Consider the following 144,179-nt stretch of genomic DNA (forward strand, 5'->3'; position numbering starts at 1 on the left):
AAACCACCTTTTTAATTTGCTCATTTCAGATGTAATTGACTCCAGAAGCTGCTGCAAGTCCTCTCCCGTACAAAAAATATTTGTGTCATCTGCAAATAACACAAATTGTAAAATATTTGATGTTTTACATATGTCATTTATGTAGAGAATAAAAAGAATTGGCCCTAACACTGACCCCTGGGGGACCCCACAAGCAATGTCCAAACAAGCTGACACGTATTCACCCATCTTCACAAACTGTTGCCTGTTCTGCAGATAGCTCCTCAGCCAGTTTAATACAACCCCCCTGATACCATACCGTTCTAATTTATTAATTAGTATATCATGATTTATGGTATCAAATGCTTTTTTGAGATCAATAAAAACACCAGCTGCATATTTCTTTTGGTCCAGGGAATTTGTAATCTTTTCAATTAGCTCAATGACTGCTAATGAAGTGGATCGGTTGGGTCTGAAGCCGTATTGGCTATCAGTTAGTATATTGTGTTTATTGATGAATTTGTTAAGTCTAGCAGCAAATACTTTTTCTAAGATTTTTGAGAATTGAGGAAGCAGTGAAATAGGCCTGTAGTTTGTGAAGTGGTGTTTGTCTCCAGTTTTGTACAGCGGTATGACTTTTGCAATTTTCATTTTTCTTGGGAATTTACCAGTTTTAAATGATAAATTACAGATGTGCGTTAATGGTTTCGAAATTCCGTGAATTACCTCTTTGACTATTCTCATATCAATGTCACTGTAGTCAGTAGAAGTTTTATTTTTGCATTTATGGACAATCTCTATAATTTCACTCTCTTCCACTGCTGTTAGAAACATTGATTTTGGATTAATGTCTATGAAATCATTAATCCTGTCATCAGATCTCACAGGAACAGGTATTTTTTCAGCCAGTATTGGTCCAACATTTACAAAATATTGGTTGAAGCCATTTACTGCATCATCCATATTATCAATAGTCATATCATTTTCAATAAACTCATGAGGATAATTAACTTGTCTAGAACCATTTCCAATAACATTATTCAGTATATTCCATAGACCTTTAATATTGTTTTTATTATTATCTAATAATTTTCTATAATATTCCTTCTTACTAATTCTCATAATGTTAGTTAGTTTATTTTTATATTTCTTATATTTATGTTCTGCGTCTTTGGTTCTAAGCTTTATAAATTCTTTATATAGTGTATTTTTCTTTTTGCAGGCATTTTGTAATCCCTTAGTTATCCATGGGCTATCTGAATATTTAAATTTCACTTTAATTTCTTTTATTGGGCAATATTTATCATACAACAATTTAAATATCCCTAAGAATATTTCATAACCTTTATCAATATTTTCTTCTTTATATAATAGTTCCCAATTTTGATTTAATAATTCATTTTTTAAAGTGTTTATTGCCTCTTCTGTCCGTACTCTTCTGTACTTGAATGTACTCTCCCGTTTTTCCCTCTTGTAGTTGTTATTGTACACAAGAAATACTGGCAGATGGTCACTGATGTCATTGATCATTAATCCACTTATTGTATTATTGTCTATAACGTTTGTAAATATGTTGTCTATCAATGTGGCACAGTGAGATGTGATCCTGCTTGGTCTGGGGATTTTTGGATAGAGACACAGACTGTACATTGTATTGATAAAGTCATCAGTTGGTTTGTGATTATTGGGATTAAGAAGATCTATATTAAAATCCCCACAAATAAATATGACCTTTTGCTTTGACAATGTGTAAATTTTTTCCATCCATTCCTTAAATATGTCAATATCGGAACCCGGTGCTCTATAAATACAACTAACAATCACATTCTTCTTATTTTCCATGCAGATTTCAACAGTTAGACATTCTAATACATTTCCGATTGCAGTTGTCATTTCCTCAACCACCTTGCAATTAAGGTTTTTGTCCACATACAGAGCCACACCTCCTCCAGTCTTGTTCTCTCTGTTTCTGTAGTTCAGTTCATAGCCATCTAGTTCAAAGTCCACCCCCTTTTCAGGGTTGATCCAGGTTTCTGATATTGCAATTATGTTAAATGGTTGTGAAAATTGACGTAAATATTCCTTAATGTATTGGAAATTTGCATACAAACTTCTACTGTTAAAATGAATGATGGATAGTTTCTGATCCGTCAATGGACTTATTGTATTGTTCATAAGTGTAATAGCCGCAGTCGGCATTGTTGTTAAAGAAGAAGTTATTTTCCGGGTCGATATTGTCTTCCATGTCTTGTAAATTGTGCTCCGTATATTCGAATGTTTTCAGTTCCAGTTTATCACAATCTGCAATCCTTTGTGTTATAGGTGCCGGTATATGTGTCCAGATGTAGATGAATTATTTCCTTCAGAGTGTGTCATCATGATTGTGTATGTTTATTACTCACTGTGTTTCCAGTTCGGACTCATTGGAACTTGTCCAGCTCCGCAATGTCTCTGATGACCATCACTTTAGCCTCCTCGGGTGAACCATTTAATTTGATGAAGATTTTGCAATATGCAGTCCAAGTGTTCTGAATTTTTCCCTGCTTTTTTAAGTTGCGAGCCATTCTGGCAATGTCGGTGTTCTGCTTTGTTAGATGCTCGTTTAGGAACACGTTTGTTCCTTTCAGCTTCCTCCCCTGTTTCAGCAGTGCGATTTTGTGCTTGCGGTTAACAAACCTGATGATGACCGCTGGAATATCGCTGGTTTTCCTCCTGGGCAGTGGGTGGCATGCCTCGATGTCACTGCAGTGTAGCTCAATCCCCTTCGTCTGCAGGAAAGCAGCCACCTGTTGCTCCGTTGAGCTGCCATCCCTTTCACCGGGCTCCCCCCCGTTGTCATCGGTCACCGCCCGAGCGTATGACCGGGGTTTAACGTGGAGCCCGGTAACGATGACGTTGTTTATCCTCGTGTACTGTTCCAGGTCAGACACTCTGCCTTCAAGGTGGATAATTCGTTTATCCTTTTCCTCGCTCTGCAACCGCAGCATTTTGATCTCCCCGGCCAGGTCTAGGATGTCTCGTTGTTGTTTCCTCATCTTGGATACTTCTTCAGCAAGGAAGTCGAGAGAACTTTTAATGTCCTCGCCTTCTTCAGCCGTGAAAGCCTTCTTCGGCCCCATTCTTCCCGGTTACGACCTTTCTCCTGCTTTTGGCAGCTGTCAGCCGGCCAGCTGTTAGCACTGTCGGCTGGTAGCCTAGCAGCCAGATGCTAGTCGTCGCTAGCTCTTGCCGTCTAGCAGCTGAGCTAGGTACAATACCTCTTGTGTAGTAGACGCTAACGCCATATACTCCGCCTCACAAGTCGACAACGCAACAGTGGGCTGCTTTTTGGTTTTCCATTAGATCAAAGGTCCATTTTCATTTAGGCTTACACAATACCCTGTGGTACTACGCCTGTCAGTTGTGTCAGCTGCCCAATCTGCATCACTGTAGGCGTGTAGCTGCAGTTTTTCATTGGGAGTTTTTGTGAAGCACATTTCATTTTCACTTGTGCCTTTCAAATATCTCATTACATGTTTAACAGTAGTCCACTGCTCTTCTGTCGGCTCAGTAAAGTACTGTGACAGTTTACTTACAACAAAACTCAGATCGGGTCTTGTGCATGTAGCCAAATAAATCAGGCTTCCAACAGCCTCTCTGTCACTTGAGCATCATTAGTGTAGTTTAACTTTTGTTCACAAGGTGTTGCTCTAGGTTTACAGTCTTGCATGTTAAACCTTTCTAGTATGTTTTCCACATATCTCTTTTGTGACATCTTAACACATCCATCACTTTGGTCAAAAACAATACCCAGAAATTGTCTGAGTTTTCCCAAGTCTTTCATTTTGAATCGTGCTGAGAGCATCTCCTTCACAACCTTCAGTGCGTTTTCATCACTGGCACCAATGATAATGTCATCTACCCATATTAAGATGATCACCTTTTCTTTTTCTGTCTCCTTTGTGTAAACACAATGATCTGCAGGATTTTGCACAAAGTTGTTTTCACTCAAATACTTGTGCAGTATCTTGTTCCAATTCCTGCCTGATTGTTTTAGTCCATACAGCGACCTCTTCAGCTTGCATACCAACTTTGTATCTGTGCCGGATTTTACCTCATAACCTTCTGGCTGTTCAATATAAATATCAAAATCTATTGGTGCATGTAGGTAGGCTGTTTTGACATCCATCTGATGTAAGATCAAGTTTTCTTGCACCGCATTTTGCATCAAGACTCTGATACTAGTCAGGTTAGCAGTAGGAGAAAAAGTCTCCTCATAATCCACACCCTCCCTCTGACTGTATCCCTTGGCAACATAGCGTGCCTTGTACTTCTCTGATCCATCTGCATTGTTTTTAATAGCATACACCCATCTACCCCCCACTGCTTTCTTGTCCCCTGGCAAGTTTGTAAGGGTAAATGTGTCATTTTCTTTTAATGATTGTAACTCCTCATCCATCGCATTAACCCATTCTTTTGAGTGGGGTGAGGTTACAGCTCCTCGGAATGTTAAAGGTATGTTAGACGCTACTCTGTAACAATAGTCTATGTTAGTGAGTACTTGATCATCACTTTCTTCGTCGCCTGACACATATTCACTCAAGTAATCTGGTTTCTTCCTCTCTCTTGAAGGGTATTGCCGTTGCTCAAGTGTCTGTGTGTGGCTGTGTACTTCAGGCATAGTAACTGGCACCTGGTCCTGTGTATGTGCTGGACTCACATCAGTATTTTTACTGGTATTGAAAACTCTATGCTGCAGCTCAAAATCATCATTGACAGGTGTCATGTCAGTCTGTGTCTGCCTCTCTGTGCTTGTTTTGTTTACAAACTTAACCAGTCTATGCTTCTGCACTTTTCCAGTGTCAGGAAAATAAACCATATAGGCTGGACTGTTCTTGTCGTATCCAACAAAAATTCCCTTTTCACACCTTGAGTCTAATTTTCTCTTGTCCTGTTTGTAAGCATAACACTCTGAACCAAACTTTTGCATCCTGGACAAGTTAGGTTGTTTCCCTTTAAGCAGTAAGTACGGTGTCTGCTTTGTGCGGTTGTTAAAACATCTGTTCCTCACTATAGCAGCTGTCTGTACTGCGTACGTCCACAGCTCTTTTGGTAGCTTACTGTCCAATAGCAAACACCTGGCCATGTCAAATAGTGTGCGCCAGTTTCGCTCAGCAGTGCCATTTTGATGTGGCGAGTATGGGGCTGAAGTCTCATGCCTAATGCCATTTCTGCTGAGTAGTGCTTGGTAATGTTTTCCCGTAAACTCAGTACCATTGTCAGACCTGATACACTTTATCTTGCCATATGGCGCTGTGTCGGCAAGAAACTTTTCTGTTGCCTGCACTGTGTCACTCTTATTTTTCAGAAAGTACACAAATACTGCACTGGAAAAATCATCAGTAAATGATAATGCATACCTATACCCGTCTCTGGACACTGGGTCTATAGGTCCTGCTACATCTGTGTGCACCAGCTCTAAGGGTGCTTTTGCCCTTACATCAGCCTCCCTGTTTCTAGTTTGGGTAAACTTTCCCTGAGTGCAGACTTCACAATGTAGGGCTGACATGTCTGTTTTACCCTTGATTGTCATACCATCAACAACATTTTGTAGTTTCTGAACATCATCATAATTACAGTGCCCTAAGATTTCGTGCCATGTCTGCATATCATGGACTCCCTTACATTGGTCTTCACACTCACCATTTACTGTATGTAAGTAGTACAGTCTGTTATACTCATGAATGTTGAATCTTGCACCGTCTCTACATATTAGGGCATCTTCTCCTTGCTTGAAGACTACAGTTGCTCCACTGGCAGTCGCTGCTTTAACAGAAAAGATATCCTGCGGGTAAGATGGGATGTACAGCGCCCTTTTCAGCGTCGCGTTGTGATGTTGCCCTCTGCTGTCGATCAAGCAGACCTCTGCATCTCCTCTGCGCTCCGCAACTCCGTTGGTCTTTTCGCCGTTGGCTAACTCCACACAATGTTTTAGCGGTTGGAACGTGCCGTCAAAACTCCTGAACTTTGATATATCATTGATGATATGCGAGGTTGCACCCGTGTCCACCATTAGTCCTTTATTATTAGCACTGTGGGCTCTCTGCTTCACTGCATCCGTGTCGCTCACCTGGAAAACATACTCGTTGTCTCTCTCCTCCTCGAAAACTTTGTGTGCGTCGTCCTGCTGGTATCTCCGCCTGCAGGTTGCATCCCGGTGTGTGGCGCTTTTACAGTAACTACACCACTGCTTGCGTTGACACGATCTAGCTTTGTGTCCTTTCAGGCCACATCTGTAACATACAATGTCCGCACTCTCGGCTCCGCGGTCACTTGTAGGCCTACTGGCTGACGCAGGTTGCATTCGCGCCTTCATCACGTTGTCGTCCAATTCTGTGGTGCGCATTTTCTCAGTAGCTTCGTAGCTCCGCAGTTTAGTTTTGAACTCCGCAAAAGACATATTCACATCACTCTGTGTAACATGAACTGCGAACGGTCCATAAGACTCTGGCAGGCCCTTCAAAATCATTGCCACTAACAGTCCGTCGCTCAATGTTTCACCGGCGTTTCTCAATGCTGTGATAGTAGTCTCTGCACGTATAACATATTCAGTCACACTTTCGGTACTTAACTGTTGAAGTGAAGTTAGTTCGGTATACAGGCTTATTATCCTGGGTTTTCCTTTTCCAGCATAATAGTCTCTCAAAATCTTCAGTGCTTCTCGGGCCATTGTCCGCTGCATCTCTCATTACTAGCGACAAACTTTTATCATCGAGAAACTGAATCAGCTCTGCGTATGCCTCGGCATTTCTATCTTCCTCTTCATCATCTTCATCGGTTGGCTCGTATAGAATAGTATCCTTTAAACCTTGTAGCCGGAGATGGCCCAAAAATTTCGTCTCCCACAGTTCATAGTTCTTTTCATCTCCGTCAAAAACCAGCCGTGACCATCGGCCACCTGACTCGTAGGCTCTTTTACTCATGGCGCTAGCTTAGTATGCTAACTCACCGGACACGCGGTATGTCGCGACTTTTCTCTCGGTGAAAACTCGATGGAAACTCTCTGGGTAACTCTGGGCCCATAACCTGTTAGCAGAGATGGTCCGCTCAACGATCCTGGCGTGCATACCCAGTGCTAGGCTGAATATAATAAATGTAGAAATAACACACAGTGCGGCATCATTGCTGTTTGACTGGAACTGCAGTCGTTTATTAAACGCATGCTCACTTGACCTCTCGTAGGTCACATGTCTATTCAGGGACATCCTATTGGCTGCCACTGTACACAACGCAGCATACAGTATATTATGTTTAACAAAGTATATATAACAGATTGTGACAATGGAGGGCATATACTTTTACATGTCAACAAGCTTAAAGGTGAAATGTCAATTGTGTTCACAATTTAAAATCAGAGAGATGATGGAAGCCAAGAACGGCTTCGCTTGCAATACTTTTTTGAAACTGTTATTTATCTTGAGATTAAGAAAACATTTTATTACAATCACAATATAGGGAGCTGAAGTAATATTTTAAGTAGAATAAGAGAAAACAACCTTTGTTTTTTCTTCAGATCACAATGAACATTGAGAAAAAAACAACCTTTTATGGTCAAATGGTGGAATTTCGTTATTTCGATATCTTGTGTATTATGTTGTAAGAGGAAACACCTCTTGATTACTCATCATCACAAGGAAATTGGTTTTGTTATCCTGAGATCAAGAGATAATACATTTCTCATCACAGTAACAGCTTTCTAAAATAAATGTAATCATGTCCGTTTTCTGCTAAAAAGAAAAGAAAATTACATTTAAATATAAAGCAGTGTTTATTCATTAATTTTATTATGGGCATTGCGGCCAGCATTTCTTCTCGCAGACCAAGGTATAGATGCATACTGCCACATAAACTTCAGTTTACATAGATCATAAAAAATATGTATAAAAAAAACACACATCTCCCTTCTTTCTCATAACTGGCTGTCGTAAATAAATACTTTAAGATAGTCCTATCTCCAGTAAAGGACTCTTAAGAACAATAATGCTTAACAATAAGTAGAAGGAATTAAGTGTATACAAATACTTAATATTGTGTATATGCAAGCTTGTCATGTAGTTGCATGTGCAATGTTTCCCCCTTATCTACAGACTTATTTTTTGTTAATGTCAACTTCTAGTCCCACTTTATGAAGTTAAATGTTAAAGCTGACTGTCTTGATTTCAGAAACTAGCAGCTGAGTGTCAAAGTGCAGGCCACAGCGGCGTTTTGGTGCCTTTCAAGTGTGACCTGAACAACGAGGAGGAGATTCTGTCCATGTTCTCCGCCATCAAAGCGCAGCACAAAGGTGTGGACGTGTGCATCAACAACGCCGGCCTGGCTCATCCAGAGTCTCTGTTGAATGGCAAAACCAGTGGCTGGAGGAACATGCTGGATGTAAGAAATATATGTGAAAAAACAACAGGAAGTTGGCCCTTCTTTACAACGGTGTACTGATGCCAGTCATTACAGTTTTCCAAACGTTTTGGTGTCGTGCAGTTAAACGTTCTTGCGTTGAGTATATGCACACGTGAAGCATATCAGTCGATGAAAGAACAAAATGTTGATGGACACATCATAAACATTAACAGTTATAACTTTATTTAATAACAGTTTTAGGAATTATTCAGAATCCACACGTGAAAGGGACAGATATCATATCAATACATGCAGCTAAATGTTGGTGGTGACCTGGTAAAGCCTACAATTGTAGCCTACATGTTTTTCTGTTGAAGTATGAGCGGACATCGCGTCATTCCCAGTGCTGACGTACATTTCTACGGCTCCACCAAGTACACTGTGACGACCCTGACCGGCAGGAGCTGAGTGAGGCCAACACCCACATCAGAGCCACATTATGCACTCACAGAATGTAAGACATTTTTTATATTTGTGCAAGTTCTATTTTTATTTTTTACAATTCATAACAATTTACAGTTTATGTATTATTTACATTTATTCTAAAGTTCATGTACAAGTAAAAATACAATTTTGTGTAACGCTGAATATTGATGGTTTTGATTGAGCTGACATTTATATCATGCGCAGTTTAGTTTGGATGACAGCTGCATTAGGCACAGGAGCATATAGATTTTCTACCGTGCAATGTTGTAATTTTTGTAATTTCAGTAAACATTTTTGGACCACATTACATCTCATGTCACTGGCGTCAGAATTCGGTTACTGTGCCTACAGCTTGTTTAAACTAAATGCCATTACACTGTATAAAATATGAGATTTAAAGATTACATGTGTTGCACTTTGTTATTATATTAATGTTAATCTCTGGGATGATTTTGTACAGAAACAATAGAATTACAAAAATATTTCATATAGCTATAAAAAAAAATGTTTTCACATTTTTTAAAAGAAATATATCAATAATATCAAACTCGTGAAATATTACAAAATCTGAAATATGATAAGTAAAATGCCAAACAGTCATAAAAAGTGAGAAGTAATACTAGTAAAATGTTGGTAAAAAGAAAATTCTGATAATTTTTTCACTTTTGGATACTTCTTTTTCACTTTCTGATCATTTTTTTCCTTCCAGGTTCAGACTTTTGGGCCTGATTTTGCTTGACATGACAGCTGTACCAAGCAATGAGGACCTTCCTCAGTGTTTTAGACTTCAGGAAACATCAAACATTTTCAAAATTAAAACTGAAAGAATGAATATTCATACAATTTTAAGATTATATTTTTTATTCTATTTTTGGCTCCGTTTGAGCTTCCACAAGCTCCGTTTGAGCTTCGACAAGGTCCTGGCTGTTCTTCTTTTTTTTCCAGAAATAACCTATAACAACAACAACAAAATAAGTTAATTAACTCTCCATAAGCACAGAAGCATACAGTAGAAGTAAAGAGAAAAGCAATAGAAACCAAAAAGAAAATGAAAAACAATAAAAACTATTAAGATAAAAAGTGACTTTTTGAGGAGAGAAAAAATAATCTACTTTTCAGCATGAATTAGGCGTACTCAGTGAAAACTCAATATTTCCAAATGTTTTTGAATTTGAATTCTGATCAACTAAATGATGAAGTGTGTATTTATATACAGTGCTGCTTGAAAGTATGTTAACCCATTGAGCATTTTCTAATTGTATCCAGTTTAACCATTATTAATTCATTTTTATCAATACCAGTATTTTTTATATGAAATAACAGATGTTTGTTTATCAATTCAACATTTTTCTTTTCCGGAAATCAATTGTTAAAACCGATAAAAAAAATGTTTTGTCAATTTTTGTACGTGCAAAAGTTTGTGAACCCTGAGCTGCATTGCTTAAATCAAGCAGGTAAACACAATCAGGTGGGCAAAATTCAGTGATGAAATGGACCAATGTTATGAGATATCTTTAGCGAATAAATTGGGCGGCACTAGATAAAACAGAGATCAAACCTGGTCAGTTTAGGCACACCAAAGTGAACCCATGCAGGTCAGACATGCCAAGAGGAAAGAAAATCTCAGAGGATCTCAGGATAGACTTGTGATGTTGCACATTTGTCTCGGGACAGCTATCAATTAATTTTAAAAAAGTTTGAGTTCCATCGGTCCACCTTGAGGCAAATCATCTACAAATGAAGAGCTTTAAGAGTGACTGAACATCTGCCTAGAAGTGGACTTCCTTCAAAAATATCCATAATCATTTTTTAAATCTGTTTAAAGGTGCAGTGTGTAATATGACATCATCAAGTAAGTTCTAGAAAGTTCTAGAATGCAACGCTCCCTGGGTAACCCCACCCCTTTCGAATAATAACAGAAGCTACAGTGGCCTTCAAGGACAAGAACAATTAAAAATTTTAAACAATGCACCTGATGACATTCCAACTATGACACTTCCAAAATGGCGGTGACAAGGCCTTGGTCCAAAGTATGGAGAAATATGGACATGAGACCCTTTCTAAGGAAAATAATAATAATTCTAAAAAGAAAATTCAGCTATTATGCACTAAATTAAACGTACTTATGGATATTATAATTATTTTCTACAAAATCTGCTAGGAAATAAAACCCCAAATTCTACACACTGCAGGTTTAAACAATTGTTTTCCGGAAAAGGAAAAAGTTTAATTGATAAACAAAATCTGTTATTTCATATAAAAAATACTGGTATTGATAACATGAATTAATAATGGTTAAAATAACTACAATTCCAATAGGCTCACATACTTTCAAGCAGCACTGTAAATTATTTTAGAAGATATTGCTGTAGATTGAGGTATGAGGTTGCCATTGTACTTGGACATATCGTCGCAGTGCACATAAAAATTCACATTTAAATAGACAGAAATTAAACAAAGCTCTCAACCTCCAACGGCCGCTGCAATGGCTACCACTACCATGATGGCCGTTTTGTTAACCCCACTCTGGCTTTTGGAGAAATACACATGCCGTCCATTCATGAGCTGCACTGGTCTGTAGGTTTGCACCATCTTCTTTCCATTAGCAAGCAGAAGCTTGGAGAATGCAGTGAGCTGTAACAAAGATGAAATGGTGACGTGCAAACAAAGGATCAAACTTTCACACTTCTCGTAATAAACCTGTGGAGAATTATCACCCCACTTTGTCAGTTGCTTTTACACCAATTATTTTGGTTTGACTGCCTTTACTAAACTACAGCACCTGTCCAGCACAAAACAGCACACAGAAAAGATAAAGTCCAGCTCAAGAACTGAGAGGAGCATTTAGGCGGATTAAGAGCCAGATATTTCACCCAGTAATTGGTGGAGACCAAAAATAAAGCTAGAAGGAGAATGAAAACACATCTGCTGATTATGTGAATAGGTAACTGTTGCGATAACATGTCAATGCTTACAAAGTGTACTGCTGCCCCTTAATGGCCTAAAATCTTCCTGTGAAAGCATGGTATTGGGGGGATTTCAGAAAGAATGAAAATGAAAAGTTGTTTTTTTGTTAAATTTCCTTGAGGTTGAGATTTACGACTAACAAGATGCTTAGCTACTCCTCTAGTTATTGAACTCATTTGGCTGATACATGATACAATATTATAAAAGTCCATCACCTGCGCAGTGCTGAGAGGGATGGTGTTTTGAAACAGGGTCCAGACAACGGCTTCAGAACAGTCAGGTGTAGTGAGGGAGCCGTCATAGCGGTAGTAGGCTGTCAAATTCTTCACAGGGGGAAGCAACATTTCCAGGGAAGAACTCTTCACTGTTGTGCTGTTGCCTATTTTTATAAAATATCGACAATGAAGAATTGAAAAGACAATGAAGTAAGAAACAAAGTTATTATTGATCAATAAATAGGTAAAGGCTTTGTTATTCTATTCGATTTATTATTGGGTATGAGAAAAACATTTGTTATTTCCTAACAATTTCACTTTAGCCTAACGCTGTCACTGACCACAGAAAAGTGACCGAAAGATAATATGCACTATTATCTAATTTTTCCATATCAGCAGAAATTACTAACCTGGATGTATGATTTTTTTCAGAGCATTAATAAGTGGATTATAATTCTTATTTGCTTCCTTGGACTCCTGGAATTAAAGAAACACAAGATTTTCACATGTTTCACTTTCTCACACTTCTCACTATTTCATCAGACACTCGAAGATTTGTTTCGAATGATGGTTTAAAAATTAAAAAAATTAAATCACCTCAAAGAAAAATCCAAGAACAGCAAGGCCGTCATAGTCTTTTATAGCCTCGCCTAAAGAGGTGTAATGTTCTTTCATGTGGACAATGTGCATCTGTAGATACATTAAAAAATCATATTTCAGTTTACTTAATCACGTGTAGTAGGCTATATTATAACAACCTTAGATCATCCATATTTCATACCTCCATTGGATATTGTTCTCCATTTATCTTGTGTTCAGATCCCGGTCCTCCATTTTTGCCCCAGTGAAAATGAAGTTGAACTGCTTTGTAAGGTTCAGTCAGATCTGATCCACGTATCTTCATGCTCGTTGGCACATTCAGAACAACTAGACAAACATCCAAATCATTATTTCAAAGTGCAGGCAAAATAATTCAATCACAAAATCACATCGTGGAGATGTGATTATGACAAATGCCCTTCTTGTATTTGGCAACAGAGAAAAATAGTGTCTTTTTTTGCTTTGCGAAAGTGATTTTTTTTTTTTTTTTTTTTTTACATTATTACAGCCTATTATTGACAACTTTGCCAATTCATAAACAGTACGCTTTTTAATAGGCTAATAACGTAGGCTAATTAATATTCAACATTTAGGACAACTTTGGTGTATTTAAATCCCTCAGAAACACATTCACTTATAACTTGACATATTATAAAACAAAGGCGTAGGCCTACCACTGTGACCGCTGTTTGTGAAGTCACTTTGAAAAGCCTCTTTATAGCCGATGAATTGGAAAGGAACGAGAGCATTGTTTAACCACATGTTCTCAGTTACAATGTTGATTGGAGACTGATGTCTGCCGCTACACTTCTTAGAAACCAAGTTCCATTGTTCTGGACCTTTGAATGCAAGAGGGGAATAAAGGAACGCCGCTTATTAATATTTTCTTATTTTACATTAACTGCTCGTGTCAGTGGTTTGTCTTGAGGTTTACCTTTGCAGGAGTGATCGCACACCACTTGGGCCTGGTAGCACCATTCTACAAGAACATGTTTGAAATAGGTTATTTCATAGCCTACTTTTTAACGCTTTTGCCATTAGCTTAAATATGATTTGATATCATGCAACTTATTCCCCCTTCCTCAATTATTTTGTTTTCATTCCTTACCTGACCCATGCACTTTTTGCACTTCCCCCGAGACAAACATCAGGGAAGATGCAAACAACATTAAAACAGGTGCAAGCAGCATTGTAAATGTAGGCTACTGTCCGCCGCGAGGGGCTGTTGATGTTTTCAATCTTACGTTTTGGGCCGTTCGTTTAAATGACAACAGAGTTTATTGGGACTGAAAATGTATACTTTTGAAACCAAGTTCCAGAATGGAATTTTTTGAATATGCAAGGTCACAATGTAAATAGGCGTTTTTGATTGATAATATTATTGTCTGTTGTGTAAAGCAATGGTAATAGGTAGGCTAGTGTGTGCTCTGTATGCAAACAACTCTAGTTTGCTTATCACACGCATTGACTATTAGCCTACCAATAACATCAACATTATAAGCTTACAGTGATTATGTAGGCCTTATAATATTTTGATAAGGGTAGACCTGATACAAGCTGATTTTGATGCATATCATTTTCTAAACCAATATGAAATATTTTGTTAAAAAATTATAAAAACGTGTTACTTCTCCCGGTGGTAGCCTATAGCCTATGCTGTAGCCATAGTGTGAATTTATAAAATTGTATTGAGTAGGCTACAACCTTTTATGGTCAGTGGGGTTGAATTGTTATCACGACATCATGAAATAACTGCATTTATAAGATGTAAGAGGAACATCATTCAGAAATAAATGTAAGAATGTCCGTTACCGTTTCCATACTTTTTTTAATTTTATTAAAGCAGTGCATATTCATTTGTTTTATAATGGGCATTGCGGTCAGCATTACATTTGAAATATAACATTTAGGGTTTTGTCAACTCAACTCTTTTTTTTGCACCACTTTGTGTAGACAGAATAAAGAATTCTCTTCAGTAGCTCAAAACGAGGCTAAAAAAGGAGAAAGAAGAAGAGAAAAAAAGGAAAAAGGAGGGAAAGAAAGAGGGCGTCCACCCTCAACTACAGGGTTGGTGGTTCGATCCCCGTCCCCCCGACACATGTCCAAGTGTTCCTGGGCAAGACACTGAAGCCTAAATTGCTCTCGATAGTTAGTTTGCACCATAGATTGTATACAAAATATTTGCACCCTGCATGGTAGCTGCTGCTATCGGTCTGTGAATGTGTGTCACTCTGGATAAAAGCGTCTGCTGAATGACATGTAATAATAATAAACTATTAAATTAGATATATAATGACCAAAAAATGTACAACTTTGTGTGGTTGTTGTTAATGTAGACATTTGACTGTTACATTAAATAATAGGCTAGTTATTACATAACTGCTAGGGTGGTCAACCCTTAACTGCAGGGTCAAGAAAGGGTGAAAAGCAATCTGAAAATGATCAGAGATCAAAGAGTGTCTCTGATCTTGGAAGTTCAAGATGTTGCCTCCTTGTCAACACCTCTTGATTTACGACAGGTAAATTACCTGGGAAAGCTCACATCTAAATAGTGTAAAACCTTTGATTAAACCTTTGTTTTTTTTCTTTGAACACTGATCACAACAAAGTTACAGTTCTTTTTGATTGTGACTTTAATGTCTCCAATCATTTTCTTTACTCATTTACAATAACTAAAATTAGTATTGAAAACATTGGTAACAATTTGCTATACTGTGCCATTCCTGTCTTGTCATTTAATACCTCAATTAGCAAAAAGCCTCTGTCCCTGGACCTCTCACCAACAAGCCATCCGTGACACTGACTTTCTCCCCAAAAAAACCTAGCTCTTCAGATTGGCTTAGTCAGTGAAATGTTTTTATATTTACTTGTTCGACTATTAGTCTGTTGTTTTATTGTTGTGCATCAGTTTTTATCTTCTATTATTTGTCCTTGAGTGTCCTAAAAGGTGCCCTTTAATGAATAAAATGTGTTATAATACAAAAAGCGCCCTTTAATGAATAAAATGTGTTATAATACTAGATATTATACTACTTAAGATTAAATAAATAAAAAGTCAATACCACTGTTGAAGAAATAGTGTGCACATTTAATACAAAACACACGCACCATAGTACACACACACACACACACACACACACACACACACACACACACACACACACACACACACACACACACACACAGATAAATAAATAATCAAATAAAATAGTACAATAAATGAAATAAATACAAAAACACAGCACACAAAGAAATATATAAGAAAGTAAATGTATATAAAAACAAAACAAGTAAATACAAAAGTTAAAACAAGGCTAAATATATATATACACTGAGTTTTGTAACTCGAGTTAAATGTATGTGTGACTGTATATGAAATGTTTTGTGTGTAGTGTATGATTATTTTTTGGCATCTGCCCTCTCCCTCCTCTTTTCCTCCTGCCACTGTTCTAATGTGTTGGTTGCTGTGACAGGACAGTAGATGTGGCCGTAAAATTGGCCATGTCCAGCTTCCTTTGAACGGGGCTGGTGACACTGGCGACACTGGTTTGTTTCTACAGTGCGAATGTAGGGTCTGCGGGCAGTTGGTGGGGATGGAAGGGGAGCAGAAGGGGCAATTATCTTAGGATACTGGGCCGGGACTTGTGGGAACAAAAAAATTGGTTGTGAAATAACCGGGTTTGGGACCACAAGAAAAGGGGTAGAGGCAGGTTGAGGTGGCTGCAGCGCAAAAAGCTGTCTTTGTACAGACAACTGGGTGGGATGGAGGTGGGGAGCCACAGTCTTCCTCCTGTCCACTGCCTGCCCTACTGTGCTCTTTGGCAGGTTGTATAGTATTTTAGGACCTGGACGTACAGGAGCAGTAGTGGGCCTCATTTTGTGAGGTGGGAGAGGCACCGGAGCAACAGGTACTTTGGGAGGAAGGTTGAGTCCTTGCTGCAGGATGCTGAGGTCCTGCCTCTTCAGCCGCCTGTTGTGCCACTGGTTGACAGTTGTCTGGCTCACCTCAAACAACTGTAGGGTAGTGCCCTGCATCACTGTCCCATTGCCCAGGACAAGCTGCCTGATCTTTCGGTAGTCGGTCAGAATCAGAGTCCATCTAGTCAGTGACTGACTGCCCTGTTTCTTTGGGCTCTTGTGCAGCTCGCAGAGCTTAATGAAAATTGACTCAACTAGTCGGCAGCAGTCTGGCCACTGGGCAGGGGACCCTGATGAGCCGGCCACACTCCGGGTCATGCTCTCCACCCCTGGCACAAATGCAGTTTTGTTTGCACGGTAACGTCCATCTAATGGCTGCTGCTGGTGCCGTGCAGAGTAGGCCAGCCTCTGCTGGTCGTATGGCAGAAGGTCCTGCCACAGAGCCACTATGGTACCTGCCTGTTGTGGACTGACGGTGTTGCCAGGTTCAGCCCTCAGTCCCACCAAGTACTGTGCCAGGCTGTCCACTTTGTCCATCCCTGGGACACCACGCTCATCCACAGCCTAGAAAATGTCACAGTACATTTCAATCAAAAAACAAAACGAAAACACACAATATAACAGCTGTTGCAGTGTAAAGTGTCACCAGAAGACTTACCAGTTGTTGCTCAGGTGCTGCTAGGGTCCTGGCCGCGGCCCCAGAGGGACCAGCAGTGTGAGCAATGGGGAGAGGGGCCGGTAAGATGGCGGTAGTGGGAGGCACAGGAGGAGGGGTGGCACAGACCGATGGCATGATCTGTTAAATGCAATAAGATTTTATTTTAAGAAGCTTTTATTCATTCTTAGGATTTTTACATATTTCCTATACTATAAACATTTTACATACTTGATTACATCATGAGCAGGTGTGCACACTGTCACAGCATGATAAAACATATGAAAAGAATAATTACCAGTTGTTGCTCAGGGGCCTCTGTACTGTCAGATGCAGCTGCAGTCTGGAGAGAAGCTGGGGAGGAGAGAGCTGGATTGCTGGCTGAGCTTGGTGTCATCACAGAGGACACGTCCAGGAGCCGGCCTGTTTCCTGCATCTGAGGGCCAAACCCCAAGGGCAGCAAACCTCCGCAGGCGTAGCATCCACTCCTCATTCCCCATCGCTCTGTGCTTTTTGAATTTTGAAGCCATCTACCATAAATATGGAAGTGTCATTTATAACAAACCAACAAACGTTTAACCACTAAATATCATTACACCTGAATATACAGCCTCCAGTGAGGGCAATGTTACAAATACAGTGAAATACAGTGTTGTCTAAATCAGCTAACTCTAACTAAAGTGAGATCAGTGTGTAATACATCATGAATAAGAATAACATGCCACAGTAGCCTAACGGGATTATTTTAGCATGATATTGACACAGTTCTTTTTTTCCGCTCAAAAAGAGGACAATGATTTAACGGTTTAGTGATGTTAGGTAGGCTATAGCTTAATAATTACGAGAGTAGGTCTGCCTTCGTTTTTGCCAACCAATAGCAGAACTTAATGCAGACCTACTATCGTAATGATTAAGCTGTTTTCATTTAGGAAAGCCAGATATCTGGGTGTGGAAGAAAAGCACTTAACAGGCTACCGCCGCTACCTACATTATAAATTCAATCGGCTAAGAAGTAATGGTCACTTATTTTATGTTTAACACCGTGAACGGGCGTTTGAAAAGAGGATTAGATGCGTAGAGCCGCAGCAGTGCATCGGTATGACCCATAGATAGTATAGCGTTTGACCCAGCGACATGTATAACACTGTAACACAACGGCAATGTATTTGTATTCAACTAGTCTGGCATGACCACTTCCGCCAGCGTCTATTCGCTTGCGTCGAAAAGCTACGCAGCCCTGACGCAGCCCCCTCCTTTTCCGGTTGCTGGCTTTCCCCTATTGTGATCCCCCTCAAATTCGGAAACAATTCGCTCACAGTCAACCTGTGTGCTTATGTGCAGCGCTCTCTCTCACACACATACACACACACACACACAGGGTGTGAGAAGTCACATTACTGTAGACAGAAATAAAGTGTGGCGATACTTCGGGATAATAATATTGGCGGCGGCGGTCCGGGATGCATCCTAGCTTAGCCTAGCTGTCCAACTTCATTGTACAACTACCCCCGGGCAGAAATACCCTCATAAACTCTGGAAAATGAAGCGTGGGGGTTTGAATTGAGCACCGGACCTTATAACCAGCTAGATTAAGATCCGCCGTTCCCTTTCTTTGGTGAATTAGGGACTATGCAGCGGTGTTTTAGCGACGGGGAAAGATTCCAACGGCTTCCACTATCACCTAGCAACTCTTACGGCTACTTGCTGCAGTTGGTGTAGCGCTCACAACGTCAAAACCCTGTTCTGCCTGTAAACAGACGGACTACGGCTCTGACTACAGCGATAGGAGGTGGTGACATAAGTTCTCGAATGCTAAAAATTCTACTCGACCGCCGTAGCCGTCCTCTCAACCGCCGATGATAATGTTACCAGAGATAACACTACGTGGGTGGCTAGTTAACTCCGGTTAAGTTATCCCGTGAGCTCCTCGGGGGCTAAAGTGTATGGTGTCTTGACATGCTGGTTAGAAAGCAACACACTATGTATATTCCTTTTGTCTTTAATAGTTTTTGTGTGGCGTTTGCGGGTTTAGCCATTTCTCTGACAGTCTCTGGACGTGAAGACGTTCCATCAAAATAAGTCCCCCCCGGCACTATTTTGCAGGACACCGCTGCTGCTTCCCGGGGTTAGCCCCGCCCTAGATGATTGTGATTGGTTTAAACAAATACAAACAGGCTAGCCCAGTTTCCCCCGGTTTCCCCACCCGAATAGAAGGCTCTAAACAGAGTGCTTCCAGACCCTACTACTTGCTGTAGTTTGGTCTGGCTTTGCGAGACTAGTATTCAACTAACTTAGCAAGTTTAAAATAAACACAATGATAACGGCGACTTTACCTTAGCGTAGTTCTGTCAACAGCTTTTGTCCCGGGCGCCGGTGAGAGAAGTTGTAAACGTAGTGACCATGGACCTATAAAGAAAGGTAATAGGCTCGTTCGACCTGTCGCCGTCTTGCTAAGACCTGCGCAATTATGACGCTCGTCTTGCTGAGCGCACTGCATTATGGTTAGACTTTTTGTCCCACTTGCACCCGTGGCTGGCTGCGGCTCGGCTGCTTGAGACTTTGAAGTCCCGCGGTATCAAGACGGACACAGACACTGGAGCAAGTCGCTGCAGTTGCTCCCCACGGGCTGCGGGAGCGAAATGTCTGATGGGAAACGTCTTGCTGACAGGCGGAGCTGAGCGCTAATTGGGAGTTTAAACCTCGTGCCTTTGATGCGTTTCCCCAATTGGTTAGGCAAAAGTCTGACATCACCGCTCAAAATTGAATTACGATCCATTCTTTTTGATTTTAATTTATGTTTAATCATTAGGCCGCCACAATATGCATTTAAGCAGAAATGTACTTAATCAGAGTTAAACCTCTGAACCCTTGACATAGAAATAATTTGGATGTGTAACTCTCCTGTATAGATATATTTAAAAGTGAACACAAACTTGAGTCACATAAGATCTTGGTGAAGTGATTTTTATACCATTAAGATTAAATCATAGGCTTATTTCAAGTGATCTAAATGGTCTGGGAATTGTATTTTACATGTAGTGTCGCAAAGCCAGACCAAAACTACAACAAGTAGTTTGTTTGTTACACATCATAATACAGTTCATCATATCCATCTCTACAATAATAATAAGGGATCTTTTCTTAGACCTTCTTTATTTAGGCCGATCATATTCGTTATGTGAAGGGAGAAATACTAAACCTCCTTTATTTGGATTTGTAAATTATTCTTGTAAATTATTCTTTATCACTTAAAAGTAGGTGTTCTAGTAAAGTAACAAGAAAGATAAAGATGTGTGGGGAATGGGGATATTAGCTTATATCTCGTTTCTTGTTTTGAAAATGCCCCTCGCTTTTAAAGTGTTTACTCGTCTTTGTGTTGTGTTCTGCTTCTAATCGGTTGTAGCATGTGTGACTCTCCTGCGAATATGTTTCTAATAGGCCTTCAAAATAAAACTAGAAAACGAACTGCATCCGCAACAAGGACGCTACTTCCGACTCGGAGCTGTCCGGCTTCAGTCAGGCATTTTCGTCACTCCCCCGACTGCACTCGGCTACTCTCGTCTACTTTCCAGACGAGCTGAAAGTTAGGTCGAACGAGCCTAGTGACAGACAGAGCGTAAGCGGCAGGCAGATGCGGCCCCGCTATTGGTCGGAGAAGTCACGAGTGGAACTGAATTGTAGACATGGGGCACGGTGATTGGTTGAAAATCGTGAAGAAAATAAAAAAAATCGTGGAGATGGCGAGACCTGATTGGTCTGCCATTTCCAGTCGCTCTCCCCCTTTATAGGTTCATGCTCTCCCCCCCGGCATGCTGTGCTCAGTAGCATCTGACAGCAGAAACCTGACCTAACCCCGACGTGACCCTCATTATTATTGCGAAGGTTTTGTATGCGGCAGGTTCCCCCCTTGTGTCCCGGCTGTGATGGACCGCTGGAGGGGGAGAGTGGCTCTGGTGACCGGAGCCTCGGTCGGTATCGGGGCTGCCATCGCTAAAGATCTGGTCCGGTGCGGCATGAAGGTGGTGGGCTGCGCCAGGGACGTCGATAAAATCCAGGTTTGGCAGCGCTTTTACTGGGGTATTCATTGAGATAGAGCCTCAGCCCACACGTCCCACAACCAGAGAAGCTAGCTATAACTTAGCTTGCTAACTTCTAATCAAAGTGTGTGTTGATAAAAGACATTTAAAATAAACCTTTATTTTGTGTCTTTCTCACGGTAACGCCAGCTTTTGCCTTGTAAACGCTCATCAAAGCTAATTTTTGTATGGCCTACTCAAAACAACTCAACACAAACCACATTGTATAGTATGCATTAAGACTGGGTTAAATACTTTAAATGGTGTCAGTAAACTGGATAGGGTTAATTTTTAATTATGTCTCAATTGCTAGATCGCTACACCAACACAAGTTGACTGTTGGCTTCTTTCCTGCTTTTCTTGTAAATATTAACCTCTAGAAAAATAACCTTTGTTCTGTCTTAAAGCTGGCTGTTAACTTGTCGTAATGACCGTAAGATTTCTCAAATAAATGACTCTAAAGAACATGAAAGTGTAGGCCAAAGTAAAATGAATTAAATGTATGCTGTTGCATTCGACGTTGAACAATGGTTGAGCAATGTTTTCCCCCTGATTTACTGACATAACAGTAGGCTATAGGCTACATGTCAAGTCACACTTCACAAAGTTAAATGTTAAACCTAACTGTCTTGACATCTCTTTGTTTTCAGAAACTGGCAGCTGAGTGTCAAAGTGCAGGCCACAGCGGCGTTTTGGTGCCTTTCAAGTGTGACCTGAACAACGAGGAGGAGATTCTGTCCATGTTCTCCGCCATCAAAGCGCAGCACAAAGGTGTGGACGTGTGCATCAACAACGCCGGCCTGGCTCATCCAGAGTCTCTGTTGAATGGCAAAACCAGTGGCTGGAGGAACATGCTGGATGTAAGAGCTCAGTGTTTGAAATATATGTGAAAAAACAACAGGATGTTGGCCCTTCTTTACAACGGTGCACTGTTGCCAGTCATTACAGTTTTCCAACCTATTTTTTATTAAAGGTGTTACAGACAGAGTCTTTCTTTACTTCTGACTTTCCTGTTTGGTGTCTTGCAGGTAAACGTTCTTGCGTTGTGTATTTGCACACGTGAAGCGTATCAGTCGATGAAAGAAAGAAATGTTGACGATGGACACATCATAAACATTAACAGGTACAGCTTTATTTAATTACATTTTTAGGGATTTTTCAGAATCCACACGGGAAAGGGACAGATATCATGTCCATACATGCAGCCAAATGTTGGTGGTGACCTGGTAAAGCCTACAATTGTACATGTTTCTCTGTTGAAGTATGAGCGGACATCGCGTCGTTCCCAGTGCTGACGTACATTTCTACGGCTCCACCAAGTACACTGTGACGGCCCTGACCGAGGCCCTTAGGCAGGAGCTGCGTGAGGCCAACACCCACATCAGAGCCACAGTGAGACTTTACACATTCAGACACCTCTGCATCATGCTTCATTTCTGGAACCAAGCTGAACCCAAAGTCCATCACTGTTCTTCACCATCTCCATTAGCTCCCTTATTAGATATTTTGGAACAAATGCACAGTGTTTAATGAAGTTTACTCTTTTCTGATGATCCCATCTTTCTTGCAGTGTATTTCTCCAGGTGTAGTGGAGACCGAATTTGCCAAGCGGCTCTACCATGACAATGCTGATAAAGCTTCTGCTTTATACACTAAATTTAAGGTAAAAATAGTATTCCTACATCCATAGATTGATAGATAGATAATTTAGTTAAATTAATTTAATCAATTCCACTGTCAGTAGCATATTAATAATTTTCTCTCTTCTCTTGCAGCCACTGGAAGCAATAGACATTGCAAATTCTGTCACATACGTCCTAAGTGCCCCTCCGCATGTACAGGTATGTGATTTCCTCCCTCGTACATATTTTAGTGCTTTCTAAAGTGACTTATCATTTGTTTTCAACCTCTTGTTATTTTATTGTTGACATATCAGTAGTTTACACATGAGGACCTAACCTTCACATACCTTTTTCTCAAGATTGGAGACATTCAGATGCGGCCCGTGGAACAAGTGTCCTAGCACTGCACCGTGTCATCCGACTGGTTTAGCACATGTGTGAAACTAAAAGTTTGTCATGTAATTATGCACTCAGAGAATAACATTTGAGATTTAAAGATAACATGTGTTGCACTTAAACTTTATTGTTTTACAGCATTAAATTAGATCTCAGGGATGCATTTTCATATTTAATATGAACTACTATTACAAAAATACATATTTTTACTAATCTTAGAATTGTAATTATTCAGGAAAGAAACATCTAATATCCAACAAAATCTAGTAAAATATTACAAAATCTGAAAAATTATTAGAATGTCAAACAAACATATTAAATCAAAAAAGTAAGTAAAATATCCCCAATATAATTCTCTAAAAATTCTAATGGTGGATTATCTGAAAAATATTAGCCTTATATCATAAAAATATCAACAATAAACAACTAGATTTTCCATGTACAACGGTTGCTTGATTGTGCCTGAACTCGATAAATGTTTATCAAATCCTTTTCTGTGTTAACTCACTGTCACTAAACATTAATTTCACTACAAATTGATAGGTGATCTATGTTCTGCAGTCTTTAGATTAAAGTGTATACAGCTTGTAATGAGACTCGTTATCTATTCAAACTTTTTAATGATATTTTAACCCAATGAAGGGTACATTTTTCAACAAAAATGCAGGTCAAACAGAAATAAATCTTCTAAACGTCCACTAGAAGTCACTGAAATACTGTAGATCACTGATGCGTCTCTGTACGAAAAGTTAAAATTTAAGTGATGGAAGACATTCATTATTTTTTTTGTTTGCATCAAAAACAAAAGTAATGGAAAGTAAGCACATTTATTAATTAAGTACGGTGGAGAGGTACTTGTACAAATTAATTAGGATTAATCATTTTACGACGGTATAATTTAAATGCACAGCTTTTACTTGAGTGAAAGATCTTAGTCCTTCTTCCGCCACTGCCCAATCAAATAAAGTTGTATTTTTACAGTGATCAGCTTTGGTGTGATTGAACAAAAACAGATGTATTTGATTCACTGGCAGTGTGTGGTGTGTTGCCACTGTCTACAATGATCTCATTGCTCCATGGAGGCTCTGGATGGTCCACAGACTTGTGAGTGGGTGCACTATGCTTGGCATTGCTGGGAATGCGAGGAATCAGTGACAAATGCCAACTTGTAAACGTTGGAGTGACACAAAGACCTGGAACTGGATCCCTTTGCTGAGGAGCTCGGACCGAGATGAAGAGATAATATAATTTTTTAGTTACAATGTGCTAAGAGGGCCACACATGTAGGTACATGTTTGGAGTATTTTTCCATAGATCACTGACTTATTAGTTTCAGTTTTGGCCTTAAAGTATACAAATAATTGTCTGAAATATTATCTTATCTAGGTTTGCTATCATGTTTTCATTAGTTAGGAGTTAAAACCTTGACAATATACACATGTTTTTATGTTTAAAAAAATATTCACAAACAGTCTGGTGACTTTACAGGACGGCACAAAGTTCTTCACTGCTTGTAAAGCAGGTTTGACCTTGATGAGAAATAAACGGATAACAACTTAGCGAGCATATTTAATTACTTAAACTAAAGTCGAACCAAACAAAGTACTTTTTACAGTCAATCAGGAGTTTGGATTTTTGTTGGGCAACATTACATGATGGATCTTCAAGCTTTGCCCACTAGAGGTCACAAGCACAATAGTACAAGCCTCTATAATATTGATCTTGTGTTGGGTGCTCATGTTGTCAGGTGGCAAAGCTTGCTTCTCTAGCTTCTCAGGAAAAAAAAATATTTACCATTGCAAAAAAAACCAGTACAAATTTGAAGCTACTATTTTTAGTAGTGAGTAAGATTTATGTTTTTTCTACAGCAAGAAATTGATCAAGTTTAATAAGGCGGTGGCATAGAGATGAGGACTTGTTTACAGATATAATAATTTTTGTTTATGGTAGCAGCGTTGCTTTCGACTATCAGTTCATCACTTTGGTCCAGACTAAAATATCTGATGGACTATGTGTGTGCGCAAGTGAGATTTTTGCATGGGAATGCACCTCATCATTGAGCATATTTTTTTTATTTAAGGATTCAAAGAATAAGAACATTTGATGATATATATTTTAGCTCATATTGCACAAGCTAATAAACTAGACTTAATACCTTCACACTTTTAACACTGTAACATTTTAACTATCAAATGTATCCCACAACAGAGGTTTCCTTTTATGTGAACAATCGAAAAATATGTTTCAATTTAGATTTTTTGTTGTTGTGCTGTGGGACATTTCAATGTACAGCACATGATCCAGTCAATGTAAAGCAACAGGGATAATTGTTCCTTGTTTTTATAAAAAACTGGCAAACCTCGAGTGGCTAATCATTTAGTTTGACAGAATGAAATGTCTGACCATCACCTGTAGTATTCAAATAGGCCTATGGAATTAACTCCCAGGAAATATTTAGTGTTTAATTGAAGTTTCCCACCCCTGATTCTTTTGTTATGCTGTAATATATAATTGTATATATAATATTAGAAATATTCCTATTGTCTTCTTTTTTAACTTTTTAATTTTTAATTTTTTTTTCTTTATTTAAAAGGGACAGCGCACACTAATAAACATGAGCACAAAAGTTCAACATGTAAATGTGCCAGATTTAGCCTTGCAGGCTAATTTTCACCTGTAGTCCCTGGCAGGCAGAAAGAAAAAAAGAAAAATACAACTCATAAGCACAAAAACAAAATGACACAAGCACAGACGAGCAAAACGACACAATCATTTCTTCAGCACATAACAGGTTGGCGATGTGTATTTAAAGAAAGACAAAAAGCACAGACAAGGAGCATACAAGTGGCATGAATGCAGACAAAAACACATAAGCACAAACAAGGGTATACAGACAAGGAGCACAAACTCAGACACAAACACAACTAGTAAACACACTATCCCAGATGATTATGGACGCAGACTTGATTTGTCAGTAACCAGTTTTTTATAGATTTTGAAAGCTTTAGAACTTTAAAGCACTTGTTAGCGGTTTTAAACTTAAATTACTATTGAGATGCTGTTCTACACAACCAACATAATCCAATTGTTGAACCATGCTTGTCAGTGTTTGATGAGCAGCAGTTTTGCTTCTTATTCCAGGAGCACTACTCTCTCCCTCTTTTATCAGTGCCTACCAGCTGATTGAACCACTTTAGGGTAGTTTTACTTGATCAATAATGTCTATCCTGTGTTGGTGCATTTATTGGTTTATTGAATTCTTCAACTAATAGGATGCCACAGACCGTTCTGTCCTCTCATTAGCGCACATCCAGTACTATGGATTGTGTATCCCCTTGTGTGTGTGTGTGGGTGTGTGTGTGTGTGTGTGTGCGTGCGTGTGTGTGTTTTTATCTGCTTCACTAGAGAGTGTGCCTCCAAACAAAACAGCTCATATCTTTCAAAGCCGCAGTCTCCACAGTAACAGGCTGGGGTCAGAACCCTGACACGACCCCCTTCCTAGCTGGCATCAAGCCAATGCACTGGGGAGGAGGTGTCACGTCACCTATCACTTAGGTCCAGGAAATGTTCAAATTTTGCAGTAGAACTCAATTAAATTTTCTGACCAAATATTTTTTTCTGTTTATAATGTGCACAGGTGTCAACCCACCCTGCTGCCTACTCCATTATGACACAAAGCTACTCATATATGTAAAGAAAAAACACTGCTGCACGACCTCCTGCTTCAACCCATCTTCACCCCATAAAGTCCCAGTAAGTTCATAGGTTTGCAGTCTACTGAAAAATAAGATGCACTTAAAATCTGTTTTCCATATCCTGTGTGTGTGTGTGTGTGTGTGTGTGTGTGTGTGTGTGTGTGTGTGTGTGTGTGTGTGTGAATGAATGCCGTATATCTACTGTATATGTGTATGTTGACCTCTGTTAGTGTGTTAATAATTTTAAATCCTTGTCTGAATCTGATTTGGACAGGCCACATAAATCACATAAGCTGCACACATTGACACATGTTGTTAATTTTTTCTGTAAAAGAAAGCTGTTTGTGAAAGCCGTGGTGCATAAATAATACTTTTTACAATCCCAACCTATAAAGTTCCACTACATATGCAGATGTTAAACATAAATATAGAACCCAGGACATATTTTCAAAGGTCATAAACTTACATAAGACATGGAACAATGTTCATTCCTCGCTGTGAGAAATATTCTTATCACAAATCCAACTGGGTTAGCCATTTTGTCATTTCATCTTAAATTTGAGTCTAAATGCCAAGCTCCTTTGAATGCTTGGTTGTCTTCAAAAAAAATGAATACATTCTGGGAACTTGAGCTGCATGAAAGTCTGCATTGTTAGATTGTTCCCACTCTGAAAGATTAACACCGGGTAATTTGAAACTGTATCAAGTGTATCTGAAAATATTTCCTGGATATGCCAAAGTGCATAAGCATTTGTCAAATGTGATGATCTAATTTGGAATATCCTCACCCAGATAATTCTTATTATGCAAGCATGTGACAATCAGCTGATCTGGTGGATTTCAGCCACTGCACCGGGTGTTACAACCCTCACGGGTGGGAGGTGCTAATGTGAACTAATGTTCAAATTGAGCTCCTAATCTGTTTGGAGAATGTGGCCCTGGCGTAAACCACACAGGGGCAACAATTAGGCCCCTTGAACAAAGGAAAGCAGTAGCCTGTATGACATGGCAGAATTATCTAGGCACGATTTCAGAGCACATAGTATGGAAAGTAATGTCCACCAAAAATGAGGTTTGTTTCCAGGTAAACCAGGTTAGCGTTAGGCCTCTGGATTTCAGATTTCCAATTTTCATCCTTTTGATTAAATAGATAATTTCCAGCTGAGGAAACAAGGGGACTATGCATGCAAAATATCTATCTATCTATCTATCTATCTATCTATCTATCTATCTATCTATCTATCTGTCTATCTGTCTATCTGTCTATCTGTCTATCTGTCTATCTGTCTATCTGTCTATCTGTCTATCTGTCTATCTGTCTATCTGTCTATCTATCTGTCTATCTGTCTATCTGTCTATCTGTCTATCTGTCTGTCTGTCTGTCTGTCTGTCTGTCTGTCTGTCTGTCTACATATAAGCTCATGATTCTGTCTTAATTTATGAATAGGCAACATGTCGCCTAGGCCAATCATATCAGATCTCTACAAAGTTAAAATAATTGTTGTTGCAACATTATGGGAAATAGTTTCTTTACTTTCTTGCAGAGAGTTAGATGAAAAGGTTGATACCACACTCATGTCTGTTTGGTTACAGTTTTTCTCAGTCGCTTTGGTGCTTTTCTCACATCACTATTAACATTTGCACAGCAGTTAGTGCATTTCTCAAAACAATTAGTGCAAACTGCAAAACCTAGTGGATAACCTGCAAAAGTATGTCACTAGCTCAAAATGGATAGTCTATTCCTCAAAAGCAAGTATTCATGTCAATGAAACTGCCAGTGTCATCAAAATGAAAAGTCTTGACACCATCGTTTTGAACAAGATAGTCAAATGGCTTTGTCATGTTTTCATTATGACAGTTTATTCTTTCAGTGTTTTCCAATGCAAAAAAAAGGTGACACTACCTGAAAATGCTCAAGACAGCACTATACACTATGTGTACAGCCATTTGAAAACTACAGTAAACTTACACATTGCTGTAGTTAGGGGAGTAAGTGAGTACAAGACACTGAATATGTTTCATATTTTTACTGTATATGCTCTTTGCAATTCTACAGCTTTGTGCAAAAGAAAAATACACTTCAGTCACTTATTTAGAACAAACATAGAAAAACACCCTTTTGGTAGAGCTTTGCACAAATGTGAATAATATAACAGGACATATTGTAACATATATAGGTAAATCATTCTGGCACATCCAGACGTTCCTGTCTGTCTGGCCACATATTTTCATCTACATCACAACGGATATTATCCCTTGCAATGCAGCGAGTAAAGTATCTCCTTGACAGAATTTGATAACTAGTTCAACAATTTTGTAAGTAATGACTCAAGCAATGAAATGAAGACTATTAGTTTTATTGGGAACGACTATTCAGCATCCATAAGTATAGTTCATTTTGACTGACATGACATAAGCAAATGACAATGTTATAAAACAGCAGAGAATTGTATGAAAGCAACTGATACATGTCCAAAAGCATTTGCAATTTGTTCAGAGGAAGGAGAAATTGCTACTATGATGTGCTCAAATGACTAAATGTTGCGGAGGTTGAACTAATAGTTATGAGAATTTTCATTCTGATCTGAGAAAAGCACCAAAGCGACTGAGAAAAACTGTAATATAAAAGATACATTCAGCAGGTGTTAGCTTGGTTAAATTTAGCTCAAAGGCAGGAAACAGGGAGATTAATAGGCTGGTGTGGCTACATCCAAATGTAACAAAATCCACCTAGTATCAATTATTAAGCTCATTCACTGACATTTCAAATCTTATTTGTAAAGTGTGGCCTTTTTGTTAAATTTGCGTAAATAACAATGTGTAAAAAAACAGCGTTTTAAGCTAGGTGGTAGCGTTTTGTTTAGCATACCTGTTCTTTTCATCAAACTCTCAGCAAGAAAACAATGTTTCCAAAAACGTCAAACTATTCTTTAAAAAGTGAAGAATGTTAATGTTGTTCTTTAATCACAAAATAAACAGAGGGACCGTCATACATTCATCATTCGGAAAGTTTACTACAGAAATGCATATGAAAGTATTACAAAAAATGTATTCTCAGATTGCAATCGAATGAGTGAATTTATTGAAATGCAAACCCAGTAAAGATTAAACTGTAAATATTTTGGTTTAGCATTCATCATGAAGACAGTTGGTTTAATCAACAGGAGCTAGCCTAGCTGCCTAAGATGCATTTTGTTGTTGTTTGTTTTTAGCCCTATCTTACAGTACATGGCTTAATGTTGTCTAAGAAACAGCGCTGCTTTCCTGCTCTTCTTTGTCAGGAATTGTGCTTTCACTCTTTCAATAGATAACTGAAGTGGACTCATAACAGGAGTCCCGGAGGTGGTCACGCGGGGCTTCTCAAATCTCTGAAGATCAAACTCTTCAGTTGTGGTGACCTTGGATGGCGTGATGGTTGTGTAAGTGATTGTTTGTTGAATTGGATTAGCGACCGAAACTCCATCGCTGAGAGCAGCTTGCACGGTTTTTGCAATGATAAAAGGGGCTGTTGTGGTATGAAGTCTCCATTGTTTGTGAGTCCTTGTACGCCTGCTAATTGCAGCAGTGGTTGCAGTGCTGTTCAGTGCATCACTTGTTTCGGGAGTTGGAAGAACAGGAGTTAGGTTTTCATAAGTTTTGTGAAAAAGTGGATTGTCACTTGAAAGAGGTAAACTTGTGTTCCTCCATCTCCTCCTGAATCCTCTCTCTTTCGACATTTGCCTTTCTAAAACACTGAAGGAGGAGTTAGGAGCCTTAACCTGGATGCTCGTTTCCCCTTTGTTAATGTCCAGCCTGTGTGAAACCTGTCGCTCTGTGGTGAGCACCGGCAGTCCCCTAAGAGGGATCACTTCCAGATTGGGCACAGAGGAAATGTCATGGCTGACAGCCACCATGGGAGGAGCCAAGCTGACTTTCCTCCTTTTTTTCCTCCCTTCTCTGTCTCCCCTCTCCTTTGACCTGTTCCTTTTGACTTTGGGCATTACGAAGGGGTTCCTGGCAGTGCTGACACCAGGGCGCTTTTCAGCATCTCTGTGTTGCTCGGGCTGTGCCGTTGGGGTTACGGTGAGTATGGTGGGGGCAGAAGTGGCTCTTGAGTTGTCTGTTGGGATCATTACGAGCTCTACAGAAGAAGTAGGAGGAATTATCTTTCCCATCTTTCCCTTCCCCTTTCTGAGCCTTCGGGATTTTGTCATAAGTGGTGTTACAGTTGTCGTGCTTGTTGCTTCCGTGGACCCGGTCAGCACTTCAGACTTGGCTGGTTTCTTCTGGACTGTCGTAGACGACGTAATGGACACCGTCTCCTTATTCATCGCTGGTTCATCTTTCATGACTTCATTCAAGGGCTCTTCTTCTCCACCGAGCTCATATTCACTGTCACCGACCCTGTTTGGGGTTCTGCTTGACTGGTCGTGTTTATGTGACTCGCTGATGAAGTTACTCAGAGCATTGACTTCTTCTGCTTTGCCGCCAGAGGTCGGGACCACCGCTGCGTCCTCTACTTTAGCATCTGCCTCTGCTTTCTGCTTTCTCTTCCTCCCCTTTCCCTTTCCCTTTCCTTTCTTCTTTTTGTTGGTTTTCTTCGTCTTACCCGTGTTCTTCCTCTTCTTCTTCTCCGAGCTTTGCGTCTCTCCTTTATCGGAGTCGGCGGCGGAGCTTTGAGAGCTGGACACGGTAGCAAGGACCTTGATGAAGTCCTCAGCAGCGGTGACAACGTTTGTAAGTGAAGGTTCTTCTTGGCCCGCCATCGAAGACTGTGTGGTACTCTCCAGTTTCTCTTCTTCCTCTCTTTCTTTCTTGGATTCTTGCTTGTTGGGAGGTGACACCGTCAGCACATCGATGACATTAATCCCCCCAAAGTCGTACGGGACCGCCTCTTTCAGCACAGCAATGGGAGACTTCTCATATCGTTTACACCTACGAGAGAGTTAACAAAGAGAAAGTTGTGTGTATGTGTGTGGCGCTTTCAGAAAGTATTACGGCTCAGCATGTTGCAAATCCACTTAAAAGTGTAACACCAGAATCTACTGATACTCACATGCCATACCAGTGCCACTCTGCACACTGTTCTTCGTAAGCAAACTCAAAGCAAGGCACGCCAAGTACATTGAAGAACGCCTGACCCATCACCCTAGACGACGTGTCGTTGACTTTCCTAAAACAATCTTTCAACCTGCAGAGATTCACAGAGAGGACAAAGAGTCAGGCTCATTCCTCGTCCAGGGGATGGCAACGCAGTTTGATATACAAGACTAGAGTAACTCCAATAAAGGACACATGCATATCCGCTGTGTTTGACTTGTTGCTACGATTCCACTCCTGCAAAAATTCCATGCCTCCACTGATCTGTGCTGCTTTTGGATTTAAATGGTACATGCTGACACATATCCTGGGATAAAATGCATTTGCAAGGCATCTGCCAAAAAGTTTTAAGTTATCCTAAATGTTGCATTAACCAATCAAATCAGATTTTTGTTGTCAGATGATGCAGCCTTTACTTTATCCGGGTCCCTTGGTTTCATGGTCTACCGACATGGACACATTTATCAGTCAGTGCTGTCGATACTTTCTGACATTAGTTTGTCTTCATGGATCTTTATGGGACAACTGTCTTCTTTTTTGAATATGTCTAATGAATTCTGAAGTGAAGTTCCAGAAAGTCAGAAGTACTAAGCAGCTGTTTATTAAAGTTAATGAAGTTCAACCCATTTATGTTCTGTAGTTACTTCCAATGTGGGTTTTTTTGATGTTGATTGGGCTTTTTAAAAACCCTGAGGCTGTTTTTTTAAAAGGCAGATGTTAAATTGTTTTATGAAGATTGGATCATTATGTTTGAATTGTTCCACATCATACTCATGCACTATGCCTTTACCCATCCATCAAGCATGCATAAACCGTCTTTGTTCTTACACATACAGGTCAGACTTAATGATAGAATAGAATATTGTTTTTCACTCACGTATTATCACAGTCACAATGACAGATGGAGTGCCACTTGAAGTTAGTGTGGCCATAATTTGAGGAGAAGGCGTGGATGACGTGAGGGCAATGGTCGTGGATTCGGCAGCAGCTGTCAGTCTTTGCAAACTCTCCTGCAACGAGGAGGACAGATTGATCAAACCAGTACAGTAGTATGCCTAACTCTCACAACACACAGTATATATTAACCTTATTTTGCAAGTTTCTTAACCTACCCAGCTGGTCATAATGATCAGCCATGTTTCCAGCTCCACACCATAGGGTCCCAGGATAAGTAAAGCCCCTCTTGGATCTACTTAGAACCTCGTCTCGTAGCGCAGAGTCCTGTCTCTCCCCTTTCAGCCTACCGCTGCGTCCCGACCTCTCTTTTAACTCCCGGCACATCCGCTTGGCTTCATCCATGCGCGCAAAACGCGTGTCAAGTTGCCGGCCGGCTTTTTGCTCTTTCAGTCCCAACTTGCACTCGTGCATGAACGACTTCACCAGCGTCTGGTTCACTGTGACGGAGCAGGTCATAAGCTTCCCGGCGGGACTGACGACGGAGCGCACCGCCTCGGCTCCGTCCGACACCTGGTAGAGGAAACTCTCCCTCACGGTTGACATTTTGGCGCAGAAGGTGCCGTTGAGCATGGAGAACATTTCTTTGCTCTCCCTCTCTGCGTCCAAGGCGCGGCTCAGGAAGTCACCTTTGACGACGTTTTTGTCCAGGTAAGACAGAAAGACGAAGAAGACCGACCACATGATGCGGCGAGAATCCCCTTTCAGCACCACGCGTAACGGAGACAGCTCCTCTCGGTTTCCCGGCGCTCTGGACCAGCCCTCCCAGTTTTAAGGCGACGCTCAAGTGGCGTGATTTATTAATGCGATAAATGGCAACACAGGGAGGAGTCAGTCGAATTAACCTCTTTATATCAAGCCTGGTTAAGTAACTTTATATATTACACAATTGCAGAGTGCTTATACGCTGTTGGGAGTAGATATTGTCCACAGTAGGCCTACCTCCCTAAACGGTCTGGAGGGGAGAGGAGAGGACAGGGTTAACATAGCTCGCAAACCTCCAGCATCTTTTGCTGTACAGAGATGACCGCTAGTTACCTCCCTATCCCCCCCCCCCCCCCCATCCCCCTTTCGCAGCCCACAGAAAGAGTGGTGATTTACTTTAGGAACACGCATAGAGGAGGAGGAGGTCCTAGCTCGCCCCGCTCCTCATGGTAACAGGCATGGGGTGATTGTGCCAACCCAGGCATATATATAGGACATATTTTAAACGCCACAAAATAAGCACTGAATTGGTGATAACCTAAATCACAATAGGGGACAATAATGTTGGGAAAGTTTGAAGCTGACGCACGCAAACTTCACTGACTGAAGGGCCTCGGCAGATTGAACCGATGGTTGGAGTCAGACTTATCTCTCCCCACTCATGAATCATGATCCCGAGAAGTTGGAATGAACTACCGATACAATTACTGCTTCACATTTCCTCTTGGTGATGTTGCATTTTTTTAAACAGATTTCTCCACCTTTGTTATGTAGCCTATATCACTTAAAACCTTTATTTGTTTCCTGGACTTCATCATGTTTATACTTGTGTTAAAAACAAATGTATTCTTCAATCATTGATGTTTGCACAGCAGTTGTGTTGCTGCACTTTTTTTTTTACCTTTACTTTATTAAGAAAACATGTTACATGCATGTAAGTTAAAGATCTGTGTCTTAATGCCTGACATCTGACATAATGTGATTTACTTATTAGACCAACTCTCATTGAAACAAGAGTAAAAGGAAAAATGATGCACAGTAAAGTCTGCTATCTGTGAACAAGTGACTAAGGGTAAGGGCCCGGTTAAAAGAAAAAACTAGGTTGGGTTTCTAATCAGGCCAGTGTTTTGTCACATGGCTGGTCTTACAGGGAGCTCTAGAGGCGGAGATCCTGCCTACTCAAGGCGCTGAAATCGGATTGTTGGAAGGCGGAGAGAAATGATGTAAAATCAGCAGAGGCAACATTCGACCAAATCTTGAAAAAAAGAAAAAAAAAACTACAGGAGGGTCATAATCCTGCTGTTGAACACTGTTTGTTCTTGTTTGGGTTAATGGAGCCCTTTCAAAATGTTTATTACAAGAATGGATCAAATGACAATGTATAATGTGGCCTGTAATGAATCCACCCAGGAAAAAAGTTCTAAAAACCAACTGCATTAGCTACCCTGCTGACAGATGTTAGAAGAAGAGGAAATATGGTACTTATTTTGACCATGTAGAAGACGCAAAGCTCCAAATAAATGCCAATGTTGTGCCATTAAGGCTGGGTGTGTAAATGAGCACCTGTTTGCAGGTTCAAGCCTTTCTCCAGAAGATTTAAAACCATTTAAATCCATCAACATGACATGAGCTCATACAACACTATAAGTCAGACATTTTATTATCATCCCAGATTACTACCTTATACATTTTGTCAGTAAGCAAACATTGTTAAATTTTTATATATATTTTTTTAACATCAAACATATTTTTCAGTGAATTCATGTGGTTCAAAACCAATCTATGGGAAAGCACAGTTTCTGTTGGCCGGAAAGGTCAACGCTCAGTCCTTAGCTCAGCTTGAAATCCGTTGCTCAAAGCTTGGATGAAATGTACAATCCCTGTATTTAATAACTGTAATAATCTTTCTACTTTTACAGCTGGGAAATATGCTGTGAGTACAGTTGGACGATAGATTTTGTTGCTACAGTGGTGAACATGATCACCACCTGAGCTTATTTAGACACAGATCCTTTGCTGTTTCTGAAATACTGGAGTCAAAAACATGCCGCTCTGAGCAGCACTTGGAATAACAAACCCCAGGCATGCATGGATAAAAAATGTATAGGATCATAAGTCACAGATTCTCCTTTCAAACGTTGATACTCAATGTGAGTTTGTCAATTACCAACTGTGACTCCCGCAAGTCTGAAGTCTCTACAAATTAGTTTTCAGTTTAGGCTTGTAGCGAATGCCCAGAGGAGAAGGCCTTTCATTTAGCCTGCACCCTCACCCTGGAATAGCTTGCAGACGGAGCTCACGTTCAGGATCTGTTGACTAGTAGAGTGAATGCAAAGCTGTTGCAAAGACTTTAAATCAATCTATTGGCAGCTGCACATGTCAGTATCAATACTTCCAATGTATTTGCCCCTGTTACACTTTAGCTGCATTTTGACTTGTATTTGTCTCATTGTGAGTGTAATGAATGTTGTTTCTGTCTACTGCTCTCTTTTTTGACCGGGTCTTTTTTGGAAAATAGATTTAAATCTCAATGAGACTTACCTGGTTAAATGAAGGTTAGTAAACAAAATAAATAAGACATCTCCAGTAAAAATAAGACCCCCTCCCCACCGGAAACTGATATTGCTCACACACACACACACACACACAGACACGCACGCACGCACGCGCACACACACACACACACACACACACACACACACACACACACACACACACACTCTCTCTCTCACACGCACTCTGTCACTGTCTATCTCTGTCTTCAGTCCAGTTCATTCACCACAGATTCTCCCTCTTGCAAACAAGTTGTTTTTTCAAAATGGACATTTTGGCTGTTCCTGCAGACAGACCTAAAGGATGGTACCTTACTGTGATGGCACCCAACACAAAAGGACCAAAGTTTGCCTGGCTGGACCCATCCAGACTGTACTGCAACTCCCAGGTACAAAGGGGGGATTTCTAGTCTCTAGTTTGTTGAGCTATTGATACTGTCACCACTGTCTTCCCTTTCACTGTGCACTGACTAAAATTCATGCAAAACTGCACACAATGTACAAACTATCATGTTCTTAGTTTATATGCACACTTTGCCTTTTGTGCATTTACTTTGTTTGCATTGTGTCAGGCTCTTGCAGACTGTGTCAAAGACCTTCTCAGTCCATTTCACAACGACACCATTGACCTGGTTGCCGGGATAGATGCGATGGGATTCATTCTCGGTAAGAAAACAATTAATTTTAGTTAAGTATTAAAAGTATTAAAACCAGTTTGGTTAAGCTTAGTCACTCTTGTTGCTACTCACTATTTCTATTTTTAAAAGATGAGGCTAGAGTTACATAGAAACCTAACACCTGTGCCAATGATACTAAATTTAGATGGTGTGGCTCTTCAAACAGTCTTTATCAAGTCCAAACTGGGGGTTTGCAACAGAGAGTGATGACTTCTGAGATATTATTACTTCATTTAAGATGAATGTTTCTCGTGTGTTCTTTCAGGGGCGTCTGTTGCCACCACCCTCGGAAAAGGTTTTCTGGCTGTCCGTAAAGCAGGACACCTGTGTGTCGCCACCCAAAACCAAAACTACACCGACTACAGCGGCACAGAAAAGACAATGGAAATAAGACTGGATGTGCTAAAACCAGGTTAATCTTCCGTTTTGTTTCCAATCCTTTAACCATGTTTTGAAGAAAAATAATAATAATTTACCCAGCTGGCAATGTTTGGAGAGCTGTGAGAGCCAACTTTTGAAATACACACACAAAAAAAAGACCTCATGAGAAATCCGTTTTCATTTATATAGCCCATTATCACAAATGTGGTCTTCACAGTCCGTATAATATGACACTTTACAGGGGACAACATATTGAGGAACCTCAGGGAGAAAGGGATCCTTCTCCCAGGACGGACAGATAGTTGCAGATTCCCTCAATAAATGAATTAATGAATTGTTGCAGCTTAAAAATCCACCTAACCCTGAACAATACATAATCCAAATTAAAACCACAGGTGTCATTTTATTTCCCTGTGAAAGAGCACCCTCTAGTGTTAATGTGTGAATCAAAGATCAAGTAGATATTGCCCTTATGTTTATTTTCTTTTAATGACAGAAGAGAATCTGGGGATTTGATGTTCTCTTTTAAGTTTTCACAGTACTATGTGAATACTTACAGCAGTAGCAGAAGGAGGTACATGTTATAGTTAGAATTCATTTTCATTATTTACACTTTTTTTGTGTGCAAATTTGCATTAAACCAGTATATGTTAACGCTCCATTTTCAAATAATGCATTTGTTTTATTTTGTACCAGATACATTTAAAATGCTTTATCTCTAATCTCTAAAACCCTCTAATTTATTTTAATTTTATTTAAATTGATAAAATTAAAGATTTTCTTGACTAGGTCACTAACCATGACAACACTTCAATAACTGGATCCTTCAAGAAAAAAAGTATTCAGTGTATGTAAGCAGCTTAATATTTGTCTCACCTTCCTGCAGGAATGAGGGTGCTGTTAGTGGACCAATGGATAGAGACTGGAGGCACTATGAAGGCTGCCATCCAGCTGGTGGAGAGACTCGGAGCCACTGTCGTAGGTCAGTCTAAAATGGTTGTGTTATAACTCCACAAAGCACAGATTTTAATGTCAATCTCACATGGTTTCATGCAGGTGTTGCAGCTGTGGCCATCGAGAACACAGAAGGAGGAAAGTGGATTAAAGAAAACTACAAATACTCTCACTGCGTCCCCAAAGAGATGCAGCTTTTTGTTGACCAGAAGAGTCTTAATAACTTAAACTAAATCATTTGTTAAAGCTCCACTAAACAAGAAAAGGGAATAGTGAACCTCCAGACTGAGATGATCAAGAAATAGTTTTATCTGCTTAGGCATGTATTGTTTTCTAATGAATTAGGGGAAATCCCTGAAGCTTTTTTAAATATAAATCTATACTGTGATTTCAAATAAAAGAAAATAAAAGTATGTGTATTTATTTTATTTTATTACATGTACAGTAAATCATACCATAAAAAGTTAGACAGAAAATGAAATATTCATACACACTTTTACAGCTTTCGATCTCAAAGTTATACCAATTCAGTCATTGACTGTGAACAAAAAGCAGAACGTACCTATGAAGCATACAATACAGATAAATAAAAAGGGTAAGTGTCTACTGCAATTGTTCTCAACCTGGAGGTTGGTACCCCCACAAAAGGGGTCAACGGATAAATATAAAGGGTCCTCGACATGGTTGCAGTTCTTGTCGATTTCTTAGACACGCTTAATGAAACTGGGAGCTACTTGACTGTCATCACCACACAGCAAAGTTCTTATGTAAATGTGTTAACGTAGTTTCACCAATTTTCCAGATACTTTTTTCATAACAGTTAACACAGATCCCATTGAAAGACATCAAATGTTTTGGATAAACTGTCTTTAACAAAAGGAGAACATGTTTATTTCATTTATAATTATAGTATTTCCTCACACTGGAGAAGGAAAAACAGTACAAAAGCATGAACGTCCTAATTTGAAAACCTGCACACACAAAAATGTAAATTCCTGCATGAAACATAACAGAAAACATTTGTAAAAAGTGTAAAAGTAAAGGTGCTTCTTGTCTTTTGTAAATCATCATTTGATAAAAAAAAATACAATGTATATCTGCATTTTATTTTTTGTTGTGCATTGTGTAAGGATTAAATAAAGGAATATATTGATTTGACAACATGTTTTTTTTTGTAAAGTAAATATTTGATTTTGATCCAAGGTATTGTGAATGTGAGAGCATTCCCCAAACAAACGGTATCATTGTTGGCCACAGTCTTTCAGTTTAGTCCTGTAGGTCAACTGTTTGGAAAATGTCAATTCTGAATGGACAAAAGCGTTTAAGCAATTGAGAACAACTGCAACCGGATAGGGTCTGTTTGCATTTTTTACTCCTTGTAGAGAGTTTGGAAACCCCCGATTTACAAAATGATGAGGAAAAAATGAAAGAGTCATTTTAAAACAGAGGTACAACATAGTGTGTCAAGAAAAATCCTATCTGTTAAACAAACTACAGCAGCAGGACGGAATATTTAATTCAAGCCCCAAGTTAAGCATACACACGTACATCGTTCAACAGTCATTCTTTGGCATCTCTGTGGCACCACAACAGTCGTCTTTGTCACCCTGTAACTCCACACAAGTTAAGACTGAGCAACACCACAAGAATCTACATCCCACAGAGAGAAAAACTCTTTCTTAGGCCAGGAAAAACTCAACCCAAACATGTCAAGAAGTAAAACTCCCTCCTCTTTCGACCACAGAAAATCCCTCCCAACGAGCTGGAGAGCAGCCACAGTCTTTTTCCACAGAAAACAAAAAATCTGCAAATTCAGTCGGCACCTCACACCTCTCACTTTAAACACCTCCTTCCCTCTTTAGTGACAGCAGTTCGGCTGTTTCTTCTTCGATGTAGCGTACAGATTGTTTGGCGTGCTGTTAATCCCTGGAAACAAATGATAATTTCGGAGTTAATTAAACTATGTGACTGATGAGATCTATTTCCTACAGAGAGATTTTTTATTTGGATACTCACTGACAACGTCCCCGATTTGCCTCGGTCCACTTTTCTCCAACTCGGCGAGAACGTTGGTCTCAAATGCCAACGATGCAACTCGAAAGAAAAACTCTTTCACGTTTTCCCCTGCAGCATGGAAGATACACAGATCAGTGAGCGACTGTACGGAAGTTCAATGTTTATGTTATGTTAGACATTCTAAAGCTCTGCGGCTCCTGGCATTGCTGTTTTATATTATACAGAGATTTCCCTTGATTTTCAGTGTAAGTAATGAGCATGCATTAAAATGAAGCTTAACTCTGTCGAGCTGGCAGCTTGTTCAAGATATTATTTTTATTTTTTATCCCAATTAAACACAGGACTCTCTGGCATAATGAAACAATCATATTAGTTACATTTACGGTTCAACTTGTTCCTGTGAAATCAGGATTTAGCCGTCATTATGGCAGACAGCTCATATAATACTACATTACCCATAAGCCATAGAGAAGATTCCAGTTAGAGGGGCGAATCAGAGCGGTAGTGATTTCAGATGCTTTTCTTGTTGCAGTGGTTGTGATGTCATTGTTGTTTATTTGATCAAATTCAAAGTAACCTGATTGAAGACGCAAATTACAGTATCAATTGTAATCTTAATCACTTGTGTCAGAATTTTAAACTTGGCGATTAGATGTTTCTGGACGAAATGCATAGTGGGAGTGTCAGTTAACTTATCCCACACAATGTCTAGTGCTCACATGCTTGTACTGTACCATTGGCTTCTTCAATACCAGAAATAAATCTTGTGGACTGACGATTTCAATTGGGAACATTGTCTCCGTCTATCCACACATAAGGTTTCTTTAAACTTTCAAATTGTTTCTAAAAATAGGCCTGGTTACAAAGAGTGCATATGGCAAAATGCATGTATTTGACAGATCTTTTTAAGAGTAAATCTATCTGACAACAAAATGATGATATAGAATATAAATCTGGAGTATGGAAGGATTAAAAGACATCCCGCTGCTCAGACCGTCCATTTAACAGAAAGAACAAATATAGAACCTTTCCCATTTTCTGACCCTTTCACTGGCCATTTCCATGTATCTAAATCCAAACACTCACCCGTCAGTGAAGACACCGCCCAGTATTCTGCGCTGATCTCTTGTGCTATTTTGATGGCGTCTTGTTCGATCTGAGAATACTGAGCAGGAGACTGTCGGAGGAACCAGAGACAACCCAGTTAGATATAGTCACTGTAAACTGAATTTCTTTGGGTTTTGGTTTGGTCACGCAAAACAAGATATTTAATAATGTCATCTTGGTTTCAGGGAAATTATGATATTGTTTTTTGGTGACAACAAAAACCCCAGCAAAGAAATCAGAATGAGAAAATAAAAATAAATAAAACATAAATAACTTGACATAGAAAAGTAGCCGAAGTAAACTCTAAATGGTAAACGATGCTCCTAACTTTCCACCACTGCTCAAATACAGCTACACATGTTGTCCTAAAAATGTCCTCCATGTCAATTATTTCAACCTCTCTCAAACTACATTCCAGAGGTTTCAGCTGCTGGCACAACTCCAAACAACTGACATTTGATTCCAATAAAAAAAAAGACACCATTCTCACAGGGTTGTCCACTTTAAATAGTAAAAAAAAAAAGACTTACGCTTAGGTCTTTCTTTGTGCCAACGAGGAAAAGCTGAACGGCAGTGGGATCATTCTCTTTCAAAGCGTCTTCCAGCCACTGCCTGCAGACAGAAAAAAGCCACTTGTAAATCCCTCCACAGGGCAGGAAACACTGACACACACTTCCCATGAACAAGCTTACCTCACGTGGCCCAAAGATGCAACATCGGTCACATCGAAGGCGATTATCACGACTGGAAGAAAATGAAAAAATGCTTGAGTGCTAGCATTTTAGCGATTGAATGCAGCTGTAATATATACACAGCTTCTTGTCCTCTCTTGACATAGATTATCTTTGGTTTTTTAATATATTTTTGTATTTGTTTTCTGACCAAACCACAAATCTCTCACCCTGGGCTCCTCTGTAATACGTAGAAGCAATGCACTTGAACCTCTCCTGGCCTGCAGTGTCCCAGCTGTGAGAGAGAGACACACACACACACACACACACACACACACACACACACACACACACACACACACACACACACACACACACACACACACACACACACACACACACACACACACACACACACACAGGTGAGCTTCTTCACAACAGACAGACTCAGTTTACTCACTTTGACATAAAAAAATGCAGACTTACAGCTGTAGGCTGAAGGGAACGCCGAGCACCTCAAACCGCTCCATCTCAAAGTCGACACCGATCGTTGCTTTGTAGTTCTTGTCAAAAGCATCTTTGCAAAATCTGAAAAACACAAAAAATAAATCTTCTGAGTCAAGATAGCAGTAGTCTTCTACTGGAGTTAAACTACAAGTACCATACTGAAAATACTCCGCTACCAATAAAAAACTGTTGGATAGTTTTATCTGTAGCACAGTATCATATTTGACAAATTTCGGAAATGTTATGTTTGTAATGTAATGTCAATTCTTAAGATCTGAAGAGTAACTCATAATTTCAATAATGTAAAAGTACCTCAATTACAGTATAATATGATCCATACAGATTTATAATTTCTACAATATTGGATAATGAAAATGTTAATGGTGCTTTCTAGAAGAGAATTGTTCTTGTAGAAGTTATTTATTTCCCGGAGCTGCACCTTACCCTTCTTTCACATATCAAGGGGCTGTTTAAAAGCTTACCTATTAATCAAACAGGTTTTCCCCACAGCCAGGTCACCCACAACAATGACCTTAGAAATTTTAAATCTGCTGAGGGAGACAATAAGAAAACATAAAATAAATAGTAATTTAAAAAAAACACCAGCTCCGGCATCATTTCGCCTCTGTTTTCTTATTTCTCACCCCACAGTGCCGGTGCGCTGCTGCTGGCAGGCGGTCTTCACCTTGTTGTTGAAATCCCCCTTGGTGTGCATTGCTGCCTCTTTTTTGTAATACTACAAGAAGAAGAAGAAGAAATGGAGGATCTGGAAACTGTTATTTAGTGTCCTTGAATAGGCCTGTAGCACGTGATTTTACCTGAGGGAGCTGAGCGACTACGCGGTCCCTTCGCACAGGAGGAAGGACACTCATGCCTGACACCCGGACGGACATGAAGCTTCCAGATGAATGTTTAGCAGAGGAACATGTGGAGAGCTGGAGAGATGGAGAGAGAGGGAGAGAGATAGAGAGGAAGAAAACAGCATCAACAATCTGAAATTTTTGCTTGTTAAAGCCGTCACCTTATTAGGCCTATGGTGCTTATTTTTCCTGTTGCTGCTGGGATCAACAGATGGTATTTACATCATAGGACGGAACAGAAACAATTACTCTGTTAATAAATGTGTCAATTGTTGATTCATTGTTTAAGTACATTTTAAAGCAAATTATTCTCTGGTTTCAGCTTCTCATATGTTAGGATTTGCTGCTTTTCCCTGTTTCGAATCCTTACAATGGCTACATACATATGTATTTTTTTATGTCTTTTTAATCATTTATATATTAATATTTCAGTCCTCAAAAAGACATTCAATCAAAACACATCAGCCTAGGCTTGGTTAAATATTATTATTTTCTTAGGCATATGAATAGGCTAATTGATCAATGGAAAAAAAAATCTCCTGTGAGATAATGAATATCCCATCTGAACCAAACTAAATGTAAAAACCTGTGGCATGTATACATATCTATGTTTGTTATTTAATGTATTTAATTATAACCCTTAAATACAAATGAGTCACCACCATACAGGCTACTAAAACATTTGTTCCAAACAGTTCTCCTTTGCCACCATTTTTGTCCTACATATTGTGTTGCCTGGCAACCAGAACATAGACTGTGGGCTACCAACAACATGCACATAGGCTAGCTAGGCTACATCTGCCTCCTGTCAGTCATTAGGCTATAGCTTACAGTTTAGATACTAAGAAAATATTTGTTTCTCCATGATGAGCACGTATAGAGAGCCAGACCAGACAGCTGTAATCACTGCTGATCCACTTACTGCAGATCTGTTTTAATCCTATTGTTCATCAGAGCTGCTGCATCTGCTGTAGAATACGAACCGAAGACTAATTTCAGAGGTTTGCTTTGATCCACCATAACACTCAAACCAGGCAACTTTATAACTCAATTTGACATTCAATCCATCTAAAGTGGCCTATCCTATACTGTTGTATCTCAGTAATGCCACGTTAAGAGTCAAAACACAAAGCATGTGTAGGCCTATAAAGTTGAATAGGCTTCTTCTTTCTTTTTTTAACAGCGTGTTTGCGGTGTGAAAGACGTTACCTCGGCGAGATGGGACGCTCAAGTTTCCTCTCCTCTCCGGTGTTTCGGCTACAAAACAGTTGGTTATGCCTTCCGCTGATGCTTAGTTCTTATTGTAATGTATACCCATCCGAGCTCATAGTTGAGTTTTTAAAGGTTGAGTTTGCGGTGAACAGAGCTCAAGTCGATCCGCGGAAGTTTTGGGGGAGACGAGCAGCAGACTGGGACCCGCTGCTGACTCAGATCCCTGGACTCTTTTTTTTTCCTCCTTTTCTTTCCTCCCACATTTTCTCTGCTCGGTCCCCTGCTGGAGGAAATTAGGAAATAGCCTACATGGTCTGTCTCTATTTCCTTCAGTTTTTAGCCCCTGCATAACTTTTTACACTAAGCCTATCTGTTAGCCTAGCCTACTGCTCTTTTTGTCAAACTAAACAGTAAAGGTAAGAGTAGGCTAATGCTTATAAAGTGAGGCCGTTCTTTGGTGAATATCAGTAAAATATTTTGCAAAAATACTGCATAACCTAGGCCTACATTATTTCATAAAGTTACTGTTTCAATTTGTGTGTGTGTGTGTGTGTGTGTGTGTGTGTGTGTGTGTGTGTGTGTGTGTGTGTGTGTGTGTGTGTGTGTGTGTGTGTGTAGGCCTAAGTCCTTGTTTTTGCAACAAAGGAAACAAAATAATTTTTTTGTAACTTTGTTGTTTCCTGTCCGTCAATTAAATATGTCGACGGTAGAGGGCGCTCAACACAACTGTAAAACAATGACATAGGCTACTGTATTAATATTGAATAGGCTATAAAGACATTATTTTTAAAAATATGAACATGATGCAGATTTGTATTATCATCCAAACTTCAAATATTTAGACTACTTATTATTTAACTAATTAGCCTAAATTTTTAGTTCATTTGAACAGAATGTAAATTTGCTTTAGGCCTAGGCCTACTGCCAGGTTGCCCTTGAGCAGTGTTGGAAACCAATTTAAATTTTGAGTTACTGGGATTAATTGAGGCTAATATGAGGCCCATTAAGTTAGTAACATGTAAGGGCTAATGCAAATGCAATATAAAGTCTCTGTCCTTCTACCCTTTTAAAGTTTATAATGTTCAGTTGTTGTGGACATTTTTGGAAATGCAATCTGTATTTTTATTACTAAAGTCATAATTAAGATGGTGCTTATCAGAATATTAGAAACCGGTCTGCAGTCTGCTACAAAACAACCACTAATTATGACCTCATTGATACAACACATAATTGAATGAACAACTGAACTGAATTAGATGGGTCTTCATGGCCAAGCTGTTGTATTAGATTGCATTAGATTGGGGACAAAGGTAGCCTATACTTGTAAAAGTGGCCTGTGAGTATGAGAGAGTTTGTGGATCACTGTAATGTTCTTTATGTCCATATAGTTTTAGATATGTTAGCCTGTGACTCCTCACAAATAAACATTGTTTGGATGTGTGTCTCCATGCCACGTTTTAGATGTCTGAGATGTTGGCAGTTACACTTTTTATCCAATATTTCACAAAAAAAATCAGGAGATTTGAGAAATGTAAAACAAATAAAAAAAAATTGTATTAAAAATACATATAGGAAAACCTCTCTTCCCCTCAGATTTATATTTTTACCCTTTGGAGCAGGGGACCCTCAGGTTGGGAAACAAGGCACTAAACTAAGTGTATAAAGAAGTGGTGTAGTCATCAAGATCAGTTTTGGTCCCGAGACCGGCTTGGTCTCCCTCTTAAAGGAAGAGGCCTTGGATATTATTTTAAGGCCTGCCTTAACAACTGCCAAGGATTTGACCAAATTGCCTATATGCATGATTACCGGTACTTGTAACGGATTATTTGACATTGACTTTTACTTCAGTACAGGATATGAAAGCATTACCAGGCATCTCTCCTGCGTGAATGTGGCTACATGAATGTGAAACAGAGGAAACAAATACATAAAACCTTCCTTCATAAGTAGAGTCAGATTATAAAAAAACATACATCAACAACCCTGTGATTTTTAAATACCCTTTTTAATTCATTGCAACACTCAACCATCCAAACATGGGGCTCCTAAAAAAAACAAATGTCACTTTAACACAAGATACATCATTGTGGTCATGGTCTCAGAAATCTCATTACTTGGCCAAGCTTTAACAACAGCATACAGATATAATTCTACATTATAACTATACACCCCCCTATAGGTAGGCTACATTAAATGTATATACTTTGTTTTGAAAAAGGCACTGTGGGAAAGGCACTGAAGCACAGATCAGACACGTCCAAACTATTAACGTGTCTGTTTTGACTTGCGTGGCGTGGGCTGACATAGTAAATGAAATGTACTGATCTTTTTTTTTTATATACCGTCATCACGAATGATACATGGGATTATTAGGATTATCATATAAAATCCATGTGTGTGAGCATATGGTATATGACCCACATCTGGCACATTTAAGGTAAAGCTGTGGTTAATTATTTTTGCCCCTGATGAGTCCCAGACCTGGTCCATAACATAAACACCACACATATGGGCCATATGCTAGGGCGTCATTCAAGGCCAAGCGAACTACAAATGTGGGCCACATAAGGTCCATAAATTCAATGCTATCTGGGCGTTTATGGCGTTTACTTGTATTACAATTTGAAATATACCAAAAAGGAATGCACATTTTGACAAAATTATAGGAAGGTCTTCATTCAATATCCTAATAAAAAAATCTGTAAAAGTATTACACATTATACTGTGGGGCTTACTCTTCCATTACTCCACATCAAGTCTAACTACTCACGACGCAACATCAGAACTGATTGTGCTGCCTGCTCATTGTGAAAGGTTTCTCACTTGCAAGATGAGCTCAGTTATCACTGTTAGATGCCAGGAAGATCAAGCTTCAGCCCGGCTTAGGTCCAACACCAACATATTTAATATGAGAGCCATAAAGTGTGCTAAAGTCCTGCCTGTTACCAGATGAAGTGGAGCTTGTGTTTTATGATACAGTTCAGTCACAGCTCAACATCCCTTCAGCCACAAATGGCGTCATGGAGAGAGAGGTAGAAAGAGGCCGAATTGTATAAGCTATGTATGTATGCTGATAAAATGCTAAATCCAATGTCAGAAAATCGTAGACCAAGAAAGGGGGAAACACAGTGCTCCCCAGACAAATGTTATAGATATGGCAACGTACAGCTGTCAGCTAAGACTGTTAGCAACTTCTAAAATCCAATTTTAAATGTATGTGTTGAACTATTTATCACACATGTTTTTTTTTGTATATATTTATCACAATAGGAATAATTTTTGGATTGCGTTTATCCTCTTTCTTACTGAGCTTTTGATGAGAAGATTGATACAACCTTTGTACACAGCCAGCTAGCTTGGTGTAGCAAAAACAACTGTAAACAAGAAGAAACTTGTAGCCTTACTTTATTCACCCTGTTAATAAAACTTTTGGTTTCCTAATTGTTGGTTCACCTGTTTCCAGGCTCTCTGCTAAGCTAAGCTAACCGACTGCTGGCTGTATATTAATATATTCATATGAACAGTGCAGACACAAGATTGGTATCGATCTTCTCATCCAAGTCATCTTGTAAAGTAATATATTTTTTTAATTCCTTTAAGGTTACTTTAAAATGTAAACCTATTTCAAACATGCTTAAACTAACATCTCAAGCGTTTGAGAAATGTTGCCAGAATTCTGGCCAAATTCCTGTCTTTCCAACATTTCTTAAACGCAGCATTTGAACAAGGCCACACAGGTTAGGTTTTGGGGGAGTTTGTTCTTTGGCAGCAAGACACAACAAGGCAACATTTAGTGGTGAGAAATGGTGTCAGTTGGGTTTTGACAAAAAGACAATGTGTGAACTCTCACCCTAAATATAAAACACAAACATAGTTCGGTAAACCTTCCCAAATCAATCCGTGAGAAACTTTTCGTTGTTGTTGTGCATGCCGTTCTGTCCCACGGAGCCCTTCCTGTGACAGAAGTCAGCACGGAGCAGGCGGTAAAAATATATCAGGATCATAATATTCATCACAAGCATGGAGGCCAGGAAGTATGCGCCATGGTCCAGCCAGTGGTAGTTTTGGAGGATATACCAGGTGAGGTAGAACTGCGTGCACAGACGAAAGAAGACGTACGTGAAGAGGTTGGCGAATTTGTTGATTTGGTACATGGGGGACGACTGAGCGCACGCCAGCTTCAGCATTAGCCTCATGTGCAGGGTGACACTGTTGACCTCTACAAAAAGAGCTAGGACAGCGCCGGCCACATAAAGCTGAGTGTAGAGGGAGTAACTGAAACATAGAATCACCTAAGGAGGAGACAAAAAGAGAGAGGCGTCTTTACAGCTTATCTTTCCTGTGTTTTACTGTTCGTTTTGTATTTAGTTTTGCCTTTTCCTTTCCCCCTGAAGCACTTAGTACATTTGTTTTGACAAGTAGGCCTACTATACAACAGTTCACATATCCATGTATGAAGAAAGCACAGGGTTAAAATTAACTTTTTTTGTAACACTTTTTTGTTCCATCTCCCCCGTTTCAGGATGTTTTTATCCAGTAAAAGATTGATAAAAGTAAAAGATTATTCAGACTAACCGAGACACTGTTACATAAAATACTACAGTTTGTAAACACTGCCATGCTGATAAATACAGAGAGTTTTGGGGAGCCGATAGTCTTAATCAGCTTAGTGTCAACTCATTTGGTGATAGCTTGAATGTAACCGACATTCATTTTTAGGATAAAGTTACGCACTACAGCTTTAAAGTTCAACACAGGGCATTTACAAAACAACCAGATTTGCAACATTTTAACTTTTTCCTGCAAATAATACCTCACTTTCTCTTCTTCTACACACACACACACACACACACACACACACACACACACACACACACACACACACACACACACACACACACACACACACACACACACACACACACACACACACACACACACACACACACACACACACACACACACACACACACACACACACACACACACACACACACACACACACACACACACACACAACCCGCTCAAATCATCCTGACTTCAACTTTGTTCGGTTGAACTGAACATAGTCCCATATATTATCTGAATCAGAAATTAAACCTTGATAGAGCTGCAAAGAAAACATGGGAACATTCACGCTGTCTTAGGTCTTACCACTGCATGATGGATTAAGAATTCCCATGATCCTTTTGCATGTCCTGTCAAGATAATATCACCTGCATCTTGCACAAAGTATCCTATGAGAGGAAGAGAAAAAGACATTACATTACTATTAGTCTTAATGAGCTTAATACTGTAACGACATTCCGCCCATTCACAAGTCCAAGGAGAACAGGAAGTGGTTGGGGTTGAGTATAAAATTACATTTTATTTTTGACTGTTTTTTTATTTTTGTGTAGAGCATTTTAATAAAAAATGTTGCATGCATTTACACATGCAAGAAGTTTGAAGTTTTTCCTTTAAAAACCGTATTATCAATGTATTAAGGCATGCCAGTTTAATTTGCTTTTTTAAGTATGACATGCGTTTTTGACACATAAGGATATGGAGGCATGGTTTCCTTTTGTATGTGATATAAGTAGCACCCAGTGAGCTCATGCAGACTGGGTGCATAAAAGTTCTTACTGCTTGTGAAAAATCTCATGATGAGATTGGTGTGATTTTTCTCACCCGCCTTGCAAAAACATCCTTCATCAAGTTGAACCTACATGCGTAACTTTATGTCCGTCCAAACTACAGCTTGAACAGTGAAGCGAGGACCAAAACAGAAGTTACTGTTAGCACATTAAAGCTGGCTCACTTCGCTGAGGTGACAAAGCAATCAACCAACCACGTAAAGTGATCCGATCTCTGACATGTTTTAAGGTTTTGGCTGAGGTGATATTGTCAGGTGACATTGGTACCGTCAAACAAACAGGTGTGACTTGACAAACCAGACTAATATGTGGTTTCTAGCTGCACCAGTTATGTATTCAAAGTGTCATCCGTTGTTTGGTTGAAGTGTATATGAGATAATGACCACCAACTAATAAAGCATTTATCTAAAGATCAACTTCTTACTGATCATTTTGATTACATCTGATACTACAATGCCAAATTTCCCTTGTTACCCTTGTTTTTTTTAAATCTGTGGACCCGTCAGGACACATTAGGAGTCAATGTTTGTTGAAATAAATAGCGGAGTTACATTTTTCCCTATCTTCATCAGTTTAAGAATGAGCCATCTAAACAATTCAAAACATAACCACGGTTCTTAGACTCTGTAGGCCGAGTTTAGTTGGTGGTATTCAAGTGACAGAGTCCTCTTGTCCCTCTGTATAACTGGCACACTGTGGCTACAGTGAGACACACAGCAACCCTCTATGATCAAGAACACAAACTCCAGTATCAGACACGGTTCGGCCTCGGTGGAGCTGTGAGCTGTTTGTGGTAGTAAGGGCATATCTCCACAGATTTGTGTCTTCATGGCAACACAATGATGCACATACATAAGACCCAACCACATACTGTACCGCACAGCTCAACCAGCGAATCCTTAGTGGATTATATTTGGTATCTATGGTAATTTAGAGGAGACGCCCGCTCATAGTATCAGGTGAGAAGGGCGGATCTTTTTGTTGTTTCTCAGGCAAGCAGTGACTGGAAAGTTGGCGGGAGTAGAAGATAAAGAGAAAATACTCTCTGTCGACACCTTTCCCAGGTTTCCCCATTCATGTGTTGAACTAGCAAGGATTGGTTGATTGACAGACAACTGGCTGATCAACATTGTGTAACCAAGACGTTGGAATGATTATTTGAAAACAATCTGTCTTGTACTCTCTGTTTACCATAAAAAAAATAGTGCATTGTCATTTAGATACCAAAACAATCCAGTTTTACTTGTTCTCTCTTGAATGTGTCGTTATTCTGCATTGATGCATTTACTGACCTGTTGAGACGCAGATGAGCAGGTAGGACAGGGGTGTGTGGTAGGAGTGGATGTTTCTCAACGTATCCGGCAAGGCAAACACGCTGGAGAGGGATACATGTTATGGATTGATGGGATTGGCCTCACTCAGACATACAATTCTTCTTCATTATTTCCTTAAAATACACTCTGACTGCACATTCTTCTTTGCAGCTTCTTGCTGCAGTAGCACACCTCAAAAAGCAAAGGCTTTTCTGTGTCCCCTCCCTGAATAAACATGCCAGGACAGAATTATTGTTAATAAATTACCCATGCCGACATTACTGATTCTCTCACACACACACACACACGTTTTTATTGGTACTACTTTGTGTACCTTTGAACTCTGTCTCAGTGATTGCTAATTCAGATAGTCACATAATTAATTTAGTCAAGTGCAAACAAAGACAGCTTTCAAAAAAATTGAACTTGATCCCACTTCTTAATGTTAAAAGATGAGTCACAAGCACAGTCCCCGCCCCAAAAAATAGTTTCTCTTGCTGCTTTTAGAAGAATCGTTTTGCCAGCAGGTTTTTCCAGTTATGAATGTAGGCTGTTGGTCGAGTAGGCCTAGCCCTGGCTGTTGCTGCTGAATGTCAGGTTCAGAATATTATTTTTTTCTTACTAAAAACATCTGGGCTTCAGCAAAGTTCACCAGTATGTGAAGAGCAATAATAGCTGTATGTGGTTCATACTATACAGTGGCATTTCCCGCCCCAATGAAAAATATCATTGTGTCCCCTCCTCGCCCCTCATCCTGTCTGAACTTGCCCTTCTCCTGGCTGAACCAGACTGTCACTGCTGTGCACACGCATGCACACACACACAAGCGCGCGCGCTTCCTCCCTCCCCCATCCACAACACATCATGTGGACTGTTGGACTGTGAATAAACAATGGTGTCCCAGTGTGGCTTGCTGGACAGACAAACAGATGTGTTGACAGAGACTTACCAGGTCAGGGCCCATGCCGCCGTCAGCAGGGAGTGCACCATTGAGACGCTGAGGTTTCTCCACTTCCACAAACGCAGCTCATTCTGAAACACTACTTTGGGCACGGGCAGCCTCTGAAGCAACCGGTGGGCGACTCTGAAAAGTAGAGAGCACACCAGCACTGACGGGCCTGGGTGACTCTTCAGCACAGGAAGCAGGGCGTCCATCCTCGCTTCCCCACCCCGACTTCTCCTTCTGTCTCTGGGCGCTTGTTCTTATCTATGTAGCTATACCTCCCTCCGTCCTTTCCCGTGGTTCACACTCTAGTCAACGTTTCCTCGGCCCTGTGATGGTGACAGATACGCACGGTATGCAATGGGAGTGTTCTTCCTTGTGCAAAGAGATGATCCTCTGCTTGTTTGTAGATATTTGTATCTCCACAAAACTGATGTCCGACTGATTCTTCAGTTTTTATCTTCACTTTTTCAGCGTTCCGAGCCTGAAGAGAAAGGCTAGGAGGGGATTCTCGAAACAGCTCATTCCAAACACGACTAGGTGTGTCTTCATGAGGCGCCTTGTAATGTTTGGTGCTACTGCTGCTCTCGGCGCGCTTGTGTGTGCAGATTGAAGTGGGAGTGGTGGAGAGGGAGCGTGGGCGGTGCTGCTTCGGCTGCTCCCTTTAACCATGGAAACAAAGAGGAAGAGACAAGGGATCGTATTACGAAAGGAGAAACTGGGTGCCAAACAAAGTTTTGAGTGTTCATGTCGAGAAAAAGCTGTAGGCCTATAATCAGCTGAATTGTAAACTTAAAAAAAAAAGATTGCCAGCAACACGCCTTCAAGCGCGCACGTGACGCACTGTGCGTAAACGTTTCCTCTTTCTACCTCGTGCAGTTAATCAACTCATACTAATAACATGAACCGCTCTATGCCCGCCGCCGGCCGCCCAATATCGCCGCGCTGCGCGAAATACATTGACTCTGTATGTAAACTCGCCGCGCGGCGGAGTGTAGTGTGTTCGCACCTTGAGAATGAGGGCGTGTGTATTATAGCTTAAAAAGTTATAGGCTACACTGCAGTGCCATTGTCCACATTTGTGCGTTTTGGTATTTGGACAAGATAATCCTTAAAGGCCTACTTCACCGGTTTGAATATGAAGGTGTATTGAATTCTGAGATCCTATGTAGTATAAATGTGCGACATTTTTTTAAATCGGTTCATCCTAGCCTGAGAAAAGGCAGAAAGAGTGTTTTTTTTAACCCTATATTTCTCTTTCTCGTGACATCACAGAAAGAGAAATATAGGGTTAAAAAAAAACTTACTTTGTAAATATTACTGTGATGTCTTTTACTGTGACATCACAGTAATATTCACCCCTTTTGAATAATAACAGAAGCTACAGTGGCCTTCAAGGACAAGAACAATTCTAAATTCTAAACAATGCACCTGATGACATTCCAACCAACATGGATGCCTCCATAAGACTTACCTGCTCAATGGACAAAATGTAATATTAACATTTGTAATTCTCCGCTCAGGAGGATAATTCAGATTATTGGCAGAGGTGATTTTACACCAATGATGACATATTTATGTATGAGGATATTGATTTTAGCTAATAAATTACTTAAAATGTTACACAGTGCCCCTTTAACCCTATAATTCTCTTTCTGTGATGTCACGAGAAAGAGAAATATAGGGTTAAAAAAACCCTCTTTCTGCCTTTTCTCAGGCTAGGATGAACCGATTTCAAAAGTACCCAATTAGCAGAATTGCCCCTCCCAGAGTTTTACACTATAGGCTACATTATATTTTCAATCTAATATAAGTTTGCATAAAGGCCTCCCTACTGTTTTTGCTAATTTCTTGTTGACAAATGTCACTATGTTAGGCCCTCCTCAATAAAATTCATAAACTTACTGCAACTGGAATAGTGACTGATTTCACAAACATACCATACATCACCATGTTTATGCTGATGATATACACAAGTAAATGTCCCCCCTTGGCGCAGATACTCTGGTGATTGTCAGAAACTGCTGCTGCACTGCTGACTTTCTGATCCTTTTTTGGCAGAAAAAGTGTCCAGGGTGTTTCCTTCAGCGGAGGACAATAGCTGCTTTTATTCTGATGAGATCTTGAGGAAATGTATTTATCCCCTCTGACTGACGAGGAAGATTGCAATTATCCTTGTTTGTACAAGGCCATCAATCAATTGTTTGCACTCAGCCCATTGAAACTCAGGCTGCTTGGATATTAACTTAAAAAATGTCATTATAAAGCTTGATATACTTGTTCCTATTGTATATACTCTAATTTGTTTTTAATTCATCCCATTCCTTTTTAAATGTCCAAGGTGATATTAAAAGAAAGGATGGGGAAGGTCATAGAGATATTGGCTTCAATACATGATGAGACACATACTGATTTTATTTAGGTACATTGATGACCATGCCATTGGTAAGTGCTGTTAATATAAATATAGATTTGATTGATAATATAACTCTAAACATCTTTGTTATGTTCTGATATGAGCACAACAGTATGTATAGGTCTGGTATGTTAAACAAGCAGCCGAACAGTGACGCCCTTCTTCCCTTGGCCATAACTCTTTCCATAAACACAGCGTTGCTCTCATCCCCCATAGCTGGCCTCTCCCCAGCCCGTTGGGGGGGGGGGGGGAAGGAAGTGAGCTGAGAGAAACCAATCAGCAAAGACCCCTTCACACTTATATAAACTACCACCAGAAGCAGCACCACAGCTGTGTGTGTGAAACTTGAAACCCACTCAGGAGGAGGGCAATTCTTTAAAACTAAAATATTTTCAGTTTATCTACAACTGGGCTTTTTCTGTATGTTTTTTTTTTAGCTCATTCTTATTCCTTGTGAAGTGTTCATGTTACCTTTTAAATCTATCGTGTATAGGCCATGCATGTGTGTGTCCTCTTTCCTTTGAAATTGAATATCTTTTGATCACATGCTTCCTCACATCTGTTCCACATTTACTCATTGAGTTTATGTACTAAAACAAAGAACAGATAAATAAAATAAAAAACTATATATACTGACTTAAAATGAGAAAGGACAGTATGTGTTATGGAGTTATACAACTGAAATTACTTGAGTCAAATTAACTTTGAATGAAGTCCAGCTCTTCTGCAGAAAACATCTTTGTTGCATTATGGTCGCTACATTCCCATTGTGCCTTCTCCATTTTATGAAAGCAGCCAGGCACAGTATATTTTTGGGGCACAAACATTGACAATGTACATTGTTTTAATGCTATTGACTTATACCATAACAACATGTGCTTTATATATTTACTGTTAGGGAGTAATTAGCAGTGGGATTCTTGCCAGGGACCCCTTGTGTTACATGCCTCCACTCCTCTCCTCCCCTCTTATTTCCTGTTTTCTGTCAACTCTCACCTCAACCTCTTCTTTTAGACAAATGCAAATATATCTTAAAGAAGCTTCATTAAGAGGAGTCTGCTCTCAATAAGCAGAGTTATGCATACAGGCTATAGGCTACAGTTGTATACATCACCATCAGATGGCAGCAAAACCTTATGTGAAATAAGAAGCCTCTGTGACCGACAGATTCTACTTTAACTTTTCCTGGAAACCACTTGGGGGCATCTCTCTCCAACTAACCTCCCAGAAGACCCACCAGATGTGCTGGAAAATTCCCCTTTGATTATAATAATAAAAATGCATTGCTTTTCATGTCAAGTTCCACAGCCAGCTCTCTAGTAATAATTCAAAATGAATGTAATTACAAGTTTATTGTATATGTGTCTGAGAGGGAGAGATAAAGAAAAGGCAGAAAGAAGACTGAATGTTTGAATGTTATTAACAATTTCGATAGGTGTTATGCTCCTTTAAACGTCAACCATGAAACATGAACCTTATAATTGATCTACTTGTATCCATTGAGCACAGGCTCTATGTAACAAGGCTGCGGTCAGAGAGAGAACTGAAACTCAATACAGGTTGTTTGTGCTTCCTGGTTGGTTGGGTTCACCAGGTTTATTTTGTTGTTGGTTGTGATGGCTATGAGACTGAGGCCTTTGCGCTTAGTTTTATCAGAGACAAACATATTGCCTGACAAAAAATGTCAGACATTCATGCTATAAAAGGGCCTGCTGCTGCTGTTGTTGTTGTTGCACCAAGGCCACAGCAAACACTGAAGACTGTGTCTCCCAATATCATGGGACATGTTTCAGATGAAAGTTTTTTGCCCAGTTAAGCACTGAGCCATATTGATCTTGGAGGTGATTTTCTTTTTCTCTTGGAGGCCTGTTGAGAAACTGATACTGTGGGGAACATCTAGCAGTGAATTGATTTTCAGCGAGTGCATCGTAAATAGCCCAACAAAAATAGGTTGTGTTGGTTAGTAGAAGATTTAGTTTCAGTTTGCGGCAGTAAAATGGCCCCTTTCTATTGAACATTAGGTTCTAAAAAGGAGTAATTAATGAATAGATTAATCTATTGCCATTATTATGACATACTACATTCGATACCCACTATTGAGCCTGTTTTAAGTGACATAAGTGCTATAGTGAGCATGCTTGATTATTTAAAAAATGGTTATACAGTAGAGAAAACATATAAATTATTTTTTTATACAATTGTAGGCCTATTTACCTTTCTTTAGCACTGTCTGTCTATCAGTCTAAGTGGGGTTTATTTATCAAGTACTTTTCGAAATAAACAATCACATGGAGCTTTAAACAGATAGGCCTAATTATGCTTTTGACAGTTTCATAAGGCCCTTCTCACAGGAGACATTTGTGTTGTTGTGATCATTTATACCACCTCTGCTCGTCCTGTTGTGAAATGTCACAGTGTCTTGTGTCTGATAATAGAGGTGATAGAAGGAGGTGAAAGCATTACAGTGATGAAACCAACCACCTCACCCACAGCTTCCTGTCAGGCCGTGAGATCTCCAAAGATGCATGGGTTCATACCTGGGGCTTAGCATCAGTTTCACTATCTTTCACACAGCATTCCTGGTTACTGACTGGTTCTTCTTGTGACGGATATCCTGCTGACAGAAGACAGGCCAAATATGTCACTAAGCTGGTCCGACGAGTGGCAAGGCTCCTTCAGGTGCGCCTTTGTTAAGACATTATATCCTTGTGAAATAGTTAACTATTGTTTGTTTAACCACCTACACACCAATCTTCCCCCTACCTAACTTGAATAAAAAAAAATCAAATTGCCGGGAAAAGGTTCAATTACATGAAGATCACTGTTTGTGGTGACATATCATTATTCCAGATTAATGGTAATGGTGGAGGTAGGTAGGCCTATGTACTTCAGCACATCACAGAGAAGGCTTTGTCACAGCACAAAGCTTTTATTATCCCTGTCGCAGCAGAGCCTCCTTCCTGCTTATCTCAGACAGGAGGAAGGCGCTTCATAATCACCAGGCGTCTGTGTAGGCCTATAAAAGTCCAATGCTCAAGACGCTAATCAGATCTGTCTCACTGTCTCTGTCATTGCATCACTGTCTCTGTTTCAGATATCACTTAATTTTATTTGGTTCCTGGATTTTTAGACAACACTGTAGGCCTACCTAGGCTACTGCACTTTTCCAGTATGAATAAAATCGAATTAATTCATTTTTCAACCTAAAATACTGAGGCTAATTCTCCAGCAAGTAGGCTATATGGGTTGGAAACTACCACGTCTCATCATTGTATATATAGCCTAGGGGAGAACGGGGTAATTTGTCACACGGGTTGGTTGTCACAATCGTTATATCTCGGAACCAGAAGGCGCTGTCTGTGAAATTTTGGTATGTAAATATCCAGAATTGGGATCAGAGGTCACCTACATAGTCTTCCTTGGAGTTAGACTGCTGAATTTGAGGTGAGACGACTGTTTGTGTTTTTCATGTCAAATTGAAAATATTTAGCTCCTCAGTATTTTTCTTCTAGGCTTGTACACAATGGGTTTATAACAAAACCCTTGTTACCCATACAAAGTGTGAATGGTAAACTATAGTTTAGATTGTGGTTAGCAAGCTAATTAGTTGTCAGATGGTTGTTGGCCTTGATGCTAGCAAGAAATTCAAGTTGGGGTTGGTCGTCACATTTTTTGGGGGGTTGGTTGTCACATGTTATCTCAAGGCTGCAGCCAGAAAAGGAACCCAATAACGAAATAAATTGTCAAGCTTTATCCTCACTGACACCCCAGAGAAGGAAAGAATAGAGCAGGAAAAGGCAGCTAGCATGCAAAAGAAAAAAGGGCAACAAAATCAAAACAACCCAGTGCATCCCAAACTAGACCAGCTGCCAAGGCTACAGTAAGTTATGTAGGCCTATTTGTCAACTTGACAATGCAATTAAACTTTAAAATGTAGTTCTACTTTCTTGCCTTCTTTTTAAGATTATTCCCATTAAGATAACATTGTGACAAACAACCCCATAGTGTTTGACAACCGACCCCTTGATGGGGTTGGTTGTCACAATGTGTAAGGGTGTCTTTGATGATTAATTTCTTCTTTATTACAATAAGATAGAAAAAGTGAGGTGTACACATTTCAAGCCAACACCTTAAGCTTCAATTTAATGTAGGAATGACTATTGAAAGATGTTTAGGTGATAAGCAATTCTCACTAGAGTAAAAAGTGTGCCTACTTACCCCGTTCTCCCCTACTATCTGTGGTCTGATTACAGACTTCAAATCTTACATTAAAATGTTTCTGATTATTGTGTAGGCCTATAGGCTACACATTTCCAATACCTCCATCTAACACAGTTGTAGGCTATAATACGTTTAGTCCACAGACCACTTTCTCTTTATTTTATTTTATCAGTAGGCCTACTTTAAAGCTTAAATATTAACCCATTATTTACTATCTATGATATTAACCTTACTAAAAGTAGTTTGGCATAATGGCAGGATACTTTCGCCTTCGAAAGTTTTGTCCCTTGCCCCTCCCTGTAGTCCTGGGGAAGGGGTTGCCTGGAGACGTCGGAAGCGTTTTTGAGCAGCGATGGAGAAGTACGAGAAAATCAAAGTTGTCGGACGAGGAGCTTTTGGGTAAACTCTAAGTTTTACTACACTTCTTTAGACGCCTTCTCATTCCTGTTTTTGTTTGAAAATACGTCATTGTCAGGTTCGAACTAGGAACTAGTAACAAAGTCCGTTATGCCCCTAAAAATGTATCAAATGTGCTCCGCCCTCAAAGCAAAACATGTCAAAAAGTTACATTATTATTAAAAAGGTTACTTAAAATGCATATTGGCCTACATGCTGTGTGTCTTATGTCAAAGCCTCTCTTGGTTTCATGTTAGGTTTGTGTAGCTTTTCTACTTCAAAAGTTTTTAATTTATTTATTTATTTAGACGTTTTCGCTAAGCTAGTTATAAGGCTAGTTAGGCCTATTGGATCCACATCACTTTGAATTTCAAGTGTTTAGGCCTATACTTCCTATTTGAAAGACTAAAAGCTGTTTAGTAAAGATATGGAGTTGCTAGGAAATATCTGCAATTTGAGACATGAAACTAATCGAAAACAATATGCTGCAGCTGGAATAATCCTGATCCTTGGCAGAACTATGATCATCTTATAAAGTATTTCAAACTATTTAAAAATTTAATATTCAGCAGAGTCATTCAGGTATAGTCAGGTATGTCCTGTGCAGCACAATTGTACATTTTCAAAGTGCTACTTTATTTGAGATAAGCACTGTATAACACCAGGGTTGGTATTTTTGTACTTTCTGCACAACTTAATCATTTTAAAGGGAGTTACACCATTTACTCTATACACTTCTAACATACAGTAGCTTATGAGTTTATATGACCAGATGTGACAAAAAAGTTGTTCTTTATTTTCACAAGATATTGGCTTGTCTTAACTTACAGAGAAAAAAAGTATTTGTATGTACATCTTTGATTTGCTATAAGGAAACGCACTCTGTCCCATTTCAGAGAAGAAAATCACCATGTTGGCGGGTCCTTTCACATTCTCCTTTTATAAGTGTTCCACACAACCAGCTGTGTATAGATGTGTTAGGTTATATAAAATATACTAAAGCAAAGCAACAATAATAAAGCATGATGATAGCAAGCACCCCTGTGTTATTTAAAGTGTATTCTTTGATATTGCATTGCAAATGAGAAAGCATAAGTAAAGGGCACAAGTGCTCATCAACTTGTCTATGCATCCTCTACCTCAAATCATACAAATTGCTTGTTTGCCAAAAGTAAACCTGGACTTTCAGAGCCCCAGATCTGAACTACCATACTGTAGAGCGTACATCATGCTATAGTTTTTATGGGAAAAGAAAACATACATCTAACTTTTTCTTCATTGTCCTCCCCTGTCAGTATCGTCCACCTGTGCCGCCGGCGCGGCGATGGCGCCTTTGTCATCCTGAAGGAAATCCCAGTGGAGCAGATGTCACGAGATGAACGCCTGTCCGCTCAGAACGAGTGTCAGGTCCTGAAACTGCTCAACCATCCAAACATCATAGAGTACTATGAGAACTTCCTGGAAGACAAGGCCCTCATGATAGCTATGGAGTATGCACCAGGTAAGAGGACTGTTATATCTTATTACATGACCTCCTTTTGTTCATTGTCTAACGTTTCACTTTTCCCATGGTTTAGTGCTTTAGGGCTCCATACCTTTTCTCGTTCCCTTGTCACGCCTTGGAAGGCCAAATGAGAACTTTTAGTCATCAGTATGTGTGGGGGTGTTTTGAGACTCATTGTGATCAGTTATCTATTAGTTACTTTAAAGGATATAATGTAAAAAAGTTAGATCGCCACAAACCAGAAACAGTATTTTAAACATGAACCCTTTGGTTCCCTAAACTCTGCATCCCTATGGTTTGTTACGTTGCTCAATTTGCAGTTGGAACCTCCACAGTCACTTATATGACTGATATATTAATATTTGTTTGATATAAGAAAGTGTTACAAATGTATTATGTATTGAAGTCCCATAACAACTTCACATTGTTACATTTTTCTCTTGTTGCTTTGTTTGAATGATTTGTCATTTTCGTTATTATTAACCCTAACCCCTTCCAAGTTTTTTAGTTTGGTGTGATTTACCTTCTTTTTTTCTACCTCTGAATGTAATTAAACTTAACTAAAATGGATAAAAGCTATATAAAAACCAAATTACATTTCACATGACGAAGCTGGCTTTGCTGAAATGGTTTTAAACCTTTTCCTGACATCAAAGCAAATCACTGACGGAGGGCGAAGAGTTTTGTTTAAGTTTAAGGTCTGACCTTGAGGCGGGATTTGCTCATTAGCTTGAGAATCAAAAAATAATAATTCTGAAGACACTAGATTAGACATTTTTGTATATTTCCATTTGACCTTTCTTGTCATCATTACCCAGCACAAGCCCCTGCTGTGTTCTTACAGCCTGTTAAATCCACTGCTTATTGGCTTTGATGTCATCATCTCAATGCTTTTCACTCAACCCACTTACTAGATTGAATGTTATTATAGTTGTAATGAAGAGAAATCTTCCTTTTTGTGTCTATTCTCATTATGCAGGTGGAACACTGGCTGATTACATACAGAAGCGCTGTAACTCTCTGCTGGACGAGGAGACCATCCTTCACTTCTTTGTGCAGATCTTACTTGCCCTGTATCATGTCCACAACAAACTCATCTTGCACAGAGACCTTAAGACGCAGAATATCCTCCTCGACAAGCACCAGATGATTGTCAAAATTGGTGATTTCGGCATCTCCAAAATCCTTGTCAGCAAGAGCAAAGCTTACACGGTGAGTTGATTTGCCTTTTTGCTGTGGAGCTCTAACTACTTCTGCAAAAAACATATCCTGATATGTTAAATCCTGAAAAGTGCTAGCATACATCAATGCCTCCTTTTTCTTGGCTCTGCAGGTGGTTGGAACTCCATGCTACATCTCTCCAGAGCTGTGTGAAGGGAAGCCGTATAACCAGAAGAGTGACATCTGGGCTTTGGGATGCGTGCTCTACGAGCTGGCCAGTCTGAAGAGAGCCTTCGAGGCTGCTGTATGTAAAACCTTACCCTTACAAAAATGGCTACATCCATGGCTGTCCAGGGCATCCATGTTAGTTTTTAGTTATCATCTCTCTTATTCATTTTGTAATGCTGAAAATATTTTTGTGTAAAAAGGCAATGAAACAATCGTAACAACCATCAACTTTACATTATGTACACCATGGGAGATGGATACTTAAAATATCTCAGAATATTTCAAATGCAGACTTCGGGTTATCCCATGTTGAAGTCTTGAGTGGATTTGTGGGGCTTCTAATTTGAACATAAATCTATTATTCACAAGATTTCACATACATTTTTCCTTGTACTGGAATCTGTCTTCACTACCAATTCTGTGTGAAAATATGAAAAAAAATAATGTCTTTTGGCTGGGATTTTCATACATATTCATAGTACATTTTGTGACCCTCTTTGCTTTCGCTTTCAGAATCTACCCGCCCTCGTCCTGAAGATCATGAGTGGGACGTTTGCTCCAATTTCAGACCGGTACAGCCCCGAGCTGCGACAGCTCATTCTCCACATGCTCAATCTGGATCCATCCAAACGGCCTCAACTCAATGAAATAATGGCTCTTCCCATATGCATCAGGCCCCTGCTCAACCTATACACGGATATAGGCAATGTCAAAATGCGCAGGTAGTGCCTTATTGACTCCAAATACATCTTAAAAAACATTATTTTAATTATATCTTCTTCTTTAGATATGAAAAAAATTACTGCAGGTTTTTTTCTTCCAGAATTGAGAAACCGCTGTCAACTTTGCACACTGGTTCTCAAGGTAGACCAGGAGGAAGAGTTCCTACCAACAGGTCCAGAGGTCAGGCACATAAATAGCATTATTTGACAGAACTAGCTGTACCAGACTGATCACAGTGCCTTAAGTACAAATTGTATTTGTTATTTCTTGGGCTAAAACAGATGGATCATTTGGTTTGGGATCAGGGAAGGTGCATTCCCTCCCGCTGTCCTCAGTGTACACATGGGGAAGTGGGATCTCGGCGCCTCTCCGCCTACCGATGCTCAACACTGAGGTGCTTCAAGTGGCTCTGGGCCGCACGCAGAGAATGGGGGTGACCAAGTCAGGCCGCCTGATTACATGGGAGGTATGTGTTCACTTTTATTTATTTTAGATTTTTTTTTCAAAGCTGCTTTTAGAATTCCCTGTAGGTGTGAATATTACTGGAAAAAACCTCCATATAACAACTCGCCGAAATACGATGATTGTATTGTAACAAGGCTGCTTGTGGCATATGGGTAATTAATAATAAAAGAACAGCTGGAAGGCGCTGAACATTACAGATTGATTAACATTTTTATTTACATCTGTGTCCCAGGAAAGAGTTATTTTGCACCCAATAAGACTCACGGACCAATAATCACTTGTTTTTGTCACAGTCTCCATCGGTGGGGTCTGGTGAGGCCAGTTTGCCCGGCGTGGTGGAGCAGATGCAGCCTCAGTTCATCTCACGTTTCCTAGAGGGTCAGTCTGGAGTCACCATCAAGTGGGTGTCCTGTGGAGACCTTTTTACCACCTGTATGACAGGTTGGTGGCCCGTTTTTTTTTTGCGTGTTACCAATCAGTAACTGTTTCCTGCTTTCATACACTGCACCAGATGGCTGTAAAACACTGTAGCAGCAGTGAAACAAAAAATATGAAACCATGGATAAAGTCATCTTTTTATCTTGACGTGATTAGATAGTGTGCATGCACCTGTCAAATAAAGCTCTCCATGCTTGCTTAGCAGTGTGTAGATGTGTTGTACTGTTGTGCTCTGTTACTCAGTGTGCTTTAGGAGCCTGAATTCCATCCAGCGTTGCAAAGCAGATGACACCGGATTAAAGACCCTTCCTCTCGACTCAGTTGCCTCTAGTTCATCACTTCTCACTGTAGTGAACGCAGATTAGCGTTTTCTGTTTAGGGATTAGCAGCGTTCGGTTGGTCTACATAAAAACACACCTACGCTCATCGACTAATATTGCCTTTAATCCCTTCTTTTTTTTTCAATTTGCAGACAGGGGAATTATCATGACATTTGGAAGCGGGAGCAATGGCTGTCTAGGACATGGGAACTTCAATGATGTAACACAGGTACATGTCCAACATTCACAGGGTAATATATCTGAATGTTGTACTCTTATTAAATGAACACTCGGCTGCCTGTTTATTATATACACCTACATTTCTAAAAACTAAAACTAATCCTAAATAAAACAGTGCTGCAAAAACCTGAAAATAAAGATGAATAATTGTTCACCTAGTTTGTATCAATGAGGCTAAATGTTAATTACAGTGCTTTGTGTTTCATGACACTGGGCTTCTAGTACACCCCCAACATACAGACTTTTGATCAAAATCTGTAATATTAAAATGACAGTGCTGATATTTCTCTTCTGTCTTTCTGTTTTTGTACTCAGCCCAAGATAGTTGAAGCTCTCCTTGGCTATGAGCTGGTTCAGGTGTCATGTGGTGCTTCCCACGTCGTCGCCGTGACCAATGAAAGAGAAGTATTTGCCTGGGGAAGAGGAGACAATGGTATAATAAAGGAACCAGTTGTTTTTTAATTAGTTTATCTTTTGGTGTTTGTTTGTATGTGACTGATTTATGACACACAGCTCGACTGCTATCCTTGTTTCTGTTCATCGTTTCTTAAAGGTCGCCTCGGGCTCGGCAGCCAAGACACCCACAACTCTCCGCAGCAGGTGGGTTTACCTGTGGAATTTGAGGCCCAGAGGGTGGTGTGTGGAGTTGACTGCTCCATGATAATCGGCACCCAGTACAGCATCATGGCATGTGGCAGCAACAGGTATAGTTACTCTCCAAGCCTACGGCCATTAGTCTTGACTCTAGAGCAAACATGTCATTTGCTGTTCAGCAGAAAAACACCTCACACATTAAAACGACACCAAACATAGGATTATGACATAAAGTTGTTCCTGTGCGTTGGGTGGTGACAGATTAGGCTGTGGTGTACAACCTGTTTGACTGCATTCTCCTAAAATGACAAACACTAATCTTGATTGTTAATCCCTCTCTCTCTCTCTCTCTCTCTCTCTCTATCTCTCTCTCTATCTCTCTCTCTCTCTCTCTCTCTCTCTCTCTCTCTCTCTCTCTCTCTCTCTCTCTCTCTCTCTCTCTCTCTCTCTCTCTCTCTCTCTCTCTCTCTCTCTCTCTGAGAGGTTATGGACCGGATGTAGAGCTGTGTATACACAACAGTTTAGTTAACACAACAGTGTTTATTTCTGACCAGATTAGAGACAAGATTGTTTAGATACCTACGGCTCACCAGCAACCCAAAGCTGATAAAGAACAAAGATTAGTGGAGTTTTGTTTTGATAATGACACATCTTACATTGAAGGATTGGTTTAAAGGAATAGATTAATACAGTTTTTCTCTATTTCTGTGTTATCAGGACCTTGATTTATTTGTACTTTATTTTTGGTCAGGTTTAACAAGCTCGGGCTGGATGAGATTACAGCTGGAGAGGAACCAAATCCCTTGAATCAGGTGGAAGAAGTCCACTCTTACGCTCCGATTCAATCAGCCCCACTGGACACTGAGAAGATAGTCTGCATTGACATTGGGACAGCCCATTCTGTTGCTGTTACAGGTAAAATATTGAAATTAATTTACTATCAAATCACATTTTGTAGCGGATTTTTCTTTTTGCATCCCTAAGTGATTGCCTCAGAGAAAAGTGTGCAATAAGAGAAGGCCACAGTTTCATTTAGCACTGGACAAACTAGTTTCTAGGTTCTTGCGACACTATATTACGTGAAAGGCTGCTGCTAAGGGATCACTTTTACTTTAAATTGAGTCAGTAAGGTATATAATAATAATATAGAATAATCAAACATACCCTGCAATCCAAATCACATAATTTCTTATTTCTATTATACAAACTACAGCCGATCATAAAAAATATGTAGTTAATATGCAGTAGGCATAAAATTGGGACATACTTTTTCTTATTTTTTTCATCATAACATCGCACCTTGAAATTGACTTTTGCTGAAATATCAATATGACATCATTGCTGGTTGTTTTCACACGGAGGCTCCGTCGATGTGACCTTAACTTTTAGTGTGGAAATCAGCATTCTTTTAGAAGGCAGCTAAAAAGAATGCTGATTTCCACACTAAAAGTTAAGACCTGCATAAATAAATGGGTATTTTTAAGCTTGCTGCATCTGACGACATGAATTAGGACATCCTAAATGTATTTCTACCATAATAAATAGAAGGGAAGTATGGGTATTGGAACGCAGCCATGGTCACATTTTTTGTTTTTAACTGATTACTTCACTTCAACCCACATTTTCCTCGTCCAGAAAGGGGTCAGTGTTTCACCTTCGGCAGCAACCAGCATGGCCAGATGGGATGCAGTTCCCGTCGTAGCAGCCGTGTGCCTTACCCGGTGCCTGGGCTGCAGAGCATCACCATGGCTGCCTGTGGAGACGCTTTCACCTTAGCTATCGGCTCTGGTGAGTAGAAGGACTGTGTGTGAGACCGCTGCTGGTGTTGAAGGTTAGACACTAGATTCCTTGAACTAACAAGAGTTATAAAAGGTTAGCAGCAGAAGTACGGGGAGTGTTAGGGAGACATCCATCAGGTACGGTTTGTACACACAGACCTTAAGCAGCAGTCAAAAGCTAAATGAACTTGAATTGTGTGGTCAATGTACAATGTCTACAGTCCAGAAAGCGGTTAACTGTACAGTTTCTATCAAAATTTAACTTTCTTAAACCTTATCTCAAACTGGATCAAAACTGGAGAGCCTTGCGATTTCACAAGTCACAGTTCAGTCAGATTGAAATCAGCGCGAGGCAAAGTGGGCGGCAGCGAATGTGTCTCGCCTCGTTCCCCATATGCTGTAAATCAATTCAAAAGCCAAATCCGGGCCAACTTCACCATAAGAATAGGTCTAATCAGCCAGATTAGGTGAAATAACCTGTGATGATGACGTAAAAGTCACTCCATACCAAAACAGATTTTAAAGTCATCTTGTTGGTTTATTCAAGGAAACCCTGACTTCTGAAACATAACTGTCTGCTGTTTAAAGGCATTTCATATGTGCCATGTTGTCTGGTATTTAAGCCTGGAAGACAAATAATGAGAACACACATACTGTATGTTTTAAAAAAGGAAAATGATCATTTCCAACATGCTCTTCTGAATAAAAGACAAACAATTGTCCCTCATTGTTAATCCCTAAAAAAAACATTGTTTTAGTGCTGTATAAGTAGGAGTTTTACAAGTAAACACAACAGGGTTCTTCTTAGCTCTGAGGGCATCATTGCACAGATATCTGTGGTTTAGCTGCTTTGGAAGAACAGAGGAGGATTCTGGGATACTCAGTTTCAAAGTTTCAGTCCCTGTGAGCAGCAGCCACATTACGCTATGCACAACATTAGAGTAAACTAAAACAACAAAGATGTACTGTATTTTGTAAATTGAACAAGTTTCAAGTCTCTTAGAGAATTGAAAGATTAAAGTGAATGGGTACGTGGAACATATGGTTCGGTTTGGAAAAATGGTTAGCAGTGATGTAAACTAACAGTCCAAACACAAAACACCATTAACAGATAGGTTTAACAGATATGTAGCAGTACTTGTGTGCGTGTGTGTAAGTGTGTGTTTTATTCTTAAAGCTGAGGGTAAAATGGTTAAGTGTCATATTGTGCCAGCGATTTGCTCCCTGGGGAGAAAGCCTGTCATGCCAGCCGTGATTTTCTTTGTTGAGGGAAGTCTTTGTTCAGCTTTGACTTCGTTCGGATAGAGCCATCACTGCAGGAAAGACAGAGCTGTCAGTGAGAGATTTGTGTGGATTAATGCACCCAAAGGTTTTTTTTTCGCGCTGTGGATTTTTAGAGAAAAACTGTGACTGGTTCCTTCTTCTCCTGCTTTCTACAGAAGGGGAAGTTTACACATGGGGAAAGGGGGCCCGCGGCCGCCTCGGAAGAAAAGAGGAGGATTCTGGGATTCCGAAGACGGTTCAGCTCGACGAGAGTCACCAGTTTGTGGTGACATCAGTGGCTTGCTGTCATGGCAACACTCTTCTGGCAGTGAAACGTAATATTTGGCTTATTACAGCTTTGTTAACGAACAGTGTGATGTGGTGAAATCTGAGTGAGAGACGACTAATCCGCAGATGAAAGACAAGCTAAAGTTAAGACAAGCTTCTCTTGATATCATTGACACATGCTGCTTCATTTGAGCAGACTTGATCAGAACCTTTCTTACCTGCACGCCAACAGCTTTAATTCAATACGTTTTTGCATCGGGGGCTATTGACTAAGGGTGTATTCACACATGCCGTGTTTAGTTCGGTTGAAACGAACTCAGGTGCACTTCCACCTTTGGTGCGCATCTTTCAGACATGTGTGAATACAGCAATCGCACTCGGGGGCGGACCAAACAAACGATCCGAGACCAAGCTGAAGAGGTGGTCTCGATGCGGTTCCATACGCACTCTGCTGCAGTTCGTTTGTGGTGTGAATTTGTCCGGACTCGATCCGACCCAATTGCAGGAAGCACTGTGCCTTTTCTTTTTTAATAAATCACCGTCAGCTTCACATTATGGGAAAGTGTTGCCGTTGTTGGGAAGATTAGTTGTGGTTTGACCGGGAGCCCGAGCAAATATATTACATTTGATAGACAGGACGTGTAAACATGCTGATGTGTTCAGCGATCAGATGAAGGAGAGGGGAGCGTCTCCCGCACAGTGCCAACAGGTTCACGCTGCGCATTGTATGAAGTGCGTGTTTTTATTTTGCTTCCCATGTTACGGGACCGTCAATACTATCCCCGTGTCAGTTTGGAGCAGAGCTGCGCCGAACTCACACAAAGCTGACACACGGCTATATCAGCTGTGTGTCAGCATGAGCCTATTTCCTCGCGAGCCGTGCGTCCAGCAGCAAAAATACAGTACATATTATGTTTCACATCGTAGGCTACAAGCCACATCATTGACACAGGCCTACATATTATAACCATATGAAACAACAATAATTTTATGTTTTTTTATTTTATTTATAGGCTAGATGTAGGCCTATTTATTTATTATTTTTAACCCTATATCGTATCAGTTATATATTTCGCAGTTTTCACTTCGTGCTTCCTGCTTCTCTCCACCCCAGAATGTCTGTCCAATGAATGAATGACCTCAGATCACGTGTGGTTTTGCTTCGTAATGCTGGTTCACTTGCAAAAGGGGCAATATGAAAGTGGACCACACCAAAAGAAAAAAATCTAAACTCTATTTGGTCTGGACCAAAGCAAGTGAACTAGCGGACCTTCCCAGTGTGAATACACCCTAAGACTGAAGGATCTCTTACTGAGAGGAAGAGGCAAAGCAGTTTTTACCCCTCTCTCTGAACAGTGACTGCAGAGTCTAATGAAAACTGTGAAGGTGGGATTAAATTGTCCCTCTACACTCCAAATTGAAAATAGTTGCAGATTATGAGAAGATTAAACTGCATCACATTTCAATAAGTAAAATAGATGTTGGTAATGCTTTCTACAAGTTACGTGGCTGCTGTTCAAATGTTTCTTTGACCCGCGCCATGTGACGAGTGCAACAGGGCCAAAAAAGAACACAATTTAAACTCAGTAAAATAGTTTGCTTCTCTTCTTTATTTATTGTGCCCCTTTCTTATCTGTATTGAAGTCTTATTTAACCCCAACTAACACACCAACACAATCATAGTTGAGTGTTGAGGCTGTTTGAGTAGAACCTGACAAGCCTCTATTGAAATTAATTTAACCAGAAGCCGCTATCGGCCTCATTATTATCAAATTGATTTATTGGTTACAACAAGAGAGGCCATGTGCTGACGTGTGGTGCTGCAACGATCGTGTTCATAATGGATTAATATGCTGATTATTTCATAAATTAACTGGTGAATTGTTTTCTGTAACAAATCTCAGGTATTTGTGAAAAATCACCATTATCTTTTTCCAGACACCAGGATTATCCGTCCATAAACCAAAGATATTCAGTAAACCATCAGTTATATGGAAGAGAAGCAACATTTTCTTTTTTCATGAACAATATTTACAAAATAAGTTTCCTGCCTATCAACTTATTGATGTATGGACTGGTAATAAACTGACGTTCTTTTGATCCTGTCTTCCTCTTGTTCCAGCTTTGCTTGAGGAACCCGTCCCGAGATGATTTTGTCCTAGAAATGAACCCACTCACTCAGCGTTTTCTGATGAAGCCCGGCGGTGGCCTGAGGTGACACAACTGCTTCCTCTGAATGACTCTTCCCAGAGGCCGGTCTGTGCTGCAGTTGAAAGATTCCCATTCATACTGCAGCTGCACCTTCACTTCTTCGCTCGCTCTTCCCTCTCTTGTGTAGTTTTTTTTCTTCTCTAGGAATGAATGTTTGTTTCATTCGGTCGGTTTGATATCGCGAGGCAGAGCACAAGAAAAGGTCAAACCCTGTGTGTTGCTACTGTGTTTCTCAAAACAGGTGAGTTCGGGTAATGTGGCGACGCAACGCTTACACTGGAGCGGGATTACAGGAAGTCATTAGGCAGCTTTCATGTGGGGAGCTATTGTCCTGTCTCTCACGTGCAGCGTTAGCATGATAGAGGCCAGTAAAAGTCAAACTGGTTTCAGCTCCCTTAAGCCACCGCTGAATGAGATGGATGTAAGCCACTTGAGTGTTTAGTCACTTGTCAGTTGAGTGAACCAAAACACATTCTTTTTGCCGCACATCGTCACTGCTCACATTGTGCTTTATTGGATTAGTCCCCCAATACATTTGTAACTCAACAGCAGCATTCAAACCAGATAACGATGTGTTGTTCAGGGTTCAACTGAACAACGTCTTAAGGACTAAATGACTGTGTCCCAAATCCCCACCTTGTTCAGTCATTACCCCCTTTATAATAGACAGTCGGTAGTTTACTCAATAGTGAGCAGTAAATCAAGATTATAGACACATGTAAATTGTCTACATGTTGCTTCATCATCATGTGACAAATTGCATTATGGGATGTACCGTCCATGGACACTATTATAGGACTCTATGAATACACTATATAAAACGTATATTTCACACTTCGACACTTTGGACTCTCACAAATGGTTGAGAGTAAATAAAGTGCACTATTTCATAGTAACATAGATTTGATGATTTTAGTGACAGCCTTAGTTTTTATGCACGGCAATCACTGAAATGTATATAATATTTTAAATTAGATGATTTATACTGTATATTGTGTAAATGTAATATGTAATGTAATAATGTAATGTATATACTATATAATGTCATGTAAAGTCATAGGATGACTCAAGACTAAGCTGAAGAAGAACTCAGATATTTTACTGAAGTAAAAGTAGCAAAGCCCAAGTGGAGAGATACACTGTTATAAGTCAAAGTCCAGCTTTCAACATTTTAAACAAGCAAAAGTAGATGAGTATAAGCATCAAGTACTGTTAGTGCACTAATTGTGCAGAAAAGCCTTTTTTATAGCCATACATAGGCCTATATCATATTAATTAATCAATACATATTTTGCATTGATAATCTAAACCTTCAAAGTCACTAAAGCTGTCAAATAATTGCAGTGTAAGTAAAGTGGGAATATTTACCTCTGAAATGTAGTGGAGTAGAAGTACAGAGTGCCTTATAACGGAAATACTGCACTTAGATACAGTGTGTTAGTAAATGTGCCTATGAGGCAAACTTGTGTTTTTTTATTGATTGTTGAATGCATTTTTATATTAACATTTTCTTGAATGTTGTCATCACCAGTTGCCATGAACATTTCTAAATGTATAGCTTTTATTTCTACGATTTAAATAAAAAAAAAAACATTTGCCAAAGGAAAATTTGAACAGCATCAAACTTTGCAACTGGCTGTGATCAATCTGATTTTATATGACTTGATGGTTTCACAGTGGACTGTAGGATGTACAGTACATGGACACATGCGGTGCTGGATATTTAGGTTAAATCCTTCAGAGGACATGATTCATCTAGTTGTTGGAAATAAAACTTCTTCATCATGACTTGCAACTAATGCAAGTTATACATCAGCAGCTTAAAATGAATTACTAACCTACAGTTTAGTGCTGGAAGTCTCAGCGTCAGTCTGATTACATTTTGCTTTATTTTCCCTCAACAGTTCCTCGATTACTCCCACATTAATCACAACATGAATCTGTTTTTGTAACTTATTACAATCCTGTTATAGGCCAACTGTACATTAATATACATTCATTTTTCATTAAGATTCTAATAAGAAACAACCTATTTTTCAAAATATTATTATCTCATATTGGACAGTAGTAACTCCTCATTAAAGATGTGTTCACACCTTTTTTGGGAACATGGCTCGTTTACCATTGTTGTCCTGTGTGATGATGTAATGGTGATGTAATCCGGTGGCAATCACAGCAGGTGAAAGCTGATCCAAATATGTGGGCGTATAGGCTATGAGATTTAAATAACAGGCAGTTTGATCGTTTTTTGACTGTTTTATGACAATATGAGTCAGGTTCAGTTTTTCATCATGTATTGAAGCAACATCTTACAATAAAATACAGAAATAAAAATACTAGCCTACATTTATTTATTGTGTTCTCCTGCTCCACCAGCAGAGGGCATCTGTCACCTCTGGCTGAACTGCAGGCTTCTGTATTTAGGACGTTCTATTTCATTTATTTTTTATACATGTACTTCACTTTCACCTTTATAACAAACCCCTCTTCACCTCTGAGTTTACTATGTAAGACTACATATGATTAATATTTTGAAAGACATGAATTGTGTGTTTTAGTTGATTAGGGTTTTGTAGGCCTATCTGACAAAGAGATATTCAATATTAAACATGTGCACGGACAACAAAAAATTAAATAAAATGCATTTCGTGAGAGGCCCAGACACAAACCCAGTTGCAGATCCATACAGAGAGATTAGAGGGATAAAATGGTGTGAACAGAGCGTTTCGGCTTCTTGACTCCTCCTGTCTGGAGGAAGGAGGCGGTACTCTGTGCACCTAAACAGACGGAGGGGTTATGCATTGTGCTCAGTGTGTCAGTGCTGCATCGACCGAGGAGAGGGCCACACACACGCGCACAGACGGCCACATTAACCCTGAGCTGTAAACCTGCGCGCCGCACACACACATACAGAGAGACAGAGGGCTTTCAAGACCAATCTGTGATCGTCTCTGCTGCAGCGTTTTTCCTGGACTCAATTGTCGCTCTTTTGTTTTGCCATCAGTCTCCGGGGCTGCAGGCAGGAGTAAAGCTCGGGGAGGGACTAGCCTCCAATTTAAAACCCGATCGGTCGGTGGCGGAAGAAGAACGGACGTGCTATGATATGAACCCCTCATCGGCTTAAAACGGCAGTGCAGCTAAATAGCCCCGCTTTGGAGGGGGCGAAATCAAGGAGGACATTGATCCCCCGTTTTCTGAAAAACCTGCAGCTGAAGGCCGAGAAAATCCCCACGGAACCTGTAGCGATGCCCGGGTTTGATTACAAGTTTCTGGAAAAGCCAAAGAGACGCTTCCAGTGTCCGCTCTGCAGCAAGGCGATGCGCGAGCCCGTCCAAGTGTCCACCTGTGGACATCGGTTCTGTGACACCTGTCTGCAAGAATTCCTAAGGTAGGCCTACGGTGTGTGTTTGTTTGTCCAGAAAAGAGAAAGGGTAAGAAAAAAAATTACAGCGAGCCACCTCTTTGCAGGCGATACCGGAGACTATACAGTCTACAGTGCAGCCTTGTCTAGTTTCGGTCGAGCGTCAGTAAATAAAGGCTGTGTGTGTATGTAGGTGTGTCCTCTTCACCTTTGCTCAGGAGGTTTTTTTTTTTTTGGACATCAATGTTTTGTCTATTCCAGCAGCGCGCAATGGCTGACAGTGCACGCGGCCTGGTAAACAGCGCCTGGTCGGTCTCCCCTTCCCCTTGGGTGTGCAGGTGTTATGTCTCCTCTCCACATATATGCAAATGATCCGATGCATTTCACGATCTAGCCATGTGTCAGCGTGAAAACATGACTGATGATGATCCACTTCATTGTTTGTTTGTTTTGGCGGTGGGATCTATCACTCAGGTAGCCTAGTATTTTAGGACAGGTGGAGGATGTTGTCATTGTTCTGATTCTGACATAGGAGTTTTTTTTATAGAGGCCTTTATCTGGACTCCTTCCTATGATTCAAACAAACAACAAACGAGGATTTCAGTGATGCAAATTATTATGCTTTTGTATTATTCGTCCCCTTTGAACTGGTGTTGTGGTGGTGTTGGTGTCTTGCAGAGGGCCTCTATACCTCCATCCACATCCTGTCTGTGTTTGTGCCCCGGGGTGGCTTGAGTCTGCGTGGGTTTGGGATGATGAGGATGTGTGTGTGTGCTGTGTCTGTCATCCCCCTATGCCCCCCCCCCATCCCTCCTAATCTGCTGGACATCGAGGTCTGTGTGAAGTCTTGTAGAAAGAGAGCCTTTGTCTTGTCTTTAGGGAGACGTCACTGTCCTTACACACAGTCACACACTAAAAGAAGACTTAACACAGACAACCACTTCATGAACTGCTTTGCCAGGCTGATACACTGTGAGTGTCAGCATGTCATTAAGTGAACTATTGTTAACTGGAGTAGACAGAGCGGCTGTAGAGTCATTTCTCTGTGTTTGTGAGGAGCCAATCACAACCTTCTTCATGTCCACAGGGAGCGGGATATCCTGTATATGGACAAAAGGTGAAAAGTGGCTTCAGTATATAAATATATTCAGTTTACACTGATTTTAAAAAGTCACATTGGAAACGTTGTAACCAGAAAAATGTCAGCAATGAAGCAAATGGTCAGCCTATTTGGTTATCAAAGAAGTTGCAGTTGTATGTCGATCAATTGCTTGACTAATTGTTTCATCCCTGTTACAAACTATGATGATGATTTATGGGGGTTCATTTTCAATGGAAAGCTCTCAAAGTAGGCCAATAGTTGAGCGAAATCACAGAAAGAAAGGCAACTATTTTCATGATTCGTGTGATTTATTTTTTCAAGCACAAATGACCCCAATATAGTTCAGTCTCTCATATGTAAATATTGCATGCCCCTTTCTGTTTTATATCCTAAACTGAAACTGAATATCAATTAAACTGTGATGGCCATTTTTTCAATATTCAATAATCGGAAGATAAATCGATATGAAAATAATGATCACTTGTAGAGAGATGCTTAATTTAAACGTGTTCAAGTCAAGTAAAGCCTATTTAATAAGTAATCCTGATTTCTTAACTGGAGTAATTAGTGATTTGTGGTTTTTGCTGTCGACTATGAAGGCAATGAAGACGATTACGTTGATTTTGTTAATTTGTGAACTTATTTCGTATATCATTGATTGGAAAATGCACAGTCAATACTCTGGATCCAGTTTATGGTACCTTGGTAAGCTGATGCAGGCCAGGCATAGCTATTATTGAGTCATGTCTAGCTGATATGGAAGAGCAGCTTGTGTTGTCCATCTGTGAATCACATCAGATCTTAAGTGATGTGTTGGAAGAGATAAACATTGGAAGACTAAACAGAAACTAGCATTTAAATTGTTAAAGACAGATTTGCAGCCCATACCAACATTGTGCTTTCTGCGCGTGCCTAATTTCCAGTGAGACATAAGCTCAATATGTAGTTTCATGTCGGCTACAAAATTGGTCTGCAACCAGCGCAGAAAAAGATCTTAGAACATCTTCACTTTCACTTGATGAAACTTGAAGACGCCATGAGGGGAAAACGAACAAGCCAATAACAACAATCTGAAAAACAACACTTGTTATCGGGAAAGACGAAATATCGTAACTAATCGTAATATATCAACTTTTTATGCTTTTAGGCAAAACCTCTCGTGTGTCAGAAACGGTCCCCATATTTGACAGGATCTCTAGTGTCAGATATGGGGGTGGAGAGATGTGTGGATGCTCTGCTCTGAATACATAAACAGCGCTGTTGTGAGTTCCTAGCCCTCACCCTGAGTCATCCTCTGGTTCACTAAACAGCAGCAAATGTACTCTAGTTGAAAAGCAGAAACTCTGATGAACAAAGAGAGCGAGGGAGGAACAGTGTTTGCCGCTGATCAATGAGTTTGGCCCCGGCACTTTGTCTGCCTCGTCCTGCCCGCCTCAATCAACGTCCTCCACTTTACACACTTTCTTTTCTTTTTTTTTTTGTAACTCCCACAGACTGACTGATAACAAAAAGTTTCCCAACTTCTGAAAGTTTTTGATGAGCAATTTCTTGTGTCTCTTTTGTTTTGTCTAGATGTGAATTGCAGATATGATTATGATTCCTCCCTGTCTGGCCCGCATGAGCTAAAGAACAACTGCACAGATCTGCAAGAAGTACAAAGGGAACAATTTATAATATATATATGATAAATAAGAACAACTCCTGAGTTGCCAGCTTGTAAAAACAGTCTTTTGGCAGGTGAGGTCGTTTGTCTACTTATTTCTAGAAAACAGCTGCAGTTACAACTGATTACAACTCTTAATGACGTATTAACATGTATAACTGCAGAATTTATTAATTAAACTCTTTATTAATGACTAAACTTTTTTTTAAATTAAAGGAAGAACTTAATAAGCCTTTGACATTTTTCCCAACCTGGCAACCCAAACATTGTTCTTATAATGGCTTATAACTTATCTGGAAAGTATAAGTAAAATATGTATTAGCCCCTTATAAGGCAATTACTATACAGTTACAGCTTGTAAACCTTTCATGCAGGCAGCCTTGTTAAAACATATCTCATTATCGCATCAGATTGTGGTGCTTAGACGTCCAAACAAGATTTTGCTGATAATCAAAACATTTTTGTTTGTAAAGGGTCACATTGTCTCCCGTGAAATCTAAACTCAATTCAGCGGCTGCTTTCAATAAGAGTTTCTGTTCGAATTCTCAGGTGGAATAAAGCCTAAATCAACACTTATATCAACAGCAGACATTTCAACAGACAAGGCGACTGGCCGCACACTCACCTCTTTAATGAACAAAGTGTGCCAGTTGAGGCGCACGCCTCTTTTGTGGGGAGGGTTGAAGTTTATTGAGGCTGACAGACAGTAGTTAGCTAATGCCTCGCCCATTGTGCAATTAGGTTGATCCCTTTTCTGTAATTATCGAAGGCCGCAGATCTGTTGCAACAAGCCACCGGAGAAATGCTGATGTATTTCATTGATTCAGTGTGAATCACCCTTTCTCGAAGAGAAGTCGTCACTTAATGAACTTTCCTTCACTCTCACTCCCTGTGTAGTATTCATAAGCAGTATATCAACATTAAATACATATAACATACAATGATGTAGTTAAGCAGATGTGTTTATGTATTTGTAAACAACCACTACATGGGTATAGGTAAGACATTACGTTTTATTCATCAAATATATAGTTATACATATGAATGACCCCTAAGAAAGGTTGTAATGTTATAAAATAAGTATTTTCACTGTATATCTTACTGTAGATGTAAGCTGAAATAAGGACATCATAGCTTAATAGGAATTAGTACATTATTGAACTCATATCAGCTTACAACTACACCATAATGTGTTTTAAACTATTCATACATGTCTATATACTGCTTATAAGTGCTAAATAGTTTAAAGTTATTAATCCTGTATTTTTACTTCAAAGGGTGTCGAAACAAAGTGGCACCATTGGGGACACACATGAGTTGTTCTTACTTGGCCGTGTATTTGGGCTGAAACGAAGCAGTGTGTTCCCCCCTTCTGTGTGTCCGCATGTGATGCTAATGGGCTGTGTTTCCGCCCAGAGAGGAATGTGTAAATACTCTGCAGCAAAAAAACAGCAGTCCTGGAGGCTGCCCCAGCTCCCAGGGAGAGTCATGTGGTTAAGGCGCCCCGGTCCTGCAGCCCTTAACGCTCCCTAGCAATCAAACATGAGTCACATGCTTCAACAATCTGCTGTGTGCTGACCGGGCCAGGCCTTTGTTTTACCAACACGGCCTCTTTAATAAAGTATAATCAACACTTAATGGTAGGGGTTCTTATGGCCATGCCACACATGCCAGGCTTCATGGCTCATCAGCCCTGGGTCATGGTTCTGCTCAGACAGAGTCTTGCCATGCTTTGGGACTGCGGTGTCTCTGTGTGGAATGATGCAGGGTTGTGTTACGGTCCTGACAGCGGTGTAATTGGTTTGTTCAGGTCAGAAACTTCTTTCTACAGGCCTCCACACAGTCATGTAGCGCTGCAACTGACTGCTGACTTACTTAAGAGTTGAGTGGAATTTCAAAGTGGACTAATAGGAGAATTGTTCACGGCTGGATTATTCACTTTCCAGAAGCCAGGGGAGTGTTTGTTTGGGAATGGACTGTGATTCATTGTTACTTTGACACATGCGCCGGGTGTTGTGCAATGTTTTCTCCCCTCATTGATGTAGGTGATACTCACTTTTCCTGACGCGCTCTCCCACACTCTTATTGTGCGATTGCCCTGACGCACAATCAGCATTTTTCAGTACCACAGCCCGAAGCATCTGTCCTCTTTTACCCTTCTTCCACCAGCAACTGTCTTGTGTGATTTGTATGTGTGGGTGGGGTTTAGTGAATACAAATCTACATTATTTTCAACATTACATTATTACTATACAAGTCACCTTTAATCCAGACAAAAAACAAAGTATACTAACGACCATTTGCAGAAGTCACTGCTCTCCAACACATAACCCTTCTGTAAAATAACAACTTGACATTTCGATTTTTGCATTAAACTAATGAGATACTTCAATATCATTGTGACATTATGGCTGTAGCTTATTTACTGGACACAGAGTGATATCTTACTGTCTAACTCTTCGCAAAAAGGCTCATTACCTAATTCCCAAACTATTCCTTTACTTCCTGCTGGGAAAATCTTTCACAACTTTGCACCCTAAAGTTGATCAATGTCTGATAACTGACTACAAAGGTTAAGAAAGACGTGATTTAAAATCAAACGCCAGATTGGAAAATGCGTTTGGCTCTGTCAACATGTGCTAATCTGGGTTATTTATCTGCTTAAAACCCATGATGAATCCACTTCAGTCCATTGTGCATACTGAGGGATGTATAGAGAGGCACTTTGGCCGCGGTGACAGGGCGTTTCTTAAAGGGCCTAAATGGAGCAGTGTTGCATTGATGCCCAATGTTGTGTGTGTAAGTCTGCCACTTGGGCAGCTGGGGCTTTGTGTCTCAGTGGGTATCTGTATCTGAATGGGAGGGATGCCATGGATGGCTGATGAATGACGTGTGTGTGTGTTCATTACCATCTCTGTCTCTGAGTCCCATCACAGAGGCATTCACAGTCCCCCCGCAGGTGTCAGGAGGCTGCACAGGCATCCTGGGTCCAGATCCGGAGAGTTTTGGGGGGGGGAACACACACATACTATCCGTCCCATCCTTCTCTGACGACAACGGTGGTCAGTGAACTGCACACAGAGAGGGGTTGTGTTCGGCTGAGTGAAAGCCCTCGGGCCTCCGCTCTACATTTTGGTTCTCTGTGAAGGCCTCTCAGAGCTGTGCACTGAGGCTGCTGTCAGTCCATGTACTTGGGATGACAGAGCTGGAAACAGCCCAGTACATTTTAAACACATCAATGCACGGAAGGAGACGCTCGCTCGCAGAAGAAACGAGACACGTGCGGGGGGGAAAAAAGAAATACAGCGAGATTTGTCTGGGGGGGGTGGGGGAGAAATACAGTCAGTAATTCTATAAGCGTGAGTCTATAAATGGCTGAAATGTACCTACACTCCCATGATGTGCAGGGCCTGGAAGTCAAGATAGGATGAGTAAAAAGGTGCCACCCGCTCTTTCCTCTTATTCTAGCAGTATAGTGACTATAGTTACTGAAGGTTCCTGAACTCATCACATCACGCTCATGGACTTTGAAACTAATGACTGCATGTAAAGTCACTGATCTTTAAAGTTTAACGTGGCTGTTTACTTCCTGCCGCCTCAAAACATTTTACTCTCTGAATTAGGAGTAAGAGTTCGTGCAGCAAGCCACCACAGTCACACGAAGCCTGTCTTATTCGCTTTATTCAAAATGTGGACATTGACTCATGGACTTGGTTCAGTTCAGGCATCATGGAATGCGTCTGCAGCTAACAAATTTCATTACTGATTAATCTGCCAATGGCTATAAGTCCCAAATGAATCAATGTGTCATTGTGTCGATAGGATATGAGAAAAGTAGATTAACTGTTTTATCAAATAAACTGTTGATACCCCATAGATATTAAGTTTCCAATTATAGAAAACAAAGAAAAAGCAGCAAACTCTCACGTTTGAGAGTCAATAACTATTGAATGTTTGATAATTTTTGCTAAAAATTGCTTAAAGGTTGAACGTCGGCTTTGTTATGTACAATGACATTTATTTTATTTGGACGCTGTTAAAATAACTGCACTAAGCTTAAAATGAAAGCCTGGGAGCGGGAACGTAATCCAAACAAACAACAGGAAACGACACTAAATCACATGAGTTTGATGGGTTTAAGGAAATGGATGTTGACATTCAATAGCCAGTAATTACACATGTTTAAAAAGGCTAGCATAAAAAAATGGAACTCATACTGCAGATTTGACCAACAACCTGGTTTAAAAATTAGTGCTAGCTCTCCCAACAGAAGGTAGATTATCAGATTATCAGATAAATCAGATTTTCGGACAAACAACGTGATACATGACAAGTGAGCCTGTGCAACTTTTCTTTACATGCACTGATTCACATGTAAACAAAAAGTCCACTTTCCCACTATGCTCCCAAGCCGTGAAAGCATGAGGCAGAATAAGAGTCGAGACGCCTTTTCCCAGAGACAGACAGACGACAGACAGACAGACAGACAGACAGACAGACAGACAGACAGACAGACAGACAGACAGACAGACAGACAGACAGACGTTAGCCGGCCTCTTTCAGGATAAGGTAATTTGGGTGGATCTCCTGTGAGGAAGCGGAGGGTTTACAAGCTTTAGAGATGCAGCTGTGATGATGAAATCACTGAGAGAAAGTGCCCTGACCATTTCACACAGATGCAGAGGTCCCCCCCTCTGCTAGACACAGGGAATATGTTATTATGACGCTCACTGTATTGTGACAGCTGCTTGCGTGAACGTAAACAAACGGCACCATCGCGTCCGAAGATGAAACTCTCAGAAGACGAGAGAGGGGCCGCTTAGAATCCTTGGGTTGATTTTCCTCATTAAGACGTTTTAACCTTATCGATGTGACAGGGCAGCTCTCCAAGTGCCTTCCAGGTCACATCTTCCCGTCTGCTGCACATGGAGGGTTATTAGGGACAGTCGGTTCCAGCATTATTCATTGCTTATGATAGTGCTTTGCAAAAGTGCCTGAGTTTGTTTGATTCACAAGCAAAAAAAAAGAAGGGAGACCAGAACACAATCCCAATCCTCAGACTTGTTCACTCCTGAGTGCTTTCTAAAAGAGCCCTCCTTGACTTCTACATGACCCACGACTGCTCGTCCAAATCAGTGACCACACGTGGCGTCTTTACGCTACTTAGTGGTGGAGAACGATGTAAAAGTTTAGACCAAAGGCAATTTGTGGTCCATGGAAAGTCTTTATGCCGTGACTCAACTTCCATTCACCTGAATTACGCTCGCAGAGAACAGCTTCAATAACTGTTAGTGCAATTACTGTTTGACTTCATGTTTAAGGAAGAGCCAAACTTGTCATTGCAGGCACTTTGGTTTGCTGTTGAGTATTTTGTCATAGACTGTATAATAAAGGAAAGGTATCTCTGTCAAAATGAGGAAACACGTTTGGGGGAATTTAGGCAATCAAAATCATATCAAATGACGACTACACAGTAGTAGCAGAAGCCGTGTGCTGCAGCCGCCCTATAGGAGCCAGTTATGGACATGCCTCAACTTGCCCTCCTCTATAAGAGCTCCTTTTAAAAATGAATCTCCCAACCGTTTGGGCCAAACAAAGAAGGAAAACATTCCAGCTATGCAGCGAAGCACCTTGCCCCTCACCACCACCGCGGGAGCATGCTGGGACCAAAGCAGTACAAACCCAGCCCTGCCACTGCTGGACGGCAGCCAATTGGCCCAGATCTGAACAGCATGGCTAGTGCATACACGTGCCACGGTATGCATGCTATTTGAAACAGCTTAGATAAAGGTATGTTTATCATAACGCTTGCACCAGAAAACATTCTAGCCCCTTCCACAGGTATAAGAGGGTTTGTAGTCTGGGTGTTAAACAGAAGATATTTGAGGCCCCTTTTTTCTTTTTTTGGTTCAAAACCATTTCAGCACTCAGTCTGGCTTCATCTGCCCCCAACCCCCTCCTCCAATCTGTTTATGTTGAGCACGGGTCACTGGATCAGCCAGGAAGCCGTCAGACCCTGTGTGCATATGCGTATATGACAACACACACACATGTTCACACTCCCACATCATTTATTCCAGCAGGATGCTTTTTTTGTTTTTACGATTTGCGTCAAATGTTGGTGCATAACTGAATTTCCTATAAGCAGCATCTTGAAATAACTCGGATCTGAAGAATGCAAAGTCAGACACCACCAAGGCGATCACACCATTGCAGCCGATTGACATGTTTCAGATGACATGTTTTACATGATTAGATGTTTTTGAATATCGATTAACCATTGGGTCAATTTCTCTGGAATGTTCATTTAAAGGGCCCAATGTCTTTAATAGTAATTTGCCTCAGTGGGCTTTAAAACTGATCAAACCGATGATAATGTGTGATTATTCCCACAAACCTATAGGGAACTGATTGAGAAAAGTGCCTTAATACAATGCATGCAACATGTTTATCGTAAACTGATCCTGAGGCAGTTTCACTTTATCACCGATCATCCAACTAAATGCAAGGTGCTAATGTGACACTCTTGGCAGCGGCTGTGTTTGCGTTGGTGAGTTGTCTTTCTAGTAGCGGGCAGCTGGATGTCCGCTGCAGTGGTTGCTGAGCTGACAGCTCGCCGGCATGTGAGGAATCTGTGTCTGAGGTCTGAAAGGAGAGCAGCTGGGAGCGGAGCACAGAGCACGGGGAAGTGGGCTACTATAGATGCAGAGGCACCTGTCCTCAGTGAAAGGCTCCTCTGTAGAGCCCAAACAGGTGTCGCTGGAGAAGTTAAGCCCTTCACTCAAAGAGAAGCACACTGAATTATAGTCATTTATCCACAGGGCCCCTCCGTCAATGTTAAGGTCATTACCCAGTTGCCCCTGTGTCTTTCCCAAGCGATGAGCGCTTCCTTCCTGCCGTCAAGAACTTCCTTCCTCTCTCTCTCTCTCTCTCTCTCTCTCCTCTCATCAGCTGGTCTGTTGTTTACTGTGGCGGTCCTTTAACCAAACAGCTCAATGAGTCTGTCAAGTACACTAACTCCCTTGTGTTGTGTCTCGGGCTCTCAGCTCATTCTCACATATGTCAACACGGAGTTAATGCTCTGAACCCTCCTTCCTCCTCCCAATGCACAAGTCAACTATTGATCCCATGAAAGGCGCCGCGCAGGAAGTCTCTGTGTCAGGTGCAACGTCCAGATGGATCATTCAGGCCATTCGTAGGATGAGGGAGCGCTTGTTTTTCTTGACTTTCTCAGCCCACCCACCACGGAAATGCAACGGGATAGGCTCATTGTTATGGTGGGCCGTGATTGACTTTGTATATTAATCTGCCTATCCCTTTCTAGATCATTTGGCTAATCGTTTAATGAAGACTTCTTCAAATTGGTTGCAGTAGCAACCAAATTAAATGAATGTTTCCTCTACAAGCGACAAAATGAATTGAAAACAAAACTAGATAGTACATAAACATCTGGTAAATCACAGGTCTGGTGGCAGAAAGTAACTAAGAAATGAACTGAGTGCAGGCTGACAACTTTCAAAGAAGGAGCATTCTAAGTGACGTATTCTTGTATGAGTGGGTGACATCTCTATTTGTTGCCAATCCCTCTTTATATTCTATTATTCTTATTATCATTATTGCTACACCTGTTTTATGCGCTGATTGAATTATTTTCCCATTTATCTCATTGTTGCTCCCGGCAACAAGGGCTGTTGAAGAATTCATGCTCTAGGAACAATGCAGCCAAGGCATTTTGAAACAAAGGAAGGCGATTTGACGTCAGCACCTCGCCCCGCTGAACAAAGAAATCGCATCCACAAAGCAAGTGGACAACTGCAGGAGGCACAGCTCAGTCAGTCAGAGGATGGCACGTGCACTGCAGGCCGGGGGCAGTTCTTTGTTGTTTATGGACTTTATCTACATGTGATCTTCAGAGATTCAGACTGATAAGGCCAAACAGCAGCCTGTAGCATGCCTGACATGTGTCTACAGCAGCTGATAATATTAGCAATGTGAATGGATTGTTTATTTTTTGTGAATTAGTGCATGTGTCCATGTGTGCTCATTGTCTGCCAACTGCTCCCTCTGTCTCCCTCGCACTCACACAAACTCACATGCACACACCTACCTAATAAGCACTCACCTTCCCTCCCCGTTACCATGGACACAAAAGCGCAGGACCTAAAATTGCCTCTGCCAGTTTATAATGTGCACACCTCGCAGACTGACAAATCAGAGTTTTCATCTGCAGTTCAATGGAAAGCCAGAAGCAAAGGATTTTTTGCATTATTTAATGCTGTTTTCCCTTTTAGGATATCTATAAGGGGAAAGTGAGGCGTCAATTTGAAAAGCTTTTGAAGGTTCTAGGGAAGCATGTAGGTAGGAAGTTAAGACAAGTCTGAGAGGGAGAACAAAGTTGTTTCAGTGTTTCTGCCCGAGAGGAACACGACTGACTCATGACACATCAGACTTGTGGTAGTGCTTCCCCGCACTCGTCGCTGTGATAACGGTGAATCACAGCGAGGCAGGTCACAGGGTTTGACAAGGGAGAGACCAAATCATTATCCTATACCTCCACTCTGCACCATCTCCAGTTCACCATGACCCTCAGACAGTCTGCGGCACAGTTGCAGCCATGCGGACACTACTAATGTGCTTATCAGTTTAGCATCATTTAGAACAACCTGTGAGGTTTGAGTCATTGTGTTTAAAAACACAATGACTCATTTAAAAAAAAAACTTAATGATTCTGTAAGATTGGACTCATTCCCCTCTAGCTAATTAATGAATGTGTCACATACGGCGTTGCACATTTTTCCTTTTTCTCCAAAGATGTTCTGTGGGATCGGTCTAAAATAACTCCCACACACACAGCAAAGCTGATAATGGTGTACCCACACCTGCTATCTGGCGCACACATAGCAGGTCAACTCGAAAGGTGTGTATGTGTGGAGGACTTATCTATGAAGGACAAGAAAGAAAAGACAGCTGGTTAATGACTGCAGAGCTGGTCTTTTTGGTGTTGGTAGCAGTTTGATAAGGGTTTGTGTTCAACGAATCAAACCAGGCCATCGTATCAGCTATGACCTACTGACAGGAAACAATGGTGGACGATCCTTTTCTCCAGAGTTATACACGGAGCAGACGTAGGCCGAGGTCCATCATAAATATAGACACAATTTTAACCCAGCTTTCAGAGAATCTGCAAAAGAAAATGCAAATTAACACATTTGAATCCAGTACAGTAAAATGTTACTTTTACTGTGACGTGACTTCCAGTTAGGGTTTTTCCCACATGCACAAATTGAAAAATGCACGTGAACACAGATGGCTGAACCCTTAGACATTCACCTTTTGAACGGTGTTACATTACGTGCTGCAAGCAATAAAAATAAAGAATGCTTTAGTGAATTTTTTAAAAATGATACGCAAATGATACTTTGTAGATTTTTTGTGTTCTTAATTCCTTTTTCCGGTCGCACGGGGTGAACAGGTGCAAGTGAATGTATAGTGATCCGTTGTCTGTAAGTTGTCACCAGATGTTGGAGTGATCATCTGCACTGCCCACCTGCTCTTGCTGGTCGCAGTGCAGAAATGCAGTGAGATGATCTGAAGTGATCGCACTCTGGACTTTGTTGCATTTCAGTGTGGATGCAGACTTGTTTTCCTTCTGAGTTTGATTGTAAAAAATGTTTTGCTCCACATGTTGTCAAGAATGAGATTCACTATTTTATTATTATTATTATTATTATTATTATTATTATTATTATTATTATTATTATTATTATTATTATTATTATTATTATTATTATTATTATTATTATTATTAATAATAATAATAATAATAATAATAATAATAATAATAATAATAATAATAATAATAATAATAATAATATATATATATATATATATATATATTTTTTAATTTTTTTTTGCCCAATGATGGTATCCGTGCTGGGGGATGGTTCCTTCCTCTACGGATCTTTCCCCGGAAGGCATACAGTCTTCTTTGTCTACCATCGGCTTTGGCGTCAAGACAAGACTCCATAAACGAGTGAAGTGAAGTCATCCGCTTAAGGATTGCCATATAATATAATGTGATTCATGATGAGGGCATGCAAAGCAGCAGCTCGTCCTTTTACCTCTCCTGGTGCCAAGGTCTCATGTGTCTATAGGTGCTCTGGTGAAACCTTAACCTCTAAGTGGCCTCTGATTGATGCCTTGCCTCTGGTGGCCGGGAGCGGGGTAAATCCACTATAAAGAGAAGCTGTCCCTCTTGGCTTCTGGCCTGGGTGAAACCGATCTTGGCGATTGTGAGACTCATAAAACAAACCCCACGGAGAGGTCGTAACGCAGGAATAATGAGCCGCTAGGACCAGCTAACAAGCCACTGGCATATTCCTCCCCATTCTTCCACAGGAGTTAAGACTGTCTTGCCAAAAAAAAGAGATTTTGACAGTCTATTTGCAATGAAATATACTCCATTTATTTTAAGGCAGAAGCTACTGACTGATTTTACTATATGGGATGACCTCATACACAAGTCACCATTGGTTAAAGTAGCATGAAACCTCTGTATTTGAAATCCTCTTTAATAATGTTATGGCTTTCTAACACAAACGCCTTGTGGGATTTTGTGTCCAGATGTATTTTTTGTATTTCATTTTTATTACTGTGAGGGAGGATAGTATATAGCTCAAACATGTTTACAGCAAAATTGCATCTTCGGATGCATGAACGTAAGCCATACAGAATCTTTTTTTACGTGAAGGACTGATTCATCTGGTACCATCCCAACTAATCACAGAAAGTGTGTTAAAAGTAAAATGCTTATCTCTGGATTTACCGGGCATCAACCTCTTAACCTCCTTACCAACCATCTGTCAGATATTCTGGCCAACAACAATACCCAAGCTCAGTCACATGTTTATAAAAACATATAAAATACCCCCCTGAAACCTGTAGGAATATTTTGACAATTTCAGAAATGCGCTCTCTTTGCGAAGAGTCCGATAAGATTGATACCATTTCCATATCTGTCAGCTAAATATGAAGCTAGTGTTACAGCCAGTCAACCTATTAGCTGAGTTTAGCATAAAGTCTGGAGACAGGCTTTTGTACGGATTAAACAAACAAGATATTATGTTGTTAATTAGTGAGCTTGACAGGGATTTGCAGGGGGATTTTGTTACCTTTGGACAGAGCCAGGCTTGCTGTTTAGCTAAAGATGGCTGCAACTCTGTATTTAGTAGACATGCCTGTATATGAGAATGATGTGAATCTTTTTTTCAAACTCCAAGAAGCGATCAGCATGTTTTCCAAAATGTCCAAACATTTTATCAGTTAACAAGAAATACCTCAAACTAAACGCCTGCACTTTAGAAAGTTTGTGTTTTCTGCTGGAATTCACACACTGATTGAAAATGCATTACATCTTTGTTTCTCTTATTTTGATAGACAGCTTGTAAAATGGCCCAAAGTGCATTGCTGCCTCAACACTTAATTATTGTACTAATGCTGTATTAATGCTGTGATTTCATGCTGTGCTTTTTGATGATTGTGACTCCAATAGCTGATTCATTAATGCTGGTTGAAGGGGGAAAAAAACTAGGTGTATGTGTGTAGTGCTGCTTCTCCAACACCATATGCATAGAGTTGGCAGGCAGCTCTGTTTTTTAATAGGCCAGGCAATGCCTTGCCAATCTCAGAGCCCCTCTGTCCAGTGTAGGCATTCCACAGGATTAGTGTGGCAGCGACGCAGCTCCTCGAAGCCAGCCGTGGTCGCTGCAGATCGGCCTTTTGAGCAGAAATTTGCCCTCTCTGAGTCTGAGCTAAAATTAGACCTACCATCTGTGATTTTAAAAAGCAAAAATTCACACATATCTGGAGAAATGTGTAGCTTGTATCTGCTTCCATTTGGGCCAAATTGGTGAATCCAATTGATCCCTCTCTGTTGTTCCTTCGCAGCATTTGAATATCTTCGCAAATGTGTGTCAATGGGTAGTAAAATGGAGAGTGGGGTATTTCACACCTACAGCGACCTTGACGGCAGCCTTTATCACCTTTTCACAGGCCAGCAGGTCCTTCTCACATGGTCGACATGTTATAGCTCAGGACTTTCATTGATCTGCGGCTGCAGTCCTCCACCCTTCCCGCGCCTCCACAAACCCCCTTCAACCAGATCAAACGTAAAGCTGCTCCTTTCAAGCCCTCATTTCCTTTTATGTGCGGCAGTGTAGACCCTCATGCGTTTGAAAACGCCTACATTATGGTGGCCTCTTTTTCGTCTTTTTTATGCTGTGTGTACTGCATGGGTGAGGTCATGCATGAGCCCAGCTCCTGGTGCAATTGATGGGACAGACCATCCCCCCCCCCCATCAGCATCAGTTAATGAAAGTGGATTGATTTTCCTATTCCTCCTGCGTAAAGTCAGTTTATAATCTGGGGGATGAAATTGACCAGGAACACAAAAGATCTTACTGCATTATATTACATTTGTAGTTTTATTTATATGATTGCTTGCTTGTCATATGCAGCAGTAGAAAAACACCCTTAGTTGTACGAAACTGCATAACCGAGACTGAAGCCATATCATTACAGTGTTTTCCATTCAACGGGGTGTAAAAGTGCGACATTTTAGGAGTTGAGTTTATTTTCTTTGGAGACAGCGAGTCTGGTTACTTTTACATCCAACAGAATCATATTAGCAGCACCATTTTAAAGCTCAATATTAAACATGTTATATCTTGTTAGGTTTTTATTAACAAACCAAACTAGCTGCTGTCGCTAGCTCTATATTTATCAGGCTGGCATGAGAGTCGTGTCATTACTTGTCTTTGCCAAACATCAAATAAGCACATGTCCCAAACTATTCCTCCTGACTCACACCAGTAATATTATGGAGAGGAACGCCTGCACAACATGAATATGATGAGGGCTATAAAGTCAGAAACAAACCAAGAAGAGCTTAGCATTTCATGTTACAACCCGCCCCTCTCCGATAAAGACTCTCCATGTCAAAGCCCGATCACACTGATGGAAGGAGACGGTTCGAGGGGATTATAAATACTTGCAAACGCTGCCTCTCCTCCTCACACACTTAAGGATGGATTATGGCATCTTGCAGACATGCGCTCAGCCTGCAGATGGCTTCTCCTGTTCCCTCTGACCCTCCCTCCATTTATCCATCCTTCCTTCCTCTCCTCCTCTTCTCTTTGTTTCTGTCTACAGCTTCTTCAGTGACAGGTGGATCTTTCCTATTACTTTCTTTCTTTCTTTTTGCTATCATGGCAGGGCTGCGCCTCTGGCAATTTGATGAGTCATCGTCTTAATTGCACACAAATTTCAAACTGACAAGCTGCTTTTTATAATCACAAAGGCAAATGTGATCCGGTATTCTGGCAAAATGTAGATTTTCTTTAGTGTTAATACATTCTTCTTTCACTGACATCAACAGTCCAGTTTATTGTGTTGTTGGTCTGCAGCTATTTGTGTGATGAGATTCAAAATATTCATCCTATGCCAAAAGATTATCTGGGATTATGCCCAGGTATAATGTAACAAATTAGCAAATTTGGTTCCAAATACATTCAGTATTTGCTTGCTCTAACTCTAATCTCTTGCCATTATGATAAGAGTTTTGGTGTTGTTGCCAGGTTGAAATATTTGCAACATTTCTCAGGGTCCTTAAAACAACGTACAGTAATATTACTCTCTATCTGCCGCTGGTGCTATTGCAGACAGCTGACATTTGTGCTAAACAAACTAAGAATTTGTTAACCTTTGGAAGCTTAAGAGCTGTATGAACTCGCTCACAGATGGCTTGTGCCCACAAATGTCAGCACAGTGAGGTGAACTGCAAGGAGAAACGAATATCATTACGTAAGCGATGATGGGATGAGCGAGGGCTGGCCTCAGGTGTCCTGACAGTCAGGATCCACAGTCTATATATTCTGAGCTCATGAAATTATCTCTCGCATGCTTGGGATTATTATTAAAGAGAGGACACAAAATCCCAGTAGCCTAAAAAAAAACCTGCTTTCACATTTTGTAAGTCGTGTCAGTGTGGCAATCCTCCATAATAAAACCATCCTTTTTAATGGGTTTTCTATCTTGGTCCCAGTTACATGAGGTGCTGCTGATGATGAAGCCAGGGAAAGAGGCCAAACACACACACACACACACACGCACACACACACACTACCGTAGCCTTTCTTCCACTTGCATCATTTTTCTCCTGCTTTGGCAGAGCAACACAATACAAAAATAGTATGTATCTAGATAAAGAGGCATAATACAATAGAGATTTTAAACTGGCCCCAAAAGTATAGCTTTGCTTGATTTATATGAATGTGTAATCACGATTGGAAGCGCTTTAATTTTCCGCCTGTCTCTTTAGGGGTTGTCTCACACGGAGTCAGATGTGATTTATTCCTGTCTTGCTGATGACCATGACCTGCAGACTGTCAGCCATTGTTACTTCATACCAAACAGCTGCCAGTGGCTGTTAGTGGCGAGCGTATAGGCAGTCGGATGGGGTTTTTCAGGTGTCATATTCTGGACGGGCTTGTGCTACAAACAGCTTGCCGTATTGTAGAAATATATATTTTAAAAGTTGAATCATATCCTGTTTGTACTGGAGACTACAATTAACAAGACAATTAGGAATTTATCTCTGTCTTCGGTAGTTTCTGGGGAAATAAAAGTCTGTGTTTCAGTCTAATTTACTGACTTTCTTTCTAATGGCTCCTCTATTAGCTGTGAAAAAAAGCCACCAAATTACTGAAACGACCCCTGTGTTTGGTGAAATATGGTCAGTAAGTAATGGATTTAACAAGATAGAACAGAGCAGATTGGAACAAGATGAAGCACACAGACGACCTTTAATAAATTCGATATAATTACAGGACGACGGCAGGTCGTACCAGTCCCATAAAATAGAAAAGATGCCGTCTGTTACGTCTCTTTTGTCAAAGATTTATCTATCCACTACTTACAGTAACTGGCTGAAAGGTCTTTCTCTGTGCTGGAAGGACAATATGTCACTAAAGATAAGATAAGGTTCCTGTGAATCATCGGGGGATATCTGTAGCAACCAGTTTCGTCAGTTTTTGTGATTGATAGAAGTTTTATGAAAAATTGATTTTGAAATATGATTATCTTCTTCATCAATCGATTGTTTGGTTGGTGTAACATCAAAAAAACTGTAATAACAAGCAAAGTTATCAAATGTTTTATTTTGTCCGCTGCATTAGAAGGCATCTTGTTCATAGACAATCCTTTTTAGAGGGGTGGTAGAAGATCATCTCAGCACAAATGTCAGACAGGTCTTATTATTCACAATATAATCTCTAGCCCACCACATGTATTTATATCATAGGTATTAAATCCCACACAAGAAGCTGTCCCACACAGGAAGTCTGTCAAGGAGCAGCAGTCGATCCACCTGTGGGCCAGTGTGTCATCGCGCTCTGTGAAAGAAAGCGCTGCTCCTCCCTTTTCAGATAAATGAGAGAGGCTGCAGAGAGCTCCCTCGGCTCAAAGCCAAATGGGCCGTGGGCGGAGGGAGGGAGGGAGGGGGAAGGGGGAGGGGGGGGGGGGGGGTGAAGGAGAGAGAGAGAGGAAGGGAGGGAGGGAGGGAGCTCTGTGCTGAAGGTGTATCACGTTCCACAGGTGGAGACGCCACCCAGCCACCACTCTGCTAAATTGAGGGGTTGCTTGCTTTAGTTAAAAAAAATATATCCAGTTTTAATACACAGCCTTGACTCTTTTTAAATGGGCATGTTGCTTGCTACGATGGCCCCCCTTTGTCTGTATACCCTTTGTGTACATAACCGTTTACAGAGCCTACGCCATGTATTAACATCAGCTTTGAGGATTTTGAGGAGATATTCACTGTATGTATGCTGAACAAGCATTCTCCAGAATTGCTGACTCCTTTTTGTTAATGGTCTTAATCCAGCTAGGAAAAGCTTCTGCAGTCCAAAACAACTTTCTGCAGCTATATAGTTGAGGTAGTAGTACTAGTTTTGTTCATACTGTGCAAACCTAACTATAGAAAATAAGATGACAGTGCACATACAGAATTAGTTTTGTTCTGGAGTGGATGTACACTATTGTTCCAAATGGCTCGAGCTACAGAAATGAAAGAGCTCCTCGCAGGCAGATCCTCAATGTTCATTTGGAAGAAATTAAAACTAATTGTGGGTTATGGGGGAGACGGTTCCAGAGACAGCTGGGAAAACATACAAAATAAACTATTAGATCTTTTGGAAAAACATTTAGCTTTCTCTTTGAGAAGTTACCCTAATTAAAGTGCAGCAGATGTCCAAAGTCACACAAAATTGTAATGTTTGTAAAAAACGGCACAGTAGCCTGATTTACTTCTGCTTCTAAGTGTCAGTTTGTCTGGAACTATACATGCAGTAGTCCATGAGTGTTAGCACAGAGTAATGTAGTGTAGCTGCAGTACTTTGTCTTCTTTTTTCAGGACAGTGATGGTTTAGTTTTGTGTTATTTGAGTTACCAACAGAAGATTATCATTAAAGTAACAGTTTGACATGTTTGGAAATGCGCTTATTTGCTTTCTTGTCCAGTTAGATGAGAATAGTGATGCTTCTCTCTTGTCTGTTTAAAAAATATATACAGTTGTGTTCAAAATAATAGCAGTGTGTTTTAAAAAAGTGAGGCAAGATCAAAATCCGTATCATAGCTTTTATTTCCAAACATGCAAATGCATTGGGGACATTGCACATTCTATTCCAAATCCAAATATGAAGAAACTTGTCAAATGTTTCTTAATCTTTACAGAAAGTGAAGAAAAAGGAATATTAGACTGTTAAAAAAATAGCAGTGTCTGCATTTTTCTTTACAACTCAAACATTTACTTTATCAATTGAAAAATGAAGCATGAAGATTTAGCTTTCCTATGAATCACTGAACTAATATTTAGTTGTATAACCTCTGTTTCTGAGAACTGCTTCACATCTGTGTTGCAGGGAGCCGACCAACTTATGGCACCTGTGAACAGGTGTTTCAGCCCAGGACGATTGGACTACATTCCACAATTCCTCTGCATTTCTTGGTTTTGCCTCAAAAACAGCATTTTTGATGTCACCACATAGGTTTTCTATTGGATTAAGATCCAGGGATTGGGCTGGCCACTCCATAACGTTAATCTTGTTGGTCTGGAACCAAGATCTTGTTCGCTTACTGGTGTGTTTGGGGTCGTTGACTCGTTGGAACACCCATTTCAAAGACATTTCCTCTTCAGCATAAGGCAACATGACCTCTTCAAGTATGTAATCAAACTGATCCATGGTCTGCGGCCCCTGTTCAAGCCACAGTACACTTTGAAGACAGTGAAGCATGGTGGCACAGACATGTTATGGGGATATTTCTCATACTATGGTGTGTCAGGTCTATTCCACAGCATGTCGTGAGCTATTTCTTAAATATATATGAAGTTACAGCCATACGATTTGCTGACAAAATGACAAAAGACTTGATTAATGAACCAATCAGCTTCAAAAAACATCAAGAAAACTTCCTGGACATCATACGGATGACACATGGAAGAATATCCTTCATACTCTTTAATATAATGTGTCTACAGTATAATACCCATTATTGTTCAAACTAGGAGGTTCAGAAGAAAGAAATCCAGACTGCTCCCAGTCTTATTCACACATACGTAGTCAAAACCAGATTAATTTCGGGGGACTATAGGAACTCTATCTGAGATTGAAACAAAATTCCCATTTCCCCCCCAAAACATCCTGCAAGGAGTTTAGTTTCAGCTGTGAGACCAAGAGCCAGCATGGAGGGCACCGGTGGAATTTATGGTTTTGTTTTTGTATATAAATGTTAATCCTGGTTATAACTTGAAAAGAGAAAAAGGGCTTAGCAAAAGGACCAACATGAAAGCTGGTAGTGAGCTACGGCTAAAGATAAGCAGGAGGTTGAGCCCAGGCTTGTGATGCTATCCGAGTGGATGAGAAAATGCCTCATGTGACAGAGGTCTGTTTAGAGTGTTAATGTGCCACAGACGTGACCTCTCTGAAGGCCTCATGCTTTTGATTTAGTTTGTTTAGTGTGCCTCAACAGCCCTGCCCGCTACAACGGCAAACACAGGGAGGTTTGTTTAGCAGTCTCTCTGTTAGTTAATGTAGAGCAGGCTTTCATGATGACTCTGTGCTCCTGGTTTGTGAGTATGTGTGGCCTGTAGGGCTGGTTCGCTGTCGCCTGAAAAACACGTGAGATTAAAACCTGAGGGATTTGGCCCCTTCTCACCGTCTGCCTGTCGCACAGTGACCAAGCTTGTTGTGACTGCTGTCCTCGTGGTGTCAGCAGGATGAATGGATGACAGTTTTAAAGAAGCTTTGAGGATGAGTGAAGAGAGAGAGAGAGGGCAGTAAGAGGGGAGAGGGATTTAGCGTCCAAGGCAGCGATGGGTTTGACCGTTAGGTGCATTTCACCTGCAGAGTAGGGAATGCATTTTCTACAAGCTATAACACAGTGATAATGTTCGTGCCCTTATCCAACAGTGAATTTGAGGTGATTTTAACCATGATCATCTCTGCAGCAGAGAAGCAGCTGTGCAGCCTCTCACACTATGACAGAAGGAGCCAATTAAATGTTAATGAGGTGATTGTATTATATGCTCTGCCGTCCGGTCTTAAGCTGCTCCCCAGTAACGTCTCCAACACTCAATTGTTTATCAGCCTCTTGCCCTGGATGTGCATCGACCAGTGTGTGAACTGCGATCAGAGGTCTGTGTTACACAAACATTTGTGTGAAACTTGTTTTGAAAGAGGTGCAAGTTGCCACTTGCAAAGAAAGTGTAGTAAACAAAGGTGTTTTCTTCTTTGGGCTTTGTGTAATAGTTGTGTTGTACTTGTAGTGACTGCTTTAGGGCGGTAGCCTACCTGATGAATATAACGTCTCTGCTTCTTATTTGATTAATGTAGCCTGCGGCTCAAGATGACATCTTCATGTTGCTTGTTTTGTCTGATCAACACTCAAAACCTAAAAATATCCACTTTTTTAATCGTATAAAAGAGCAAATCCTCCCATTTGAGAAAGCAAACATTTGGCATTTTTGCCTAATAAATGACTGAAATGGTCAATCGATTATCACCTAGGCCAAATGCATTTGTCAACTAAAGATTGTAAAATGATCTATATTTCCATTGATCATTGCATGAAACGCCTGACGAGCGAAAAACCATGCATGAGTCTACAGATTTCATTTAGTTAGTATTGTCACTACTACTAGAAAGCCCTCAATAGTCTGAGAAATTGTTAGTCAGTGTAGCTGGATGAGCTTGAACCGAATCTGTGTTGCACATCGGCCCCACCTTTCTCTGCTAATGTGCTGTCACAAAGCGGCAGCGAGTTGGACCCACGGACGGCCGAGAGAGTCGAGCGGTATTATCAGCAGTGGAGGCCGATAGCACGTTGTATGTGTGGCTGCGGGAGCTTTCTCTGCGACCCGGGCAGGAATTATCCTGACAGTCTGTGACTAGGCTCTTTTCGCCTGTCTGCCTCTCTGTGCGTCAGATACAGGGGCCCTGGCTAGATGGGGGGCCTCTGGCTGTCCCCTGTCCGGTGTTGTAGAGCCTGTCGCTTCATATCTCCTCTCGCTGTCCTACTATGGGACAGCCAGTACTCTCTACTTGCTCCCTCTCCACTATGTAAGATGATTCCTCTGTGATGCCGATGAGTCCTGTAAATGACTTCACACTGCACATGAGATGCTGACCTGGCTCTGCTTGCCTCTAATCGATTGACCCTATTTTAAAGCCCGTCATGGCTTGTTAATTGGTGTCCAGCTCCCTGCTGACACAGTGACCCTAATGGAAGAGAAGTACTGCTGTCTCGTCATGCATTAACCTCCCCCATTTTCATCAACCCTTCCTCCCTCCCTCTCCAGCCTATAACCTCTGCTCCCATCCCCCCCTCCACCCTATACCACACTCCCTGGTTCCATAGCAGCTGGGTAGACGGGACCAAGTGCACATGCTGTCCCCTCCTGTCACATGTCCCTTGTGCTTCTGGCAGACAGCCGTGGTCAGGTGACACTACAGCCGGCCAAATTAAAGCACCGAGGGGCAAACACTTTCTGTTTGCACACTGCTGTCCCTTAATTAATTTAAATATGATACAGGCATGGCCGCGGTTATGAGAGGCCTATCTTTACATGGCAGGTCGCATCATCAAGCCTTAGGGCTTGTGACTTTTGAACCAGGCACATTATTGAGCATCTCTCTCTTTTGGAGTTTCTGTCTATCTCATGTGAAAACAAAAGAAGATGAAGTAGACAAAGTAAGGGCTGCAGTTTAAGAGTAACTTTATTGTCAATCCAACTGCAGATATTTTTCCTTGATTGAGGCATAAATCCTTGAGGATCAGAGAGGCAAAACAATTCTAAATAATAGATCTTGAAATTAAGACAGTCTCTAAACGCATTGCTGATCCAGAAACAGCAGCGGGTCTCGAGACAGTTGTGACACCGAATGCCTATTCAGCCTTTTTCTCTGTAACCTGTCTGTAACTGGTGTGTCTGTATTGGTTTGATTTTTGGCTGCATGCTTACAGTAGATTCTATGTAGCAGCTCACCCCTAGTGGCTGCTGCCTCCATTATTTACAAGTGTGAATATTTCATGATGACATCAGGGTAGGGACTTTGCGTGAGGGCTGCTTTAATGAGAGGTGGCACTCGCACCCCCCCCCCCCCCCCAAAACAGGCCAGCGAGTGCTCCTCTGTGGCGCCACAAAAACTGCACGGGGGCCTGTAGTAAAAGGAGAGTTCAGGTCTTAGTTTGTGTTAAACTGCTGGAGGAGGAAAAGAGCAAAACACTCTTCTCACTCTTGCGCTTGCAAACGAATCGTCCTTTTGTTACTGAGGGAAAAGCCTTTCAGCAGGAAGGAAGGCGAGGTTTACACTGCGTTATTCTCTGACCAACAGAAGCCTGTTGAAACTGGCACATTGTCATTTAATCTGCGACATAAGGGCAAAAACAAAACACTTACTCTGAGCTGTGGTGGAAGTAGCTGAGTAGTGGATCATCAATCATCCCTCTATGTATTATAAATAAACCGATCGGGCTCCAACTTGTAGTTTTGTTCTTTGCAGTAATAAAAATCTGTGCAGACGAATCTTCTGAAGGGGAGAAGATGAAAGAGCCAAAGTCATTAAAACCAGAGTCTCCAAGATCTGTCTTTTATTGTGCACTGTGTGTGTGTGTGTATGGGAGTGTGTGTTTTTACGTCGCACAGTGTGATGAGTCAGTGAGCTTCTCATATTAACAGTGTTTGAAGAGACAGAATATATTTAAGGGCAGTGCAGCGCTGCCTGCTCGCACACACTGTCAAAGAATTGCCTTTGAGCTCTGTTTGTTTCAGTCAGGGACAGAGTTAGAAATCTCACCAAGAGCTGGATGGGATTTTAAAAAAATGGCCGACTGTGATTGTTCAGATGCTTGCAAACAGTCTAATTTTCTGTGATTCTAATATTAACAAAAGTTTTCTTCTGTTTTGTTGCAGTGAGGGCGTCTTCAAGTGTCCAGAGGACCAGCTGCCTTTGGACTATGCCAAGGTACAATAACACTCTCACATTCTCTACTCATCCAAAACTGATGGCTAAAGAGAAAAAGAATATATAACGTAATAGAACTGATACATTTTCTTCTGAAATGTGAAAAAAAACTAAAACAAGATTACACATGGAAGTGGCCTTGTGAGCGCTGTACTCTGAGCCATCGGCTAACATTTGCATGCTAACATGCACACAATAACATTCTGATGTTAAGCAGGTATCATGTTCACCTTTTAGCATATTCTAAAATTTTGCAAATTGGCTCCAAACACAAAGCACAGCTGAATCTGATGGGAATGTCATTAGTTTTGCAGGTCATAAACCAAATAATTGTAACAAATTCAAAAGTCACCTAATTAATGCGCTAGATGAAAAAAAATAAAATGTAAAGGATCACCAAAGTATTTACAACTTATTTTAAGGGAGACATGATGAGCATCCGTACCAAATATCATTTATTATTATTATTATTATTATTATTATTATTATTATTATTATTATTATTATTATTATTATTATTATTATTATTATTATTATTATTATTATTATTATTATTATGTTGATATTTAACTCAAAACCGCAAATGTCGCCATCTGGTATGCTGTAGGAAAAGCCAAATAATAATTTATTCGTCCTCTGGGTACCATAAGGATGGATTATCAACATCATGCTAATCCATCCTATAGTTGAACACATGTTTCAGCCTTAACCAGAGTGGTGGACTAACTGATAGACAGACTACAGGGTTCAACATAACTTTTTTTTCCTACTGGCCAGCCGGGCCAGTGGATCCGAGTTTTACTGGCCCCTTGTATATTTTCACTGGCCCTGCACACACTTTTTTTTCTTCTTAATTTAGTGTCAATAATTTTAATACCTGTTTTAGAAAAATAACCATATCTAAAGGGAATATCTATACTGTAACAGTATAGATATTCCCTTTAGATTTGGTTATTTTTCTTTTAGTTAATTATATGAAATGTTGATATTGCTCATACACATAATATAAAACCAGGCAAACATATTAAATTTGAAGCCTACAACTGAAAGTATGTTGAAAGAGTGGGCCAGTATTTTAAAGTCCAGTAGTTTGATGATTGTTTTTATTCTTGAATTTGGGCAGTTTAATGAATAGTTCACCTGCAGAAGTCATGTTCAAACATAAAAAAAAAAATAAGAGATGAAGGTCTGATCATTCTTTGTGGTGTGGTAGACTGTTTTTATTACTTTCTCTACTGCATATGCATTAGGGATGTGAATGTGTCGACCGAATGACCAGTTTTCCACTTGCGCTCAAGTTGACTTTAAAAATAGAATAGAAATCCGAAAATCAGTGGGTTATGCCGTTTTTTTTAATGGGAGATTTCACCGTGTACGAGTTCACGTCTGGTCGTGAGCGCGCTGCAGGAGTGTCACTTCTCCATGAAGTGTCAGCTTCACATATGAGTCCGGTGTGGGACCATTTTTTCAAACTATTGATAAAAAACAATGCAGGGCAAAATATGCAGCATAAGTTAAACGCTCGTCTAAGACTATGACGTTAAATCACCTTAGAAACACACAATGCCTTCGTCCGATCACAGCAGCGTTTCACCGTGTGATCTCGCCAGCGAGTGAGCCGCCGCGCAGATGAACTGTGGTTTGTGGCTAAAATAATAACCGGGGATATTCTCCCCGTTAGCGATTTCAATGGGAAAGACTTCCGCGATCTGATTGAATGTCTCGAGCCTGGAAACACAGTGCCAAACTGCGCGACTATAGGAACTGTACAGTGAGCGGAGTCCCTCCGTTCGTTTCTGTCTACAACCGACACAATCACCGGAGACGCATTCACAGCTTTTAAATAAAGCCTCTCATTTGTATTACCATTGGGGCTTGGATGCAAATACTGCTACATTACGGCGGCAGATAAAGGAAAAGCGCAGTTATCATTTTCTGCACCTCAACCTCTGCTGTTGGAAGAAAGAAAGGGGGCAGAGCAAGTCGATTGATTTGTCGACTCGCAGGCGGACGGTAGGCAGCTCTGCCAACGGAGCGAGAGTGCACCCGCTTGTTGCTCCGCCTGTCAAAACGCCCACGCATCGGTTGTCCACTGGCCTTTCATTAAACACTGCTTTCATTCCGACTCTCAACGCGCATTTCAATGAACCATGATGTAGTCTACAAAAAGATACTGGCCAATCAACTTTCCCTGCATATGATTTTACTGGCCCCGGGCCATCGGGCTATACGTTATGTCGAACCCTGGACTATACAAACTAGACCGGGCCACTAGGCTGGCGAAAATGCTGAAACGATAAGAAAACCATAACAATTTCAAAATGGAACAACAAATATAAAGGTAAAACAATGAGGAACACATGAATACAAAACTAAAACGGGTGAATAAATACCATTGTTACAATGTAAGAAAAGACTTCCTGATTAAAGTGTTGCAGATTGACACAGATATGACAATCAGTGACAATACAGGTACTGTAAAACATTTGCATAAACTTGTATTTACATAAACTAAGCGGTCCAACAAGGAGAAAAATGCAAATCAGAAAGGAGACGAGCAGCTCTGATACTAAATATAATCCTGCTACCACAGATCTAGATATATTTGGGATTTCTAATGCAGAGAGCCGGATTTTATTGGAAAAACTATTTTAGGATGTGGCTTTCGTTGTCTGGATAACATAGAAGCAACAATCCTTAACCCAGAGTCAACACTTTATTTTTATTACAGTTGGAAAATAGACCCAACCACAACATTTCAATGGACTCTTTTTATCTTTGTTTTCTAAAGGCGGTTTATCATATTGTACCCAAGGGGGAAAAAGAGAGTGGCTATCGGTATTCACAGTCAGAAGATGTCCCTCCCTCCCTTGTGTAACACAAGGATGAGGGCTCTGCTCTGAACTGTGCATGAGGGACTAACCGACGGGCAGTAACTGATCATTCCTGTTTCTGAGCAGCTTGAGCATCCAATCAAAGTGGCCTGTTGTGTGTAATTCTCCCAGGCAGTTGGTTAGCTTTAGCCTGAATTAGCCATCCAACCAGAATCTGCAGCAGGACCGGCGAGGGAACAAGCAAGGTCTGCTGAGATCGATGAATGTGCCTGTAATAGCAGGGACTCCCCACGGGAAGGATGTGTTCATGGCACACCTGTCAGACATTGTTATTTACCCTTTCAGGCTCCCTGTTGCCTGCAAATTACCGTGGTCCATCCATTGTGGTCTATTGTCAGGGTTATTGTAATACTCAATGCACACTGTCATTCAAAAAAAAACATGCACAAACACAACCTCACTCTGAACAGAACAAAAGCTTTTCCAATCCTTAAAGGATTGTGTAGTAATCATAGTAGTAGTAGTGTGGGGACTAACAGACAGAATAAACCCCCAAGTTGGGTGCTCCAACGACCTTAACCCCCCTGATCTGCCTGGGACTAAGTTATTAAAAGGTCATTACTGCCGTCTCCCTGCAGATTCCAAGACTAGAACAATGAGAGAGTGTTTCAGTTTGCTTTTAAAGGATTTTCCCCCTCTTATGCCTCTCCTGAAAGAATGTGATTAGAGCAGCAAAAAAAAAAAAGACAAAAGACAAAACGTCTTCTTCTACTGTATAAGTAGAGTGCAGCGAGTCAAGCATATTAAACAGGTTAAGATGATACATTTAATACTCCTATTTGGTCTGGCACAGGCACCTCTCTCCTAACACAGCAGCCATAAACAAAGTGGAAGTGATTTTATTGTAGATTAGTTTCCAAATGTTCTTTTAATTTGAAGGCAATGGCTCCCATGTTTGGGTGCAGAGGGGCATGTGAGCGCTGCTGGTGCTGTTACTGAACTGTTGTTTGTTTAGAGGGCCGTTGTGACATTTTGAGGAAGTGGTTTTTCTTGTTTGACCAGCGCTGTGCTGGTGTGACAGCATGGGGGGATGGAGATGCCGAGCTGTAGCGCTGTAAATCCTCAGGCCAGCGTATACTGTAGGGGAGGATTTGGTGTGTCGGGGCAGAAAACTGACTCATCCCCATCGCTCAGTGACAGAGGGAAAAAATAAATCTTTCCCTCCGCTCTGTACGTCTTTCTCCAAAGGGTCCCATACACCAAGTCATTATAGCTGCAGCGGCTGAGTCAACTCACTGCTGCATTTTTTTTTTAAAATCTCAACAGTTTGACTTCCCAACGTGTGTGTGTGTGTGTGTGTGTGTGTGTGTGTGTGTGTGTGTGTGTGTGTGTGTGTGTGTGTGTGTGTGTGTGTGTGTGTGTGTGTGTGTGTGTGTGTGTGTGTGTGTGTGTGTGTGTGTGTGTGTGTGTGTGTGTGTGTGTGTGTGTGTGTGTGTGTGTGTGTGTGTGTGTGTGTGTGTGTGTGTGTGTGTGTGTGTGTGTGTCATAGATAATGCATCTCTTTTTTTATGAACAAAAATTGGAAAACTGAAAATGACATAGAACATCAATTTCCTTTCATAAATCTAAAATATCTAATAATAATAATGTGACGGACTGAGAGAGGGAGAGATACCAAAACGATGTGAGCCAGAAGGCGAGTGTGACAACGGGAACATACAGACAAAATCACTGATAATATTTGTCTGGGATTTTTTATTTATAAAATGTCTTGAAAGAGCTGGACACTGTAGCGTAAGCAAACATGAGTCAAACAGGAATAGTTTGTGCATCCAACTTTTTTTTGCCTGCGGACTTATACACATTTGATGCTGTCTAAATAAACCCATATTCATTATAATGAAGGAACATGTTGAACCACCGCAACAGTGTGACTCATGTGTCTTTGATGTTTTTGGAACATAATGGAGGAAAATAATAAACTGGGATATGGCTAAACAGACAATTCTTGTTAATAAAATTCATTCATGATTTTTCATCTTTTGTATAAAATTTGTAAAATAGAAAAAACCTCATCAAACTCTTTTAAACTTGACTTTGATTTTATATTTATGTACTGGGATTCTTTAGAAAAACGTTATGTTGTTTGTGGTAAAGCAATGAAGAATATGAAACTTCTGATGTATAATGTTAATACCTGTAGTGTGTGTGTGTGTTTGTGTTTGACGACAACCACAGATTACCCCAGTTTTTTCCGATCTCATTGATGTGTGAAATACTGCATCTCTGTCCTGTGAAAACTGTGTATCTCCATGTATTTGCAAAGAGGAAACCGCCCGCTTTTTAGCTTCAAAACATATTGAGTTAATCCAGTGGGTTTTAATATTGTTAAGAAAACCTCCTTACCAATACATTGGAGACCAACAGCTGGTGAACTGTCCATGTTATACATATTTTTTTGTTGTTGACCTGTTCAGCTCCTCTTACTTATTGTGACCTCTTCTCTCTTCTCTTCCTTTAGATCTACCCGGACCCGGAGCTTGAGCAACAGATCCTGGCGCTGCCCATCCGCTGCATCCACAGTGAGGAGGGCTGCCGCTGGACGGGCCAGATGAAGCAGTTACAGGTGAGAAGCCTCTCTATTTTCCCCCTCGGTTCGCTTTTTTAGTTGTTGTTGTTTTGTTCTCTGCTGCTGCTTTATCAAGCATTCTACCATGTGTATCTCGTCCCACTACCAGCTGATCTGCTCTATTCACACGTTCTAGTGCAATAGGGAAATATGCAACACACATATAAACACCTGCACTTTATCCCTTCACACATTTCCATGACTATTAAGCACTATGTTGTCCATGTTCAAATGTTTGTCTGTCTGTTTGCTCTTTTTTGTTGTGTTCTTAGTTGTGCTCTCTGTGAAGCAATGAAGCAACCATGCACTATACCCAAGCTAAAATTTCCCCACCACAGGGACAATAAAGTTTAACCTAACAAAACGGCCCCTCTGCACTCACCCGACGTGGTTTTCTGGCTGAACGCCCTAACATGTTGGTGTGTTGTCTTTTTGTGAGTTTGATGTCACCATTGTGTCGCTGTCTCTCCCCTCAGGGCCACTTCTCCACCTGCGCCTTCAATGTGATTCCCTGTCCCAATCGCTGCTCTGTCAAGCTGACGCGCCGCGACCTGCCCGACCACCTGCAGCACGACTGCCCCAAGCGGAAAGTCAAGTGCGAGTTCTGTGGCAGCGAGTTCACCGGAGAAGCCTACGAGGTAAACAGCAACTCCTCACTCGTTTTAATGCATTTCTTTTTCTTCTACTGTTCCAACACAGCGGGACATTTATGTAAGAAAATAACCTTGAGTGACGCCACATAATTTCCATGCCTATATGAAAGACCTCTTTGTGAAACACGGCGGGAGAGACTTGGTGCACGTGTGTGACTGCCTGCAGAGTGTGTTGGTCTGTTTTGAAATGACACGTGTGTCGGCTGAAGGAAAAAGAAGCTTTGACTGGGTCTTTCATACTCAATGTGTTTTTTCCTCCAGTGAAGGGGCTGAAGTATCAGAGTCTGCTGCTCACTAACACCTTTCCACCACGCCGCCCCCTCCTCTGTTTTCTCTCTGGCCCACGTGCTTTCTCCCTGTGCACACAGTGGCATTCATTCACCTTTTGGCTCTCACATTGGAATTACACAGTCATGTTTACAGCTTCACCAAACATTTAAAGGCGCTTAATACCACTGCCAAATTATGCTTGATTAGAGCTGTTGTTATCATATCTATTACTCTTTGTCAAAACTTCTCTCTGCAGCCACAAAAACCTTTAGAGTAAAAATGCAGTTTTTAGATATGGGAACTGCAGCACAGTAGCCTACAGTATATAAAATGCAACTTGAGTAACACCTACTATACCGACAGTAAGTGTTGACTTCATCACCCTGCTCTGAATTGTAATTGTGTCGTTTTTTTCTTTTCTATCCCAGAACCACCAGGGCATGTGTCCGCAGGAGAGCGTTTACTGTGAGAACAAATGTGGGGCGAGGATGATGCGTCGTCTGCTGTCCCAACACAGCACGGCCGAGTGTCCCAAGCGCACGCAGCCCTGCAAGTACTGCGGCAAGGAGTTCGTCTTCGACACCATCCAGGTCAGTTTACCATCAAGTATCCATATACCTTCCTTTCCAAATGAGAATTTGCACATGTTTGGCGTGATTGAACCATTTCGATGGCAAGACACTATTTCTCTGCCGGTATCATGGTACCTGCAAATTGGCTCTTAGAGAGTTTCCTCATGCATCAGTGGAGCAGGATGGCACAGAGATAGCTGCCGGTCATGGTGTCTCTTTGCTATGGCAGCTGGATGTTAGTGGGATCACCTGCCTCTATGCACATCTGGCCCAGAGGCTCAGCAGTCAGTTTCACTCTCCACTCTCCCAGTTGGAGAGGAACATTTGAGCCCCATGATATGATTTTAAGGGACTTGTTTTGACTTAATAGTGGTGTGAGATGATACATTTGCATTGCAGGATAGAGACACACCTCTCAACATATATACATTTAATTTGTAAGCAGGTCACTTTTGTCACTGTATGGTCCTTTTTGAAGGGTTTTTCAACTAATGATCATCTTATCATTTAGAGCTGAAATGATAAGCTGGTTTTATCAATGAGTCAATCTTCGATGCCGCTCTTCATTTGCGTCCCCACTGTTCAATGTGCAATGCTGTACTGTCGGTCAGCAGTGCACTTGTATCTTACACTGTCGTTTCGCCTCTGCAGAACCATCAGTACCACTGCCCTCGGTTTCCTGTCCAGTGTCCAAACCAGTGTGGCACACCCAACATCGCCAGAGAGGATCTGGCCAACCACGTGAAGGACAACTGCGGCAGCGCGCTCATTCTCTGCCCCTTCAAAGACGCCGGCTGCAAACACAGGGTAAGACTGGTGATATAGTCAAATCAACTGCTAGGCTTGTTTGTCTTTGTGTTGTTTACTTTGCCTTTTCTTATCGTATCTCCGTCATTACCGTGCTCACTGTGTCCAACTGATTTCTCCCTCTTCGAAACATACAGTAACCGGGGCCTGTAGGCTGTATTTTAATGAGTGCAACACTTCTATACTCTGACAGCCCATTTCTGTCTATTTTTGAAACCTGACGTCTATTTGTCAAAATGTGGACACGCTTCGAGGAAGAGCTTCAGATGAGCGTCGGACTGTGTTGTCGGCTCCTCGCTCTGTTAAGAATAACAACGTATCTGGAAAAAGCTTGATGTATAACATTTACAGATGGTATACACAGCTGAAACATCTCTGCACTAAAGCAGAGTCACCATTGAATATAATAATCTGCAAAAAAGTGCCTGTTTACATTGTTCTGGCTGACTCATAAGTAGAAGTTGTTACTTGGATACAATGTCCAGTTGTGAAGTGCATTTTAGGGATGTGAAAAACAATTACATTATTGGGATACGAACAGATAGTATCCCAATAGTATTTGTTGGTTATAGTTATATTACAATTTTCAATAAACGTCAATGCACCCAAAACAAAACAATGCAGGATGACTTTCCATTGTGACCTAATGCAAACATGAAGGCAATGGGCTAAAAGTTTGATATTCAGACATTTGAAGAGGTTCCTCCTAAATTACTCCTCACCGGATTATTGTTTGCGGTAGAAGATTAAACTGATGTTGCACAGGGTTATTTTTAGCTAACGATTTGATATTAAACCCTGACAGAGCTGATGTAAGGGACTCAAGATTAAGTGTCTCAAAAGTTCATGCACTATTGCCAAGAGTGTTTTGTAATTTTTCCATTTCTGTTATTCTGTTTCTCATTGGGCTGTTAACCTTTTTTTCACTTAATTCAAAGTAGTTTTTCAAAGCTATAGGTTCTAATGTAAAATGACTATTGGATTCATTTAGGTACACAGTTAAAAAATGATGTATTTTTTTTCTTTTATATATATTGAGTGGGCAGCTAAACTTGTACATATTAAAATGAGAAGTATAAATAGCTGTATTCAATGTGTGTGTGTGTGTGTGTGTGTGTCTCTGTGTCTGTGTAAAATCTATATGGTCGGCAACTTCTGAAATAACCATCTCTTCTGCTTGTCTTCTCTTGGCAGTGTCCCAAACTGGCTATCGGCCGTCATCTGGAGGACACCACCAAGTCCCACCTGACCATGATGTGTAACCTGGTGGGGCGCCAGCGGCAGGAGATCCTGGAGCTTCGGAGGGAGATGGAGGAGCTGTCGGTCAGTCACGACGGCGTGCTCATCTGGAAGCTCAGCGACTACACGCGCAAACTGCAGGAGGCCAAGATCCGCAGCAACCACGAGTTCTTCAGCCCGCCGTTCTACACCCATCGCTACGGCTACAAGCTGCAGGTGTCGGCCTTCCTCAACGGCAACGGCAGCGGCGAGGGCTCCCACCTCTCCGTCTACATCCGCGTGTTGCCCGGCGAGTATGACAGCCTGCTGGAGTGGCCTTTCTCCTACAAGGTGACTTTCTCCATCCTTGACCAGAGCGACCCCTCGCTGTCCAAACCCCAGCACATCACCGAGACCTTCAACCCCGACCCCAACTGGAAGAACTTCCAGAAGCCCAGCAGCACGCGCAACTCGCTGGACGAGAGCACCCTGGGCTTCGGCTACCCCAAGTTCATCTCCCACGAAGAGATCAAGAAGAGGAACTACGTGCGAGACAACAGCATCTTCGTCAAGGCCTCTATAGAGATCCCCCAGAAGATCATGGCTTAAACATCTGGCCCCTTTTTCTTTTTGTTTTTTTGTATGGAGAAAGATTAAGGTTTTAAGACTGGGGACTGACACTTAACCTTGACTACTTCTACACACTTACCCTTTAGATACTCTCTGCCACAGAGCTTGAAGCGAGTCTGTTGTTGGTTGTGTGAGCTCACCCGGAGGACCTCGATGTATCACACAGGAGAAAGTGTTTGGTTTTGCAGAACCATCACTCTCTGCTGTTTCTTTTTATTATTATTTTGTATCTGTTTGCTGACCTTTTATCACAGTCTCACAACAAAAAAGCCTTGGAAATCAAACAGTGCCTAGAGAATTTATCTTAAGTTATATTTTTGTTTGTTATTACTGCAGTAGAAATGTTAAAGAGTATGGAGAAGATATTAAAGAAATGGGGGTGCAGTGCTCCACCAAGCCTCTGCACTTAGAGGAAGTTAGAAGCTGGTTGGAGACTAAAGATCTGAAGAAGAGGGAGCTCAGCAGACTCAAGCTCAAGCCCGACTGCCTTTTGTTTACACTCTCATATAGTATAGCCTACTCCCACTGATCCCTCAATTAACTCCTACACAGTAAGAGACTACTCAAATGAGAAACTTGCCCCTTCAATTGATCTATTGTGTTTTAAAGTAATAGTTTGGCGTTTTGATCGAGTTTTCACTGCCACGTCCATGTCTGTCCGTAGGCTAGCTGTTACGGAAAGCTATAGGATTGGTATTAGTCATCGCATTTGCTGTAACCATCATCAAAAAGGCAAACAATCGTAAGCTTACTTACCAAAATACCAAACTATTCCTTTGACTAAAATTGCATGCGTCTCCCCTTATGCTGAGGAAATAACAATTTGACAACAAACAAACAAAAGAAGAAATACAACCATCAAACTCAACTAAGGCGTTTTCATTTATTTCTTTAACACGACAATATTGAATTTTCAAATCGATCTCTTCTGGTTTACTGCTCCTATGTACTGTCTGTGACTTTTGTTTTTCCTGTAGTTCTGATCCAGTCGTAAAAAAAGCTTCAGGATTGTGCAGATGTACCAAACACACACTTCATAGTGACCCTATGATGGTTTGTGTCCATTATATAGTCCACCAATAAGGAAGAGGGAAGCACCTTTCGTCGGTCCACGGATGAGCAGACAAAGAGGCCAGTTGTCAGTGTTGGCGCGCATTTAATAGTGAAGGAAAAGCCATGTGGCCTTTTTATACAGTATGTCTTCGCATGAGGGTTTTAGGGGTGAGCAGAGCAACATTAACACATGCATGCTTCATGTGCTACCACCTGGACCACATTTTTGTACTGTAATCTGTATTCTTGAAATCCTCTCCCGTTGATGGCAATTTTTTGTCTCTTATTTTTGGACCTTTTGAAAGTTGACAAATCGTCAAAAAGAATGCGTTTTTTTTTAAAGTTTTTTTGTTTTGTATATGGAAAAAATGTGAACGCTGTTGGTAATATAATGAACACTTGGCTGTGAAGTGTATGTTTTACATAGACTGGGCATGGATGGTTTGGAAAGATGGTGAATGAAACGGTCTCTGCAAATATGTGAGCATCTTGGGACTGACTACACCTTTGTTGTGACCATGGTTGACGGGGTCTAGCTTGACCTCGGCGCACAATGTGGCAATGAGCAGCGTTTTGGAGGGATGCAGCCCTGTGCGATTCACCCGTCTCCATCACATCACCATCATAGGGGCCAGAGGACTTTGATAATACAGTACGCTCATGATGTATGTGAATACTAATGTAAAAATGCAGAAGCACATTCTGTCTTTTTATTATTATACTGTACATGGAAACATTTTTCCCTGATTTCTTGTCATAATACCAGCTGATATTTTACAGTGATTTAAAGAAGTGAGAAGATGAAAAACTTTTTTGTAAGATTCTGTATTTTTAAAAATACTTAGCTGTTTTATACAAACACTTTTCGTTGGAGAGTCGGGGTTGACTTTGGGAATTTTCAGACCCTTTCCTCTCTTGGACATTTGGATAATTTGTTTGTACTTGTGGTTTTGAGCCTCACATATTCTGTCTGTATTATTTCCTCTTAAAAGTATTTATTTTAAGGAGCCGTCATTGAGTTTGCGCTGATGGCACAAATGTTTTAATATGTTGATCGATGAGTGCTTGTCAATTTCTTAATTGAAATAAAATACCATATATTATAGTTGTTTTACTTGTTGGTATTTTGTGCAATACAGATAACTTGTTCTCACTTTTTTTTACATCCTCAGAACTTCATCAAGTCAGTTAGCTCTTCTAATTTTAACACGCAAGTGTTTTACAGTTTCATCTGGATGATGCTCTCAGTGTGATTTAAAATAAATACGTATGATCTTATAAGGCGAAAAAACTGATTAAACACACACCTGGCTTGATTTGGTATTGTTTAGACATGGCACAGACTGTAAAATATTACTTTTACAACTTAAATGTATCTTTATTTTGGCATATTTACCAACTGAAATATGTACTTCTTCAGTATAACTGGCTTTGTTTAATACATTCCAACTGAAGAATCTTTTTATAATGTCCTGGATTAGCAGCCCTGAGCAATAAACTACTGAATGGATTTGAAACGCCACTGAATTATTGATGTAATATATTAATGGTATCAATTCTTAATGACACTGAAAGGTTACAAAAGCTCGTCTCAACATTCAAAGTAGTTGTGCCTTTTTTAGTGCCTTTTTAAAAGTCTGTCCTATCCTGCCCTCTATGCTCATTAATATTCAAAACAAGTTGTATAAGTCGTTTTTTTATATAAGTTTCACAGTCCACTCTGCTCTAAAACTCATACAGTTTGTGCTGTTTTATTGACTATTGGAAGTGAGAAACGTTTATAAGAGGAAGCCTCGAGTGTAAATATGAGTCACTGCTTCTATCCTGGACAATCTGCAGTAGACAATTAGTTTTATTTCCATTTCATCGCCTACTCATTGATACAGGTTAGAGGTTCAATCAATTTCTCTCCTGCCTGTTTTATTTTTCTTGTTGTCAAGTCTTCAATCCAACACTGCTCAAGATGGAGAGAAGCGAAGGAGCAGAGGAAAGGGGGCAGAGGAAGTGAGGCAGACCCCAGGCCTGCTTTGAAGCGGTGCCAGGAGTTTGCATTAGCTTTGCAGTTTGGATTATATTCGGTGCGGAAGGATTTGGGGAAGAGGAAAATGAGCTCTCAACGTCAAAGTCACTGAGAGGTCCCTCGGGAGGACAGTCCTGTTTTCCACTTACTGTATAAACGCATAATCTCAACTCCTTCAGTCTACTTTCTCTTCCCTTAAGAGTGAAAACAACATCTGTTTTAGAAATACAGCATGACTTTTCTTTGCTTCTGTACAATGTCTTCCTTTTTTAGAGGATATTGCCAATATCCTTTTGTGGAGAAAAATGCTTCTAGAGTGAGTTTATTTTTCATTCAGGAGAGTTTTTTTTAAGCCTCCCCACAGTCAGAGGGTCATTCATTATTTTCAGGGAGGGGTCCCATGGTCAGGACAGTCCCCTCTGTCTCTCCTTAAGGACCAGTAAAGGAACAGTGCTAATAGCTGAAGATGAAGAGACTCAAAAAGCCATATTGTAAGCATCAAACTTTCCTGGAACAGGGTGTACAATCCAACTGCCCTGTGCTGCTTCAGGGGTAATGCAGAATGAAAATAGTAACAGTTAATTACATGTTAGGAAGCTGGATGTTTCCCACGCAGAGCGGAGTCACGTGCAGCACCAGCGTACACAGTGCTGCCCTTTGGCTCTCTCTCTCTCTCTCTCTCTCTCTCTCTCTCTCTCTCTCTCTCTCTCACTCTCTCTCAAATGATCCTCTGCTTGCTCTGTAAATCATTTGCAGGTACGGTCACGTGTCATTCCTGCTCGGTGAGCTCACCCAACCTTTTAGCTGCCAACGTATGCTGAGAGTCAGATGCCAGCTGGGTGGAAGGAAGAGATGGATGAAGAGGTGGATGAAGAGGAGGTGGTGGTGGTGGTGGTGAAGTCGTAGAAAGGCCCAGCCCAAGAGGCTTTCCTCGCCCATAAAACACATCAAAGAGGAGCTGTGGTTTACGAAGCATTGCCATGCTGTCGTCCCTCATGCTGAACTTTAACAATTCTGCCTCGCAGTGCAGGAGCTGAACCGGGCTGGTATGCGAGTGAGTTGGTGAATCGGCATTCTCCCGCAGAGAAACCCGAACCCCCAGGAGAGGGAAACATCTGAGCCGCACAGTATGGAGTACATCTCACGAGATGCTCACTGGTCGAACTTTGACCTTAGAAAACAAAAAAAATAACACCAAAATCACTTGTCAAAATCATTGAATATCTCCTACAAAGAAATCCAGTGCATAAACAGCCAAAGCTCTGTAAACTAGCATGTTGTGTTCATGGAGGCTGTGTACTAACACTGGATTAATTTTAGCGGATGGTGAGGAGATGTTCAAAGTTTTTGACAAAATTCATTCTCCAGAATCACTGACTCCACCTTTAAGTTTCAAATCCACTGAGGCAATATGTGAGACATTGTAGAAAGCTCTGGAGAAACCTTAAAGTTAAGGTAATTGTTGTTTCGTTAGGGTAAAATTGGGTGAGACAGGTCCTCCAATGACAGTGTAAATACTTGGCACATTTAGAGAACTAATGAAATACGTGCTGGGGGAATAAGAAGCACGTTCTGTCTTGGATTATCCGAAATCTAATATTTGTTTTCTTACCAACAGCTCCACCGCACCCATCCTTCCAAAGTGGAAAAATGCATTCTCCATGAGTCACTGATATAATTTGTCAGTTATCTGCAACAGCTGCAAAAGTGTTCATTCATCATTTTTACATCATTTTCGAGTATGGTGGCACGAGCTCGAGTATGTTGCTTACACACATCTCATATGTTAATCATTAAAAAGGTATCTGAAACACTCAGTTGGGACCCTAACCGCACATGAGTCATCTAATTTAATGAGAGGCCTGTTTGATGCTCTCACCACGCAACATCTCCACTGCAGCAGTAGATGTTATTTTTCTATGTGAGGGTTCATGTTTATGATTATTAAAAGCTTGTCGACAACAGATATATTATGATGCTTATGTATATTTTTTATTTTTATTTTTTTTATTGACCGTATGTATGTGCTGTGCTTTGATGGAGCGAAATAAATATCTACTACTACTACTACTACTACATAAAACTCCCTTTCAAAGTGGTTTTCCTGGCACCTTTCTCCTGTATCACAGATTGGGGGAGAACACAGAGTTGTATCGGACCATAAGTGTTTACAACAAGGTTTTCTGACCACACTGACCCCCACACTGATGCAAAAGCAAGATACTGAGCTGGATGATTTATGATTTAAGCCAGCCTCTCCTGCGTATTGATTTATGCAATCAGACCAGGGGGTAATAGATAGTTTTCATCTCTTTTCAAAGCCGGTGGAGTGAGACCAGACGCAGTGGTGCCAAAGGTCAGCCAGGCACCACTGTGGCTACCTGACAACAACAAGATGCTGCCGGGCCTGGATCAATCGCATTGTAGGCCCTGGGGGTGGGGGTGTGTGTGTGTGGGGTGGGGGGCATACAGGCAATACACACTCACGCCGTACACACCAATGAAATGTGCTACAAATGCTGATGATCTCCATAGAGTTGATTCCACCAAACAGGCGCAGAGGGAATCCAGCATCAGATGTTTCAACCACAAACATGAGAAAATATGAAATAATGTTTGGTGGTTATTGAGACACTTTATTGAGCCCAGCTGTTGTTTTATAAATGTTTCCAAAATAATTTAACACATATAAGTCACCCAACATGTCACTCCCAGTTCATTATAACAAGATTTCACAGAATTGTATGTGCTGTAGTGGATATTTTTAATTTTTGCTTTGTGTCTGAATGTAAGAATTTAAAGTGGCAACCATTTATATTGTTTATGGTAACCATCTAGGACATTACTTGTATGTGAAATAGGTCTCAGATTTGGACACAGCTCGATTCTGTGGAGCATGTTATAGCCTTTCAGCTCATAGTTTTGTTTTAGATAAACAAGGGTTCATCATTGTTCTCACATCAACTGAAAACACGAAGCGAGGCAAATGTTCCAATGAAGAAAGATGCATAGAACTTGGACACATGAGGCCTGCACACACATTGCAGGCTCAATTGTGCTCATCATTTATGTTTTATTCAATTGTCAAGACAGCCGTTATTTGACACCTCTGTGAGGATTCTCTGACAGCTCTGATGCAAACATCCTGAGAGGTGTGTGCGTCTGTCTACCGCTGTTTTTATACAGTGAGAAAAGCAAAGATGTTTCTCAGAAATCTGTTGCTTTTCCCAAACACTCCAAAGCTAAATAGAGCTAAGACGTGTCAAATTAACGATGATTTTTGCTGACTGCATAGATAAATATGTTGGCTTGTGTGCCTTACATTTTCCATGAAGTGTTCAGTAACTTTTTGATTATTTTGTATGGGTATAAAAAAAGATGAAAGTGAATTATGGTTAACTAATGCAGTGATATTCTGCTGCCAAAAGATATTTACCTATCTTAAATTGGTACTTTTTGCATATTTTTAATGAGCCTAATATTTGAATCCCTCATGAAAAATATTCCTCTCAGACTGCATTGTGTAATTCAACTAACGACTGTAGCAAGAAAAGCTAAAACTTTTAATGGCACAATTCTTCGTGGTGCAATTATTATGAGTGAGGAAATGCAGGACAGAATTCGAACATATTTTTGCTCCGTACCTGAGAATAAAAACTCACTCCCTGGGTTTGCCTTTCTAAATAAGCACATTTTCTGATTAAAAGGTACATGTTTAACTTTCACAGTCATGTGTGCAGCATGCACAGTACACAGCGGGTTTGTGCTATGAGACGGTACACCTGAAAGAGCTCTTTTTGTGGGCATCGACATTCATGATGCCAAATCATCCCAGCGTGTGAACCTGTGGAGTCTTCCCGGTCATCTACAACTAAACATAACATGAAGAGTGTCCCTCAGACTGTACTGTGTGTCCCTGTAGCTTTGTATCTTCTGCATTATTTGCCTAATTCCTGTCAGGACTCACAAAATGGCAGGCAACAACCCAATAACATTACACAAAAATTCAGTTCAGGTTCAGAAACAGTTTTAATGAACAAGGAGAGGTCAAACCGGGAAGTCAGTCAGCGTGACAAATCCAATGAAGAGGCAGGCGAAAGAGAAAATCCAAGTCCAAAAGGCAGTTCAAAACACATACTGTATACAGGTGGATATAAATTTAATTATGAATTAATTTTGTAAAAGTAAATTATATTTTTTCAAGGTGAAGTAGATTATAGATAGACCATCCACCCATCTTTAGAGAGCTATACAGGTGAAAGTACAACATTGTAAAAAAACTTCATGCAGTTTATAAATTTTTAAATGATTGTTCATCAACGACAGCACCAATGTGGTTTAGAGTTTAGCTTACCTCTGACTTACTTACTGGATTTAATCAGAAAAACGTGTGTCTCCTTTTTCTCTTGTGTGGTTCATCTATCACATATAATATTCCTCGGGTTTCCCTGAATTTCTAATAAAAGAGACTGACTTTGACAGACATCACTTGCCATTGGTTCATTGTCATTTCCCCAGAAATTCAACTAAAATGCATTTCAACCATAATGAAATGAGCTTAATCTTGGGTTTAACCGTTGCCACCCCAGAATCCTCTCACTACCAAACACAGTGTTGTGTTGCGCTTTTGAAAACAAATCTCTTTGGCCCGACGTCCTGCAGATAATCTTAACTCCAGCCTTTAGCCCCTAAGTAATGGCTTTCTGTGGCTTCAAACATGCAACCCATAATCTGGCCCTATGCTAAAAGGCCACATGGCAGATGCATGAGCAGAGCAAAGGACTTTAAGATCCTTGAGTGTGGACTAAAACAGACATTTTATGGCCTGTAGACCTATTTTTATCTCCCATTTTCTGGGGTTCAACTGTACAATTTTGCAAAATAAATAGTAGCTATTGACTAGCTAAAAGTGACATAAATCTATTTTTGAACACGGTGAAGCTGTTGTCTTACACATCCACTCCTCCTAAACCTCTTACCCCAGGGATGAGGCATTAGTCTGATTAGTTAATTAAACTCATGCACAGTAATCCCCAAAACCCTGTGTTCTGTTCAGATGTGTGCACACTGTTAATTATGAGATCGTGGTTTATACGTGCATCGATCTTCAGTAATAACAGTTATTTGCTGGGGGAGCGAGACGCAATGTTTCGTACAATACGGATTTGTTTACTTATGGATTTGCTGTCGTCAACTTCAAACGTTTACTTAAACAAGTTTGTATCTTAATCTATTCCCTAATGCCATAACAATATTAATCAAGTAAAAATAAGGGAAACAGTCCAATCCATATGGTTGTATAAGATTTAAAGTCCCAAGAAATCCTATGATTTTTTTTTATTTTTTTTATTAAATCTTAAAACAACACATTTTAATATCTGACTAGTGTTTTTTCATCCTATCATTTAGCAAAATGTGTCTTAGAAAGGTTTGAATCGGGGCGCCTTTAGCTCAGTTGGTGGGGCGTCCCCACCCCGGGCCAGGCCCAGCAGCAGGCCCGGGTTCGATTCCCGTCCGCGGTCGTTCTCTGCATGTCACTCCCCTCTCTGCCCCATTTCACCTCTGACTCTTCACACTATCAATAAAGCATGAAAAAATGCCAAAAAATATGTTTAAAAAAATTAAAATCAATCAAATTTTGAATCATGTGTTGTTTATAAGATCGGGCATCCATTTAGTTTTTCCTTTCATTTTTGAACAGCATGACATTCTACTGGCAGACTGAAACATGCTCTGGTTGTGTTATCCATCACAGTACACATCACAGATGATATCACTGAGATGGATTATACAACATGAGCAAGACTCAAGTGTACAGGGATGAATAAATAAAGCAATGGATGCCTGGACCAGCAGGAAATATACTTAAAAAAAAGATCTATGCAGCCTGCTTTTAAAAATAGTGTATGAAATGTTTAACCCACATGTGCAGTCTACCACCAATATGATTTAGTGTTGTACTCTTGGGGTAATGCCCTGTAGTAGCAATGTCACACTCCTGTCAAGCCCATCTTAATCCTATTACAACCACTTTCATCATCACCCAAGATATCTAGATTAAATTTCCTGTGTCAACAGCGATTATACTGGGAGGGCAATGGGATTGCTGAAGCATCCAGATGGGCAGAGGCAACTGAAAGTGATCAGTAATAGCATCAGTATAGATTATATGTAGTCCATCACTGGCTTGGTTTATGTTGCACAAGCTAGCCCTTCGTGCAACAAATAGGCTACCTTTCAGTTTTTCCATTTTGTCGAATAAAATAAAATCCTTGTGACTTTTTTAGTTGCATTACAAGACTAAAAAAATGCTTTATTTTTTTCATTATTTCATAAAAAAAAGAGAAAATCAAGAGAAAAATGAGAGACTATCTTGACCAGATGGTCCAACCATGATTATCCTCTAAACATGGCTTCCTAGTCTCTCTGAGCCCCCAATGGAAACACAGTTGTTTCAAAGGAAGTATAGAGTAAACACATCCAGCTCTGTGTCAAGCTGGTCTTCCCCACTGGGAGGGGGGGGGGGGGTCTGCATGTTTTGTATCTTGGTCTATATTTGTTCCCTCATACAGATGTGTGTTTGCTGTTGTGTGGTCAGGGAAGGGTTAGTCAAATAAGAGTGGTTTGTCTTTTGACCCAGCTGTATTTAAACGCACAGCACCGCCCACAGTTGTATTCCCACATCTGTGCTGTGGCTCAAATAGCACAAGCAGCTGCTATGGGCCGAGAACGCTGCCTTGCTCAAGCCTCCTCCTTTCAGATTGCCTCATGTCTTACTCATTTGTAGTCGCCACCCACAACCTCTGAGATAACCTCATCTCCTAATGGGAAATATGGACTCTTAAGCCCTGGTTTATTGTGGGAAAGGTCTAAAGAAGCAGGATATAGTATGTTAAACACACACAATCCCCCTCCTCTGCTGGCTCAAGATTTACCTCATCATGGGCTGCAGGAACGGCCAGTTTCAGTTCACCGGTGGGTGTTATTTTGGCCATCTGACCGAGACAGAGAGGGACGGTGTGAGTGTCAGTGAGTAGAGGTAGAGTGGAGCAGTTGCCACGGTGAACGTGCTCTGTTCCACCAAGCCGCCCTCTGATTGGTTGCAGCCGTGGCTGAGGGAAGGAAATTCTGCCAATTGGAAACAATTGATGTTTTGTTGCTGGGCCATGCTGTCCTGACACAAAGCTGACATTTATTGGCAACAAGATTGCTACTCAGGTTTGAAAAGGTGAGACTTGAAAAAATGGTTGGCCCTTTGTGCTGCTGTTCAAAAAGATAGACTAGTAGAGAAGTGGGAGCCAATCCAATTTCAGTTTTACCCAAGTAAAATAACAGAATACTTCTTCTAACACTATCAATACTATAATATAAAAGTTCTGTAGTACAATTCTTGGATTTTGTCCAAATAAAAATACAGAACAGTAGAAAATACTGGTAAACCTTGAGGCAATATCAGATTTTTAAGCAGCTTATTTTAGAGCCACAAAAGGCTTAATTAAACCTTTGTCAAATATGCAGTCGTATTCCCGAAGACCTGTAAACAGACTTTGTAGAATTGGTGGAATTCCTCTGGGTATTGATTACTAAGGGCTGCCAGCCAAATAAAAGAATAACATCTGCATTGAGTTCACATACTGTATATCATCAAAACCCTTGAGAAAGGCAGCATGTTTGTATGTAGTAAGATTACTATTCATAAGTATGCAGGTTTAGTAAGATGCTGATCTTAAAAAAACAGTTTATATTCAAGTTTCAGCTGAATATCTCAAATGCGGCTACATTTCAGACTATGCAGGCAATATGTAATATACAGGAATTATTTACATTGCTTATTAAATCTGAGGAGCTCATACAAACAGATCTTCCCTGCTTTTAATACAATCACATCCCTCTGTGATTCCAGGCAGTTTGAAGCTGTGGGACATCACGTGACCTTTCTGAACTTTATGCAAAAAAAGATGAAAAACAATGAGCTCAGTGTGCTCTGTGGAGGTTTCTGTCTCTTCTACAGTAAATATTCTCACTTTTTATTACCACTCTTATAACTTGGGCGTGACTAAGAAAAGCTATTTACCAAAGGATTTTATTTCCTTCATACAATGTAAAACTGTAAGAAGAAAGAAGCTGATAATAAAAGCCTTCTGGATGTAACATTGAATGCAATCCTTGTAGCTTTTGTTCTCATTTACTAGATCACGCTTACGCATTCAAGAAGGGCGTATTAAAAACCACAGACTATGCAAATCTTCTTGTTTAACTCATTATTAATCATAACACTGTCACTTAAAGTGTTTTTTGTTGTTTTTTGCTGATTGTGCAAACTTGGGCATGCTGTAATGCAAGGTGGGAGCATGTCCTGATATCATTCATTAGTCGTGCATCACAAACAGCCAGACAGTAATTGTCAGCTGCTGCACGCGAGTAATTGAACTGGGCGGGCGTGCCTAAACAATCGGCTCTAATTGCGTTACTCTTTTGGACCGTGGCAACTATTGTCAGGCTGAAATTTGCCCCTTCGCCGCTGCTAATTGCATATGTAAATCAGCAATATTTGGGCCCTTACACGAGGGGAGAGTTAATGCGATGAAGGAATTCGTCCACTGAGGTTGATTTACAGCACCGCTGGCAGGCGTCCACTGGCTGAGAGACCGGAGCGGACTGCAGGGACCTGCTCAACTCTGTTTTATTACTGCACACATCACTGGATCAATCAGAAGAGAGGAATTCATTGGCTCTGTTCAGGGGAATGATGTGGGAGGGAAGGGGAGTCAGAAAAGAGGCTGTGTATTTACATTTTTCTTTTGGTTAAAGGTTGAGTATACTGTTGGAGGAGGATATTGCTTTACTGATCAGACGCATACTGTCTTTGGCATTGGGTGCACAACAGGAGGAGTCTTCGGCAATTACAGACATCATGGTGTCATCCTTTTTAATCGAGTGGTCGCTAAGCCATACAGGACTATCCCCCAGATGGGTTCTAGACACAGGTGGTGGTGGAAAGCTTGGCTCACTGGAGGGACCTATATTGAACAGCTGGTCGTGATGAATGATGGGAGGTGGGTCCGATATGACAGAAAATTGACAGCAGCCGATAAAGGAAAGGTTTTTATAGTCTTGACGGCAGGGCCCAGTATTTTCAACAGGTTCAGCCCTGTGCTTCTCTATCGAAATAATTTCTTAACAGTCCCTTGGAGGCTCTCAGAGTGAGTTATGTGACACACAGGGCGGTGTAGGGAGCGTTGAGGACGCAGGGCAGAGGAGGAGGAGGTCACGTTTCAATCCTCCTCTCTCCCTCTCAATCCTGCTGCAGAGATTCCCTGGTCCTCCTTCGCAGAGGGAGAGACATAGCACATCTGGAGCTGCAACCATGGGGCCAAACATGGCGCCAGCACAACTCTGAGCCAACACCACAGAACACACACACACACACACACACACACACACACACACACACACACACACACACACACACACACACACACACACACACACACACACACCCACACACACACACCCACACACACACACACACACACACACACACACACACACACACACACACACACACAAACACACACACACACACACACACACACACACACACACACACACACACACACACACACACACACACACACACACACACAGAAAAATACTCTCAAAACTGCAAATCCAAAGTGTTGTTGTGGAGGCAACAAAGCACTCAATGGGTTTAGGCAAAAAGGAGTTCTGAAGTTCCAAATGTACAGTTGTTTCAGTAACGCAAGGAACAGCTCACACTCGGCCTCGAGGCCTCGACAGAGCAAGAACAGAGTCACTCTACTCTAAGAAAAAAACTCCAACTGAAGTGCCCTTAAAAGCTTCTTAAATTAATCCAGAGAAATTAACATAAGGAGATAGCGTTCCTTTCTCATTGAGGCAGGGCAGACCCTCATGCATGTTAATTGTTCACAGCTTTTATAATCCAGTCTTTCCACATGTGGGACCCGATCCAGTCTGCCTGTTTCTGATTAGGACTTAGCCACGTGGGATGAGAGACGCTGAGAGAGGGATCTGCGGTACATTTTTCTGGGTTTGCGGGACTCAAAACTATTGTCTTGATTGGCCGGCTGGAGCTTCACCGTCAGGCTCAGACTTGTGATTATTGCTAATTCCCACCGCTGAATGAAAATAATTCATGCCAAATACAGCTGGGTAATTACATCTGGGGAATAGAGACCGTTCAGATCAAAATTGGTTGATTACACCGTTTTTGGGAGAACATTTTGATCCAGCACCACCTTAAAACCTTAACATTGTAGTTATGTACTTTAATGGGAATCCACTGTTCAGGGACTATGTTGGTCCAACATTCTGTCACTTTGTGAGAAGTCTAAGGGCAGAAAATGTGCAGTGTGATGGTTAACACATGCTCAGAGATGTTCACGCCCATAACCCATTTCTCTTTGGCATGGAGAAATGGGGGGGGGGAAAGAATACTGTTTGAGCAACTTTTCAGAAAAGGTCATGGAATTTTTTACGTGTGTATTTTATTTGTATGAATAACTGACCATGCATTAAAAGTTACCACATATTTTTGTTGTTGGTTCAATCCACCACTTTGGTCCAGTTGACATATCTGAACGACTATTGGATGGATCCTCATGAAATTTGGCACAAATATTATGATCCTCAGAGGTTGAATCTGACCGACTTTAGTGATTCTTTTACTTTTTTCTCTAGCACAGGAGCCAATCACATATAGTAAAAAACTGATTGAGAGAATTGTATCTTGGTTGTGTGTTTAAACATTAAACCTATTGATGCTTGGATTGAGGTTGAGGTTAAGGTGGGGTGATGGAAGATGAGGAATATAATGACTAGGGCCGTGCTCATGGGTCACCGGGGAGCCCTCCATCACTGACGAGCCCCTGCTCCTGGTCAGTGTGTCGGGTTTCGAGCACATGGAGTGGATTATCTATATGTGGCACTTTAACAGGGCGACGGCCACCACACCCTGACTACGCAGTGACTGCTTTTCTTAGGAGGTCCTGCTTTGTTTTCTATACAAACACAATGTACATTTAAGACTTGTTGTTGCAGAACGGTTTACTGCAGCCAGGGCAACTGTTGTAAAGCAGTCTAAGGAATGCTGGTGGAATTTGGCACCCATTGTTTAGGAGAAGGGTAATTTCATATGTTGAGGTTTGCCTTTTTTCCCCTCAAATTAATGTAGTTTTCTTTTTGTATACAGTTAACCCAAAGCTCCTTTAAAAGATGGACGAAAGCATGCGTAAAGGAGTATTAATTGAAAAAAATTAAGGATTGCTCACTTCAGGCTGCAGGTTGAAAATACAACAATGATATTGTATCACCGTTTAAAGTATTTATGGGAAGTATGTTAGCAAGGAGTTGCCTATTACTCATTCAACATAGCATTTTAAGTGTGTTTGTCGGTTTGCACTGAGCTTATAGTACAGATGTTTTATCAGAGCTTTATTTGTTAAAAACAGCTGCAAACTACTTCTAGAAACAGGGCTGATGAACCAAAACATTAAAGTTTGCGAGCGGTGAAACCAAAGCAATGAGCTGAAAGACGTAAAAACGCTGCATGGAGCTGAAGGAACTGTAAAGTTGGGTGATCATTCTATGTGAAATTTCTCACTACAACCAACTCCTTTCCTCTTACTCATAATCATTTTAACCATCGCAAACGTAAAAAGAATGTAGTGTTCTTGACATCAATGCATTACGATTCCTCTTCTTGAATTTTCTCCATGGCAAGTCAACCCAGTACATATGTGAGGTGCAAAACAAAATTGATCCACATACGGGGGAAACACATCAAAGGGATAAAAGTTCAGGGTCAGCTACAGCGCAGCCACCCAGGGCTGTGTGTGTTTTGTTCAAGGACACTTTCAGAAATCCTGTGAGACTTACTTTAGCCCTTGTGTACATTGTATATGACTTCATTGTTGGCTTTGATTCTCCAATTTGGACGGCACTCAACATTCCTGCTTTTTTAATACACTGAAGTGACTCCAGCGTCCTTGTGCCGCACGACATGATTCACACATTCCATTTATATGGACGCAGACTTTTACAGCCAGGGGAAGAGTCAAACATTAAACCATGGTCAACAGTCGGCATCATGAACCACCAGCGATAAACCACTTGTACCATTTATGAGCATTAGTGAAGAATGCTATAGGCCAGGGCCTGGACACAATGGAGCTAAAAAACACAAGGTGCTCTCCCACTCTTCATCGTAGATTTGTCAAATGAGATAAAACAACAGTTCTGTGAAACTCCCGTGAAAGAGGGAGGTGATGAAACCGTGAGTTACTGTGAGTGTGTGTCAGGACTGGAGACAACAGTGTAACGCCTGGTGTCCAATGTCATGCCGTACACAGATTGCCTTTTAACACACTGAGGTATTTGCCTGTTTGGGTTAAAATCAGTGAGCTTTCAAATTCAAATAAAAAGTTACCTATAGTAGTAATGCAAATGGTTTTGGTTGTATTTGCTCTCATTTTCTGAGATTCATGCCAACAGAAAAAAAAGTTTAATTTTAGTGTGTAATATTGCTGTTGAATTTTTTTAAATAAATTAAATTATTATTATTATTTTACATCTGTGAGCAGTAAAAACAAATGAGAGGGTTCCCAGGGCCCTATGTTTCCCAGTTCAATACTGTGGTAACACAAATAACATTTAAAAAGGTTTTATGTTATCAGGGACTCGATTTATGTTTAACTCCATGTATCTTGAACATGCCTCCCCACCTCTGTTTTTGGTCTCTTTCTTTGCTTCCATCTTCACAATAAAGAACTGACCTGTTCACACATAGACAATAACAAAACACATTTACAGACAATGGTCTTTGAAATACAAGTTGTTGTGTCCCAGTTGCTGGGAAACTCAACTCTATACGGGAACTTTAAAATTGGTTTGGCCCTGACAGTAAAGTGATTGAAACTCTTTGTTACTTTCCTGTCTATAACCTCCCGATTTGCCACACTGCATACATAATAACAGGCTAGATTAAGTAAAGCAAACTGAAAATAGAAACTGATGTTTTATTTCAGTCAGTGAGGCTGTACAGTATGTATCACTGCCAGTCCCCTAGAGACAATGTCAGCGAGCATGTCTCATGTTTCCATCATGTTCCTTTAGACGCAGATACGCTCTGCTTTAGCGCTGTCTAATCAAGTCACATACGTCTGTACCAGTGTCAAAATGACAGGATGTGGTGTGAACGAGGGCAAAGCTAATGTCGTGTGGAGTGGGATCTTTGACACATGCATATGAGTGACTCAGAGATGGTTATCTTTGGATTGGGAAACTAACAAAAACACATACAATACAATACATTTAATTTGGAGGACTTGACCTATTAACAAACATGACAGGGGCAGAATGTTAGAAACACATGTAGTGTAATGCAATCCAGGAAAACACCACCACTAACTATCTATGCCTACAATGATAAAACACATAGGCCTACAACATTTCTATGGCAGTCTGAACAAAAAAACTATAGGTATCATAAAAGTGGACTTTTTGAAGAACAGTCGTATTGGATTGCATTAGCTTACATAAGTGAACCTACAAACGTATATATTTCCCCTAAAAATAGGTAAATAAATAATAGCGTTCAGACTCAGCATCCTCATGAACTGTCACACTGGGGCTGTGTTAAATACAGATATCACTTGAGTCTCAATCTCTTGTGACACACCACAGATTGAAACTGTTTCACGACAACTTCACAGCCTTCTGTGACAGAGAGAGAGAAAAAAAGAGCTCCTCTCCCTCAGCTACATTACAAAGCCACAAGGGGAAAAAAAAGACTTCCTCTCCGGCTCAAACAAGGAATCTACTGAAAGTCCCTCTAAACCATGGGCTGCCTTCGCACGATCAGCTACTCACTGATCAAACAAGCTAGTAATGTGTCAAAGAGTGCTGAGAAATTAGGGCGATAACACTGCTGACGGCCTTGAGTGGGTATAAATCTCAGTCGATCCGAGTCATGAAGAGACAGCTGAGGATGACGGAGCTGAGGTTGGAAGGTCATGAACTGTCTTCATGAGCTTTGTGCTGACAGATGAAATAAAGATGGATGATAGATAAAAGAGCTGATGCACTCCTGCTGCCTGTGATTCCTTCCATCTTCTGTCACACAGGTATCAAACCACACTTTGAGGGGAACATGGTTACTGCATGGACTACTTTTTGCAGGTAAAAAGCATCTCAACTGAAAGAGAAGCGACAGTCACAAACAGAAAGGAAACATAAAAAAAAGAAAAAGAATAGACCCCAGCTAAACAAGCAGCCATGTTTGAACACCAGGGAGGGAGGACGAGGAGTCGAAACCTAAGATGTTGGTTTGATTTCAGTGTGCAGATGGACACAGCCCGCTGTACTCGCTCCTCTCCTCTGACTGGCAGGGAGGGCCCTGACCTTTGACCCCAGCTGGATGCCTATTCTTGTAGGGGAGGGGTTTGCCTCGCTGCTGTGTTTGCTGTTCTGACAACATAAGGAAACGGCCTTCCGTCAGGGGGCACAGCCATATGTCTTTCACAAAACCCCCCGCCCCAAAATGGAAGTTAACCTCAAGTCTTCATCTACTTGTGTCAGGACTGCTTTGATTCTCTGGGAAGAGATTTACATCATGTGTCAGATGTGTATGTAATGGACGACCAGTGGCTGCTGACCTTTGATGACAAATACATTTCACAGACAGAGTCACATGGCCCGTGTGTGCCTGTAATCTACAGCGGGGATGGCTAAACAAAAGGGTTTGGGATTGAGGAGATAATGCCCTAATCCCCACCTGCAATTTTGAAAATCCACTGGATTCCTGGTTGCTATCTTTCTCCTTTTACAGAAAGTCACTGGCAACAGACTGTGGGTTTGATTGGTCTACTTTCCGTCTTTTTTTCAACCTAGACCTGGGTAAGAGGGCAGTGTGTTACGAAATCTACTCATGTAAAGTTATGTTATGAAACTGAATATACTGTATGTGTGCTAAAAAAAGTGATCACAAGCAGCAGATGTCCATTTACACAGTAAGACATTCCTATTTCCAGTGTGGACAGGACGCAAAAAGCAAAATAACCAAATCAGAGCACTTCCTTGTTGCTGAAAGGCATGAGGTCAATAAAGCCGAGGGGAGCTGAAGACTCTGCGCATTCATCATGACAAGCAACCAACCCCTCTCACACCTACGCTGCTGTTTTTTTAAAAGATTTATCATGTCCTCTTCCTGAATTTCAAATGTCCCAGTCTTCAGGATAATCACGTGACCATGTCAACACCTGCATGTGTGTTTTGGTAATCTCTCTATTTGAGGTTTATGAGGACCTGAAGCTGCACGTCTCCCTCTCTGTGTGAAGCACCACTTCTCATGCACTCAGGAAAAGTGCAGCGCCTCTAGGCTAACTAACATCAGTGGCCGCGGACGGCACCAGAAAGTGTGGACAAGTATCGAGGACAAGCTTTTTACACAAAAAACACCACCACCTTGGTGTTTGCAGCTTTCAGCCAGCCTGCCTTTTGCTCTGCACTCATGTCACCGACCTCCGGTGTTTAATAATTGAGGCGGACACATTTTGGCGTGTAGTGAGGGGAGTTGTTTTTTTCTCCTCTGGTACATTTGAGCGTTAAAGCGTCGGTGGAAGTCGTGGCCTCGTCATGAATTAAACATTGTGCCATCAAAGGCCCAGAGGGAATGTGTTACGTTGCTATCCACAGCAGTGGAGTGGCCAGCTGGGTCTGTCTGCACAAGAGTCTCCAAACTTTTAAAATCAGATGTAGCACTTCAGTTGCATCATGACACCGACTTTAGTATTTATAACCCACTCTGGTGCACCCCTAAGGCTGATTTGAAACATTAGGATTTATGAGCACCCTCAGCAGTTCTCTCCCCCCTGGTTAACACACAAGATCAGCACTTTTAATACCACACGCTAACTTTTGGCACACTTCCTTTCTCTCTTTGTTCTTGCAGAGAGTTTGCCAGACTTTTAGTTTGCAGTGGTGGAAGTGCCGCTGGAGGTTCTGGTATTAGACCTGAAGCATTTCCTGATGATCCCAGTGATAGCAAATGATCGCTGAGAGGCTGAAGTAGGAGAAGTAAATTAGAGACGACCCAGCAGTCCCCAAACCAGGAGAGCGCTGTCAACACAGTGGTAATATGTCAGTGTCACCAGATACAGGAGGCAGGCTGTCAGATGTGAGGAAGAACATCAATGCAAAAAACAAACAAAAGAAGGCCACCTAAATTGTTAAATTATAATGCACAATGAACATAATGAACATTGATTAAACTCCATGCATTATGTTTTATTCTTATCTTTACTGAAAAGAGCAGTGTTCTTTCCGGGAATATCTTTGATTGATCAGTTCTGGTTTCTCTTAAAAAGAATTACGTGTAATTAAAAACAGATACCTTTTTTTCCCCCAGAAAATGGAGCCTTCCCCAACCTCCACCAATCAGGTATAGGGAGCTTAGATGTTGCCTGATTGGACAAATCCAGGGCAAAATAAATAGGAGGGAAATCAGTCACACTAATAAAGTAAAGAAAATGCTGTGACTGCACAGTAATAACTGAACATTATGATCAACTCGGTGGAACAAATATAAGATTTTGTAGATGGAAATGAAGTCCTTCATCGTACAAACCAAATCTCATGACCAATTTGTATTGGCCGGTGTTGATGAATACGATTGCTTGAGGTTCCTTATTTGTTTTGTTTATGATTGACAAGAATCTTGACTGTTGCCAAGGTGTTTTATGTTTGTGTCGCTGTGTGCGGAGTAGATAAGAAGACTGTTGAGAGATGCAGTGCGTCGACAGGGTGGTGAAGGAAGTCCTTTGGCTTATACAGGAAGAAGGTAAACGGAGCTGGAGTGCAAACAGGAAGCGAGTGATGGATTTCATCTTTTTGTTGCAGCGAGACAGAGGAAACGCTCGAGAGTTCCTCAATCGCTCCAGCACATGGCCACGTTGTTAGAAAGCTGTTAAGTTGCCGCAATGCAGGAAAGGGAATTCCTGTGGTGGATCTGGGGAGGGGGGGGGGGGTTCACAGGGGTCATATCATGCATTTTACTGATTAGACTTTTTGCTGTGTGTTTTTTCATCAGTATTTGAATCATGAAATGCATGAAGTGCTGTAGTAGCAAAAAGAAATCACATTTGTTTTGTTTTGTTTTTGCTCCTATTTTGTTTGGATTATGAAATTATGAAACTACAATTTTACCTAGAAGTATGATAGAGATTGAAGAATAATGCACGAGTGGGAAATACTCCTGTACTTCTATTTCAGTAGTGTTTGCAGTACTTGGTGGGCTAGTATAGTGGCTGTGACCCCCTGTACTGCAGCAGACAGGTGCTGCTACATTTTTCTCATCCCACTGCATCTGCTGCAGAGAGTCGACCTAAAATTTAACCAAATGCCTTTTTTGTGACTGAAGTATTCTTGATGAGTGTTCCATGCTGTCTGTGTCCATTGCAGGTATTGTTGTATGACATTACTTAAATTCCACAGTCCATTAGTAAACTACATCAAAGAACAATGTTGATACTACATTTTTTAATCTTGAGGGGGTTGGGGGGAAGGACTTTGTGGCAAAGAAAACATGATTGCCTTTACTTCAAGGTGGGCATTAGAGAGGAATTTTCATTTCATTTTCATTTAACTTTTATTTATCATCGAGAGACCAATTGAGGGGTGACCCTCATTTACAATGATGTCGAGTTCAAAGCAAATTCAAAGGAAAAACAACAATACATAAACAATATTCAATGCAAAAACATCAAATACACAACAACAGTGAAGAGAAAAAAAAAACATTTGAAACGTTTACATAGTGGTGAAGAGTGGCAGCAATTAAAATTAAATGGGTGAAAGTACAATATAGTCTAATTAAAACAGTTACAGGTAGAGTTTGGCAGATTTAAGATAGTTTGTTTAAATTGGTTAAAAGATATGAAGGTATTTAGTTTAATTTGTTGCTGTAAGTTGTTCCAGGAGTAGGGGGCACTGAAGCTAAAAGCTGTCTTTCGCAGCTCAGACTGGGCTTGTGGGACATAAAGCATAAGCATGTCAGTGGAGCGGGTCTGATAAAGCCCATCTGAAATTTGCAGCATTTCTGTTAAATAACGAGGAAACTTCCCGGTCAAGGCTTTGTAAATAAAAATGTGCCAATGTGCGTCACGTCTCTCTTTAAGGGAGGACCACCCAACCTTTTCATATAAAAGACAATGGTGTGTGTCATAAGCATCTCCTGTGATGAACCTTAAAGCAGAGTGAAAAACAGAGTCCAGGAGTTTAAGACATGAATGTGATGCATGCCGGTAAACCACATCACCGTAATCAAGGACAGACATGAAAACTGCCTCAATAATCCTTTTCCTACTAAATAAAGGGAAGGTGGTTTTGTTCCTATAAAAATAGCCAATTTTTTGTCGTAGTCGACAAACAAGATTTTTTATATGAAAATTAAAAGTGAGTTTATCATCTAACCAGATGCCGAGATATTTGTACTCTGTGACTCTTTCAATTAAAAATTCATTCTTTGTAAAAATATTAAAATCATTAAAAGTTGTAGTTCTTGCTCTGGAGAAACACATATATTTGGTTTTGTCTGTATTTAGAACAAGCCTGAGGTCCACTAGACAGTCCTGCAGGGTGTTAAAAGAGCTTTGTAGGTTCTGAATAGATTGGTGCACCGAATCGGAAATGCAATACAGTACTGTGTCGTCAGCATATAGATGGGCGTGACAGTTTTTTAGCGATGAAACAATGTTATTTATATAAATTGTGAAAAGAACTGGACCTAAAATTGAGCCCTGTGAGAGAAAAGAGAAGTAACAAGCAACTAAAGTCCCTCGCTGGGAATTTAACAATCTTCTTAACCAGAAGCCCACAACAACACCACCAAAGGAAGCATTTCTTTAAAAGAACAAACAAGCAACCACCTTTTCACCTTTGCCTTTTCAGATATACATTTTGATTATCTCCCACTACGCTCTCTGATATCTCATCTATACACTGAAAACTGCTGAAAGTAACTATCCAGTACCTTGTGTAATCAGCTGGGATTAAACTCATTTGAGGTAGTCACACATGAAGTTGAGCTTATGATTGTTTAACCAGTTACATTAGCCAGTTGAAATCTCTTTCTTCTTCTGGCTAAACAAAGAAATACTTCATCATTAGATGGAACACCAAATATTTGTGAATGGCGAACAGCTTCCGGTCAATTTCAAGAAGCTGATTATTCCTGATTAATTGAGGATCCAATAAAATTTGGTTTTATGGGAGAGCCTGAAAAGAGAGAAATAGTCTGAATAAAAGGCTCCTGCTGTCTTTTTACTGTCAGGGTATATGCAAAAAGCAGCTTCACAAGCTCTGTTTTGTTGGAGGATCAACAACTGAGCCAAACCCGCTGATGGGACAAGCCGAAAGCCTGGAGGTGGCTGGAGGCTCTTGATAATGGCAGAGCTTTCACGCTGTTTGATGTTAAAATGTATGCATTGTGTTTGTACACATTTCTTTATCCCTTGACATGTGTTTCTGTATTTATACTTTTGCACTGATAATCTGTCTGGACTAGAGAGAAACATATACTGCACATTCAAGTCTGATATGCTCTCAAGCCTACAGGCAAACACGTGTGTGTGTGTGTGTGTGTGTGTGTGTGTGTGTGTGTGTGTGTGTGTGTGTGTGTGTGTGTGTGTGTGTGTGTGTGTGTGTGTGTGTGAGAGAGAGAGAGAGAGAGAGAGAGAGAGAGAGAGAGAGAGAGAGAGAGAGAGCCATGTGTCCATATATCTGATGAACTCTTTGAGCAATGCTTCCTCCGTGACCAAGTTTCTCTACCCTAAGCCGGAGAGTTCACGGGTCAGATTCATACCTCTTTTTCACTTGTCTTTCTCTGGTCTCACATTCCCCTGAAATAGATATATATAGCTGACACAAAAGACAGACTTACTTTCGTGACACTTTTCTGCCACAGCTGCACAAGGTTCAGAAATAGCAGTCCCATTCAAAATTGACACACTGACGCCAAAGTGAAAGTCACTGGCTCACTTCTACTTTGGACCTTTAAATGTCCCAATAACCTTAACATAACAAACTGCTAATGAAATGCATTCATTTCTGCTGAGACGTTTGAGCTGTTTTTTCCCCTAGATAGTATTGTATTCTTTTTTTGCAATCAAGATCTAAAGCAACAATGATTCTGCTGACTACTATATAAACTACAAGAGTCAAAGAGTCAGTATCACCTCTGGCAGCTCTTCAGCGTTCAAACGTCATTTTTGTTCACATGACCTGTTGTGTCAATGGAAGGCAGTATTACACTGAGCAACACTGCAGCGAGAGTCTGCCCACTATCCTATTACACTGAGTGGCATAGTAATGACTTTGAGCATATCTGCTGTGCTGTGGAGGCAGATGCACCGCCATGCTGTCTCTGACACAGAGCAGAGGATGTATGTGAATGCCTGTGCAGTCTCCCTGTAATCAGCATCCTGGCTGCTGGAGATAAGGCACAGTGGCACAGTGTGTGAGGCTTCTGCTGGCTTTCTGTCATGCGGACTTCAGGGCAAAAGCATCCGCACCAGCACCACCACCTCCACTGTGCCAGTGAAGACAATCGGCCAATACTTTGCTACTCCACTGTCATTATACAACACATTATACAGCCCTAAAACCTTGGATGTAGATAGTACTAAAAAAACCTTCCGTCATCTAGGTCAATGACTCACAAGCAGGGCTTATGCTAAAGGGTACTTCTGCAGTTGCCAGGGGCGTATGTGGAAAGATTGTGGAGTAGCTCAGCGAACTAAATGAAAATTTGATAAGAATTTAAATTAAATTAAAATTTTAATTAAATAATCCACCCATCGAACACCACTCATTGTATAAGAAAATGTTTGAAACGTATTTAGCAAGCAATGACACAGGTAACAGCTAAAATGAACCAATTGTTGAAATAGTTATCTTGAAGTAAACAGCTGAAATATTAGCCAAAAGTAGACATGTCGAGTCGCTGATGGTTACATGAGTTCATGTGATATGGCTGTGAAAGGTTAGGAATCTGATCTGGGTTGTTCCTCTCTCCTTTTAATTATTCCCGATGGCAACTATTCATAGTCAAAACCGGGAGTTTTTCCCCACTGGTATCAATTTCATAATTTATTTTAAAAGTAGAAACAATCTTCCACAGATTTCAAAATGACCTGACCTACAGTTTTCAATCCATTACAGTCACACATGAAAGCCTGATTGGATTTTGACAGTTTCTGTGTCTGCAGAGTTTTGCGTTTTAAATGTCAGTGCTCACATTATGTTACGCTGAGCTTTCTGCCAATCACCCGGCAGCCTCAGGAGGAGAAAAAGGCCCTGCCAGAGAATAATCCCTCAAAAAACATCAGTTTACAAACCTTTGCGCTATTGTTTGGGAATTGTGCCACCAGAAATTAGTTTATTTTTAGCTAGGACAGACCACAAGTTTGCATTAATAAAACAAGCAAAAAATAGAAAATAATAATCATGTAAAAAAGAAACGTAATGTTCCAACAAAAAGTTATGGAAATGTACCTCAGATGCAGATGGTAAATGTTACTCTAAATTACACAACTTAAACAGAAGCTTTGAGGAGCAAAAACAAAGGAGGAGTTAGTGAGAAAGAATTTAATGTTATCTTTCCGGGATGAGTGAAGCATCTCTTAACACCTATAAACAGTCATCTTTCCTCATAGATATGACCTTAAATTATTTTCAATTACTACCATTCTTCTCTGATTGCTGTTGGACTTTCAGCTCCAAAGGAGAAAAACAAAACCCCCACTCCTCTAGATTGATTTCAACAACAGTCCCATGCTATACACATCAGCCCCCAAACCCCTTAGTCAGGGAAAATCTACTCCACTCATGTGGAAGTTGTACTACGTTGCAGCCAAGGGAGAAAAAAAAAAGGTTTTTACCATGCGAAGTTGGCTGTGTGTGGCTGTGTGAGCCAGGAGCAGCTCTTCAGCCAGAGCTGCATCTTTACGAGCCCACAGACACAATCACACTGGAACATGTGGTTTCGATCGGCTCACAAAGGCCGAGGCCAGTTAAAGCACCAGTACACAATGATCACTCACTACGCTGCGGCAATGAGAACCACATGCCTGTTTTCATCCCAAATGCCCTGATCCCAGTCCCTGTTTTCAGTCATATCTTGTCCCGTGGGAGCCCTGTTCCCAAGCCCTGTCGCAAACAATGGCTCTGTGTACATTCAACTTTATCAGGCAGTTTTGAAACTATGGAGCCCTTTCCAAACAGGTTTTATTGTGATACTGGATTATATTGGCTGATTTGTTGAGTAGGTGTAAAGGAATTTTCTTATTTGTCTGCAACAGTTTGAGGATGTTTCCCACCACACCTTTGTTCAATCAACATATTAAGGTAATAGTGAAAGTTACATCATGTCGCCCTCAGCTTTTCAGTTAATAGGTGGAGTAAAACATCTTCACTTTTGTTTTGTCTGTGTTAGTATTTTTCACGCTGGCAATGCGAGATCAGGCATGTAGAATCCAAACCCATATTCAAACCTGACAGGCTCTGCAACCTGCTGCTCCTCACGCAATACACACACACATGATGAAATCACTGCTCGACTGTTTATTAAATATCTGCCTCTTTAATTCTCCATCCCATCAACACATACAAACACAAACTCAGAGGTATCACAAATTAAACAATTACAATACTCACATAAATCATGTTGTGCAGCCAAACATTGCTTAAAACTGCAATTAATGTTGTTTTTTGTTGGGTGCATGCAGCATAAACAAATTATGAACACAACAGTGACATATATTTCTTATTATTTAAGACAATAAGTTTCCGAAGATACCAAATATGTTGAACTGATATTTTCAAGAAATGTGTGTAAAATGATGCATAAGACATATGGAACATTTTATATCTTATGGAATGGTTTAGTCATGAAGAAAACATGGGAGGCTCTTGGCTTTTAATGTTTCCTCTTTGTAACATCATATAGCTTCAATGAAGAGTTGCAACAAGCTGACATAGAAAACACGCATGAGTCTGCCAGACTGTGTGTGGAAAATAGGATGATTATTCCAACCTTAGAGTCACTTGAGGGTAAATAAAAGCGGAAATCTGGAAGGACCATTAAACTGGGCTAAATACCAAACATTTTCGGTTTCCAGCTCCGGATTTTTATTTTATACAACAATTCAGATTCTTATATCATCTATTTAAGTTTAAATCCAAACATCCCTATTAGATTTCAGTCGGTCTCTCCTGAATTATGACACCTTTTCACCAACTGGAGTGACTAATTAATCTGCCCCTTTTGCCCCCTGTCTAGCCAGTGACGTCTGCAAGTTGGCAAGCGCATGCCATGTGTAGTCACTGCTGCCTGCTGTCTTTAACCTGCATCTACTGACCATGCAGAATATTTACTGTAGTAGCACATTTTGTACTCTTGTGAACTGTCAACTAGGGGCGGAAAACCCCTTTAAATTCCCCCACCCAACAGCTGGCTAATCCCCACCAGTGTATGTGGTTCCACAGTGGACGCCCAGGCTGAAGTTATGTGCTATACATTTCTGCTGTGTAGAAAGTGGCAGATTCGACAGGTCGTAACCCTGAACTGCATGGTGGCTGTGTGGGAACACTGGTGACTTCCAAGCAACGTTCCTCTGTCTGTGTGTGTCTCTCTCTATCATGCTGTTGTCATTGCATTCCTGCTCTGACCCTGACAGCCATTCACTGCTCACTTCTTGGACACACATTCACTTCTAAAGAGCAGGTGACAACCGAGAATACTTTCACTCCGTTGACAGGCTGCATACCACTATGAGAGGAAAATATAGTGATGACGTGACACATATTTAGCCCCCCTAGTAGAAAGAAGACATTATAGATTAATGTTGGGTTTTTATACATACAGTAGATCATCAAGCTGCCCACTTGAGTATACTATTCTTCCCACAGAAGCTTGAGGGCTCAAGGGCCATTTTTGCTCCAGCTAAAACAAATCAGTCTTTGACTTTTACATTGTTCTGTGGTGACCCCTCGCTGTTATTTCTGTCCATTCTTCCAAACTCCATCATGGATAAAACATAATGCATGTCATCATTCTTCCCCCTAGATTAAGCCCGGGGGGTGTGTTATTATGATGGGGAGCCCTCTGCAACATACTGAGACCCTGGCAGGCTTGATTGGCTGCTGGGAGCAGGACTAAAGCAACAAGCCTGCGGTGTCTTTTCTGGGCGCCACTGGGAGAGCCCGAGTGTGGAAAGCATCAAGGCTCCAGCAGCTGATGCGCTCTGACAGTGTTGTGGTAGATCCACTCTGCCGTAAGAGGTACATAGGAAACACACTGAGTGGATATCACATAGGGGATCTCTTTTTCCATCTACAGCTCAGCCTCAGTGGGGTACATCGGGTGTGTGTGTGTGTGTGTGTGTGTGTGTGTGTGTGTGTGTGTGTGTGTGTGTGTGTGTGTGTGTGTTTGTGTTTGTGTAAGGCAATATTTCCTAATTTTTTGCCACAAAAATCACGTCATATTTGCTCCTGCAGTGGTAGAAAGCAACTAAGTACATTTACTGAAATATGGTGCCAAAGCACCAATTGTTTGTGTTTGTTAAGTGTTTGCAGTATACATCTACTCCTCTATATAAATGATGCACGTTACTCCTCTATATTTATCTGACAAATAGTTACAAAATACATTTATATAGGATTGAGTCATTGTCAAACCCGAGTCAACCTCAACCAGCTAGCAGTAACTGCATACACATTGATAATGATAAATCCATAATTTATCAGTCACAGTAGACATTTTTTCTATGTATTGACTACATTCACTTTTGATACTTGAAGTAGCCTCTATTTAGCTGATCATGTAGGCCTATCTACAGCCTTTCGATAAAACTTCTGAGTGGACCTCATCATGAAATTCCAGTCTGCTTTGCCGAGGCCTGACTGACACATGTTTTCTCAGGGCTTGTGTGTCGGGGTACGCCGCGTGGGAATCACTTGCATTCCACACCCACTTGTTGACCTCCCTGAACTCTCCCTGTGCTGATTCCTCGGTGTTACCTTGGCCGTGGGGAGAGGATCTCCACCGAGCTCACGGTGAGAGCCAACCTCTCTCTCAGCAAAAATAAACTGATGACACATTAGCGTGTGGGAGTCATCTGTTTTCATTAGTTTATTCACAACTTACACTGCTTGAGGGGCCCTGGCCTTGAAGATACTGAAGGAAGCCGGGTCATTCTGGATCATTATTGACATTTACACGGCACTTAGCTCGGAGTCATCTTTACTTCTTTAACACTTTGTGGCGTGTGCTTGCATATAAATCAGTCGTGTCATGTGCTGCATGTCTGCAGTCGTTTCAATCACACTCAAAACTCTCCTATTAACACAAAGCCGAGCACATACAACAGGGAAATGAAGTTAAACAGCTGTTCACACGATGACAAAAATGTGCTGCTTATCTGGAGTTTCATCAACAAATGAGTTCATTCAGTTCAACGTTGCTTAGTAACTTTGCACCACGTGAGTATCTCTTGCAAGCAGAATATTTTCTAGTTTCAATGTAAATATCTCTGTGTCACATCTCATAACAAATCTGCCAGTTTATGATTAACAGCAGAATCTGAACCGACTGTAAACCCTGAGTAATCTCCATAGGTTGAATGAGTGGTGATAAAGTGCAACTTCACACAGTTATTGTCGCTTAAGAGAAGAAGTATTTGAGGATTATGAAAGGAAGTGAAAAGTCAGGGGTTTCATTTCATTTTCCCTAAACTATGCCAGGGAACATGACACATATTAAATAGGTGCAGTGGATTTAAATGGCCTGTATTCACCAAGAGTTGCTGAGCAGATAGTCTAAAGGTTGGGGTCACTGGGGAAGAACGAAAACACCCATAGATGGACGGGTGTTTGACTTGTTGTTGCACAGATGATGCACACCTGGTACACCCCACACATGAGATATAAGCCACTGTTCGGTAGCTATCGTGAGTGCCATGCGGCTCTCACCCTGCTGCTAGCATGCTCCATGAAATCCTCTGTATGTCTTCTGGAATCCCTTCAATAAACCTGAAACACTGATGAAAAGTCCAGTCTACCGCCTCTGTCTTTGTCGCCATGGGGAAACGATTCGGCACTACATAGGTCCTCCAGCAATTTACTTTATCACTTCCATAAAGTTGCGGGATTTAAAAAAAGAGATTAAAAAGGGATCGTTCAAATGCAAGAGAGTCCATTTACCTTGAATTTTATACACTGATTGAAAGACCCAAAATACAACCCCATAGCAACTTTTATTATATTCACTGGATTTAGTGACATTGAACAGAAGGCATCTGTGCTTGGCTTTTTAACCAATGGACAGTTCTTTTTATTTTGAAATAACTATATTTTACAAATGTTTAAGATATTTTCCACATCTAAATTGTAAAAAAAAAATGTCTTCTTATGATAATTCACTTGAAGAAATTTTCTTTATCTCTCTCACTATATTTATTAAGAATGCTACGGACCAAGATACCAAAGCAAATCCCTTGCATGACAAAAAAAACCTACTTGGCACAAAAACTTGATTCTGATTCATTAAGCGCCAAGTGGGAGGTGGAGTGCGTGATAAATGGAGGGTGGCTGCATCGCCTGTAATCGCCAGACCAAATTGTTAATGACAATAATAACAAGAAGAAGATGTGCCCATATGCAAAGCATTGCATTCTTATTATCTATCAATCGCTATGCAGTTGTGTAGGAGGGATGATGCTTAGAGACCAATTCAACTTTATAAGAGCTAATAAATATAACTTGGTTTGACTTTCCATATAAATTAATCTCAAATAAAACTAAAATGGCATTCATAGATTAAATCTCATTATATCTCATTACAGATTTGATGAAAGTTTATGATATATTAGTTATGTTCATTCAAGTACAAGTGAACATTTAACATCATGCATTTGCAGTGACTTTATTGTGAATTATTTTCATTTCAACCACTTTAATAATTGTATATTCAATGTTTTAACAGTGGCAGCAAGTGGAATAGTGCAGTTGTTTAAAAATATAATCAATAGGCCAAATAAAACATATTACCTGAACACTTACTGTAAAAATTAAACAGACTTTTGTTTTTCTCAATGTGGCGTGACGACTGAAAAACTGGACCGTTTTTCTGTGAACGCAGCAATAAATCTGAGCTGAAAGCATCCTTTAGGGAGTGATTACACTGTTACTGCGGGCACCTCCTTAATTTCAAACTATAGAAATAAGATTTTCTGTGCTGACCTTTACTCACAAATCCAATTTTGTAAAGCAAAGCTCTCAACGTGTATGTCCACTCCAAGCTACCATCCTTTGAGAGGGTATTGGCGTTCTCCAGGTGTCTCCCCACGTTGTCTTTTGTCTGAACTTATTTAAGGGATTTTGACCATTTTACCTCTTTTTTTCAACAAGGCTTAATCTTGTTTAAGAACATTTCAATGACAGGATCAGTTTAACTCTTTCTTTCTTAGCGCCTAGGGCGTGTGCCAGATGCCCTCCTTTCTTCATAGGGGCCCCTATATTCAAATGACAGCAGCTGGGAAGTGCTTTGGTAAGTAGTGGGCAGACTGGGGGAGTTTTTAAAGATGTAATGGGGGTGGGGTTTGTGCATTTGTTTGGTCGGTGTATAATCTGGCACACGTCAATAACAGAGAAACCCCAAAGCTCTCTGTCTTTGATCCACATAAGCAGCGCGAGGCCTGCAGGCTGGGGGTCCGCCTGGTCTTTCAGGCCATTTAGTCTGGGTGTAAAGGCAAAGGCAGCAGTAAGACAGAGAGAGAGAGAGAGAGAGAGAGAGAGAGAGAGAGAGAGAGAGAGAGAGAGAGAGAGAGAGAGAGAGAGAGAGAGAGAGAGAGAGAGAGCGAGAGAGAGTGAGAGAGGGAGGGAGAGACAGGGAGAGAGAGGCAGGCCCTGTGGTGGGGGTGGCATTTGGCTGGAGAAGACAGCAGGTTGTCTGCCCACAGGCACTGATGCTGTTGCAGGGGCCGTCGTAGGGGAGCACACATGTCACTCGGTTGGTCTGACATTATTTTTCTTTTATAGTCTCCATGTGGCTAATACATTCTGCCTGCATTCACTGCCAAGATGTGATTTCATACAGTATGCTCCCACATATGCTGACCCTGGCATTTCAAATGGGCTTGCAGTGAGAATTTTGTTATACTGAATTCAAATGGAGGCTGCAGTGCTGTCCTCATACAAATTGGGCTACAGCAAACATCGGATTCCTAGAAATAGTTTTGGGGCATATTTTACCTTTATTATATTGTAAACAGCAAAGAGGGATATAAAACATGTAAACAAAAGGTCATAGAGGTCACATATAGTGTGCTTCTTAGATCAATAGTGCACCATACCCTGTCATTTTATTAGCCTAATATAACATCTGTGGCAGCATCCATTAGGAAATAAGCCTTATAGACTAAATTAAATGGATACACTTATCCACATACTTTTGTTCTGAGGATGTTTCCGTTAAATCTCAATTATACAGAATACAGTAATCATTTTCACAGCCATGAGCTTTCAACAACTTGGCAAAGACCCTTTCTTGCTTCAGCATGACAACACCATGTGCTGGAAGCCTGGTCTTTCGTTGTAGTGTATCCTGCAGAAGGAAAAGTGTTAACGTTGAAATACAGTTTGTTGAGAGCCTCAGTGAGGGTAGTTCAGGGTAAACCCCGGCCTTTAAGAGAACAACCTTTATCCACACATCATTTTTACTGCCAACTGTCACACACAATAGAGAAGTTCCTCTTTTTAAAGATAAAGAAATCATAACGCTCTCACAGGATCCTAAAACAATCTGCGTTAACACAGAACCTGGAGGGAAAGTACCGTACAACTGTCCCTTATTACTCCTATACTCAAACAGCAAAACTGCACACACTTATAAAATGTTGGAGGGGTAGAGGGTATATTTTTTAGAAAATATGCAATGTAGTGCTTTTTGTAATCTTTTTAATGGCCCAGGGACTACAGATGGAAAATAGCGATTTGCTAAGAACCTGGTATATGACATATCCCCTTGCCTAAAAGAAGGTTAATGTTGTTTTTTGTACATTGTCCCTGTCCAAATAAAGTTGCATTATTGTGCACAGTATGTAAGGGGGCTGCTGTGCCGTTTTCATGGATTTGTGTTGCTCAGGGCTTTCATGATGATGACGAGTCTAGGAGAACCCCAGAGGGTCAGGAAAACGGGAAACAGGGAACGCTGCAACTGAACACACTTGTCACTGTGGATCGTCCTCACAGAGGTGGCTCAGGGTAACAAGAGGAAAAGGAAAGCCCTCAAATTTAACCCAATGTGCAGTTCAACAGCCACACTATCTCCCAAATGTGTGGGTTCACAGTAGGAATATTTAACCAATGAAATAAAAGGTAAATTACACATTTTAAGAATGAAGTATAATGAAATATAAATGTTAGATGGATAAAATTTCCCCCTGAAAAGCATAAGTTGCATGTTTGGTTTTGAAGTTTAACATCAGCATTACTACAGTATAACGTGAGATACTATTTCCAGCAATCTGGTGACGTCACATCTGTTCTGAATCAAGGGGTCATTTCACTCGAATCACAAAAAAAAAAACGCTTTCTCTTTTACTTTTAGGGGTTTTGACGCAGGCAGATTCGCAGTTTTATGTGTCAAGGTTTTTAAATATTTGCTTTGCCAAGTTTCCCTGATGTGCCGTCCTTGAGTAGCAGGAGGTGTTTTCGATTCAGGGGCCAAAGCTGGACACAGGGGCTGGAAAATATCAGGGATCTCAGATGTTTACTGCTTAAGAGTGGGCTGTTTTCAGGGCAAGCAGCCCTCCCTTAAAGTCATTCAGAAATGGGGAAGATTTATGGAGGGGGAAAAAACAGCTAGTGTAGTGCGGGCACATATCCATCTCAAGTCTGTCCATTATCCAAGCTTACAGACACTGGCCTGTGTAAGTCTCAGGTGGTGGATACTCAGGGAAAGACAAAGAGAGACTTGCAAGGCGTTCATTGTTTTGTTAAAAAGAGTGGTGCAAGATCAGCCCCCTGTGGTAGAATAGAGAATGACCACACATTGTTTGTTGTGGTATAATGGAAATAATGGTGAAAAAATGTATTTTCTGTATGTTAAAATTATTTTTGCATTGTTTTAATTGATCTAGATGTGGCCCAACAGAAACATAAAAAAAAAGAATTTATCATAATGATGTAAATGTAGATTTGATATAGGCCTAATCCTATTCTAAAAGTTAAAACATAAACTTATGCCTTCAGCCTACTGCTTCGGTTTTGAGTAAATGCCAAATGGTATCTTGGGTCAACTATTAAACAAAAGGCTGGTAGTTTTAACCTTGCAATGTCAGACAATGTAAAAAATGTATTAAATCCTAAGCTTCTTCCACTTTGGTATTTGTCAGACTTTGAATGATTTGATACTTTTAATACATATTAAAACCTTATTTTTAGATTATTGATGCCACAAATTGTTATTATTATGCCTTTGCTTTTAAGACTTTTTAAGGTTTGTAGGAACCCTGCTAGTTGTGAAATAAATGTGCAGTAAAGGGCAAATATTCCTCTAAGGCGCAGTAGAGTAGCCTAGTCTAGAAGTGAAAAGTAACAGAAAATGGAAATGCTCTTGTAATTTGGATTTTAGTGCATTATTTAGCGAAATTAGGAGTAGGTTTACAGGACCATAGCAAATTGTAATACATGACCATGTACAGGACAGATGGGGAAACAGACAAACCAACCTCCATGAGATGGCAGTAATGCAACACTGATGATGTATTTGAGTTAACGACAAAGAAGAAAAAGAAGAAAAAAAACCTTATTCTGTTATTTGTTTTGCTTAAACATTTACTTATGGACCGCCTGGCATCTTTTGGAAGTAAGTGTCGACATTATTTTTCTCGTAATATGCATATTTAAAATCAAAGCTCACGACCTTTCACCAGTGTTATCTCCCTGTAGCCTCCGCAGCCCCTCTCCAGCTAACGTTAGCATACGAGCTAACTATATTAAATCTTTGCTTCATTATTTCAGTCGTTTGAATCTATATTCGTACTAACAGCCCGTCGTTGGTGGTTTCTGGGATAACTTTTTGGCATATTCTGCAATACTCGTGAACAATGTAAACGTAACAATATGTGCAGCTTTAGCACAGCTAGCATTGAGGCTAACGGTGTAGCATGCAGTGGTTTGTTTACAATTTGATAGCTTTAACTTGGGGCTTGGCGAGCGAGGCCTCTGCACCAACACAATTGGGTAGTGTGCACTGCAGGTGATCGATACGCACGAATTAAATAGCGTGATGTGCAAGTCATTAGTGAGCAAACACTCAAACACCATTATTTAGTGTGTCCATTTCAAGTAGGCCTAGTGTTATAATTATAATTGCAGTGTTACATTGCTGTTACAGTATTATTGATGTACTTGTTGATATTTCATATCCTACTTAGTCCCAGATTGTAGTATGATTTAAATATGTATATACTTCTTATTCTTATAATACTTTTATCATATTTGTACTTGAAGGGCTATATTGTAGTGTACGGCACTTATTTTAAAACTTAATATATGCTACTTCTTATTTTTTTCTCTCTCTCTCTCTCTCTCTCTCTCTCTCTCTCTATATATATATATATATATATATATATATATATATATATATATATATATATATATATTTAATTTTTTTTTTTTTCATTTAACTTTTATTTATCCTCGAGAGACCAATTGAGGGGTGACCCTCATTTTCAATGACGTCGAGTTATATATATATATATATATATATATATATATATATATATATATATATATATATATATAATCTGTACCAAAATTCGAGCAACCAACAATTATTAATTAAGTCATTTTGATTTTAGATGATCCTTTTGATAAACCACCATGCAGAGGTTGTTCATCCTATCTGACTGAGCCTTACATCAAGTGTGCAGAATGTGGACCCTCGCCTTTTTCCCTCTGCCTCCAGGTGAGCCTGTGATAATTGTAATTGGAGCTCCTCTTGTTTATTCCCAAACACACTCAGTCTTCTAACCGATATACACCCTTATTTCAGTGCTTCACCAAAGGATTTGAGTACAAGAAGCATCAGAGTGATCACAAATATGAAATCATGGTAGGTAAAATAAGAATAGTCTCCCACACGCATCCTCAACACACTCTGTAATTATTTATGTGTTTATTTATTTATTCTCATCTTCACTCTTAATGCAGACATCAGACTTCCCCGTCCTGGAACCCGGATGGACAGCGCAGGAGGAAATGGCCCTGTTGGAAGCAGTCATGGACTGTGGCTTTGGAAACTGGTGAGTGCTTTGTCTATTTATTGTACTGTAGCTGCGACCGGCCACTTGTAAGTCAATTTCTTTGTCAGATGGTCAGAAAACAAGGGCATATAAAAACAACATCTTTTCTAAACAACCCCTGTTTGTTCAGATTTAATTTCCCTGAATCAATTTTCTCCAATCTGCAAAGCAACTCTGCCACAGTGTTGTATGTCTACAATATTTAAAAAATGGGTGGATTGATTCACTACCTTTGGCAAACTCAACATTTCTTGGCTATTGTTGCACAATAACACCTTTGATGTGTGCATTTTTTCTTCTGCAGGCAGGATGTGGCCTATCAGATGCGCTCCAAGACCAAAGAGGAATGTGAGAGCCACTACATGAAGAACTTCATCAATAACCCGCTCTTCTCCTCCACCCTGCTCGGCCTGCGCAAAACGAAAGACTCTCGCTTTGCAGAGGGCGCTATTCCTTTCAAACGTCAGTATCTTCATTAACATTTTTTTCTTTTCTACATTTGTTACAGGGAGAATAAAATACAACCAAAAACATGGTGCATTCACATCCCTTAAACACATTCAGGAATAGACAGCAGTTATCATTAGTT

At 40.6% G+C, this 144,179-nt stretch overlaps 8 protein-coding genes and 1 pseudogene across 10 annotated transcripts in view; 6 read left to right on the plus strand and 3 right to left on the minus strand.

Moving 5' to 3' along the window:
* The first annotated feature begins 7,010 nt into the window (after positions 1-7,010).
* On the plus strand, positions 7,011-8,870 carry LOC307248372 (dehydrogenase/reductase SDR family member 11-like; annotated as a pseudogene). Its single transcript has 4 exons — positions 7,011-7,025; positions 8,182-8,391; positions 8,494-8,584; positions 8,729-8,870. The product of its transcript is annotated as a dehydrogenase/reductase SDR family member 11-like (transcript).
* Positions 8,871-15,904: 7,034 nt separating this feature from the next.
* On the minus strand, positions 15,905-19,699 carry LOC307248731 (uncharacterized protein). Its single transcript, XM_080025206.1, has 4 exons — positions 19,527-19,699; positions 17,492-17,723; positions 17,197-17,334; positions 15,905-17,102 (listed from the first exon to the last, which is right to left on the minus strand). Exons 1-4 carry the CDS (start codon positions 19,688-19,690, stop codon positions 16,020-16,022), a joined length of 1,617 nt encoding a protein of 538 aa, XP_079881332.1. The 5' UTR covers positions 19,691-19,699; the 3' UTR covers positions 15,905-16,019.
* Positions 19,700-20,986: 1,287 nt separating this feature from the next.
* On the plus strand, positions 20,987-24,271 carry LOC307271579 (dehydrogenase/reductase SDR family member 11-like). Its single transcript, XM_080054110.1, has 7 exons — positions 20,987-21,248; positions 21,920-22,129; positions 22,298-22,392; positions 22,532-22,661; positions 22,840-22,932; positions 23,045-23,110; positions 23,251-24,271. Exons 1-7 carry the CDS (start codon positions 21,117-21,119, stop codon positions 23,290-23,292), a joined length of 768 nt encoding a protein of 255 aa, XP_079910236.1. The 5' UTR covers positions 20,987-21,116; the 3' UTR covers positions 23,293-24,271.
* A 12,242-nt stretch (positions 24,272-36,513) lies between these two features.
* On the plus strand, positions 36,514-38,596 carry LOC307271508 (adenine phosphoribosyltransferase). Its single transcript, XM_080053995.1, has 5 exons — positions 36,514-36,661; positions 36,845-36,938; positions 37,215-37,361; positions 38,217-38,312; positions 38,387-38,596. The coding sequence occupies exons 1-5, from the start codon at positions 36,539-36,541 to the stop codon at positions 38,515-38,517; spliced, it is 591 nt and encodes a 196-aa protein (XP_079910121.1). The 5' UTR covers positions 36,514-36,538; the 3' UTR covers positions 38,518-38,596.
* A 122-nt stretch (positions 38,597-38,718) lies between these two features.
* Positions 38,719-44,873, minus strand: rab34a (RAB34, member RAS oncogene family a). Of its 2 annotated transcripts, none has more exons than XM_080053725.1 (11): positions 44,655-44,873; positions 43,404-43,520; positions 43,230-43,321; positions 43,068-43,133; positions 42,565-42,666; positions 42,309-42,373; positions 42,100-42,151; positions 41,938-42,019; positions 41,387-41,477; positions 40,301-40,408; positions 38,719-40,210 (listed from the first exon to the last, which is right to left on the minus strand). In XM_080053725.1, the coding sequence occupies exons 2-11, from the start codon at positions 43,476-43,478 to the stop codon at positions 40,143-40,145; spliced, it is 801 nt and encodes a 266-aa protein (XP_079909851.1). In that variant the 5' UTR covers positions 43,479-43,520; positions 44,655-44,873; the 3' UTR covers positions 38,719-40,142. The 2 variants fall into 2 exon arrangements, with proteins under 2 accessions (XP_079909851.1, XP_079909850.1); XM_080053724.1 differs by having other exon boundaries at positions 43,068-43,136.
* A 1,776-nt stretch (positions 44,874-46,649) lies between these two features.
* On the minus strand, positions 46,650-53,130 carry tlcd1 (TLC domain containing 1). The gene is made up of 4 exons (XM_080025115.1): positions 52,556-53,130; positions 51,586-51,668; positions 49,812-49,894; positions 46,650-48,949 (listed from the first exon to the last, which is right to left on the minus strand). The coding sequence occupies exons 1-4, from the start codon at positions 52,759-52,761 to the stop codon at positions 48,551-48,553; spliced, it is 771 nt and encodes a 256-aa protein (XP_079881241.1). The 5' UTR covers positions 52,762-53,130; the 3' UTR covers positions 46,650-48,550.
* Positions 53,131-59,495: 6,365 nt separating this feature from the next.
* On the plus strand, positions 59,496-72,297 carry nek8 (NIMA-related kinase 8). The gene is made up of 15 exons (XM_080052964.1): positions 59,496-59,585; positions 60,878-61,083; positions 62,066-62,298; positions 62,420-62,551; positions 62,989-63,197; positions 63,299-63,378; positions 63,480-63,664; positions 63,957-64,104; positions 64,574-64,650; positions 64,977-65,094; positions 65,215-65,365; positions 66,007-66,170; positions 66,891-67,043; positions 68,473-68,631; positions 70,707-72,297. Exons 1-15 carry the CDS (start codon positions 59,539-59,541, stop codon positions 70,733-70,735), a joined length of 2,091 nt encoding a protein of 696 aa, XP_079909090.1. The 5' UTR covers positions 59,496-59,538; the 3' UTR covers positions 70,736-72,297.
* Positions 72,298-73,632: 1,335 nt separating this feature from the next.
* On the plus strand, positions 73,633-110,270 carry traf4a (tnf receptor-associated factor 4a). Its single transcript, XM_080053935.1, has 7 exons — positions 73,633-74,183; positions 98,448-98,499; positions 103,855-103,959; positions 104,439-104,600; positions 105,314-105,475; positions 106,109-106,264; positions 107,459-110,270. Exons 1-7 carry the CDS (start codon positions 74,041-74,043, stop codon positions 108,089-108,091), a joined length of 1,413 nt encoding a protein of 470 aa, XP_079910061.1. The 5' UTR covers positions 73,633-74,040; the 3' UTR covers positions 108,092-110,270.
* Positions 110,271-142,020: 31,750 nt separating this feature from the next.
* The window catches only part of tada2a (transcriptional adaptor 2A), an 11,348-nt gene continuing 9,189 nt past the window's right edge, over positions 142,021-144,179 (plus strand). Inside the window, exons 1-5 of the mRNA XM_080053482.1 lie at positions 142,021-142,149; positions 143,147-143,253; positions 143,341-143,400; positions 143,499-143,590; positions 143,895-144,052. Of these exons, the coding sequence (XP_079909608.1) occupies positions 142,125-142,149; positions 143,147-143,253; positions 143,341-143,400; positions 143,499-143,590; positions 143,895-144,052 (442 nt within the window). The 5' untranslated portion in view covers positions 142,021-142,124. The remainder of the gene's footprint in view (positions 142,150-143,146; positions 143,254-143,340; positions 143,401-143,498; positions 143,591-143,894; positions 144,053-144,179) is intronic.

This window comes from Ammodytes marinus, assembly GCF_949987685.1.
Source record: "Ammodytes marinus genome assembly, chromosome: 3".
In the NCBI taxonomy this organism is placed as follows: domain Eukaryota; kingdom Metazoa; phylum Chordata; class Actinopteri; order Uranoscopiformes; family Ammodytidae; genus Ammodytes; species Ammodytes marinus.

Bases quoted from the DNA above. Each gene is read 5' to 3' on its own strand.
- LOC307248731 (XM_080025206.1), bottom strand. From the start codon at position 19,690: ATGCAGTGCGCTCAGCAAGACGAGCGTCATAATTGCGCAGGTCTTAGC. The intron at 17,335-17,491 runs GTAATTATTCTT...TGCATTTAACAG, and splicing joins AGGCCCCTGAGCAACAACTG to ATCATGCCATCGGTCTGTGC. The intron at 17,103-17,196 runs GTAAGTCTTCTG...GACATTTTCTAG, and splicing joins CAGCACCTGAGCAACAACTG to GCTGTGGATGAGCGTGGTGT.
- LOC307271508 (XM_080053995.1), top strand. From the start codon at position 36,539: ATGGACATTTTGGCTGTTCCTGCAGACAGACCTAAAGGATGGTACCTT. The intron at 36,939-37,214 runs GTAAGAAAACAA...GTGTTCTTTCAG, and splicing joins TGCGATGGGATTCATTCTCG to GGGCGTCTGTTGCCACCACC. The intron at 37,362-38,216 runs GTTAATCTTCCG...ACCTTCCTGCAG, and splicing joins ACTGGATGTGCTAAAACCAG to GAATGAGGGTGCTGTTAGTG.
- nek8 (XM_080052964.1), top strand. From the start codon at position 59,539: ATGGAGAAGTACGAGAAAATCAAAGTTGTCGGACGAGGAGCTTTTGG. The intron at 63,379-63,479 runs GTCAGGCACATA...GGGCTAAAACAG, and splicing joins TCCTACCAACAGGTCCAGAG to ATGGATCATTTGGTTTGGGA. The intron at 67,044-68,472 runs GTGAGTAGAAGG...TGCTTTCTACAG, and splicing joins CACCTTAGCTATCGGCTCTG to AAGGGGAAGTTTACACATGG.
- rab34a (XM_080053724.1), bottom strand. From the start codon at position 43,478: ATGTCCGTCCGGGTGTCAGGCATGAGTGTCCTTCCTCCTGTGCGAAGG. The intron at 42,152-42,308 runs GTGAGAGATTTG...ATTTTCTTCCAG, and splicing joins GTATTACAGAGGAGCCCAGG to TCGTGATAATCGCCTTCGAT. The intron at 41,478-41,937 runs GTAAGTCTTTTT...TTCCTCCGACAG, and splicing joins GCACAAAGAAAGACCTAAGC to TCTCCTGCTCAGTATTCTCA.
- LOC307271579 (XM_080054110.1), top strand. From the start codon at position 21,117: ATGGACCGCTGGAGGGGGAGAGTGGCTCTGGTGACCGGAGCCTCGGTC. The intron at 21,249-21,919 runs GTTTGGCAGCGC...CTTTGTTTTCAG, and splicing joins GGGACGTCGATAAAATCCAG to AAACTGGCAGCTGAGTGTCA. The intron at 22,933-23,044 runs GTAAAAATAGTA...CTTCTCTTGCAG, and splicing joins CTTTATACACTAAATTTAAG to CCACTGGAAGCAATAGACAT.
- traf4a (XM_080053935.1), top strand. From the start codon at position 74,041: ATGCCCGGGTTTGATTACAAGTTTCTGGAAAAGCCAAAGAGACGCTTC. The intron at 74,184-98,447 runs GTAGGCCTACGG...GTTTTGTTGCAG, and splicing joins TGTCTGCAAGAATTCCTAAG to TGAGGGCGTCTTCAAGTGTC. The intron at 103,960-104,438 runs GTGAGAAGCCTC...CTCTCCCCTCAG, and splicing joins GCCAGATGAAGCAGTTACAG to GGCCACTTCTCCACCTGCGC.
- tlcd1 (XM_080025115.1), bottom strand. From the start codon at position 52,761: ATGGACGCCCTGCTTCCTGTGCTGAAGAGTCACCCAGGCCCGTCAGTG. The intron at 51,669-52,555 runs GTAAGTCTCTGT...ATCCCTCTCCAG, and splicing joins GCGGCATGGGCCCTGACCTG to CGTGTTTGCCTTGCCGGATA. The intron at 49,895-51,585 runs GTCAGTAAATGC...TTCCTCTCATAG, and splicing joins GCTCATCTGCGTCTCAACAG to GATACTTTGTGCAAGATGCA.